Source organism: Glandiceps talaboti, chromosome 1 (genome assembly GCF_964340395.1).
Source record: "Glandiceps talaboti chromosome 1, keGlaTala1.1, whole genome shotgun sequence".
Taxonomy (NCBI): Eukaryota; Metazoa; Hemichordata; class Enteropneusta; family Spengelidae; genus Glandiceps; species Glandiceps talaboti.
In genome coordinates this window covers 32,719,832-32,862,331 of record NC_135549.1, presented here as the reverse complement: position 1 = coordinate 32,862,331, position 142,500 = coordinate 32,719,832, and the positions used below count along the sequence as shown (strand labels likewise).

At 36.7% G+C, this 142,500-nt stretch overlaps 3 protein-coding genes across 4 annotated transcripts; 2 read left to right on the top strand and 1 right to left on the bottom strand.

The window, feature by feature from the left end:
• Nucleotides 1–38,975: 38,975 nt before the first annotated feature.
• On the bottom strand, nucleotides 38,976–61,086 carry LOC144437623 (dynein regulatory complex protein 11-like). The gene is made up of 15 exons (XM_078126607.1): nucleotides 60,952–61,086; nucleotides 59,838–60,165; nucleotides 58,774–59,079; nucleotides 57,314–57,385; nucleotides 56,605–56,813; nucleotides 55,622–55,706; nucleotides 55,217–55,363; nucleotides 54,929–55,004; nucleotides 50,437–50,585; nucleotides 49,810–49,961; nucleotides 47,669–47,859; nucleotides 45,184–45,467; nucleotides 41,108–41,285; nucleotides 40,503–40,741; nucleotides 38,976–39,764 (listed from the first exon to the last, which is right to left on the bottom strand). The coding sequence occupies exons 1-15, from the start codon at nucleotides 60,960–60,962 to the stop codon at nucleotides 39,630–39,632; spliced, it is 2,562 nt and encodes an 853-aa protein (XP_077982733.1). The 5' UTR covers nucleotides 60,963–61,086; the 3' UTR covers nucleotides 38,976–39,629.
• Nucleotides 61,087–61,362: 276 nt separating this feature from the next.
• On the top strand, nucleotides 61,363–78,798 carry LOC144434662 (kelch-like protein 24). 2 transcript variants are annotated; one of them, XM_078123175.1, is made up of 2 exons: nucleotides 61,363–61,463; nucleotides 75,479–78,798. In XM_078123175.1, exon 2 carries the CDS (start codon nucleotides 75,537–75,539, stop codon nucleotides 77,664–77,666), a length of 2,130 nt encoding a protein of 709 aa, XP_077979301.1. In that variant the 5' UTR covers nucleotides 61,363–61,463; nucleotides 75,479–75,536; the 3' UTR covers nucleotides 77,667–78,798. The 2 variants fall into 2 exon arrangements, with proteins under 2 accessions (XP_077979301.1, XP_077979297.1); XM_078123171.1 differs by having other exon boundaries at nucleotides 61,369–61,610.
• A 13,636-nt stretch (nucleotides 78,799–92,434) lies between these two features.
• LOC144437492 (nischarin-like) lies at nucleotides 92,435–121,978 on the top strand. Its single transcript, XM_078126438.1, has 13 exons — nucleotides 92,435–92,548; nucleotides 98,052–98,315; nucleotides 100,201–100,345; nucleotides 103,464–103,564; nucleotides 104,168–104,263; nucleotides 109,873–109,968; nucleotides 111,201–111,332; nucleotides 112,280–112,534; nucleotides 113,042–113,209; nucleotides 113,451–113,531; nucleotides 116,416–116,536; nucleotides 118,977–119,226; nucleotides 119,920–121,978. The coding sequence occupies exons 1-13, from the start codon at nucleotides 92,462–92,464 to the stop codon at nucleotides 121,964–121,966; spliced, it is 3,843 nt and encodes a 1,280-aa protein (XP_077982564.1). The 5' UTR covers nucleotides 92,435–92,461; the 3' UTR covers nucleotides 121,967–121,978.
• Nucleotides 121,979–142,500: the final 20,522 nt, after the last annotated feature.

Sequence of the window (142,500 nt, the reverse complement as noted above, 5' to 3'; positions counted from 1 at the left end):
TCAAGGCATACAGTATATCAAGGCATACAGTATATCAAGACATACAGTATATCAAGGCATACAGTATATCAAGGCATACAGTACATCAAGGCATACAGTACATCAAGGCATACAGTACATCAAGGCATACAGTATATCAAGGCATACAGTATATCAAGGCATACAGTACATCAAGGCATACAGTACATCAAGGCATACAGTACATCAAGGCATACAGTATATCAAGGCATACAGTATATCAAGGCATACAGTATATCAAGGCATACATTATATCAAGGCATACAGTATATCAAGGCATACAGTATATCAAGGCATACAGTATATCAAGGCATACAGTATTAAATGTTATACGACCAATTTCAACTTCTGGATTTAACCACATTTACACTTTATCTTGGCGAGTATATGCTGTCGAAATACAACACAAGGTCCAGACATAAGATTAGCGTCCAGAGTGAAGCACGGCTAAAATAATACAAATTGATGTCATATGTTGCCAGGACCACAATAACTTGTGTTCGTAAAAAAAAAAAAGAGAACCAAAAGAAAAGGAGAAGTATTAATTAAAATACTACTACTCAGTTCTGTGAACTATAAGCTTACTTTGTACACATCCGTCTTTCACCACATGTAGGAGAAAAAGGAAGTTATAGTCACTTTACATTAGTCGAAAACATTAAAGGGGAACAACGGCGTGACTGATTTTAGCTTTTGGCTGCATTTCTTTATGCTTTAGGACCCAGGAAGGTCATTTTAACCAACCCTGTATCGTACAGCCTCTCTGAAACAGTGTTCTGACAAATGACAAATCTGCCTTTAGAAGAGGCCTACTGTACACTGCACTGGGGCGAGGCATTCTTCTAGGAAACAAACAACGCTGGGAGCTCAATGCTGGTAAAGATAGCTTTGTTTCCCAGAATGCTTCGCCCCAGTGCACAGAAGGATTTTTTTTGCTTCTTCTATTGCCAGATTTACCAATATTGTCATTAATATAGTTTTTAAGGGTCCCATGACGTAATGCATAATTGATGCCAACTATTTATCTGGGTCGCTAAGAATAAAGAAATATAGAAAGATAATACCAGTCCTGCCCTTTCCCCTTTAAAAAGTAAAACAAAGTATATAGGTCGTAACAAGGGAAATATTGAATGGTCGACTGGTACTTGATTTGAGCTATGTGAGCCCTATCATTTCTACAACCTGTAGTGCTAACAATCGACTACAAAACATACGAGACCCCTAATATAAATACTAAATGCATTAATTTTTCCCCATCACATGTACTTGTGTTTTATACAATTGTCGTACATTGACGTGTACCGTTATGACGTCACTGTATCGTTGGAATTGAAAGTTAGTCACAGAATGAAAGCAATCAACCATGTACCTATGCGCACAAGGCATATACATAAAATACAACTCACAAATCGAAAAGTTGAAATTTCATGATCTTATACAATCCAGTTACTCTGCTCAGATAATACTTTCCGTGTGATCCCACACATGCTCAAAGTCACAAAATTAAACATTAACCAATTATTTCAAGTGACACTGAGAAAAGGAAATATTTTGCTATCAGGTTGAGTGACACTGTAGTGTTATTCCATACATACCTATCACAGCCTTCGTACATTTAACACTGACCCAAAGTTGACGCAATATTTCCCCCACAAACACAAAATTGATACGAGAAATCTAAAGATATTAACATCGTACGGGCTATCTGAATTCCAGTTACCCACCGCTAGCACTTTGTTTAAGTGGCGGCGCGGTCGTTAACGGGCAACCTTCTTTCGTCAAGCCAAGTACAACGTAAAGTTGTGGTTATATAGGACGGTCCAAAGGACGGCCCCGTTAAGTTGACGATGAGTGAGCGATTGGGACGATATGAGCCACTTTTCAAATGCAGCTGCTTTATACTGTGTTAGCGTGATGTGGAACATTCCGTCATTCGACACGACTTTAGTAAACAAAGGGATATCGTCATGATAGCAACGTCATGGAGTTCGATGAGTCAGCAACATATTGACACCAATAAATATACGCATGCGTATTGATAATCTAGAACTTTCTTAATAATAATAGCCTATGTGTGTAAAACGAAGGAAAATCAAGTAATGATGAAATAGTTTAGGATTATATATATATATATATATATATATATATATATATATATATATATATATAATATATATATATATATATATATATATATATATATATATATATATATATATATATATATATATATATATATATATATATATATATATATATATATATATATATATATATATATATATATATATATATATATATATATATATATATATATATAATATATATATATATTATATATATATATATATATATATATATATATATATATATATATATATATATATTATATATATATATATATATATATATATATATATATATAATATATATATATATATATATATAATATATATATATATATATATATATATATATATATATATATATATATATATATATATAATATATATATATATTATATATATATATATATATATATATATATATATATATATAAGATCCCTACATTCCTTTAAAGTCCAAATAAAAGCAAACAGTATGTTTCCAATAACTCAGCCGACCCTAGTTTAAGCCGCCGACCCTAAACTTACACTTTTTTTACATGCAAAAGGTAAATTTACGACAATTTACTTCTATTTCCCTGTAGATTTTCTTGCCAAATTTGGTCTGAAACGACATTATATAATTAATGTAAATATCAAATCTACCAATTGGTTGCACCTGGTTAAATTTGATTAGCTCGGATCAACTGGGTAGAAGACGTACACGTGTCTGGAGAGAGTACATCGTATCGTTGGATTTCTCTCGGAGTGACTCGGAGGGGACAAGTTATATTTGCATGAACGACTACAAGTATATGAATACTATCACAACATTCAAATTGACCGGCGGTTTTCGGTCTGAGACGACACATAGATTTTGGAAATCCGACAAGTTTAGATTGGTCATAAAACAGCGCAAACCGATACTTTATAAGAAAAACTCGGACTATCATGGGGAAATAGTACGACATTTCAACACAAGGCAAGATCATGTGTATGAGCATGTAATTACATCGAGACCATCAAGGTCTAGCTTGGATATGCAACAGCGCCATATCTGGCAAGAATAAGAAAGTGTTACAGAAGCCAAATAGCAACAAACACGTCTTGAAGAACGAAAACTTAAAACTGATTGCAGCATTTGTGACATGACAAGGAAAAGTAGTGAGGGCATTTGACGTAGTTATACAATAGCCTACTAGTAACATGTCGCCGTCTCGCAATTCTATAACAACGTATACCTCCGTTCTAAACTGGGTAACGCTGACGGTTGCTATTATTTCTTCCGTTGCCTCTTTGTTATCAAAACACAGCTCAGACGACAGTACCACCACCCCAACCATCATCACCATTTGCAACTTACGTATACGCCTTGGTCTATTAACTGTCCGCAGATTTCAGCACGATGCTACAACAGTCCCCCGCAAACACAAAATAGGTGCGACAATCGTGATAGTACACATCGCATCATATTTTGTCCAAGTGGGGGCTATCAGAAGTCCAGTTACCCACCACTAGCACTTTGTAGAAGTGACAGCGTGGTCGTTAATGGGTAACCTTCTTTCGTCAAGCCAATGGGTTGTGTGTATTGGAAGGGTCGCCCGAAAGAGGCAACCCCCAACCAACGAAGATATCGACGAGGAGCGAATTGTACACCGAACTTACGATCGCAGTTACCTTAAATACAGCACGTTAACTCGTATCGAATGTTCTAGAAAACCAACCGACCAATCAAGTACAGCGTTTCTTTCAATATTTTGCAAGCGCAGCACATTATAGTATATTCTGTTGCAACGATAGTCACAGTTGTACTGAATGATAAAGCACCGGTTTTGCGCATGTGCAGTTCCATAATGTCCGTTGTGATAGTGAGTCATTACACTATGCCTAGACCTGCTTGTAGACGGTGCACACGTTTCGCTGAGAAGGAAGGAAAGACTTACCCCGTATGCAAGCAGGACTAGCTTTGACCTAAGACTACTAAAGTGGTCTGAGCACAGGGAGCTCAGGCTCAGTTAGTTTTGTTTACAAATACAAACAAACAAGTAAGTAAGTAAGGAAACAAACAAACAAACAAACAAACAAAACAAAACAAAACAAAACAAAACAAAACACAAACACAAACACAAACAAACAAATAAACCGATAAATGAGTAGTTAAATACATGGATAAACAACAACAACAACAAACAAACACTACCCCCAATAGTTACCAATGGAGCGACCCCTATTGGTAACTATTTGGGGTAGTGTTTGTTTGTTTGTTTGTTTATTTGTTTACTTGGTTATTTGTTTGTTTTGTTGGTTTACTTGTTTGTTTGTATTTGTAATTTGTAAACATAACTAACGTAGTCTGAGCTCCCTGTGGTCTGAGCCTAGACACAACGCTTTCCTAAAGTCACTTTAGAGTTTGTATTAAGTCAACAGAAAGGTTTGAATTTCACTTGCTTATTTTCTGACCAGCTTTGCCCATCGTGTAGGGTCTATGATCAAATTCGATATAAAGAAGTCGTTAACGCCGGAGAGAGTGTCTGTGATCATTCATTTCTTTCATCAAGTGAAATATTTCTGTCTACACGTATTTTCAATATTAATACGAGTATTATGTTATTATTTCCAAATTATTGCTCACTGTCCAAATATTACATTATACATAGACTTGTCAGTTCACTGTCCGATGAAAAGAACCTCCCCAATACACCTAAATCAGAATTAATCTCATTACTGGTTAAATCAATCAATCCATGTTATATGATTAGCTACCCCATTGGGTGTTCAACAGTATCAGTTACTCGTGGTGTTAACATCTGAATGATATCTTAATTGCACTTGTAGACATACATGCACACACACACACATATATATATATATATATATATATATATATATATATATATATATATATATATATATATATATATATGTATATGTATATATATATATATATATATATATATATATATATATATGTATATGTATATATATATATGTATATATATATATATATATACATACCCTGTGTTGCGATAATATATGGTAGCATTGGTTGTCAACGCCGGTTAGACAAAGTTGATGTACCGTTCTTTTTAAATTCACTTTGGACAATTTGATTGAAATTGTGATTATTGCACAATTGAACGTTTGGGTAATTTACAGCAATTCTGCTTACACACATATGTAAGATACAGGTACTTTATGGACCGTACCGAAAGTTCCATTCAACTCATACATTTATATAATTGTTTTGTATTGTACATTTACAGGATTTTAAAATCAGTCAAGTTTTAGTTACATGTATTTACCTTTTGAACAAATGTTGTGGTTGTTTTGTTGCAATTTTAAGATTGTTATTCTTTTCCATTTATGAGTCACTGAGTCAGCCCCCCCCCCACTATGAATCACAATATTTTTCAGAGACAACCCTCAATCCAATTGAATTTTTTCAAATACCAATCTCCCCCCCTCCAAGTTTTTGTTAAAGCAGCCTAAGTAGTTTATTTCTACTGTACTACACACTAATTTAAGAACAACACATTTAAAACGGTTGACCCAGTTCAGCCGCAACTGTTCCTCCTAATGTAATGAATCGAGTGCTATAATCAAATTTAAGGTACCCCTTCCCCTCCCCTCTCCTCAGCAGATGATCTAAGGTGTACAAGCTGGTTGTTACACTAGACTATTGACAACAGTTACTTAACAGTCATGTTCCTTCTTGTTGTTGTAAAAACTCAGTAACTGCTGATACACACATCCATGCTGGATGTCTAATAAACCTGAAATGTCAAATGATCAGAAATATGTAAAAGAACTTCTTGTTACAGACAAGACTTTGGGGGCGCTATACACAAAAACTAGTGAATTATCTGTTAATGAAAAAATACAGTATTTCCGAAATAAATCATTTGACCTAAAGTTTTGCACTTATTCGATACGCCAGTGTCGCCAATTCTGTACTACAGTGCTGAAGTTTGGGGGTTTGCACAAGCCGATGCTATTGAGCGGGTTCATCTTTCATTTTCTAAGAAAGTTGTGGGCGTAAAACAATGTACTCACCAGATTTAACTGAATGCCTTCCGTAAGGGCAACGTTTTGAGATTGTCGTTCCGACAGACAATTGTTGGAATACAACAGAATATATGCAATAAGTTATTTTTTTCTCATTGATTGCTATTTGCTCATTGCTGTTAGTGATCTCCTGGCCAACCACAACATGTAATGTGAAGCTTTATAGAATGTTGTAGCATAGCACTCAATGTAGAAAGAGTTTTAAAGGCAAAAAAATTGTTTCTGGTCAGCGCCCAAAACTTAAGTACCCCTTCCCGCGTTAATTTTTTGTTCATGTTTGCCCAGCCAATTCAGTCTGCAGATGAAAGAGAAAACACAAAAGTAACTCTCCCTACATTAATTGCCACCAGTGAAGACAACTGCAAAACTAATTATGAACTAGCCTATGACATCTGCCCCACATACACACTTGCTGTAGAGTACTAAGTAAAAAGAACAGTAACTGCAATGATAAGTAGATTGATTAACATTTGTTGAGAATGTAAAAAACAAAGCGCATCGTCGCACCACTTTAGACATCATTTCCTGACGAGAAACTATGTTTTCCTTTTTAGTGGCCTACCAAAATATGCCAATAAGTTATTAAAACTAAATGCTACATCAATAATATTTTCAGGACAAGTGCGCTTTGGTATCGCAAATGTATGTTTCAAATTACTTTGAATTTGAAGCATGCCTTCTTGAGATATAGCCTAATTACCGAAAACCATTAATTATGTAAATTGCTCGTTAATATTCACGGGATGTTTACCGAAACCTAACAGTTCTTGTCACTGCCCTATGGAACACATGCAATAAATTTCGTTTTTTAGAAAACGGTGATAAAGTTGCACCACTTTAGACAACATTTCCTGACCAGAAACTATTTTTGTCTTTTTTGTGGCCTACCGAAAATGTGCCAATAACTTATTAAAACTAAAAGCTGCATTAGTAATATTTTCGGGACAGGTGTGCTTTGGTATCGCAAATGTATGTACCAAGTATTAGTTATAATGAATTTGAAGCGTGCATTCTTGAGATGTAGCCTAATTACCAAAACCATTAATTACGTAAATTGCTCATTAATTCTTCATGGGATGTTTACCAAAACCAAATCAGTTCTTGCCATTACCCTACAGAACATGTGTACAAAATTTCGCTTGAATTGAGCCAGCCGTTTTGGAGAAAACGATGATACACACAGACAGACAGACACACACACACACACACACACACACACACACACACACACACAGAGAGACTTCCACCCACTAATACATCCCTTCCTTACGGAAAGAAAAATGATTTCATTTATGGAGAACTGGGAAGAGTTCCTTTTCGTATTTTACGTTTAAACAAGATTCTAATGTTTTGGCTAAAGATTTTACATAGTGACCCAAGTAAGTACATTAAAAGAGTTATCTGATATGCTTCTCCACCCTCATCGATCCTGTTGGGCCACTCTTGTTAGAAATCTTTTATCAGAGTTAGGTGTTATGTATGCATGGTTACACCAAGGAGCTGGTAACACAGATGTATCTATTTCTTTAGTCGAGCAGAGGCTTTCAGATAACTTTTTGCAAAACTGGGCTACCAGAATTAATGATTCAACAAGAGCAAGGCTCTATCGACATTTCAACAGATTTGATTTCAAGCCATATCTAGACATTGTTACTATTCCTTGTTTTCGACAGGCATTACCAAGGTTAAGAGTTTCGTCGCAAAGACTTGAAATTGAATCAGGCAGATGGTATAGACCTGTTAGAAAACCATTAGATGATAGAGTTGGTAGATATTGTGAACTTTTGGAAGATGAATATCATTTTATTTTAGTTTGTTCGAGATATACTAATTTAAGAAAAGAAGTGAGACAAACAAGAAATCTTGCTATGTTTATTTACAAATCAGGGGGGGGGGACTTGAAAAAATACTGTGATAAATAGAGGGTACTTGAAAATATACTGTGATAAATAGAGGGTACTTGAAAATATACTGTGATAAATAGAGGGTACTTGAAAATATACTGAATTTGCAGCTGACAATATAGTAGGATTGATTTTAATCCACGTCAAATCCAGCAATGAATGGACAACCCTCAAAATGCCAATACATATACTATTTTCTAGCGTCTCGCAGAATATTGTTTTGTCGGCATGGTTAATGTAGCTATGTTGAGCCTTGGAGAGGTTTTTATTATTTTGGATACAAACAGAGTAAAGTAAGTGGCAAGGTGACGCCACAGTGACGTTGATGTGATCTCGTGTGGCGGGGTTTTCATGACCATTGGTTGGTTGTAAGTTTGAGAGTAGTCATTTGATTGGCCACTGCATGAGACGGTTAGTGTGACATTGAGAAGTTGTGCCATTCCAGGCTCACGCACGTAGTAGGTAGGAAACGCAGCCACGGCAAGGGGCCAACCATGCCCCACCCCCACCCCCTCCCACACACACCTCTTTCGTAATGTTCCGGTTCTTTTTTGAAAAACAAATGCAATATTAATAACATTCAATATCTTCAGACTAATACACACGCTTTTCCAGAGATCTTTGCCAATGCAATGTTAGGTTTTTCTCTGGTTTTTAGCGCCGAGTGATAAACCATGTGAGGTTATCGACAAATAAAATGTAGAAGCATCTACATACTGTAACATACATATCTTGTAGTGGTTTGTTATTGAGCTTCCTAACCCAGAATAAAACATGTGAGCTTCCTCCTATATGTATTGTATTATGAATAGTGTGCACTTTAGTGTGGCGGAATGTTAGTGTACACAAAACTATACGCATGCGTTAAAATGCTTTTTATAATGCGTATAAAATTGGTCTCAAAATCAGAATCAGATTCAGTCCAATCTGAGGCTCGTCTTGACTAGGCTCGCTCCCATTGAGCCTCAGATTCAGCCTCAGATACGGAAAGCCAGTCACAATGACAGCCAAATGATATAGTCCAACAAGTTATAGTACCATTGAGACTGTGGGTAATCGTCTCATGTCACAACCATGCATAAACTTTTACGGACTGTTAAAAAGGCTTCTACAAGCCTGTGTCACATAATTATCATTGGGCCTATCCTGACCTCATACAAACATATGGGCGACAAGTTTTTAAATCCGGTCTGGTTATTTTCCCCCAAATAAAAGTTATGAAATGTGAGAAATTCTTCTTATATCAAGAAGTTGTGAAATAGAACCATTTCCCGTAGTCTGATATAGGCATTATTTCTTATTTGACTACTTTTTTGCCAAATTATGAGAAACATTATTTGCCAGTAGTTGCCAATTGTTACATAAAACCGACAAATACTAAGCATTTATGACCAGAAATGAGGTGTTCGAGACACATTGAATTCTTATCATACGCACTTAGCAATTGGATGTTGAATCATGCTACATTTTAAACACAACACATCAAATGATCAGGTCTTTGTAAGGTTTGTAACAATGAATTTAAAATGTTCACATTCAATATTTGCTGAATGTTGTTGAAGATTAATACATTGCGAATTAAAACACCTCCAGTGTGAGATTATGGTAGGGTTATAGCTCTCAATGTAAATGGATTGCAAAATTTGATGTAGATTGGTTACACAATTTATTTATAAATATTGGCACATGGAAAGTTCAAAGGACAAATACTGACATAGTGGTAAGGCATAACAAATTGTGTGGTTCCAATTACATTCAATTTAAAATATATGGGGTAGGTAGATTTATTTTATTTTATTTTATACATTTTGTTCATGTGTGAGTGTCTAGTTCAGGTTTTTCATTGTTTTCCAAATGGTCTCTGTGTTGTTCATTTCTTCCTATCAGATGTACAGCCATTACAGATTGGAAGAATAGTTTTATGTTGTCTTTTTAAAGTTGATGTCAGTTTCCCCACCGACTATTTCTTGCGAGTCTTCGCGCGATTTTCGCGATTTTATTATTATTTTTCTCGAATACGTAAAAAAAAGTCTAGGGTCGGCGTGAAAATCTAGGTGGGGTCAGATAACCGGAACCAAACAACTTTTATTATTTGGCCTAATTAATATGTGCCAATTTGAAATGACCATGTTTATGCCAGTGTCTACATGCTATATTCCATTGGAGACAAAGCTGTCAAGAGCTGAGCCATAAATTGTTTAATTGTAAATAATCATTTACCCCATGGATGCTATTTATAATATACTAAATACATGTAATATAAGATGTTAGAAGTGTTTCAGTGAACTTCGTATAAATTAAGTTGCAAATTTACCATGTAACATTAGGTGTTAGAAATAATGAAGTTAATATCTTTGTGCAGTGTTTTGTGTTTGCAATATGTTGTCATCAAATGTAATGTATTATTTAGCAAGGTTATATTTGTACGAATTTAGGAAAAATTACTTTTTTAGGAATGAAAATTATCAAAATCTTCTAGAGTATGGTAGCTTTAGAATAAATAGGTTGGTTGGTTTGAAAACAATTCTGAAAGGTAAACCTTTTTATTTGCGTTGCATGTGGGTATAGATAAAGGGGGTGGGGGAGGTGGGGGGTGGCGGGGTGGGGGGTGGGGGAGGGTACTTTGAAAAATTCTTACAATCCAATCCAGGAGAGGGATACTTGGAAAAGCTTTGAGTGTGCGGAGGGGGGTATTTGAAAAAAATACGGCGTCAAAACTTAAAATCTTTCCTTCCCCCCCCCCCGACCAGTTTATGTGAAAGCAGCCTTATCTTCTGCGAATACTGGCAGTTTACAATACTGGTAGATATCAGTCTTACAAGTGAAAATAAAAACTTGAAAATTTGATCTTTCCGAAGTACTTAACTTTTGACGCTGGCGCCTTTTTAAAACAAAAAACACGCCAGAGGCCGACATATCATCTGCTTGTTCATTAATATCACAGCGCCCTCTATCCCATCAAGTACACACCGACACTGAAACTGTGAATAGTTGCTTGTCTTTGTTTTGATATGTCATGTATGATTATAAATATTGATATTATGTACAGAAAATATAGCGTCGAGGACGTCAATTTATGGGCGATCGCACTATAAGTGTAAACGTTTAGAGACGCCATCACAGCCGAACCTTTGGTAGTGGTCAATGATTTAACTTTTTTGTATCAGTCTAAGCAAAGCCATCATTTGAGAAGAACTACTTGCAATAAGCGTAAGTCTGTCAATAGGATAAGATGAAATACGATAGAATTGTGATGTTACATCAAGATGTTGAAAGTTAAATACACAAAGAGTTTACATTTTGGACTATCATAACATATTGCCAAACGTAAAGCTTTAATACGAACATTTCGACGTCTACCCAGACAGTCAAGTAGCGTTTAGAAGGAAACCATATCATGTTGACAATTTGATACTTTAGAAACTACAAAAACATAATTTATGCAGGACACTTTATCATTAAAAACGTTAACATGTTGGACTTTCCTGTCGTGTTGTTCTATAGCCTACTGGTAACATATGCATGCGTTATGGACACAACACAACACAACACGACACGACACGACACGACACGACACAGCACAACACAACACAACACAGCACAACACAACACAACACAACACAACTCATCATAACACAACACATCCTTAGTGAAAATATACTGAAGGTGTATGAGGTTCATTGGTAATGACGATTGAGTTTGTTGTGATGCAACCTGCCAAGACGGAATGATTGAAAATGTCGAAAATAAACATGACCTTGTGCGTTTGGATACTCGTACCAAAATAGCTATAGTGACAGTATCGTTGACCTTCACTTTGATCCATTTTGTCCAACAGACCCAGAGGATAAAACACACAGATATAGACCCAGAGGATAAAACACACAGATATAGACCCAGAGGATAAAACACACAGATATAGACCCAGAGGATTAAACACACAGATATAGACCCAGAGGATAAAACACACAGATATAGACCCAGAGGATAAAACACACAAGTACAGACCCAGAGGATAAAACACACAGGTACGGACCTGAGGATAAAACACACAGATATAGACCCAGAGGATAAAACACACAGGTACGGACCCAGATGATAACACACACAGGTACAGACCCATTGGATAAAGCACATAGGTACAGACCCAGAGGATAAAACACACAGATACAGTCCCAGAGGATAAAACATTTGTAATTGTACACAGCAAAGACATGTTTTGTATAAGTAACACTAGTATCAATAAAGTTAATTGTTATATTTGTTTTTCGCCCCCCGCTTACACTTTCACTGTATCTTGTTCGGGGTGGGGGTGGGGGTGGGGTGGGATGGGAATGTTCAGTTGATTATAATGGTTGCTACTAGTGACTTGAAATAATGGGCCACTATTGGTAAAGTTCACAGGTTATGTATGCAGTAAATACCAAGATAACTTGTTTGAATTGCCTAATTGTGTGTTAAAGATTACAGTGTTCCAAAGGATTTATGGTGATTAATTTTCACGTATTTATTTTTACGATTAAACCATGAGAAACTTTTGATTTATTTTTAGTAGTAGTAGTAGTAGTAGTAGTAGTAGTAGTAGTAGTAGTAGTAGTAGTAATAGTAGTAGTAGTAGTAGTAGTAGTAGTAGTTGTTGTAGTAGTAGTAGTAGTAGTAGTAGTAGTAGTAGTAGTAGTAGTAGTAGTAGTAGTAATTTACTAGGTATGTAGAAATTCGTACATCATCGTATTAAATGCGTCAACCTCTCAATCAAACATATATATATACATATATACACTTGGTTTAAGATTACTGTAAATCTAACATATAAACACACTATACAGTTGGTTAAGATGACTGTCATCAAAATTCAAAAACGTTAAACCAGGCAATATTTTCAACCCACATTCTCAGTTTCTTTATGTCTATTATATATAATTTCAACACTACAACGCCAGCCGTGTGTGGTAGTAGTCAGGTTTTTCCCATACTAAATAGATACATGCAAATGTCCCTATAAAACCACTACAGTACGTTATTGATGTCATGTTTAAGTTCACCCTGAATTGAAGTAAGACATATTCCACTGGAAAACAGAGTGAGTGGAGTCATCTGCGTATAATTGAATATGCATTCCCCAAACAATAATATTACACCCTTTATTTGTACATGGTGTCATTCGTAAAGTGCCCATTGTGTGGGCGGGATTCAAAATGGCCAATGGTTAACTTACTTTGAGATATCGCCATTGAATATCTGAGTTGGGGGCGAGTTGGTGTTGCTGTATTTAAATAATGCGCGGTCCGGGGGCACGAATTGTCGACCTGGATCACCTATATTACCACACCATCTCATCCATCAACTTTTATCTAATACCCTAACGGTTTGGGTCATTCGACTCGTTACATTTGTAGACTTTCATGGTGATTAGTTCAAATCTCAACTGATTCGATTGTAATTAAAACAATATAAGATAGCATCGTGACTTCAATTCCTGTATGTAATAAAACGTGCATTGAGCACAACTCTCCTTTTAAACTGTCAATGTTTGGAAGCTATATACGTAAAGAAAGTACTATGTTCCTACTTTAAAATATAACTTTACAAGCGTACGATACTTTGACAACATCAGATGTAGGAAAGTCTGTTGTATCGCATGCCTGCATACCTAGTCCATGCTGAAAATGACTATGTTATTGTAGCATGAAGAACGGTTGACTGCGTCATCTCTTGAGAGAGTCTGGAATTATCTCATAAAAACGAGATTTATAACATAAACCGAATGCAACACAGTATGTGAAAGGATACCATTGGACTGATCACCTCATAACTAATGTTTTGGATATATAAACCAGATATAAACTTAATGCCTTCAGTAAGCAAGCCATTGTCTAAATACTCATTTTGAGCTACCATGAATGCCATATCTTTTAATTGGAAACTTTCATTAATCAGCCCATTTAACTCGCATTCTTAGATATTCCCTAATTACAAAAGTAATTAATTATGCAAATAAGTGATAGACGGGTAAACATAACAGACCAAAGTGGTGGACAAACAGACAGATAGTTAGTGAGACAGACAGACAGACAGACAGACAGACAGACAGACAGACAGACAGACAGACAGACAGACCTAAAACATTTAATCTCTTCTTACAAGATTTACCAGATGTAAACTGAATACCTATAGATCGTTGTTCCTATATCCTTTGTCACTATCAATGTCTATGCAAGGTCATATAAAATGTGAAGCATGCATTAAGTCTAATTACTAATTGTAGTGACATTACCAAGCTAAATCAGACATGTGTACCTTTTAAATGTCGATGTATGTATAAGAAATTACCTAATTATAAAAGAAAATTAATTATACAAGCTTTATAAAGGCATCTCTCCTGTCGTAAGAGTAAGTACGTAAATGATATGAAATTAAGAGAAGATCAATATCTTGTCTAAATCATAAATGCTAAAAGATAGATAAACAGATAGACAGACAGACAGCGATATACAGATAGAGATAGACAGACAGACACAGACAGACACAGACAGACAGACAGACAGACAGACAAACAAACACACATACACAAACAAACAAACAGACAGACAGACAGACAGACAGACAGACAGAGACTGACTGACTGACTGACTGACAGATAAACATACATACAGACAGACAGACTGACTGACAGACGGACATACAGACACACACACACATACATACATACATACATACATACATACATACATACATACATACATACACACACACACACACACACATATATACATGTATATATATATATATATATATATATATATATATATATATATATATATATATATATATACATATATACATGTATATATATATATATACTAATTCAGTGTAAGAGGTAAGTCATAAACTGAAGGAAAAGCGCTCAATACTGAGAAGTAGAGCTGTATTACACAAAATACACAAGTTATGGTACGGAGCCGTTACTCAGAGTTTCACGCTTGAATGCGATCTTCGGACGACTCATATATATATATATATATATATATATATATATATATATATATATATATATATATATATATATATATATATATATATATATATATATATATATATATATATATATATATATATATATTAAGGTCAGTTTTACTTTATTCTATAATAGTAACTAAAACTACTTCTCTTCCCATCACTTACAAAGACAAATATACATGATTGTCTACTTCAAAGAGAATAATATACAAGTCTTGTAATACAATTGTTTTAATAACGCTTTATTTCTACACATCGATTTCACATATTAAGTTTTAATGTATTATCCTTGATGTGCTCAGTATACCAATTATTGTCAATCATTGAACAAACCAAGCAAGACACATACACATACTAGTTTACAAATAATGTATCACCAACGTCACTAATGAACGGAATAGATCATTTGTAGGAACGGGTAATTGCAGATTAATCAATTCTACATGTGTTTAACCTCCTAGTGAGAGTACAGTTCCTATCACAACAAATTGGATAGTTTATCTATGCTTTGGTCTCGTCTTGTTGATGTTGTATTGTGATACCTATGTCGTCATTCCATAGTGCGATGAATCACAGTAAAGACCAAGTCGTGACGTCATTCCATAGTGTGGTAAATCACCGTAAAGACCAAGTCGTGACGTCATTCCATAGTGTGGTAAATCACCGTAAAAACCAAGGCGTGTTGTCATTCCATAGTGTGGTAAATCACCGTAAAAACCAAGGCGTGTTGTCATTCCATAGTGTGGTAAATCACCGTAAAAACCAAGGCGTGTTGTCATTCCATAGTGTGGTAAATCACATTAAAGACCAAGTCGTGACGTCATTCCATAGTGTGGTAAATCACATTAAAGACCAAGTCGTGACGTCATTCCATAGTGTGGTAAATCACAGTAAAGACCAAGTCGTGACGTCATTCCATAGTGTGGTAAATCACAGTAAAGACCAAGTCGTGACGTCATTCCATAGTGTTTTAAATCACAAGACAGCAACATTTCATTCTAGGTCCATAAGTGTACGTGTACGTCACATCAATAATTCCTGAAATGTTGAGTAATAACATAATGACCTCTCCTTAATTCAAAGGGACACTGTAAAGTTTGTAGTACGACTATACTATGTCAAGATGTCACTGAAATAACCACTATAACACGTGACTAATATTACTCAAATATCAACATACAAGGGTTATATTATGTTGTTGCTCTCAGTGTAACGATACAACTGTAATAGCGTTTATATCAAGAAAATACAAAACAGTGAATGGCTAAGTGTATAGACGTACAAACAGTCGACTGACGTGATTGTCAAAAGACCTAGTTATAAATGATTCATTATCTAATAGTTCATACAGCTGTTGCAAAAGTATTCTGAATCTATCGGATTTATCAGGTAACAATTCACTGGGGAATGAAGTATTGTCAATAGTTTGATTACATCGTCCATGGTTTCATACAATTGTGATTATAATCATTACATATCGCATATCAATCTTTCCCTTGATAATAAAAATCATTAAGGATGAAAATACTGTATCACCATTATTTTCAACTTGGGTCATGACGTCATTAAATGTAAAGAATGTTGGGATATGTCATGTCTCTAGTACTCGACTCATTATGTCTCTGACTTTGGAAGAAAACAAACAAAAGTCATACATAATACAGATTACATTTTCTTATTTCATTTGTAGAAATGTTTTAGCCTTGAAATGGGTCTGGAGATGGACTTAAAGTATGGCGCTCTTCGTAAGTAATTTTTCTATATTGTGGACATCGATATGTCACGTGACTTCATCACCGTTCGTATGATGTCACACTAGATAAAATGCCAATTGTTGATGTACAAACATGGTATAACTCAATTTGAGCATCTATCTAACGTTTGTACATCAGTTAAATTGTATCGATTGATTTCAACCTACCTAGTCTAGTTACATGTAATACAGTTATACCGCCTCTTTGAGCCATTCGCAATGCTTTATGTGAGGAGTTAATAGCATGGTAAATTTGTATAGAAATCAAGGTGTTATTAACACATTACATTTTGTGACATGTAAAAGAATTCAAACCTTTTGTGATATTTGCAGTAAAGATGACGTAGTCCAAAGGCCATATAATTGATCGTTTTCCCATTCAGTGACAATCTCCATACAGTCATACTTCATGGCATAATGAAGTCTTTGAAGTAAGACTCGTATTGAATGTATCAGATTAAATTAATAAATCAAACATAGTATCGAATTGCGATTAATGTGTACGTATCAATGTCTGTGCATTTACTGGCTCCACAAGTCAAAGAAACGCTAACTGTATGCTCATTCACCAGTGTCACTTGGAAAACACTAATTGACATTCGCATGATATCGGTTGTCATAGAAATACCACGTTCAACAGTGTGCTAGGTGCTGTCACCTTGCAATATAGGATAGGTTCAAGATGAAAGGTCACAATGAAAGGCGAAATAATAACACTACCACACATAAAGCAAATTTGCGTTACATGTGCTCTAATTAGTTGGTATTTACAAATACTCAAATCTTAAGCAGTTCTGTCAATCGGATTATTGAGCAATCATAATTTATATCCATACAATATCAAGCTGTCAAACTACAGTATTATTAACTATGAAACAGACAGGAAAACCGTCTAATTAAAGTAAAGGGGATAGCTTGATAGTATACAACGGTGAAAAACTACTAGTTAGATACAATTTCAAATTTCAGCGCTGATATCTTTATTGCAATATAATGTACCCCATAAACCCACAATTCCTATTTTAATTTTGTTATCATCAACGTATATAATACATTATTATCAAAAAACATTAATTGTCAAAACTCATTAATTATGAATGAAATTAAAAAGTAAAAGTACGTCATCAAGCGATATTGGACTTGTGCGCTTTGTTATCATTGATGCATGTACCAAATTACATGGACTTTGAATCTAGCTATAGATTGCTTAATTACCAAAACTCATTAATTATGCAAAGAACAAATTAATATTTTATATCAGAGAGACACCCTTTGTTATCTCTGATGAATATACCAACTTATGTGGAATTTGAACCATAAGAAGCTGCCTAATAAGGAATAGAAACAAATGTTTGGTACCGGTTACCCGACCCCACCTAGTTTGTTCATGTATTTGAGAAAAAAATAATAAAATCGCGAAAATTGTGAAGTCTGACAAGAAATAGTGGATGTGGCAACTGGCATCAACTTAAAAAGACAGTATAAACCTGTTCTTCCAATCTGTAATGGTAGTGCATCTGATGGGAAGAAACCAACAACACAGAGACCATATGGAAAACAACGGAACACATAACTACCTGAACTAGACACTCGCATTTTGGAGGAAAGAAATATAGAAAAAAAACGAAATAAAAAATCTACCTACCCTACCTATTCTAAATTTATACGAATGGCATATTAGAATCACAAGGTACACATAACGAACGTGTGCTTTGTTATTGTCAATGTATATACCAAATTACATGACATGTAAAGATTGCATTCTTAAGATATTGCCTAGTTGCCAAAAATAATTACTTATGCAAATGACTCATTAAAATTTTGTAAGGTATGTGCACTTTGTCATTATCAATGTATGTACAAAATTATATGAAATTTGAAGACTGAATTCTTACGATGTCTATACAATTACAAAAAATCATTAATTATGTAAATTAGTCATTAAAATAGCTTTACAAACAAGACTTATAGAACAAGGGCGATTTGTTAACGTCGACGTGTGTACCATATTGTATAAATTGGAAGATATTGCCTAATTGCTGAAGATCATTAATTATGCAAATAAGTCATTAAACTAGAAGCTACAATGTCTACTTTGTTATTGTCAATGTACATACTAAATTAAACGGAATGTAATGCTAGCATTCTTAAGATATTGAATAATTGAAAATCATTAATATTGCAAATGACGCATCAATATTCATATGATGTTTACCAAAACCTAATCAGTTCCTGTTATTACCATTAAAAAGAAGTAAAGCTAGTGTCATTGCTATTAATGAACCTTTTTTTAGATATAATGTCCAAAGGCAGACACATACACATACACACACACACATACACACACTATTTCATTACCTTTCCTTAAGGTATGTAAAATGACATTGGGTTGGAAGCAGATAATCAAATACATACAGGGTAAGTACTATACGTCAAGGGCCATTGAATTAAAAGTATGGAAATGAAAGAAAACCAGCTGAATATGTCAAAGGTCAAGGTTAACATGATTGACAACAGAATTAAACTATGGCTAGTACAATATGTCAAAAGTCAAAGTTACCATAGTTGAAGAGTGAACTGAACCATGGCTAGTTCAATGTGTCAAAGGTCAAAGTTACCATAGTTGAAGAGTGAACTGAACCATGGCTAGTTCAATATGTTAAAGGTCAAGGTTAACATGGCTGACAAGTGAATTAAACCGTGGCTTGTACAATATGTCAAAGGTCAAAGTTACCATAGTTGAAGAGTGAACTAAACCATGGCTAGTTCAATATGTCAAAAGTCAAAGTTACCATAGTTGAAGAGTGAACTGAACCATGGCTAGTACAATATGTCAAAGGTCAAGGTTACCATAGTTGAAGAGTGAACTGAACCATGGCTAGTACAATATGTCAAAGGTCAAGGTTAACATGGCTGACAAGTGAATTCAACTATGTCTATGTCAAATGTCAAATGTCGAAAACCAAAGTGAATCAAGAGACATACATCTCTGACAGTACTGAAATTGTGTTGATAATAATGAGTTGAGGTTGTGCCCCACTATCCTCCAATGAAATACTTTAGATTTCTCAATACAGTAGAAATCCCATGGATAGGATTACGATTGTCTATACTGTTGCAATTCATTGTGACAGTGCTGACATCAATTGAAAGCGTTGTCATGCCGATAGAGTCCTCTTGGCTACGGTCTTGTGATAATCCAAACAAACGATTCCATGCCAATCCAAACATTCCATCTGGCAAGTACCAAAGTACGTTAACTTATATGTCTTCATTCTTGAATGTGATATTTATGGCGATACATTTTCGATTCTTCACAACCCATTTCTTACAAACTGTTTTGAAGTAATGCCATGAACCCAACTTGTTCTGTTAACAACTTCCACAGTTAGATATTCATTTACTTGAGCAGCAACAGAGACACCTTCGGAGAATTTTTGTCACAGCGACTTGAAAGCTGCGATCGCGTAGAATATATAGGAATGGGTTGACCATTGAGTTGGAATACTGTAACCAGAGTGCGATATCATATATAATGACAGGTGTACAGTAATCACCACACGATGCATTCACAATACTAATGATTTGCCAAGGGATCCAAGACAGGAAAAAGAACCCTAACAAAATTCCCAAAGTAGTCGCCGCTTTCTTGTCCCTGGCAACTCTATTATAGCATGTAACTTTTGTTGACGTCCGTCCCGAACTGTATTTTTTCGTTCTGGCCAGAGGCTTCGTCGACCCGTCGGTTGATTCAGTTTGTAAGTCGGCGAACTCGCTGTTTGAGTGCTTTACTCGTGGTCTAAAATCACCCAGTAGTTTGGCACGACTGCGGATTATCAAGTAGATCCTAGCATAAAGAACCATCATAACGATGAACGGGATGACAATAGTAATGCAGGTACTAAGAACATTATACGTAACGTTGTCTACCCATTCAACGTCACACGTGTCGTTATAATCAATGACGCTATAGCCTGATATTGGTTCCCATAGCAAAGTAGCAGGAACTTCTGCCAAAAAACCACAAATCCATGCTGCTACTATCATACCGACGATACGTTTATGGGTACGAAGTGGTCGGTAGCGCATTGGATGCGCGATTGCCAAATAGCGATCTATACAGATAACAGTCATATTGAAAACTGAGGTGGATGAGGTGAAATAGTCAGTAGCGAGCCAAAATAGACACACCCCTTTGCCAAATTTCCAATAACCAAACAAAGTCTCACTCGCCATGAATGGCATAACAATGAGTCCGACAGTCACGTCAGTGCCAGCTAAACTGACATAGAAATAATTCGTATGTTTTCGGACAATTCTAGTGGTAAAAAAAGCCACGACAATTAAAACATTCATAACCACTGTAATAACCATTATCACAGTAAGAACTGTCGCTACGGCAATCGTTTCAGCAAGATTGTAATTTCTTTCGGGGGTCTCTAGTTCAAACTGCTCGCTGGAATGGTTTGCCGCCATGTTCGGTCCAGAGTACATGTAAAGTACGGTACAGAGTATTCCTACCTTGGTATTAGAGTCACTTAAGTTGGTCAAGGTGATGTAGTAGCTACCCGATTAGTAGGTAAAGCAAACAATTTTCTCAGACACAGACAGACGTCGACAGTACTTCAGTCATAACTGATCGAAGCAGCGAATTTGAATTGGCGAAATCATAAACATGGCTCGGTGTTTTACTCTTCGGTCAAGTACGGAAACATTTGATTATAGTAAAGTGTTCCACTATTGGATATTGGTAGTTGGTGTACTAAATCAGTAACACATGTACACAAACTGATATGAAATCCTAAACAGACTGCTACGTTTCAGGACGCCAGCCAGACTCCTCCTTAAATCTTTCACTCCAACCTATTACATATATGGTTTTGTCTGTTGATTTGTGTAGGAGTACATACTGGGGTCATATAGGCGCTATTTATCCCCAATCCTCAGGTCAGCCGAAGATCGCTCCAAACCTTAATAGGTAGCTAGACAATGGTACCGAATATGACAATGTCACAAATATGTTGTGTGGGAGTATACAATCCGTAAACAGTATGTAGGAAGCCGAGTCTATTATCATCCACCGACCGTGTACAGCCACGGTGTTATAGTCCGTGTTACTCTGTGATTTACAGTAGCACTATGTACGTAGTACGTGACTGATACCTCCATCGGCAATGTGAAACTTTCCAAGTACAGAAGCTAACGGCTAAATTACCCACAATCCTGCTTGAGGTCTGTGTTTATTCTTAGTGTCGTCATTAATACACTGACACACGTCTTGAAATCCATAAATATAATTTAACGTTATGAAAGAGCTTTAATGGCGTTATTCTATACAGCAAGTAACATCTGATCATCTCCGTGCATATATGGTCATCTCTGTAGCCCTATCCATCATGTCATAATATGAGTAGAGCAACATACAAAGAAACTAATGTTGTTAAAATGAACTCAGCTGACTACTTGAACGCAATACGAAAACAGACTCGGGTTGTTCGGATGTCAGATATATTGATCGTGGCAAAGCTGCAAGTTATAATACTTTGCTTGTCATACATGGATATATCACGCTGACCTCGTTATCATAACGTGTTGTGACAGTGGTAAATTGTATGAATGAAAACACGTCTCCTCTTTTATGGATAACCTTTGTTTGATGTCAAGCAAATCGGCCAGTATATTGAGTATTAGGAGTGATTAGTCCTGGTCATCAGTACACCTCATAGTGACATTCTTTGAATTCACTACAAGTATACAATTAATGTATATGCTAGATCGTAAAAACACTATAATTTTGTCAACACAGATCTTGCATATTGTGACATCTCAACTGTTAAAGTATCTGTTCATGGTCTGAATTGTGTAAATCTCGGATGAAAATATTTATATAAAACCCCTGCCATTCTGGTATAATGTTAATGCCCAAACATGCATTGAAATCGTCTCCTGTCATGTTTACAACAGTTGATGATAACGGATTTCTAGTATACGACCGCATTCTAAATTAGGCTAGGTCACAATTTACGGCAGGGGGCCTGGGGAGAAGTTAATTTGGTCAAAATATTTTTCGCAGCCCCTTTCGCGCTCTCAAAACATTTCACTCCTCCCCCCGAAATAAACCAAAGAATATTCGTAGCCACCCCTCCTTCCTGGCTAAACATATTTTAATGTCATGTAATTATAGAGAACCCCACCCCCCACTTCAGAGGTGTACAGTATGGTACACTACATTAAACTAACAGTGGAAACCAACTTCACCGTCCGTCCATACATAACATGCAGAGAGATTTCTTTACAATAGGTGTGGGCTTTGTGAAAAAGGTCTCACATTGGACTGTAACCTTTACTTATAAATACTAATTAACCAGCAGCTAGGGTTTTCTCTTTCAATCTTGACTTCTGTTTCAATCTTGAAACAGCATCCCCATGGTAGCTACTGCCCCCCCCTCCCACGGTAAGCACTTTTTTGGGGGAAATAAGGACATGTAGGAGGCCTTTTATTGGCATAAAACTTCAAACCATATAAATTACCGAAAGCCATAGAATACCTGAAAATGGTCTTCAATGCCCAAATTTTATTCATAATACATTATTATACAACTGTACTGTATGGCTTTATTATTATACAACTGTACTGTATGGCTATATTATTATACAACTGTACTGTATGGCTATATTACCCACACTTTAACTTATACATAGTATAGACAAACACATTCGCTTTGCTTTTGACTGTGTCAATACATTCCAACCGTAGAAATGAACTTGAGATATTTTGTACCTAGAAAAGCACCAATTGCAGATAGAAAACCAATATGGTATCGATTTAATGGATTCTATTGTCTTAAACTAAGCACTTTAACAAAACCAATATACAAGTTTGAACACAAAGCAAGATATTCCAATTAGATACAATGAAACATGAGTAACAAAAGAAAGCAACTGGATGAAACAATGGAGAAAAGTATTTTTAGCAATAACAATGAGTGTGAAATTTATCTCTGGTTGTATTTGTATAGCCTTTGTTAGCAGTAAATCAAGTTCAAACTAACAATGCGGAACTTAAGACAAAAGAAACTATTATATGCTATATCAAAATTGCAGACAAATAGACTGCTGACATCAATGTCGGGTTGACATCATACAAACTTATTACAATTTCAAAGGAATAGAATTTGTATACATTGCTAGTCGGCAACACCTGTCTTAAGAATATTTTAATAGTAAATACGCTTGGGTACGTAAGATAATAATCTGAATATCACGTCACGATATGCAGATATCAAGAACTTCAGTCCAATCAACTGTCTGGAATGACTAGTGACGTGAAACTTGACATTTAAATAAGAATTGTAGTATGATTTTAATATGCTTTGCATATCGACAAACGCCTCTCTTCTGGGCTATATCTGTGGTAACTTTGAGTGTTTTTAAAAAAGAAAGAAAAGAGAGAAGGAGGGAGGAGAGAACGATCTTCTGGGACGATCTCTGTGAAGAATGATCTAGGACTGGATTGTCTCGACTGGACGATCTATCTGATCGATCCAGTTGGACGGTCCACGTTTCTGGTCATACACTGACGTACACCTCGCTCTCCCCTGTTGATTGGTAGGCCAGACGTTATACTGCGAAATAAACCGTCTTCAAGTAATTTTCTGTTGTGTCCCTGTACAGTGATTCCGTGTGTACCTCTTGCTGAGTATAATTCCATACTGTATGTTGATCGGTAATTCTTATTGACATATCGAAAAGAGATTCATAGATTGTCAATAGAGTGAATATATCGATTTCAACAACTGTCTCATAATTACATTTATTTTAGGTAAATGAAGTGAACAATTTTGCAAAGTGCAAGGTGAACGACTGCTCCTGGGGTTTGGATGTTTAAAAAAAGGAGAGAGAGAGAGAGAGAGAGAGAGAGAGAGAGAGAGAGAGAGAGAGAGAGAGAGAGAGAGAGAGAGAGAGAGAGAGAGAGAGAGAGAGAGAGAGAGAGAGAGAGAGAGAGAGAGAGAGAGAGAGAGAGAGAGGAGAGAGAGAGAGAGAGAGGGAGGGAGAGGGAGGGAGGGAGGGAGGGAGGGACACACACACACACACACACACACACACACACACAAATACATTCGCATGGCTGTCACCCAACTAATTATTGAATACAATAATTGCGACGAAGCCGCGAGAATTTTTGTTAATTTACCGATAAACAACTGTTCCTGAGGTTAATATTGGTTCAAATCATGAGCAAAATAGTTGCCCCCCCATTTCAGACCATCACAATTTTCATGCAACCCCCCCCCCCTTTGAACCCTCAATTCTTTTCATGCCCCCTCCCAATTTCTCCCTTGGCCCCCTGCCGTAAATTCTGACCGCATCGAATAGTTTATCTATGAAATACTCGAAAAAAGCTGTTGTATATATGATTAGACCAAGTGCTAATGATTTGGAGTTAAGATGAATTGACGTATGGCTTCGTCATCAATGTTTGCTAGTATCGTAGTGCAGATGCACTTTTACAATGTATTTTCAAATAACTTTCTGTCATAAGAAACCCCTCCCATGCAGTTTCTGGACATTTTCTAAAAAACGGTTGCCTCAATTCAAATGAAATTCGGTATACGTGTTCCGTAGGGTAATGACAAGAACTAATTAGGTTTTGGTAAACATTCCATGAATATTAATGAGCAATTATAATTTGGTACATACATTTGCCACACCAAAGCGCATCTGTCCAAATGTGGTGGCTTCACAGTCTAGAAAATCTAAAGATGTAAAATTGGCACGATGGCTTGAACAATTTGAGTTGATGAACATCCATACCAGCAAGTACCTAATAGATGGCAGTATTGACAGAGTATGGTGTCGATATTGCAAATTCTCGAAAGAGAAGTCTGATTTCGCTTTGGAACGGGTAAAATTGGTTGAAAAAGAAAATAACTTTAATGGAACACATTTCGATGACACATGTTCGAGCGAATTCCAAGATATATATTTAGCGAAACCTGCACTGGCCAGTCGCTTGGTGAAACCCCTTGGTATAACTAGTACTTAAAGGGTGATAACAAAATAGCAGAAATGAAAATAAAAATAAATATTGTCAATCTGATAGCCAAACAAGAACTGCCATTTTCACTTCCGAGTTATTGTTACAGCTAAGAAAAAATGGCGTCGGTATTAAATCCAACCTATGATAACATTCACAAATGTCCAGAGATGATTGGAACAATTGCTGGACGAATCGGGAATGACTTAGCTAACGATATCAGAAACTAAGCTCAAATAAACCCATTTCTATTTTGATAGACGGCGACACTGATAGAGCTATGCAGGGGTGTGAAATAGTCTACATGCGACGAGTAGACAAACCGACTTATACACTTGTGAATTTAGTGGGACGGAAGGAAGTTCAACACGTACATGCCGATGGTGGTGTTAGTGCGACAAAAACTATATGTGATAAAGTTGATGCAAGTTGGAAGCAGAAACTTATAAGATTTGGAGCAGATGGTGCGTCTGTCAATATCGGGACGAAGTAGGGCAATAATACTGTATCACTTCACTATATTAAAATTGTTAAACTGTTACGGTGCATACCATAAAGTATGCAAACTTTCTGATGCGTAATAGCAATGTTATGAGGGTTTGAATTCGTTTATTATTTGCCGTGGAAACGGTTGTACTTATCCCGTGTATGTAGGGGATCACGAAAGTCAAGTGAAGTCGAGGATGGCAAGCTTTCCTGTGTTGAGAATAGAAAGCGGGCATTTGAACAACATTTTTGACGACTAACTGTCACTGGGACTTGAAAAAAATCACAGATATATCATATAGAGCTAAATTTCTTGCTTAAATCATGAAATTGCAAGGCTACCCTTACGGAAGGCATTCAGTTTAAATCTGGTTCTTTCTGTTCAGAGAAACCTTGCAGCAACCAAACAACAAATCGATCGATCGATCAATCCATCGATCGATCGATCGATCGATCGATCGATCGATCGATCAATCAATCAATCAATCAATCAATCAATCAATCAATCAATCAATCAATCAATCAATCAATCAATCAATCAATCAATCAATCAATCAATCAATCAATCAATCAATCAATCAATCAATCAATCAATCAATCAATCAATCAATCAAGCAAGCGAGCAAGCAAGCAATAAATTAAATAAAGTCAAACAATCAAGCAAGCATGGGTGATATGGTAGTACAGAAGAAATACAAAAAAATGTAAATAGCACAAAGCAAAAAATACTGATAACTGTGACCCCTCACTTTATTGGTAACTGTGACCCCTCACTTTATTGGTAACTGTGACCCCTCACTTTATTGATAACTGTGACCCCTCACTTTATTGGTAACTGTGACCCCTCACTTTATTGGTAACTGTGACCCCTCACTTTATTGGTAACTGTGACCCCTCACTTTATTGATAACTGTGACCCCTCACTTTATTGGTAACTGTGACCCCTCACTTTATTGGTAACTGTGACCCCTCACTTTATTGATAACTGTGACCCCTCACTTTATTGATAACTGTGACCCCTCACTTTATTGGTAACTGTGACCCCTCACTTTATTGGTAACTGTGACCCCTCACTTTATTGATAACTGTGACCCCTCACTTTATTGGTAACTGTGACCCCTCACTTTATTGATAACTGTGACCCCTCACTTTATTGGTAACTGTTACCCCTCACTTTATTGATAACTGTGACCCCTCACTTTATTGATAACTGTGACCCCTCACTTTATTGGTAACTGTGACCCCTCACTTTATTGATAACTGTGACCCCTCACTTTATTGGTAACTGTGACCCCTCACTTTATTGATAACTGTGACCCCTCACTTTATTGATAACTGTGACCCCTCACTTTATTGATAACTGTGACCCCTCACTTTATTGATAACTGTGACCCCTCACTTTATTGGTAACTGTGACCCCTCACTTTATTGATAACTGTGACCCCTCACTTTATTGGTAACTGTGACCCCTCACTTTATTGATAACTGTGACCCCTCACTTTATTGATAACTGTGACCCCTCACTTTATTGATAACTGTGATCCCCTCACTTTATTGATAACTGTGACCCCTCACTTTATTGATAACTGTGACCCCTCACTTTATTGATAACTGTGATCCCCTCACTTTATTGGTAACTGTGACCCCTCACTTTATTGATAACTGTGACCCCTCACTTTATTGGTAACTGTGATCCCCTCACTTTATTGGTAACTGTGACCCCTCACTTTATTGATAACTGTGACCCCTCACTTTATTGGTAACTGTGACCCCTCACTTTATTGATAACTGTGACCCCTCACTTTATTGGTAACTGTGACCCCTCACTTTATTGATAACTGTGACCCCTCACTTTATTGGTAACTGTGACCCCTCACTTTATTGATAACTGTGACCCCTCACTTTATTGGTAACTGTGATCCCCTCACTTTATTGGTAACTGTGACCCCTCACTTTATTGATAACTGTGACCCCTCACTTTATTGGTAACTTTGCATGCGACCCTCACTTTTTACCTCGATCTTAACTGCGAATAGGTTGGAGGAAAAGTTGAAAACTTTTATTCTTAGGAGCAAACCACATAATGGGGAACACCGCTCCCGGGGGATACAGGAGCAAACCACATAATGGGGAACACCGCTCCCGAGGGATACAGAAGCAAACCACATAATGGGGAACACCGCTCCCGGGGGATACAGATATTTTCATACACTTTGGGTTCTGGAATCATGAATATTCAGTGTGCAGGGCCGTAGCCTGACCAACTTGCCAAGGAAGGGGGGGGGGGGCAGTACTCTGTCTTGGCGCAATCGTGTATTTAAAATTTTGAAAGGTGGCTAATTTACATAAATTTGCATGCAAATTACATTATATCCATTTTAGCGTACACAATTACTTATCATATGCATTGTCGTATCTTTTGAAAATAGCTGCAGAAAAGATGTCGCATTCAAAGTCTACAAAAATGATGATGCTGCTGACGATTCAGAATGATATTGTGATCACTCACAAACGGCCCTTTTGAGGGCCACCAAATATTCCAAAAAGAGATGTCGTTTTATCAATGATTGTTTTAGTATGAGGCCAGAAAAAAACTTTTAAAAGGCTGCTCAACGGGCAACCTGTATACAAACCCATCACATTGGGTATTTGATGTGAAGACATGAAATTACTCTCCAGAACCTAAAGTTTATGAAAATACCTTTATTTCCTGGAGTGACGTCCTCCCTTAAACAAATTATTTAATTTCATACGGCCACTGATAGAGGTGCCCGTATGTCACAAAGTGAGAAATACTTGTTGTCATGGATACTAGTAGGAATTGTGTACATATCATAATGAGTTTTCCTTTACATACAATTTGCTGCACAGGTTTGTATTATGAAAACCAGCGATGCTCTACTAATAACGTTAAGCATTTAATTGACTGCCAAATAAGCTTTGTTACATGCACAAATATATATAGATATGAATATATTACAGTAACGATCAACTCAATGTGTACATTGTATAGATTAATCACAATCCAATTAAAACACTTCCATCGGGCAAAGTCGATGACATCAATGATATGAGTTCAATTCATGACGGATATACACAACTGTAATAAGATGTTTCTATGGCAACTCAAACTGATCTACTGAGAGTGTACTGTTTGAACTGTATTATGAAAACACAAGACAGATACTCGATTAACGAAAAACTCATTACATGAACATTAGAGCTTACAGTAGTTATAGGCAAACAGGATATATTTTTTGTCGACATATGAATATGGTGTATGTTCGTAGACTGACAGACAGACAGACAGACAGACAGACAGACAGACAGACAGACAGATATATAGATAGATAGATAGATAGATAGATAGATAGATAGATAGATAGATAGATAGATAGATAGATAGATAGATAGATAGATAGATAAATAGATAGATAGATAGATAGATAGATAGATAGGATATACAGATAGATAGATAGATAGATAGATAGATGTCCGTCTGTCCGTCGTCTGTCTGTCTGTCTGTCTGTCTGTCTGTCTGTCTGTCTGTCTGTCTGTCTGTCTGTCTGTCTGTCTGTTGTGATGGAGACCTTATCTAAAAACTACTTCATCAATTCTAATGAAACTTACATAATTATGATATGGCAAGAACTGATAATGTTTTGGTAAACTGTGTATATATTAATATGTCATTTGCATAATTACTGATCTAAGTTCATACAGCTTTGATTTCTAATGACACATTTAATTAATGATTTTCGGTAATTAAGCCACATCTTACGGATTCAAGCTTCAGATTTCATGTAATTGACACATACATTGATGGTAATAAAGCGTACTTGTCGTATAAACATTGATGATATAACTTTTTGTATAAATGAGTAATTTAAATATTAATTAATGATTTTCGGCAATATCGTAAGAATACAAGCTCCGGATTTCATATAATTTAGTACATAACGTATATTCGTTTGATATAACATGTTGATGTAGTGTTTAGTTTTAGTGAGTAATTTGCAAAATTAATGTGTGGTATTTAGGCAATATCTTGTTAATTCAAGCTTCTATTTTCATATAATTTGGTACACACATACTGAAGACATCTATAATACAAAGCGTGTAGCACATTAAGTGATATATCATATCATATCATGAATGGTAATTTTGCATTCCGACAATGCAGGTAGGAACAACAATCTAATGACTTTGTGGAAAGTATAAAGTCTGGTATACGTATAGAAATGCTTGTCTTGGAGTTTTATACGTATTAGTCCTGAGAAATCTCTATTGACACGGATAATTAATTGACTTTGTATCTCTATATCGCTATTCGCATAGTACTCGGTATAGTGCCATTTTAATATCAATATCGTTTCCTCCAACTCCCAGTGGTTTGTTTTCATTTCAAGATCAGCTGGTCATTCCTGGGGTTTTCATTCATAGAAATTGGATTAAAATTCTCACAATTTTATCAAAAACGTGAAGATCGTGACTTGTATACCTGACTTCGACTTAGTGCGTGATTATGATTAAATAAAAATGCCACATATTAAACGTTCATTCTACGTCTAAATGTTTGTACAATTGAGATACAGGTACAATTTACAACAAATTCCAATTCTGCAGCGTTAATAAAAATTAGGAAATTAAGAAGAAAAAAACACGACAAACTTGTGAATGATGCCATGAGTTGTTTTTCACTTGACTATCTGTATTCCAGGATTCCACAGTAGCTTTGGAACATCCAGAATGAGGTCGATCAAGACTGTTGTAATTTATAGCCTCGTTCAAGTCCCAAAGAATTGCGATATTGCGATTTATTTAAAGTTAAGCTAATAAACATATACCAAATAGCGGCTTGGTTATCTAAGTGGTTTTTGTCAAAGTAAAGATTAGACACTGTTGCTATGGTAACCTAGACTCCGTGAGTATCAACTAGATGGGCAATGAAGCTAATTCGAAGTGACCTTACCATCTACAATTGGTGATTTCACCAAAGCACAAAATACACCAGGCGTGTTGTACAATATAATTATATCTTTGTTTATAAGATAAACAGAGATGTTTTGCACGGTTCACTCAACTCAGTAACGTGTGAAAGCTAGTGTAACACATACACATAGTACAGACCAAGACATGTTCTGTACATTCCAAACATTCCAATGATTATTAATTACACCCAGATTCTTGTCGTAAATTTTATTTCCATACGAACACTAACTGTGTTGTAGTCTGCAAGTAAGGGACCGGTCAGTTTCCCGGGGGGGGGGGGTATCGGGCCGATGAAAAGTCAGTCACCCCCGCTCTGTAAAACCGAAAGCAGGCTGAACCCCCCTATCACTTAATCTAACATATCATGACCCCCCCCACCCCCCGTATATTCAGAGGACAAATATTTCAAAATGGACTGCTTGACAATGTCTCGCAAATACTTTATAAGATAGCATCATCATGTAATTAGTGACTACACAGGGTAAATATATTCAAAAAGGGGTTTAATAGCATCTTGACAGTGAAAGATAGGGGGGGGGGGAAGCTGGAAATAGGAATATATACACCTCATGGGAGTCCTAGGAGGTCTCCCCCTAGAAGCTCTGGAGGATTTTTGGGCTATTCAGACACTTTCAGGCAATAACTTCCAAGCTTTATAAGACAGCACCAACATGTAAAAAGCATGTTTTCCCCGGGTACTCTGGTTTCCTCCTGCATAAACACTGAACCCATATGAGGGATGGCCCTCACTGGACTTCTTGGGAGATAAGTGTTTATATGCTTAAAGAACTATCCAGTATATAAATAGATTATTATTGCACACCCATCCAACATTTTAAAAACAGGATGACCCCCTCCAACAAATTTAAAAAACAGGGTGACCCCCGACCAAAGAAACTGACCTGTCCCTAAATCATACTTGTAACCTAAACTCACTAGACTTTGTGAATGATTGTGACAACACTAGTACTATAGGATTAAACCCATACAAATGTATAGCAAAAGCATAAGTGTCTCAATGGAGAGAACAGTGCTCGATGCAAATATTAGTAGCAGAGCATTATAGACTTAATTCAAATGAATAAGTATGTAATAAGTCGTTACTCAGAGTTTCACGTTTTCTTCGATATGTATATGTACCATTGCTCAATAAGAGGAGGAGGGTTAACATTATAGTTCTGTACTGGGTTGTTACGGTTCAATATCTGTCACTGTGTGAATAGATTATATATATATATATATATATATATATATATATATATATATATATATATATATATATATATATATATATATATATATATATATATATATATATATATATAACTCGGTGAGTATCAATCTGCTAAGACAGTGCTCTATACCGCAGTGGCAGAGCGTAATAGTTAGAGTGTCTGATGATCACAATATGCGTGAAACTCCGAGTTACACCCAAGAAAGAGTTCCAGTACTACCAAAACTATATATATATATATATATATATATATATATATATATATATATATATATATATATATATATATATATATATATATATATATATATATATATATATATATATATATATCAATACTGTACCATACACCTCATTAGCCTTTTTTCAGTTCCACAGCTATGCCCCAGGTAACGAGCAGATTGCCTATTTTACGGGGGGGGGGGGGCTAAGGAAACAATACTTCGGTGAGTTGTTTTTGACACTCCCTCTCCTCTAAGTCCTCTAAAACGTTCCAGGGTACTCAGGGATCCCCCGAAATGAACTCTACAATTTTTGTATAATAGAAATGTAGAGAATGTCATCTTCTCCAGACTTTCCTAGTAGGCTCCCTCCCCACAGACCTTCGAACTGATTTGGTTTGTTACAAGCAATGTGCGTAAGGGCGTAGGTCTTATAAAAATCTCAACCTACTTTACCATGGCCCAAGGCAGGGAATAAAGTCGGCATTTGATGGCCACAAACGTGTGTATCACAAAATGTTTTATCGATGAAGGTAATTACGTACAGCCTATGAATCAACATCAATTTCCTGTCGTCACTGTTGTAGACCTTGGGTAATTGTATGAAAAGTATTAATTCTTAAATAGGTGTACACATTAGTAATTACATATTTATCATCAATTTACACGTTAATTGCCGTTAATCTATCTAATGTGAACACTGGCTTATTTTAATTACAATGAAACAAGTTGTTCTTTGTTGACTGAAATGATAAGTTTGGCAGCAGTTTTTGAGTAATTCTGTACTGACACGTCTTGAAGACGAACAGTTCATTTTGTAAGAATGTAATCATTAAACAATTTGACATTGATGGTTGTCTCACGGTGCGCAATGCAATATGTGTAGAGCTGCATGGATTAAAAACCCTAGTAATTAAAGAGTTGCGCGGTACTCTTAAGTTAATACATGCTATCCTGCTATCATAACTTTGTTTTCAGAAGGAAAAGTAGAAATGGTGTTTTGCTATATATGTGGAAAATTAATGTTATAGCTAGTTGTATAGTTTCCATAGAGATTACTATGGTCATCATCATCGTTTCCATAGCAACCGCTCCAGTTCACAGATCAGGTTCACTGGTTTTGCAGTAGCCAGAATCAAATTTTAACAACAGTAGCTAAAATATGTACATGCTTTCGGGTACCCAATTTTTTATTTCAAATTAAATTTCAAGTAACATCAGGTGGGGAAAATTTTCACAAAACATGTGCAACTGCTTGAATTGAGTTGAACATTTCATAGATCTACTGCTTCTCATCAATTGTTGACAAAATATCTTACTTTCTTTTGTTTCCAAACAAACATTTTCACAGCTTAATGTAATAATATATTTCTGTATATCAGGCGCTGAAATACTATATTTCTTTGATTATTTAGTCCATTTAAAATATTCCAAAAACACATTTAAAAAGGCATGCAAATCCGAAAATACACAAAATACTGTCACTAGAGGGCGCTCTTATTTCAAAATTAGTGTGGGAACCCTATTTTCTTTATTTTCATATTTGGATTATCTCTGTGCAAATTTTGAAGAACCTGTTGAGTCGGTAGTTTGTTGCCTAAGTGGTAGCTAGCCTAGGACAGGTAGTTTTGGTCATTAGTTTAAGACAGGTAGTTTGGGTAGGTGGTCACTAGTTTAAGACAGGTACTTTGGGTAGGTGGTCACAAGAGTTTGGCCAAGTGGTCACTAGTTTACGACAGGTAGTTTGGCCAAGTGGTCACTAGTTTAAGACAGGTAGTTTGGCCTAGTGGTCACTAGTTTACGACAGGTAGTTTGGCCTAGTGGTCACTAGTTTACGACAGGTAGTTTAATTGGCCTAGTGGTCACTAGTTTATGACAGGTAGTTTGGCCTAGTGGTCACTAGTTTATGACAGGTAGTTTGGCCTAGTGGTCACTAGTTTACGACAGGTTGTTTGGCCAAGTGGTCACTAGTTTACGACAGGTAGTTTGGCCTAGTGGTCACTAGTTTAAGACAAGTAGTTTGGCCTAGTGGTCACTAGTTTACGACAGGTAGTTTGGCCTAGTGGTCACTAGTTTATGACAGGTAGTTTGGGTAGGTGGTCACTAGTTTAAGTTATATAGTTTGGGTAGGTAGTCACTAGTTTAAGACAGGTACTTTGGGTAGGTGGTCACAAGAGTTTGGCCAAGTGGTCACTAGTTTAAGACAAGTAGTTTGGCCTAGTGGTCACTAGTTTATGACAGGTAGTTTGGCCTAGTGGTCACTAGTTTAAGACAGGTAGTTTGGGTAGGTGGTCACTAGTTTATGACAGGTTGTTTGGCCAAATGGTCACTAGTTTACGACAGGTAGTTTGGCCTAGTGGTCACTAGTTTAAGACAGGTAGTTTGGGTAGGTGGTCACTAGTTTATGACAGGTTGTTTGGCCAAATGGTCACTAGTTTACGACAGGTAGTTTGGCCTAGTGGTCACTAGTTTAAGACAGGTAGTTTGGCCAAGTGGTCACTAGTTTACGACAGGTTGTTTGGCCAAGTGGTAACTAGTTTACGACAGATAGTTTGGGTAGGTGGTCAATAGTTTAAGACAGGTAGTTTGGCCATGTGGTCACTAGTTTACGACAGGTTGTTTGGCCAAGTGGTAACTAGTTTACGACAGGTAGTTTGGGTAGGTGGTCACTAGTTTAAGACAGGTAGTTTGGGTAGGTAGTCACTAGTTTAAGACAGGTAGTTTGGGTAAGTGGTCACTAGTTTAAGACAGGTAGTTTGGCCAAGTGGTCACTAGTTTACGACAGGTAGTTTGGCCAAGTGGTCACTAGTTTACGACAGATAGTTTGGGTAGGTGGTCAATAGTTTAAGACAAGTAGTTTGGGTAGGTGGTCACTAGTTTACGACAGGTAGTTTGGGTAGGTGGTCACTAGTTTACGACAGGTAGTTTGGCCATGTGGTCACTAGTTTACGACAGGTAGTTTGGCCATGTGGTCACTAGTTTAAGACAAGTAGTTTGGGTAGGTGGTCACTAGTTTACGACAGGTAGTTTGGGTAAGTGGTCACTAGTTTATGACAGGTAGTTTGGGTAAGTGGTCACTAGTTTAAGACAAGTAGTTTGGGTAGGTGGTCACTAGTTTACGACAGGTAGTTTGGCCAAGTGGTCACTAGTTTATGACAGGTAGTTTGGGTAAGTGGTCACTAGTTTACGACAGGTAGTTTGGGTAGGTGGTCACTAGTTTACGACAGGTAGTTTGGCCATGTAGTCACTAGTTTATGACAGGTAGTTTGGGTAAGTGGTCACTAGTTTATGACAGGTAGTTTGGCCATGTGGTCACTAGTTTACGACAGGTAGTTTGGGTAGGTGGTCACTAGTTTATGACAGGTAGTTTGGGTAGGTGGTCACTAGTTTATGACAGGTAGTTTGGGTAGGTGGTCACTAGTTTATGACAGGTAGTTTGGGTAAGTGGTCACTAGCTTATGACAGGTAGTTTGGGTAGGTGGTCACTAGTTTAAGACAGGTTGTTTGGGTAGGTGGTTATTAGTTTAAGACAGGTAGTTTGGGTAGGTGGTCACTAGTTTAAGACAGGTTGTTTGGGTAGGTGGTCATTAGTTTAAGACAGGTAGTTTGGGTAGGTGGTCACTAGTTTACGACAGGTAGTTTGGCCATGTGGTCACTAGTTTATGACAGGTAGTTTGGGTAAGTGGTCACTAGTTTATGACAGGTAGTTTGGCCATGTGGTCACTAGTTTACGACAGGTAGTTTGGGTAAGTGGTCACTAGTTTACGACAGGTAGTTTGGGTAAGTGGTCACTAGTTTACGACAGGTAGTTTGGGTAAGTGGTCACTAGTTTACGACAGGTAGTTTGGGTAAGTGGTCACTAGTTTACAACAGGTAGTTTGGGTAGGTGGTCACTAGTTTACGACAGGTAGTTTGGCCATGTGGTCACTAGTTTATGACAGGTAGTTTGGCCAAGTGGTCACTAGTTTACGACAGGTAGTTTGGGTAAGTGGTCACTAGTTTACGACAGGTAGTTTGGGTAAGTGGTCACTAGTTTACGACAGGTAGTTTGGGTAAGTGGTCACTAGTTTACAACAGGTAGTTTGGGTAGGTGGTCACTAGTTTATGACAGGTAGTTTGGCCAAGTGGTCACTAGTTTACGACAGGTAGTTTGGGTAAGTGGTCACTAGTTTATGACAGGTAGTTTGGGTAAGTGGTCACTAGTTTATGACAGGTAGTTTGGGTAAGTGGTCACTAGTTTATGACAGGTAGTTTGGGTAAGTGGTCACTAGTTTACGACAGGTAGTTTGGGTAGGTGGTCACTAGTTTATGACAGGTAGTTTGGGTAGGTGGTCACTAGTTTATGACAGGTAGTTTGGGTAGGTGGTCACTAGTTTACGACAGGTAGTTTGGGTAGGTGGTCACTAGTTTATGACAGGTAGTTTGGGTAGGTGGTCACTAGTTTATGACAGGTAGTTTGGGTAGGTGGTCACTAGTTTAAGACAGGTAGTTTGGGTAGGTAGTCACTAGTTTAAGACAGGTAGTTTGGGTAAGTGGTCACTAGTTTAAGACAGGTAGTTTGGGTAGGTGGTCACTAGTTTATGACAGGTAGTTTGGGTAAGTGGTCAATAGTTTATGACAGGTAGTTTGGGTAGGTGGTCACTAGTTTAAGACAGGTAGTTTGGGTAGGTGGTCACTAGTTTAAGACAGGTAGTTTGGGTAAGTGGTCACTAGTTTATGACAGGTAGTTTGGGTAGGTGGTCACTAGTTTAAGACAGGTAGTTTGGGTAGGTGGTCACTAGTTTATGACAGGTAGTTTGGGTAGGTGGTCACTAGTTTAAGACAGGTAGTTTGGGTAAGTGGTCACTAGTTTATGACAGGTAGTTTGGGTAGGTGGTCACTAGTTTAAGACAGGTAGTTTGGGTAGGTAGTCACTAGTTTATGACAGGTAGTTTGGGTAGGTGGTCACTAGTTTAAGACAGGTAGTTTGGGTAGGTAGTCACTAGTTTATGACAGGTAGTTTGGGTAAGTGGTCACTAGTTTAAGACAGGTAGTTTGGGTAGGTAGTCACTAGTTTATGACAGGTAGTTTGGGTAGGTGGTCACTACACAAAGTAACATCTATGCATTACCAAATGTAGTGTAATGAGAACACCACACTTACACTCAGACATCATGGCTTTGTATTGTAGTATTATGCATCAGTAATAACAAAGTGTTACCATATGTACAATTCAAGTTTATGAAAATTAGTCTTAGAGTACTAGCAGCTTGTATGCATCTGAACATTGGCGATATGAATATACAAATGAATACTAGCAACTTGTATGCATCTGAACATTGGCGATGTGAATATACAAATGAATACTAGCAGCTTGTATGCATCTGAACATTGGTGGTGTGAATATACAAATGAATACTAGCAGCTTGTATGCATCTGAACATTGGCGATGTGAATATACAAATGAATATTAGCAGCTTGTATGCATCTGAACATTGGAGGTGTGAATATACAAATGAATACTAGCAGCTTGTATGCATCTGAACATTGGCAGTGTGAATATACAAATGAATACTAGCAGCTTGTATGCATCTGAACATTGGCAGTGTGAATATACAAATGAATACTAGCAGCTTGTATGCATCTGAACATTGACTGTGTGTATATACAAATGTATACTAGCAGCTTGTATGCATCTGAACATTGGAGGTGTGAATATACAAATGAATACTAGCAGCTTGTATGCATCTGAACATTGGAGGTGTGAATATACAAATGAATACTAGCAGCTTGTATGCATCTGAACATTGGTGGTGTGAATATACAAATGAATCCTAGCAGCTTGTATGCATCTGAACATTGGTGGTGTGAATATACAAATGAATCCTAGCAGCTTGTATGCATCTGAACATTGGTGGTGTGAATATACAAATGAATACTAGCAGCTTGTATGCATCTGAACATTGGTGGTGTGAATATACAAATGAATCCTAGCAGCTTGTATGCATCTGAACATTGGTGGTGTGAATATACAAATGAATACTAGCAGCTTGTATGCATCTGAACATTGGAGGTGTGAATATACAAATGCAAATTATTGGGGAATTAGTTGAATAATGATGTGAGAAATATTTTAATAAAGTTTTAATACACTTTTATTTCACATTTGATAACAGAGATTAATAGAGATTAACACTGCAATATGTATATTTACAATGACATGTATATACACTACACTGCACACTAAGGGTCTAGTAACATGTATTGTCACTGCATGCATTGCATACTAAGGGTCAACAAACTCTAGTATTTAGCTTTCACTTGAATGTTACTCTTTACTACAATTGTGAATTAGAGGTCTAAATTCCAATTGTGAATTAGAGGTCTAAATTTCAATTTTTACTTTCATTTGATTGAAATACATACAAATTCCACATCAAATTTCAAAGTTGCCTACACTGAATTTGAAATATTGTATATTTTTGTAATGAACACTTTATTCAAGCACTACAAGATTAGTTGTTCTGATATCATTTGTCAATATATATCTTTACACACAGTGTACACTCTACACATGTCAATTTTGAAGTCTGCAATGCAAGAGTTGTCTTGTTTTGTAACATATTGTGTTTAACATGAAATGATTCATATTCTTATCCAAACTGCCTATAGGTTAAAATAACATGTAATCATATTCAAGAGACAAAAAACATTCATGATTTTCAAAGTTTGTTTTTAAGTTCATCAATTATTATGTTACTGTAGTTTAGACACTATCAATATTTTACAAAAGTTCACGTAAATCACTGCCCCATCATTTACTTCTTCTTTTTCTTCTTGCCACCTTTCTTTCCTCCCTTTTTGCCTTTCTTTCCTTTACCGCCATCTTCTTCATCATCTCCTTGTGCCATCTTGGCACGTTTCTTGCCAAGTGGAGTCTTTGCATACCAACTCTAAAATTTTCAAATGTTAAAAGAAATACAAATTGATGTATAAAATTGACATATTGAAGCTCATGAAATCAATGGGTTTATACATGTAATGCATGAAATAAGCAAAGAACAAAACTACACCACAATGTAGTGACAAGCTGTTCAAATCTTTACAGTACACATCAAGGCAGATTTCTTTTCTGAATAATAAACCATGATGGAGTGGAGTTACCATTGAATAGTTAGAATGGCTGGCATTTACAATGGTAGGTTACAGGTTTGAGTCTTATCGACACTGTATGTCTCTAAATGGCTAAAGTCTTTGGGCAAGATTTTAACCTAGCTTTTGCCTCAGCTAACCAAGCTGTATAATTGGGGATCTGGTAGGACAGAGGTTGCAATGTGAATACTTTAATCCTGTGTGCCTACAGAGGCTGAAATGGATTATATGCTTCCCAAGGAGTTGAAGTATATGTATGTGCTGCTTCAGATGCATGCCAGATGTAATAATTCAAATTATTAAGTTAAGTTTGGGTCATCATGCTTGAATTTTAACTGTTACTCACATTTAGATAGCAACTTACTGCCCTAGTCAGTTACATGCAAACATTATTGTTCAAATCAGTACATGTGGCCATCAGCAAATGAAACATTGTAGTGTGGAGTCACTTATGCACAGTACAAAGTGACCATCAAACTTAAACATTTATCTGAATCTTTATATCCATACAAGTTTGTATTTGATGTATATAATATTACCTTGAATGCTTCTTCTTCTTCCTTGTAAATAGGATCAATTCTTGCCAATGGGGCAACAAACTCTGTGGCTTGCAGTGAACGTTTGGATAACTGTGTAATTCGTCTCTCTGATAACACTTGTTGACTAGCTGTAACCATGTGACCTGGAGTGTAGCCATCAGTTATTTTAGACAGAGAGCTCACATCTAAAGTTGGTGTTAGGAATCCACCATATTTTGTAATTGTTGTACGCCACAACACTGCCAGAAAAATAAATACACATAGATTGGTAAGTTAATAAAGGATCCCAAAACTGGTGTAACGTCCAATAATGTTGTATTCAGTTTACTTCAATGACTCTATATATGTAACAATTTGTTAGCACAATAGCTCAGTCATTAACATATTACAGTAAGTGTATCTTTGTCTTTGAAATATGTATGTACTAGAATATTGCAAAATACAAGTAAATGTACTAAACAACTACTGCAAGATATATATCCGTACTATACAAAGATTGCCAGATATATGTACCGTACAAATATTACCAGATATGTGTACAAAACATAGATTGCCAGATATATGTACATGTACTACACAAATATCACCAGAACTGAGATACTTACAATTTCTTGATGCATAATCAGGTCTTGGAATCAAAATGATTTTCTGAAAACTGCCAGTGATTCCTTTCAATTCACATTCAAATGGACTCCGTGAAGTTCCTACAATTAACACTCTGTCTTCTGGTTTGATGGTTTTTAGCACTTTGGGCAAGTCTTTCTTTAACCTCTTTGGATCAGTCTGAAATAGAATTAATAAGCAAGTCGAATTAAGACTGAGTAAATAGTTTGTACAGATATTCTAATTAGTCAAATCCTATTATACAATCAATAACTATATTGATATTGATATATTTTCAAATTTGTGAGATTGTCAGCTTTTACTGCAGGTAGTAGTAGTGAATAGATTGTATATGTAATGGTCTATCTGTCTATAAGTAGTGAATAGATTGTATATGTAATGGTCTATCTGTCTATAAGCAGTGAAGAGATCTTAATGGTCTATCTGTCTATAAGTAGTGAATAGATTGTATATGTAATGGTCTATCTGTCTATAAGCAGTGAAGAGATCTTAATGGTCTATCTGTCTATAAGCAGTGAATAGATTGTATATGTAATGGTCTATCTGTCTATAAGTAGTGAACAGATTGTATATGTAATGGTCTATCTGTCTATAAATAGTGAATAGATTGTATATGTAATGGTGTATCTGTCTATAAGCAGTGAAGAGATTGTAATGGTCTATCTGTCTATAAGCAGTGAATAGATTGTATATGTAATGGTCTATCTGTCTATAAGTAGTGAACAGATTGTATATGTAATGGTCTATCTGTCTATAAGTAGTGAACAGATTGTATATATAATGGTCTATCTGTCTATAAGAAGTGAACAGATTGTATATGTAATGGTCTATCTGTCTATAAGTAGTGAAGAGATTGTAATGGTCTATCTGTCTATAAGTAGTGAACAGATTGTATATGTAATGGTCTATCTGTCTATAAGCAGTGAAGAGATTGTAATGGTCTATCTGTCTATAAGTAGTGAACAGATTGTATATGTAATGGTCTATCTGTCTATAAGTAGTGAACAGATTGTATATGTAATGGTCTATCTGTCTATAAGTAGTGAACAGATTGTATATATAATGGTCTATCTGTCTATAAGTAGTGAACAGATTGTATATGTAATGGTCTATCTGTCTATAAGTAGTGAACAGATTGTATATGTAATGGTCTATCTGTCTATAAGTAGTGAACAGATTGTATATGTAATGGTCTATCTGTCTATAAGAAGTGAACAGATTGTATATGTAATGGTCTATCTGTCTATAAGTAGTGAACAGATTGTATATGTAATGGTCTATCTGTCTATAAGTAGTGAACAGATTGTATATGTAATGGTCTATCTGTCTATAAGTAGTGAACAGATTGTATATGTAATGGTCTATCTGTCTATAAGTAGTGAACAGATTGTATATGTAATGGTCTATCTGTCTATAAGTAGTGAACAGATTGTATATGTAATGGTCTATCTGTCTATAAGAAGTGAACAGATTGTATATGTAATGGTCTATCTGTCTATAAGTAGTGAACAGATTGTATATGTAATGGTCTATCTGTCTATAAGTAGTGAACAGATTGTATATGTAATGGTCTATCTGTCTATAAGTAGTGAACAGATTGTATATGTAATGGTCTATCTGTCTATAAGTAGTGAACAGATTGTATATGTAATGGTCTATCTGTCTATAAGCAGTGAACAGATTGTATATGTAATGGTCTATCTGTCTATAAGCAGTGAACAGATTGTATATGTAATGGTCTATCTGTCTATAAGCAGTGAACAGATTGTAATGGTCTATCTGTCTATAAGCAGTGAACAGATTGTAATGGTCTATCTGTCTATAAGAAGTGAACAGGTGGTAATGGTCTATCTGTCTATAAGCAGTGAACAGATTGTAATGGTCTATCTGTCTATAATCAGTGAACAGATCGTAATGGTCTATCTGTCTATAAGAAGTGAACAGGTTGTAATGGTCTGTCTGTCTGTCTATAAGCAGTGAAGAGATTCTAATGGTCTATCTGTCTATAAGCAGTGAACAGATTGTAATGGTCTATCTGTCTATAAGCAGTGAACAGATCGTAATGGTCTATTTGTCTATAAGCAGTGAACAGATTGTAATGGTTTATCTGTCTATAAGCAGTGAACAGATTGTAATGGTCTATCTGTCTATAATCAGTGAACAGATCGTAATGGTCTATCTGTCTATAAGAAGTGAACAGGTTGTAATGGTCTGTCTGTCTGTCTATAAGCAGTGAAGAGATTCTAATGGTCTATCTGTCTATAAGCAGTGAACAGATTGTAATGGTCTATCTGTCTATAAGCAGTGAACAGATCGTAATGGTCTATCTGTCTATAAGCAGTGAACAGATTGTAATGGTTTATCTGTCTATAAGCAGTGAACAGATTGTAATGGTCTGTCTGTCTATAAGCATTGAACAGATCGTAATGGTCTATCTGTCTATAAGCAGTGAACAAAGATTGTAATGGTCTATCTATACGCAGTGAACAGATTGTAAAGCAGTGAACAGATTGTAATGGTCTGTCTGTCTATAAGCAGTGAACAGATCGTAATGGTCTATCTGTCTATAAGCAGTGAACAAAGATTGTAATGGTCTATCTATACGCAGTGAACAGATTGTAATGGTCTGTCTGTCTATAAGCAGTGAACAGATCATAATGGTCTATCTGTGACTGTTAAGCAATGAACAGATTGTAATGGTCTATCTATACGCAGTGAACAGATTGTAATGGTCTATCTGTCTATAAGCAGTGAACAAAGATTGTAATGGTCTATCTGTATGCAGTGAACAGATTGTAATGGTCTATCTATCTATAAGCAGTGAACAAAGATTGTAGTGGTTTATCTGTCTATAAGCAGAGAACAGATTGTAATGGTCTGTCTGTCTATAAGCATTGAACAGATCGTAATGGTCTATCTATATGCAGTGAACAGATTGTAATGGTCTATCTATATGCAGTGAACAGATTGTAATGGTCTGTCTGTCTATAAGCATTGAACAGATCGTAATGGTCTATCTATATGCAGTGAACAGATTGTAATGGTCTATCTATATGCAGTGAACAGATTGTAATGGTCTATCTATATGCAGTGAACAGATTGTAATGGTCTATCTATCTATATGCAGTGAACAAAGATTGTAATGGTGTATCTGTCTATAAGCAGTGAACAAAGATTGTAATGGTCTATCTGTCTATAAGCAGTGAACAAAGATTGTAATGGTCTATCTATATGCAGTGAACAGATTGTAATGGTCTATCTATCTATAAGCAGTGAACAAAGATTGTAATGGTCTATCTGTATGCAGTGAACAGATCGTAATGGTCTATCTGTCTATAAGCAGTGAACAAAGATTGTAATGGTCTATCTATATGCAGTGAACATAGACATTTTACCTTGTCTGTCTATATGCAGTGAACAGATTGTAATGGTCTATCTATATGCAGTGAACAGATTGTAATGGTCTATCTGTCTATAAGCAGTGAACAGATTGTAATGGTCTATCTATATGCAGTGAACAGATCGTAATGGTCTATCTGTCTATATGCAGTGAACAAAGATTGTAATGGTCTATCTATATGCAGTGAACAGATTGTAATGGTCTATCTATCTATATGCAGTGAACAGATTGTAATGGTCTATCTATATGCAGTGAACAGATCGTAATGGTCTATCTGTCTATATGCAGTGAACAAAGATTGTAATGGTCTATCTATATGCAGTGAACATAGACATTTTACCTTGTCTGTCTATATGCAGTGAACAAAGATTGTAATGGTCTATCTATATGAAGTGAACAGATTGTAATGGTCTATCTGTCTATAAGCAGTGAACAAAGATTGTAGTGGTCTATCTATATGCAGTGAACAGATTGTAATGGTCTATCTGTCTATAAGCAGTGAACAAAGATTGTAATGGTCTATCTATATGCAGTGAACATAGACATTTTACCTTGTCTGTCTATATGCAGTGAACAGATTGTAATGGTCTATCTATATGCAGTGAACATAGACATTTTACCTTGTCTATCTATATGCAGTGAACATAGACATTTTACCTTGTCTGTCTTTGGTACTTTCTTCAAGAATGTTCTTTCTGCATCACCTATGAATACAACAGATGGCTGGAGTTGCCTAGCAACCTTGAATACCATATGTATCAACATCTGGAGTCCACTTTTGCCAGGAAATTTGCCAGCAATGTTTGTGGCTGTCAGATCAAACAAATTTGCACCAGTCTCTGTACAGATAGCATGGACTAAAGTCCTCTTACCCGTTCCTCTGGGACCAGCCAGTAACATGGATTTGACCATAGGGGCCTTTTCATGAACAGCCTGGGAACCTGTATGAATTGAAACACAAATCGTTTATCAACAACCTTCCCTACCAACAATTCCACACCACTCCAAATTTGGAGGAAACAATCTCTCCAAAGTTGGAGTTTTCTGAACTTATGAATATTAATGACATAATATGAAAGTCACAAACTTGGCTTTAAGGAACGTTCTACTATCAGTACACTTCTGCCTAAGTTCGTAGCTCTAGAGACATATCTTGGACTTTGTTGTAACGTAAACATCTCAATGATGGACAGCGCTATTGATTTTCAGCTTGTTAGATTCAAGAGTTCATCAGATATGAGCAATCAAAATATACTTGTCGTGTGCAGAAAATTCCTTTTTTGTCGCTTGATCATCAAGTAATCACTTTTTTTGTCTCATTTGACAATGCTTTTCTTGACATATTTTTGTTTTTGATATATATATTTTTTGTAAGGTTGCAGTACGTAAAGTAAGTTTTCCATTGATGTATAATACATGAAGATTGGACAATGGGGTAAAATGGGGAATATTTTTTAGTGTCACCATGTGTATACATGGATGACTGCGCACCAAGCATGCGGTTTGATACCTAGATTTCTATGCAGTGTGCCCTTTATGCCAATTTGATGCGCCACTGATGCACACAATTTGCTAGTGATGTACCAAAATTTAATGTTCTCCTACCGCTTACAATGTGGTAAATCATAAGAAACGCCAGTTTTTATCATTTTGACCCCGAACAACAAATTTTCGTTATCATTAGAGGGCACACTGCTTGACTGAATGGAGACATAGTTTATAAGAAATTGGTGACAACAAATAAATAATGATAACTGAACCTGAAGATCAAAGTCAAGGCCAAAGTTCAATGTCTCATGAGATTTAAAAGAAATTGGCAATATGTAAATACTGCAATGTGTCTGTGATAGGCAGGAATTGGCTTGATTTCTATAACTGACCCTGAAGATCAAGGTCAATGGCTAAGGTCTCCACAGATAGCTTGCATCTGATAATATGGGGTAGACACTCGAATGGAGTGACTGTATACTACAGGTTTTGAGCTATGCAGTAAATATTGTTTTTTAGCTACAAATATGGCCACCATGCGGTCAAATTTGTATATATCTAAAATAGCGAAAATGGCGTTTTGGCACAACTGTATTTAGCTGTTGCTATTTGCATGGTCTTGTTGTTAGGCATATTTGCATACATTTTTGGAATCTTTATTTGTCTGCCCTCCCCACTTTTCCTCTTTGCAATATAAACCATTATTTAGCTGTTGCTATGGGAGTGGTTCTGTTGGTAGGCATATTTGCATACTTGTTTTGAATATGTATTCACTTACCTACCCATCTATGTTATCTGTATAATAAATTATGCAACTTTAGAATAACACTGCCAGAAACATCCCCACCACTTTTCAACCCCATTCACCATGGAGTTTCAAGATATGTTTTTGACCAAAAATGACATTTTAGACCTAATTTGCATATCGCTGATGGTATCATCACGTTGTGAATACAGCTTCATCTACACATGCCCAGATGAATGCCATTAAATTCAACCCAATCTACTTGGTAGTTTTGGAATTATTCACTTTTGACCAAAATGACACATTTTTAGACCTAATTTGCATATCACTGATGGGATCATCATGTTGTGAACAATTCTTAATCTAAACACCACTGAGAACGTTCAAATTTCAGATCGACCTGCCAAGTAGTTTTTGAGTTAAGTTTTTTGTCAGACTTACAACCAGACAGATGGACAGACGGACGGACAGCGCCCATTGTAGTAGCCTCCCCCTTTGGGAGGAGGTCAGCGCTAAATATTGATGTCAGAACACTCAATATTGCCACAAACAAACTTTTACTATTGATGCATCTACAAGTTTTCAGTCATTTATTGGCAGAGCAATTTTATAACTTGTCTTGTATGTTCTACTGCAAGATGACCTTTATAACTGACTCTGTAACCTTTACATGTCAACAGGACTTGCCAATCGACTATAAGGATTACTTATTCACTCTTTTCATGTTTTGGTTTCATCAGGGGATAACCACAGCTATGATGTGGAGTGTAGAGATACATTATTTATGATGTGGAGTGTAGAGATACATTACTTATGATGTGGAGTGCAGAGATACATTACTTATGATGTGGAGTGCAGAGATACATTACTTATGATGAGAAGTAAGATACTGAGTGGAGGACTACTTACCTAGCGGAAGGATACCATAGAGGGCGACTAACTGTCTCACATCAGACAAAGAGGGCATAGGCTCAATATTGGCTTGTCTTAGAGTGGTACCTAAATAACTATATTCTCCTCTAAACTCTGCCAGTGGTACTTTAGGGCTTCGAATTAGAATTCCTTCCATCACAAGCTCCTCATACAGTGACTCAATTGTCCTATACAATGAAAAAGTCAATATTAGGCTAGCTTGAATGGTGCATTGTGGGAAATGTAGTATGATTCAATTGGTAAACAAGAATTAATCAGTGTTGTAAACAACTTGTCACATTGCTTAAAACCATAAATAATATAATATTTGTTACCACGACTCCTGCTATAGGGCTCAATGTCTTTCTATTGCAATAGAGTTAGGTATACTTGCAACTACAAATAGTCCCAGAGTCCTTTGCATCTGAGCTTTGTTCAGTTTGTATTACTTGTTGGCTATTGTTTAGATTTGTATAGTATTCCAAGTAAAAATGGTGACAATATTTTAATACCTGTCAGCTGTTAAAAAGTGGTGACTGTGTTTATTCTCCAAGGGGCACAAGCTGAGTTTACATGTACTCAGAATGTAATTTGTTTCTACATATTGAAAGGTACTCATACTATTCTAATTACTGGTGTATATTTAACCACCACTTGCAATTAACTAAACTCAAACCTGGTATTAAGATATAACTTATAAAAGATAATGTAATAATAATAATTAAACAATAATGTAATCTATTATATGTACCAAAAACTGTACAGTGACACTCTACTATGCAACCAACAATTGGAGCAATGCCAGAACACAAAATGTAATGTCATAGAAGGCATGCATTGACACAATCTGATTAAGATCCGATGAAGTGAACTTATTGCGATTTCTCCATTTATCTCTTAAATGTTTGTTCTTTTTTTTTGTTCTGTGAGCGACTGATACCTACATCTGACACAATACCACAGGTGTTCTCAGACCCAATCTCATACTTAGGAGTAGCCAATCAGAATCAATCTTATAATAAACACTCAATATTCCAAATTCAAAGAAAGAGAACCACCAAACAATAATGATAACATTGTTCTCTGTGCTCTGTGCTCTTTTCGAACAGTGTTCTTAAGTATTGTACCCATATGTTACAGCACACTAAGCAGTCTCATTTCTTGAGTAAATTCACTCAGTGCTCTTATTTGGCTCAAGAACACCTATGGTATAGTGTCAGATGTAGGGATCAGGTGCTCCCAGATAAAAAAGAACACATGACAATACACAAAAGAGCTAAATAAAGAAATCATGCCGAGTTCACTATATCGGATTTTTGGCATCAACATGAACATTATACAAGAACGTTTTTTATGGAAGTATTTTTTTCACATAAAATTGACTTGTGCCACTTTACTTTAACTGATAGACTGACACTTTAACTGATAGATTGACACTTTAACTGATAGACTGACACTTTAACTGATAGATTGACACTTTAACTGATAGATTGACACTTTAACTGATAGACTGACACTTTAACTGATAGAATGACACTTTAACTGATAGATTGACACTTTAACTGATAGATTGACACTTTAACTGATAGATTGACACTTTAACTGATAGATTGACACTTAAACTGATAGACTGACACTTTAACTGATAGACTGACACTTTAACTGATAGATTGACACTTTAACTGATAGACTGACACTTTAACTGATAGAATGACACTTTAACTGATAGATTGACACTTTAACTGATAGATTGACACTTTAACTGATAGATTGACACTTTAACTGATAGATTGACACTTTAACTGATAGATTGACACTTTAACTGATAGATTGACACTTTAACTGATAGATTGACACTTTAACTGATAGACTGACACTTTAACTGATAGATTGACACTTTAACTGATAGACTGACACTTTAACTGATAGATTGACACTTTAACTGATAGACTGACACTTTAACTGATAGATTGACACTTTAACTGATAGATTGACACTTTAACTGATAGACTGACACTTTAACTGATAGATTGACACTTTACCTGATAGACTGACACTTTAACTGATAGATTGACACTTTAACTGATAGACTGACACTTTAACTGATAGATTGACACTTTAATTGATAGATTGAATACCTGTCAGCTGTCAAATCTTTCTCCTTCTTTTTCTTCTTGCCCTTGCCACTTTTCTTTCCACTCTTCTTTTTCTTCTTCTTACCACTCTTCTTGCCACTTTTCTTGCCTTTCTTGCCTTTTTTGCCCTTTTTGCCCTTATCACGGTCTACAGCCTAGAAAAGAATACACATCGTTTGATCAGTTTATGGTCTACAGCCTAGAAAAGAATACACATCGTTTGATCAGTTCATGGTCTACAGCCTAGAAAAGAATTCACATCTTTTGATCAGTTCATGGTCTACAGCCTAGAAAAGAATACACAATCTTTTGATCAGTTCAGCAAACAATTGAGCAAAATTTTGGAAAACATGTAAAAATAAATCAAGGGAAACATTTCAATGGATTCAGTGCCATCCTAAAGGACGACTGGCCAACTAATACAATGTAGGCGGGAGTTAATCAATTAAATTATCAATTTTTATGGAAGTCTTCATGTGATTTTTACAAGTGTGAATAGCGGGCTCCACTACATTGTTTATATTTCAATTGATGTTTATTATATATCTAGTCTTTACTCAGCAAAAACCAACTAAGAAAGCAACCCTGACTACAATACATGTACTAACGGTGATACACTTCAATACTTACTAGTTTTAGATTTTTCAATTCTTGTCGCATCAGTTCATCTACCTGTAGTCTGACTTCTGTTTCTACCTCAATACGTTTCTCTTCCTTGATCAGCTCAGAGTCATGTTTCTGACTAAAGTTGTTAGACTCATCACGTTCCTTCCATACAGCTGACAGAAGAAATGAAAAAAATTTGTAAATGTCTCACCAAGTACAACCGGCATGTGAAATTAAGTGAAATGAATTTGAACTTCAACATATGCAAGAGTTAACATTTTATGTCAAAACCTGCTACTAGACCAGGACTAGTTAGAAATGAAATCACCTAGTCCTGACACACTGTCCATACACCCTGAGTGCAATGAAATCACCTAGTCCTGACACACTGTCCATACACCCTGAGTGCAATGAAATCACCTAGTCCTGACACACTGTCCATACATCCTGAGTGCAATGAAATCACCTAGTCCTGACACACTGTCCATACACCCTGAGTGCAATGAAATCACCTAGTCCTGACACACTGTCCATACACCCTGAGTGCAATGAAATCACCTAGTCCTGACACACTGTCCATACACCCTGAGTGCAATGAAATCACCTAGTCCTGACACACTGTCCATACATCCTGAGTGCAATGAAATCACCTAGTCCTGACACACTATCCATACATCCTGAGTGCAATGAAATCACCTAGTCCTGACACACTGTCCATACACCCTGAGTGCAATGAAATCACCTAGTCCTGACTCACTATCCATACACCCTGAGTGCAATGAAATCACCTAGTCCTGACACACTATCCATACACCCTGAGTGCAATGAAATCACCTAGTCCTGACACACTGTCCATACATCCTGAGTGCAATGAAATCACCTAGTCCTGACACACTGTCCATACACCCTGAGTGCAATGAAATCACCTAGTCCTGACACACTATCCATACATCCTGAGTGCAATGAAATCACCTAGTCCTGACACACTATCCATACATCCTGAGTGCAATGAAATCACCTAGTCCTGACACACTGTCCATACACCCTGAGTGCAATGAAATCACCTAGTCCTGACACACTGTCCATACACCCTGAGTGCAATGAAATCACCTAGTCCTGACACACTGTCCATACATCCTGAGTGCAATGAAATCACCTAGTCCTGACACACTGTCCATACACCCTGAGTGCAATGAAATCACCTAGTCCTGACACACTGTCCATACACCCTGAGTGCAATGAAATCACCTAGTCCTGACACACTGTCCATTCATCCTGAGTGCAATGAAATCACCTAGTCCTGACACACTGTCCATACATCCTGAGTGCAATGAAATCACCTAGTCCTGACACACTGTCCATACATCCTGAGTGCAATGAAATCACCTAGTCCTGACACACTGTCCATACACCCTGAGTGCAATGAAATCACCTAGTCCTGACTCACTATCCATACACCCTGAGTGCAATGAAATCACCTAGTCCTGACACACTATCCATACATCCTGAGTGCAATGAAATCACCTAGTCCTGACACACTGTCAATACACCCTGAGTGCAATGAAATCACCTAGTCCTGACACACTGTCAATACACCCTGAGTGCAATGAAATCACCTAGTCCTGACACACTATCCATACATCCTGAGTGCAATGAAATCACCTAGTCCTGACACACTGTCAATACACCCTGAGTGCAATGAAATCACCTAGTCCTGACACACTGTCAATACACCCTGAGTGCAATGAAATCACCTAGTCCTGACACACTATCCATACATCCTGAGTGCAATGAAATCACCTAGTCCTGACACACTGTCCATACACCCTGAGTGCAATGAAATCACCTAGTCCTGACACACTGTCGATACACCCTGAGTGCAATGAAATCACCTAGTCCTGACACACTGTCCATACACCCTGAGTGCAATGAAATCACCTAGTCCTGACACACTGTCCATACACCCTGAGTGCAATGAAATCACCTAGTCCTGACACACTGTCCATACACCCTGAGTGCAATGAAATCACCTAGTCCTGACACACTGTCCATACATCCTGAGTGCAATGAAATCACCTAGTCCTGACTCACTATCCATTCATCCTGAGTGCAATGAAATCACCTAGTCCTGACACACTGTCCATACACCCTGAGTGCAATGAAATCACCTAGTCCTGACACACTGTCCATTCACCCTGAGTGCAATGAAATCACCTAGTCCTGACACACTATCCATACATCCTGAGTGCAATGAAATCACCTAGTCCTGACACACTGTCCATACACCCTGAGTGCAATGAAATCACCTAGTCCTGACTCACTATCCATTCATCCTGAGTGCAATGAAATCACCTAGTCCTGACACACTGTCCATACACCCTGAGTGCAATGAAATCACCTAGTCCTGACACACTGTCCATACATCCTGAGTGCAATGAAATCACCTAGTCCTGACACACTGTCCATACATCCTGAGTGCAATGAAATCACCTAGTCCTGACACACTGTCCATACACCCTGAGTGCAATGAAATCACCTAGTCCTGACACACTGTCCATACACCCTGAGTGCAATGAAATCACCTAGTCCTGACACACTGTCCATACACCCTGAGTGCAATGAAATCACCTAGTCCTGACACACTGTCCATACACCCTGAGTGCAATGAAATCACCTAGTCCTGACTCACTATCCATTCATCCTGAGTGCAATGAAATCACCTAGTCCTGACACACTATCCATACACCCTGAGTGCAATGAAATCACCTAGTCCTGACACACTGTCCATACACCCTGAGTGCAATGAAATCACCTAGTCCTGACACACTATCCATACATCCTGAGTGCAATGAAATCACCTAGTCCTGACACACTGTCCATACATCCTGAGTGCAATGAAATCACCTAGTCCTGACACACTGTCCATACATCCTGAGTGCAATGAAATCACCTAGTCCTGACACACTGTCCATACATCCTGAGTGCAATGAAATCACCTAGTCCTGACACACTGTCCATTCACCCTGAGTGCAATGAAATCACCTAGTCCTGACACACTGTCCATACACCCTGAGTGCAATGAAATCACCTAGTCCTGACACACTGTCCATACACCCTGAGTGCAATGAAATCACCTAGTCCTGACACACTGTCCATACACCCTGAGTGCAATGAAATCACCTAGTCCTGACACACTGTCCATACACCCTGAGTGCAATGAAATCACCTAGTCCTGACACACTGTCCATACACCCTGAGTGCAATGAAATCACCTAGTCCTGACACACTATCCATACACCCTGAGTGCAATGAAATCACCTAGTCCTGACACACTATCCATACATCCTGAGTGCAATGAAATCACCTAGTCCTGACTCACTATCCATACATCCTGAGTGCAATGAAATCACCTAGTCCTGACACACTGTCCATACACCCTGAGTGCAATGAAATCACCTAGTCCTGACACACTTTCCATACACCCTGAGTGCAATGAAATCACCTAGTCCTGACACACTATCCATACATCCTGAGTGCAATGAAATCACCTAGTCCTGACACACTGTCCATTCATCCTGAGTGCAATGAAATCACCTAGTCCTGACACACTGTCCATACACCCTGAGTGCAATGAAATCACCTAGTCCTGACACACTGTCCATACACCCTGAGTGCAATGAAATCACCTAGTCCTGACACACTATCCATACATCCTGAGTGCAATGAAATCACCTAGTCCTGACACACTATCCATACATCCTGAGTGCAATGAAATCACCTAGTCCTGACACACTATCCATACATCCTGAGTGCAATGAAATCACCTAGTCCTGACACACTGTCCATACACCCTGAGTGCAATGAAATCACCTAGTCCTGACACACTGTCAATACATCCTGAGTGCAATGAAATCACCTAGTCCTGACACACTGTCAATACATCCTGAGTGCAATGAAATCACCTAGTCCTGACACACTGTCAATACATCCTGAGTGCAATGAAATCACCTAGTCCTGACACACTGTCAATACACCCTGAGTGCAATGAAATCACCTAGTCCTGACACACTGTCAATACATCCTGAGTGCAATGAAATCACCTAGTCCTGACACACTGTCCATTCATCCTGAGTGCTGGCAATAATACTGGTTATGTATTATCTTGTATTGAAATGTATCATTACATTTATATGTGTACATTCAAAATTTCATTCAATTTCAAAACATTATTGATTGTTATAAGAAAATGTTAATTTCTGCTTAATAGTAATAGAAACAATTACATGTAAGTACAAAGGCACATAAAATGAAGACTTTTACAGACATCTACGGACATCTACAGACATATACATGTATAACAAAAGAAAAAGTATATGTATTAAAAAGAGTAAACACAGTTTTAAAGGAGTATGTAAGGCTATCATGATGATGATAATATACACCAACAATACTTACTTTCAATACACCAGTGTGCAACATAACATAGGGTAGTTGGTCTGACACCAATAATACTTACTTTCATATCCATCTGATGATTCTTTCACCGTTGATAAAAAGTTGGATGGTTGCATTTTGAAACCTTCTTCTTCTTCCTGCAATCAGTAAGATTGATTGTTTGAATTAACATGTACATTTATACTGTCTCAACTGATTTGCTCACTCTAACAAATGTACACAAGCATACTTATAGTCAAACTTTAAAACATTGCATGCCTCCAACCACCTTGATGGACACACAGTGACACACACAGTGACACACACACACACATCACCAAACCGAATACAATTCATTACAAATACATACCTCATCATCTCCTTTGCCTTTGCCTTTTTTCCCCTTCTTGCCCTTTTTGTCCTTTTTATCTTTTTTCTTCTTGTCTTTTTTATCCTTGCCTTTCTTCCCCTTCTTCTTACCCTTTTCATCTTCCTTGCCAGCAAGTTCAGCTTCTACCTGCAACCACAAAATTGATTGTATTTGTATTGAATTACTCTGTACAAATATAATACATATACAATGTATTGCTATTCAATCTATTCCGGTGAAATGTCGACTAAAACTTCACAACAATGAATTCACAATTTAAGATCCTGTGCAAAAGACGATACATCACTAGAAAGCTAGAAACTAAAATCTAAACTCCAGTGTTAAAGAATCCCAGACAGTAATGGATTGAGCAATGTAACCAAGTGGTGAACTATGACCTCTCACCTCTGCTGGGTCTTTCTCCTTAAAAATGGCTGCTGAGCCTCCCTCATCTTCTTTTGGGAACTCAGGAAATTTACCAGTTGCATCACTGTAGAATGTAACAAAATAAAATACATAGCAATTTAAGTTGTATCACTGTAGAATGCAACAACATGAGAACAAGTCAGCAAGGTCAAATTTTTGACCACAAATATGGCCGCCATTCAGTCAAGTTCAGTTGCATTTGTCCCAAAACAAAGTGACATGCAATATGTCCCATATGATATGTCACCTGTATGCCAGATTTGATTGCAATTGGATTTTACATGTCTGACAAATATCATCTTACACATTTTACATGTCTGAGAAATATCATCTTACACATTTTACATGTCTGACAAATAACATCTTACAGATTTTACATGTCTGACAAATATCATCTTACAGATTTTACATGTCTGACAAATAACATCTTACACATTTTACATGTCTGACAAATATCATCTTACACATTTTACATGTCTGACAAATAACATCTTACAGATTTTACATGTCTGACAAATAACATCTTACACATTTTACATGTCTGACAAATAACATCTTACACATTTTACATGTCTGACAAATATCATCTTACAGATTTTACATGTCTGACAAATAACATCTTACACATTTTACATGTCTGACAAATAACATCTTACACATTTTACATGTCTGACAAATAACATCTTACAGATTTTACATGTCTGACAAATAACATCTTACACATTTTACATGTCTGACAAATATCATCTTACAGATTTTACATGTCTGACAAATATCATCTTACAGATTTTACATGTCTGACAAATAACATCTTACAGATTTTACATGTCTGACAAATATCATCTTACAGATTTTACATGTCTGACAAATATCATCTTACAGATAAACACAAAGACAGGTAGACGCATGGACAGACAGAGCACAATTGTAATACCCCTTTAAAGGACTATTTAAGAACTTACCGACATTCAATAAACCACTGTCTGATTTGGTCTTGCATAGTTTCTTTCATATCAGGACCTTCCACTTCACGGATTTTGTTTTTGATGGTGTCTAGTGCCTGCTGATATTCTCTCTCATGCTCCTCTTGTGTAACTCTTCTAAATTCTTCTACTTTCTCAGCTTGGTATTGAGGGGTATTCTTTACACTAGTAGGTAGTGGTGGTGGTATCTACTCATCCATCAAATCAAATGTAGGCAATCATCAATATTTTAGGTTGTTATAATAACCTGGCTTGCTTGATATTTGTTATTGTCAAACCTACGATTTGCAATGTCTTTATTTTGTGTGTTTAAGAGATTTTTTATTGCAGTCAAAAACAAACAAACCCAAATGACATCACTGAATACATCTGGCTGGAAAATGTTAGATTTGTGTCTCTATTTTACTAAATGAATATCTACTATGTAGTATGTAGTATAGTATTTAGCTCTGTTTTTCTTATTCACATTTTGAGTTACATGTATTAAACTTAATATTTTCACCTATTTTCCACCAATTCTTGCAAAGAATTTTCACATATTCCAATTCTTGCAAAGCTGGGTAGTCAACATTTTCAAAAAATGAATGACAATCACTTAGTGTTATTCTAAATAGTTTTATATGCTAATTTCAGTTGATTCAGCAGAAATATACAGGTATTAAATGAAATAAGAAACACTAACACTCACCATTCCAATAAACATCATTTCTTCCTCTCTTTCTCTTCTTGTCCTTTTACGAATAGCATAGCCTTTCCAGATCTGAATCATCAAAATATAAATTCACATTATGCATATTTTAAAAAATACACTTAACAATTTCGGATTGCATTGACAATAGCCCCATCTACATGTAGGTCGTGCTACCTGAGACAGTCCCAAGTCCTACCTGAGGTAGGATATATTTGTGTCTACACGTAGGAAGGTTAAAAAACTTATGGCATAGATGTCACGCATTCCCTCCTGACTCTACATAGGACGAAGTCAGGAGGGTTTCAGGAAACTTCTCAAAGGTATCCTAAGTCAGAACAGTTTCAGGACAGGTTCAGGACACGTTTGTGTCTACACACGGGCTTCAAACTATCCTGATTCCTACCTCAGGTAGGACTTTTAGTGCAGTGTAGATGGGGCTAATGTATGTCTCATCAAGTTTAAAGTGGATTCCATTATCATTGGGTCAGTGCAGTAAGGTCATATCTGCCTATACAATTACATAGCAGATACAATACTGATTAAATGATACTGATGCGATGTTATCCTTTTCTCTCTCTCTTTCTTTTTAAGTATACCTGTAGAACCTTATTTTTTTGTTCTAATACCCAACAAGACAGTAGTATTATGCAGGTCAATTTGCTGGTGACTTAAAAAATGAATTTTTATGTTTATACTAGTATTACACTGTCTCAAATTGTTAAACACAGAGCTTGTAGAACAAAGCAAGCACATGGATATTTGGGGTTTTTGTTACTTACTTGGGACTAGCAGACACAAAATACACAAAATATGGGTTATCGGTAAAAGGTATGCCCTGATCAAGGATTTGGGCCACAACTGGTAACTAGACTTTGAATCAACAATAATGTTTACCAAGTCAGTGAATAAATCATGTATCCACTTTATTATTGTAGACCATTATTTTGTTAAGTGTTGGCATAATAAAGATGTTGTTATTTTGGACTCAGTATGTTATATACCACCTATGAAGAGGAGATTGTATTTCATTTTATTTAGTAAGTGACCTACAGTATTGAACCAGCAATGGCCCAGAAATGAGATTAAATAATTATGCTACCCAAAGATTGTATCAGAAAAATTCTGTACGGTGTTGGCCTGCAAAGTCACAGTAGCCTGCAACTTGGCCCACAACATGCAAATTGATCTGCATATCAACAACAATCGCAAATTGACCTGCAAATTAGCCAGCAACTCATAAAATAGTTACACTCACTTTTTGCTGCACTGTTATGCTAATACAAATGTATATGAAAACATAGTTATAATGTGCAAGTATAGATGATCTGGTTTCATTACCAGTGTATTACATTTGTTTGATTATAACAGTTACATATAGAAATGCCAAAGTTATTGACATGATGTTGATGAAAAGATCTAACAAGTTGAATATTTGAATATATATTTTATATACACACTTTCTGTATTCTAACAGCAGCTACATCAGGATCTAGAGTTGGGGCTCCTCTATTGGCCGCCAATCTTTCCCGTTCCTCTTGGATTCGAATTTCTCTCATGAATTTTGCTCTTAGTCTACCCTGTCTTGCTCTTTCATGGACTTGGATCAGTCTGATGGCATCTTCTATAGACATGGTCACTTCTTCCTTCTTTTCTTCCTGTGGACCCATCTTGGCCAAGATCTGACCAAGAAGTTTTTCACGGTCTTGCAAGACTTTATACTTTTCATGAATGAAGTATTTGGGGATGGGAATTTCAATGTCATTCTGTAAAGGAGGAATAAACACAGGCAAATCAGAAGGTGAGTTCAATGCACATAGCTGCTTGCCTAGTACCAGTTCAAATGGTAAGACAATGTTTTGTGTACAGGTATTGAGATTGTCATTGGAAGTGTATCATACAATGTTGAAATCATCATCATTATCATCATCTGTGACCATCACCTCACCATCATCAAATCACCTTTGTTGTCATCGCCACTGTCATCATCACTTTTCTCCTCCCCCTCCCCCTCCTCCTCCTCCTCATCATCATTATCATCATCATCATCATTATCATCATCATCATCATCATTATCATCATCATCATCATCATCATCATCATCATCATCATCATCATCATCATCATCTGATTCATTATAATTGTTGCTGTTGCCATCTCATCATCATCATGAATGGGGCCATTGTAATTATCATCATTATCAATTTATCATCAGAAGAATTAACAACAATCACAGATATTAAACAGATGGCACAATAATCCAAACTGTTAACAACTGATGGACTAATTATAAAACATATTACCTGGCAATGAGGGCGCTAGTAGATATATATTACCCCAAGGGATGTTCATATATAGCAACTATTACCCTAAGACTGAAAGCTGAGGAAAATAATTGCTACATAACTGTGTGAGGGAAATATAATGTCTACAAGAAGTGCCCAAACATGGCAAGACAGTAAGTGCTTTATAGAAATCAAGGGTACTGATACTCAACAGGTCAAAGATCATTACACAGACTTACTGGAGTCAATTTTAAATCGGACAAAATATCATCAAAATAATGAAACTCTGAAAACTCCAACAGAACCATTTCATTCTTCAATTCCAAAACCCTTCCCATCACCCCATCCAAAACATGCCGAAGAATTCGCCTCTTCTGTGGATGTACAATTTGATCATAACACTGTTCAAGCTTGTGGAATATTTGGAGGTATTTGATGTAGACGGTGGCATAGTTTTGGAATGCGGTTAAACGGTCTTTTTCAGGTTTGGTTGGTTCAGCGGGGAGCTCCTGTACTAGCAGATCATGTAACCCAGTCTGAGCTTCTCCCCACTGGAAATTGTAAGTACTGAAAAAGATAGAAAATAGAAGCTTTAAGTTTATTGTTGTGTAATAATGATACATTTGTATATATATGACTTTTTTGTATATTTTAATTTTTTTTTTAAATTACGATGTGCAGAATCAAAGCAATGTACATGTATTTTCACATTTTTTGCTGGTGTCTCTGTATGGATTGGAGGTATCATCGATAGTGACACTTTCAGCCTCTGTACAGACATAAAGTTGTTGTGGGTATGATAATGATATCTCATTTCGGGTTCAAATCATTGATAAGATTAAGAATGAATGTACTACAGTGATACTAGTTAGTATTAAATTTTGTTATTCATTTTAGAAGGTTGACGTGATATGGTTGAACAACATGATGTATCTTACAAGTTACAGTCTGGATCTATTATAATAGATCAATGACTAGACGAAATGTGTCTGAGCATAGACACATGGGCCTGAGCCCGCGGCGCCGTAAGCCCGGGTACGTTTATACAATACAATCACATTCCGATTTATGACAGTTTGCAGAGTTTTAGCTCTAGAACTAGAGATCCAATTTGTATCACAATCAGAACATTACACAAGTTCACTTGGACATAGAAAGGTAACTGATAGTGTGTATGTGAAATGAAAGACCATTATATTTGTTATTAAAAAAAAAAGAGATGGAAGTTGGAACGTTCGAACTTTGACGTTGTTTTGTTCACTGATTAATAGCTACTACTTACTAGTACTACATAAACAAAACGATTTTCAGTACTTTCTTCCTGAAAACACACGTAAAATATACAACACTTACCCGTGGGACATGGTGAAACGTATAAATGATAAAGAATCAACTAAAGAAAGGTGAGCACAAAACTAGGACAAATATCAGGAACACATGATAAACATCATCTGTACGCGATCATATCCAAACATCCAACATGGCGGCTGTATGTAAGGCCGTTGCCATGGCACTGATTGTTTACATCGTATCCGCGAAGTAAGGTCAAAGGTAATGGGTTTTTCAATATTTTATGATATTCAGCGATATGCTTGGTGTAAAATCAATCAAACGTATTATTAAAAAATTACTGAAATCATTTAGAGAGACCATCATCTATGTAACCAAAATATGGGTTTGAAATACCAACGACGAACCCTGTCGTTGATGGCGCAGCTACAGAATGTTCGGTCACGAACCAGACTGGTCACGAACTCACGAACGTCAGTACAGTACGCGTACGCACTGTGTGTCTGGGTCGAAAGAAGTTCGACTTCAGGGGCTATCTGATCTATCGCAGTCCATATCTAAAATGGCCCAACGCGGTACGTACGTATATTGATCCAGCATATTCGAACTGCTTTAGCTTTCCGCACCATGTTCTGATTGAAAAGTCCACAGGCTCACAGTTGATATGGCAAACAAAAATGCTCTGCCTGCTGGTAGAGAAATTACTTTAAAACCACTAAGAGGTAAGACATGTCTGGTAGACGTTATCAATTTGATATCATGTGACGTATATTGGAAGGTAACATCCACCACTGTTGCATGTGTTTACATTAAAACTATTTCAAATTTACGTGTATACATACAAGATCAAGGCACCATGCACATGCTTTAAATTATTGTAGTGAGATGAACACGAGAGAGGGAGAGAGAGGGATATTATTGTTGATGATAGCTAGCATTCTTTTAAAGATCGACATCGTTTTAACTATTAAACAATGTACATGTATATCAATAATGATACTTGACATTATGTATACGTGGAAGTGTGATATACAGATTGCGTACAGTATTGATATTCGTCAAGTCTGGATGCCAAGTGGAGGTATAAATCGTAATGGTACTGTATAGGAACTAGACTATATTGATATTCTAGGCTGGATGCCAAGTGAAGGTATAAATTGTAATGGTACTGTATAGGAACTAGACTATTGATATTCTAGTCTGGATGCCAAGTGAAGGTATAAATCGTAATAGTACTGTATAGGAACTAGACTATTGATATTCTAGTCTGGATGCCAAGTGAAGGTATAAATCGTAATGGTACTGTATAGGAACTAGACTATTGATATTCTAGGCTGGATGCCAAGTGAAGGTATAAATCGTAATAGTACTGTATAGGAACTAGACTATTGATATTCTAGTCTGGATGCCAAGTGAAGGTATAAATCGTAATGGTACTGTATAGGAACTAGACTATTGATATTCTAGTCTGGATGCCAAGTGGAGGTATAAATCGTAATGGTACTGTATAGGAACTAGACTATATTGATATTCTAGGCTGGATGCCAAGTGAAGGTATAAATTGTAATGGTACTGTATAGGAACTAGACTATTGATATTCTAGTCTGGATGCCAAGTGAAGGTATAAATCGTAATGGTACTGTATAGGAACTAGACTATTGATATTCTAGTCTGGATGCCAAGTGAAGGTATAAATTGTAATGGTACTGTATAGGAACTAGACTATTGATATTCTAGTCTGGATGCCAAGTGAAGGTATAAATGATTTATACCTTCACTTGGCATCCAGACTAGAATATCAATAGTCTAGTTCCTATACAGTACCATTACGATTTAATCGTAATAGTACTGTATAGGAACTAGACTATTGATATTCTAGTCTGGATGCCAAGTGAAGGTATAAATCGTAATAGTACTGTATAGGAACTAGACTATTGATATTCTAGTCTGGATGCCAAGTGAAGGTATAAATCGTAATAGTACTGTATAGGAACTAGACTATTGATATTCTAGTCTGGATGCCAAGTGAAGGTATAAATCGTAATGGTACTGTATAGGAACTAGACTATTGATATTCTAGTCTGGATGCCAAGTGAAGGTATAAATCGTAATAGTACTGTATAGGAACTAGACTATTGATATTCTAGTCTGGATGCCAAGTGAAGGTATAAATCGTAATGGTACTGTATAGGAACTAGACTATTGATATTCTAGTCTGGATGCCAAGTGGAGGTATAAATCGTAATGGTACTGTATAGGAACTAGACTATATTGATATTCTAGGCTGGATGCCAAGTGAAGGTATAAATTGTAATGGTACTGTATAGGAACTAGACTATTGATATTCTAGTCTGGATGCCAAGTGAAGGTATAAATCGTAATGGTACTGTATAGGAACTAGACTATTGATATTCTAGTCTGGATGCCAAGTGAAGGTATAAATTGTAATGGTACTGTATAGGAACTAGACTATTGATATTCTAGTCTGGATGCCAAGTGAAGGTATAAATGATTTATACCTTCACTTGGCATCCAGACTAGAATATCAATAGTCTAGTTCCTATACAGTACCATTACGATTTAATCGTAATAGTACTGTATAGGAACTAGACTATTGATATTCTAGTCTGGATGCCAAGTGAAGGTATAAATCGTAATAGTACTGTATAGGAACTAGACTATTGATATTCTAGTCTGGATGCCAAGTGAAGGTATAAATCGTAATAGTACTGTATAGGAACTAGACTATTGATATTCTAGTCTGGATGCCAAGTGAAGGTATAAATCGTAATGGTACTGTATAGGAACTAGACTATTGATATTCTAGTCTGGATGCCAAGTGAAGGTATAAATTGTAATGGTACTGTATAGGAACTAGACTATTGATATTCTAGTCTGGATGCCAAGTGAAGGTATAAATCGTAATGGTACTGTATAGGAACTAGACTATTGATATTCTAGTCTGGATGTCAAGTGAAGGTATAAATCGTAATGGTACTGTATAGGAACTAGACTATTGATATTCTAGTCTGGATGTCAAGTGAAGGTATAAATTGTAATGGTACTGTATAGGAACTAGACTATTGATATTCTAGTCTGGATGCCAAGTGAAGGTATAAATCGTAATGGTACTGTATAGGAACTAGACTATTGATATTCTAGTCTGGATGCCAAGTGAAGGTATAAATCGTAATAGTACTGTATAGGAACTAGACTATTGATATTCTAGTCTGGATGCCAAGTGAAGGTATAAATCGTAATGGTACTGTATAGGAACTAGACTATTGATATTCTAGTCTGGATGCCAAGTGAAGGTATAAATCGTAATGGTACTGTATAGGAACTAGACTATTGATATTCTAGTCTGGATGCCAAGTGAAGGTATAAATCGTAATAGTACTGTATAGGAACTAGCTAGACTATTGATATTCTAGTCTGGATGCCAAGTGAAGGTATAAATCGTAATAGTACTGTATAGGAACTAGACTATTTTAATAATAATAATCTTTATTTGTCCAAATAAATTCGGAAATTTGTTGAATGGTCGCCGCAGAGCAGCGCCCTAGTGCCCTAGTGATATTCTAGTCTGGATGCCAAGTGAAGGTATAAATCGTAATAGTACTGTATAGGAACTAGACTATTGATATTCTAGTCTGGATGCCAAGTGAAGGTATAAATCGTAATGGTACTGTATAGGAACTAGACTATTGATATTCTAGTCTGGATGCCAAGTGAAGGTATAAATTGTAATGGTACTGTATAGGAACTAGACTATTGATATTCTAGTCTGGATGCCAAGTGAAGGTATAAATTGTAATGGTACTGTATAGGAACTAGACTATTGATATTCTAGTCTGGATGCCAAGTGAAGGTATAAATCGTAATAGTACTGTATAGGAACTAGACTATTGATATTCTAGTCTGGATGCCAAGTGAAGGTATAAATCGTAATAGTACTGTATAGGAACTAGACTATTGATATTCTAGTCTGGATGCCAAGTGAAGGTATAAATCGTAATGGTACTGTATAGGAACTAGACTATATTGATATTCTAGTCTGGATGCCAAGTGAAGGTATAAATCGTAATAGTACTGTATAGGAACTAGACTATTGATATTCTAGTCTGGATGCCAAGTGAAGGTATAAATCGTAATAGTACTGTATAGGAACTAGACTATTGATATTCTAGTCTGGATGCCAAGTGAAGGTATAAATTGTAATAGTACTGTATAGGAACTAGACTATTGATATTCTAGTCTGGATGCCAAGTGAAGGTATAAATCGTAATGGTACTGTATAGGAACTAGACTATATTGATATTCTAGGCTGGATGCCAAGTGAAGGTATAAATTGTAATGGTACTGTATAGGAACTAGACTATTGATATTCTAGTCTGGATGCCAAGTGAAGGTATAAATCGTAATGGTACTGTATAGGAACTAGACTATTGATATTCTAGTCTGGATGTCAAGTGAAGGTATAAATCGTAATAGTACTGTATAGGAACTAGACTATTGATATTCTAGTCTGGATGCCAAGTGAAGGTATAAATCGTAATAGTACTGTATAGGAACTAGACTATTGATATTCTAGTCTGGATGCCAAGTGAAGGTATAAATCGTAATAGTACTGTATAGGAACTAGACTATTGATATTCTAGTCTGGATGCCAAGTGAAGGTATAAATCGTAATAGTACTGTATAGGAACTAGACTATTTTAATAATAATAATCTTTATTTGTCCAAATAAATTTGGAAATTTGTTGAATGGTCGCCGCAGAGCAGCGCCCTAGTGTCCTAGTGATATTCTAGTCTGAATGCCAAGTGAAGGTATAAATCGTAATAGTACTGTATAGGAACTAGACTATTGATATTCTAGTCTGGATGCCAAGTGAAGGTATAAATCGTAATAGTACTGTATAGGAACTAGACTATTGATATTCTAGTCTGGATGCCAAGTGAAGGTATAAATTGTAATGGTACTGTATAGGAACTAGACTATTGATATTCTAGTCTGGATGCCAAGTGAAGGTATAAATCGTAATAGTACTGTATAGGAACTAGACTATTGATATTCTAGTCTGGATGCCAAGTGAAGGTATAAATCGTAATAGTACTGTATAGGAACTAGACTATTGATATTCTAGTCTGGATGCCAAGTGAAGGTATAAATCGTAATAGTACTGTATAGGAACTAGACTATTGATATTCTAGGCTGGATGCCAAGTGAAGGTATAAATCGTAATAGTACTGTATAGGAACTAGACTATTGATATTCTAGTCTGGATGCCAAGTGAAGGTATAAATCGTAATAGTACTGTATAGGAACTAGACTATTGATATTCTAGTCTGGATGCCAAGTGAAGGTATAAATCGTAATAGTACTGTATAGGAACTAGACTATTGATATTCTAGTCTGGATGCCAAGTGAAGGTATAAATCGTAATAGTACTGTATAGGAACTAGACTATTGATATTCTAGTCTGGATGCCAAGTGAAGGTATAAATCGTAATGGTACTGTATAGGAACTAGACTATTCTAGGCTGGATGCCAAGTGAAGGTATAAATCGTAATAGTACTGTATAGGAACTAGACTATTGATATTCTAGTCTGGATGTCAAGTGAAGGTATAAATCGTAATGGTACTGTATAGGAACTAGACTATTGATATTCTAGTCTGGATGCCAAGTGAAGGTATAAATTGTAATGGTACTGTATAGGAACTAGACTATTGATATTTTAGTCTGGATGCCAAGTGAAGGTATAAATCGTAATAGTACTGTATAGGAACTAGACTATTGATATTCTAGGCTGGATGCCAAGTGAAGGTATAAATCGTAATGGTACTGTATAGGAACTAGACTATTGATATTCTAGGCTGGATGCCAAGTGAAGGTATAAATTGTAATGGTACTGTATAGGAACTAGACTATTGATATTTTAGTCTGGATGCCAAGTGGAGGTATAAATCGTAATAGTGAACACATATTGCCTGGCCATGAGGGCTATAGCACCCGTTTATTACACCCGAGGGACTGTGAGTTACCAGAATCACATGTTATTTCCTCGAGGCCAAAGGCCGAGGGAAATAGCATGTGATTCTGGTAACTCACAGTCACGAGGGGGTAATGAACGGGTGCTATAGCCCGAATATAGGCCAGGCAATATGTGTTTTATAATATACCTCATGCTGTGAACTCGCGGTGGCAGACGACATCGTCAGAAGCTGCCATTTTGACCTGCTGTGAACGCGCGGTGGTCACGTGACCATGTAAAAGTTGATGGAACTATTTCCCTAGGGTAGTCATTCTATTTTCCTATCACGTGACTGATTTTAGCGAATCATGGCACAGCATTATCACTAGGTATATTATAATACTGTATAGGAACTAGACTATTGATATTCTAGTTCATATTCTGCCATCGATCTCTCGGGCCTTCGGCCCTCGATATCAGTATGTGATTATACTAGTGTTGTGCCGGATCGGAGCGCGGTGACGACAAGTTTAGATAAAACGTAGGAAAAAAAAGACACGAGCAACCGTCGACAGTCAAATGTATGTAGAAGTGTGATATACTTCTTGCTTTATTTTAATACATCAACATAGTTATTTCAAATATGTACATGTACATGACTTGTGAATATCATATCCTAGGTCGGTGACAGATCAACTCGTCCCAATTTCAACTCGTCCCAATTCAACTCGTCCCACTCAACTCGTCCAATTTTCAACTTGCCCCAATTTCAACTTGCCCCATTTTCAACTCGCCCCAACTCTTTACAATATAATTTACCTGTGCATATATGAAATCGAAGCGAGTAGTACTCAGTTTGAAGGGTCTGTGGTCTCCAAACCCTGTACGCATGGAAGTCGTAAGTGTGTCAGTCACTAATATTCTCCCTGGTTATTATCATTATTTCTTATTTGAGTTGTAAACATTAAGTCCTAATGTGAAAAGTGATATTCCAGTTGTTGTGCTAGTATAAGTTCTAGATCTAGAAAACACTTTAGCCAAAATTCACACCACTGTCTGCTACGAAATGCTACGCTTCAACTGGCCACGTAGGTAAAATCATGTAAATTTTTCTGTCCCCATACTTTGAGTCCATGTATTATTTAGATTTATAAACGTGTACTAGTGTTGTTGGGGCGAGTTGAAAATGGGACGAGTTGAAATTGGGGCGAGTTGAAATGGGACAAGTTGAAATTGGGACAATGTGAATCGCAATCCTCAATTCCTAGGTCCCCCCAATGATTACAGGGTATGTTACGATATCCCAGGTCCACCCAATGATTACAGGGTATGTTATGATATCCCAGGTCCACTCAATGATTGCAGGGTATGTTATGATATCCCAGGTCCACCCAATGACTGCAGGGTATGTTATGATATCCAAGGCCCACTCAATGATTGCAGGGTATGTTACGATATCCAAGGTCCCCCCAATGATTACAGGGTATGTTATGATATCCAAGGCCCACCCAATGAATGATTGCAGGGTATGTTACGATATCCTAGGTCCACCCAATGATTGCAGGGTATGTTATGATATCCAAGGTCCAACCAATGATTGCAGGTTATGTTACGATATCCTAGGTCCACCCAGTGATTGCAGGGTATGTTACGATATCCTAGGTCCACCCAATGATTGCAGGGTATGTTACGATATCCTAGGTCCACCCAATGATTGCAGGGTATGTTATGATATCCTAGGTCCACCCAATGATTACAGGGTATGTTACGATATCCTAGGTCCACTCAATGATTACAGGGTATGTTATGATATCCTAGGTCCACCCAATGATTGCAAGGTATGTTACGATATCCTATGTCCACTCAATGATTACAGGGTATGTTATGATATCCAAGGTCCACTCAATGATTGCAGGGTATGTTACGATATCCCAGGTCCACCCAATGATTACAGGGTATGTTATGATATCCTAGGTCCACCCAATGATTGCAGGGTATGTTATGATATCCTAGGTCCACCCAATGATTACAGGGTATGTTATGATATCCTAGGTCCACTCAATGATTGCAGGGTAGGTTACGATATCCAAGGCCCACCCAATGAATGATTGCAGGGTATGTTACGATATCCTAGGTCCACCCAATGATTGCAGGGTAGGTTACGATATCCAAGGCCCACCCAATGAATGATTGCAGGGTATGTTACGATATCCTAGGTCCACCCAATGATTGCAGGGTATGTTACGATATCCTAGGTTCCCCCAATGATTGCAGGGTATGTTACGATATCCTAGGTCCACCCAATGATTGCAGGGTATGTTACGATATCCTAGGTCCACCCAGTGATTGCAGGGTATGTTACGATATCCTAGGTCCCCCCAATGATTGCAGGGTAGGTTATGATATCCAAGGTCCACTCAATGATTGCAGGGTATGTTACGATATCCTAGGTCCACCCAGTGATTGCAGGGTATGTTACGATATCCTAGGTCCACTCAATGATTGCAGGGTTTGTTACGATATCCAAGGTCCACTCAATGATTGCAGGGTATGTTACGATATCCTAGGTCCACCCAATGATTGCAGGGTATGTTACGATATCCTAGGTCCACCCAATGATTACAGGGTATGTTATGATATCGAAGGTCCACTCAATGATTGCAGGGTAAGTTACGATATCCTAGGTCCACCCAATGATTACAGGGTATGTTATGATATCCAAGGCCCACTCACTGATTGCAGTGTACATGTATGTTATGATATCCTAGGTCCACCCAATGATTGCAGGGTATGTTACGATATCCAAGGCCCACTCAATGATTGCAGGGTATGTTATGATATCCAAGGTCCAACCAATGATTGCAGGGTATGTTATCATATCCAAGGCCCACCCAACGAATGATTGCAGGGTATGTTACGATATCCAAGGCCCACCCAACGAATGATTGCAGGGTATGTTATGATATCCTAGGTCCACCCAATGATTGCAGGGTATGTTACGATATCCTAGGTCCACCCAATGATATGATATCCAAGGCCCACCCAATGATTGCAGGGTATGTGATGATATCCTAGGTCCACCCAATGATTGCAGGGTATGTTACGATATCCTAGGTCTGCTCAATGATTACAGGGTTGGTATGATATCCAAGGCCCACTCACTGATTGCAGTGTACATGTATGTTATGATATCCAAGGCCCACCCAATGATTGCAGGGTATGTTATGATATCCAAGGCCCACCCAATGATTGCAGGGTATGTTATGATATCCAAGGTCCACCCAGTGATTGCAGGGTATGTTATGATATCCAAGGTCCACCCAGTGATTGCAGGGTATGTTATGATATCCTAGGTCCACCCAATGATTGCAGGGTATGTTATGATATCCTAGGTCCCCCCAATGATTGCAGGGTATGTTATGATATCCAAGGTCCACCCAATGATTGCAGGGTATGTTATGATATCCTAGGTCCACCCAATGATTGCAGGGTATGTTATGATATCCTAGGTCCACCCAATGATTGCAGGGTATGTATGATATCCTAGGTCCACCCAATGATTGCAGGGTATGTTATGATATCCTAGGTCCACCCAATGATTACAGGGTTGGTACGATATCCAAGGCCCACTCACTGATTGCAGTGTACATGTATGTTATGATATCCTAGGTCCACTCAATGATTGCAGGGTATGTTACGATATCCTAGGTCCACCCAATGATTACAGGGTTGGTACGATATCCAAGGCCCACTCACTGATTGCAGTGTACATGTGTGTTATGATATCCTAGGTCCACCCAATGAATGGTTGTAGGGTATGTTATGATATCCAAGGTCCACTCAATGATTGCAGGGTATGTTACGATATCCTAGGTCCACCCAATGATTGCAGGGTTATGTTACGATATCCTAGGTCCACCCAATGATTGCAGGGTATGTTACGATATCCTAGGTCCACCCAGTGATTGCAGGATATGTTACGATATCCTAGGTCCACCCAATGATTGCAGGGTATGTTATGATATCCTAGGTCCACCCAATGATTGCAGGGTATGTTATGATTTCCTAGGTCCACCCAATGATTGCAGGGTATGTTATGATATCCAAGGTCCAACCAATGATTGCAGGTTATGTTACGATATCCTAGGTTCACCCAGTGATTGCAGGGTATGTTACGATATCCTAGGTCCACCCAATGATTGCAGGGTATGTTACGATATCCTAGGTCCACCCAATGATTGCAGGGTATGTTATGATATCCTAGGTCCACCCAATGATTACAGGGTATGTTACGATATCCTAGGTCCACTCAATGATTACAGGGTATGTTATGATATCCTAGGTCCACCCAATGATTGCAGGGTATGTTACGATATCCTAGGTCCACTCAATGATTACAGGGTATGTTATGATATCCAAGGTCCACTCAATGATTGCAGGGTATATTACGATATCCCAGGTCCACCCAATGATTACAGGGTATGTTATGATATCCTAGGTCCACCCAATGATTGCAGGGTATGTTATGATATCCTAGGTCCACCCAATGATTACAGGGTAGGTTACGATATCCAAGGCCCACCCAATGAATGATTGCAGGGTATGTTACGATATCCTAGGTCCACCCAATGATTGCAGGGTAGGTTACGATATCCAAGGCCCAGCCAATGAATGATTGCAGGGTATGTTACGATATCCTAGGTCCACCCAATGATTGCAGGGTATGTTACGATATCCTAGGTCCCCCCAATGATTGCAGGGTATGTTACGATATCCTAGGTCCACCCAATGATTGCAGGGTATGTTACGATATCCTAGGTCCCCCCAATGATTGCAGGGTAGGTTATGATATCCAAGGTCCACTCAATGATTGCAGGGTATGTTACGATATCCTAGGTCCACCCAGTGATTGCAGGGTATGTTACGATATCCTAGGTCCACTCAATGATTGCAGGGTTTGTTACGATATCCAAGGTCCACTCAATGATTGCAGGGTATGTTACGATATCCTAGGTCCACCCAATGATTGCAGGGTATGTTACGATATCCTAGGTCCACCCAATGATTACAGGGTATGTTATGATATCCAAGGTCCACTCAATGATTGCAGGGTATGTTACGATATCCTAGGTCCACCCAATGATTACAGGGTATGTTATGATATCCAAGGCCCACTCACTGATTGCAGTGTACATGTATGTTATGATATCCTAGGTCCACCCAATGATTGCAGGGTATGTTACGATATCCAAGGCCCACTCAATGATTGCAGGGTATGTTATGATATCCAAGGTCCAACCAATGATTGCAGGGTATGTTATCATATCCAAGGCCCACCCAACGAATGATTGCAGGGTATGTTACGATATCCAAGGCCCACCCAACGAATGATTGCAGGGTATGTTATGATATCCTAGGTCCACCCAATGATTGCAGGGTATGTTATGATATCCAAGGCCCACTCAATGATTGCAGGGTATGTTACGATATCCAAGGCCCACCCAACGAATGATTGCAGGGTATGTTATGATATCCTAGGTCCACCCAATGATTGCAGGGTATGTTACGATATCCAAGGCCCACCCAACGAATGATTGCAGGGTATGTTATGATATCCTAGGTCCACCCAATGATTGCAGGGTATGTCATGATATCCAAGGTCCACCCAATGAATGATTACAGGGTATGTTATGATATCCAAGGTCCACCCAATGATTGCAGGGTATGTTACGATATCCTAGGTCCACTCAATGATTACAGGGTATGTTACGATATCCTAGGTCCACCCAATGATTACAGGGTATGTTACGATATCCTAGGTCCACTCAATAATTACAGGGTATGTTACGATATCCTAGGTCCACCCAATGATTGCAGGGTATGTTACGATATCCTAGGGCCACCCAATGATTGCAGGGTATGTTACGATATCCTAGGTCCACCCAATGATTGCAGGGTATGTTATGATATCCTAGTCCACCCAATGATTGCAGGGTATGTTACGATATCCTAGGTCCACCCAATGATTGCAGGGTATGTTACGATATCCTAGGTCCACTCAATGATTGCAGGGTATGTTACGATATCCTAGGTCCACCCAATGATTACAGGGTATGTTATGATATCCAAAATCAAAGATGTACACCTACATTATTCATCTACATTTACATTTGATTTGAAGAAATTCTTTCTTTTTTTTAAAAAAAGAAGAAGAGAGAAATCAGCAAAGGACATACAGTACCTTTTCAATATTTATTTTGTGCATGTTCATCTTCCATAAGGAACTTGTACATACATGTACATGTATATGGAATCTGATGTTACTGACTGTCACTGTGTCAGGGAGATGTGGACAAAAACAATGGGACACAGCCATACATTCCCACTGCTATGTTGTGTATGTGCTTACAGAGGCTGCAAGAAATGCTCCTTGTTGAGGAAGTATACCAGGTCCTTGTGTGTCATAATTGATCAATACCAGGAGTAATAATTGTTGACTGTTGTAGTACAATATGGGAAAGTACTATAAAAGTATGTGTATTACTATAAATTATGTATTTAATATTCTACGTCACTTTACCAAGTTTGCTATGTTAGGTCATGTCAGGTCAATCTCCAAGTTTGCTATGTTAGGACATGTCAGGCCAATCTCCAAGTTTGCTATGTTAGGTCATGTCAGGTCAATCTCCAAGTTTGCTATGTTAGGTCATGTCAGGTCAATCTCCAAGTTTGCTATGTTAGGTCATGTCAGGTCAATCTCCAAGTTTGCTATGTTAGGTCATGTCAGGTCAATCTCCAAGTTTGCTATGTTAGGTCATGTCAGGTCAATCTCCTAGTTTGCTATGTTAGGTCATGTCAGGTCAATCTCCAAGTTTGCTATGTTAGGTTATGTCAGGTCAATCTCCAAGTTTGCTATGTTAGGTCAGGTCAGGTCAGTCTGCAAGTTTGCTATGTTAGGTTATGTCAGGTCAGTCTGCAAGTTTGCTATGTTAGGTCAGGTCATGTCATGTTAATTTGTTGACGTTTACTATTTGTGTAATTTAAAGATTTGTGGATTCGTTGTTTGCATGCTAAAGTTTGATGTTACAATGATTCTGACATGACTAATGTGACTTACAGTCTTTGAATTACGTCATGATTGACCTTTGTTTCAGCACGTGACATAGATAATCTTTGAACCAATCATAGTTCTTCTCAACCTTATCGTGAAAGCGAGGCTATTAACGACTTTGGCTCTCGTGCTAAAAATTCTGAATCTTTTTAAAGAAGGTTCTCCTGTCAGGTTGTTGAGTTGTATTTGACGGTGATTACAAGTTTATAATCATCACCTAACGAGTTATCAATAAATATTTGTGTTTGTTGTTAACTACTACAAGTCCGGAGTTATTCTGACGTCCAATTACAAAGAATCAGTTCTAAAATTCAATTCTTCCCCACAAGGTCAATCTCCAAGTTTGCTATCTTAGTCATGTCAAGCCAATCTCCAAGTTTGGTGGAGTCATGATAGTTGAATGGCTAGATTGGCCATCTTGAAGAAGTCTTAATTGTTGAATGGCTAGATTGTCCATCTTGGAATCGTGGGTTTACATTATCCCAAGGGTTTATGCATTGACCTGACTTTTACAATCATTCACTCAGGTTATTATTTCACACAAAATAACACGATTGTGTTTTCCGAAGAAAACAAATATTTCATTGAAATAAAGAATGAAAAAAGCCTGGAGATTTCAGCAAGTCTAACTTTTGAATGGAAAGTTCACAGACTTACAATGACAAAAGCAAAGACAATGGCAACATAAAACAGAACAATGTATGGGTTGCTGGTTGGTGGTGTAAACCTTATTCATTGTTGAGAAATAATCATTTGGGCATATCTTGAATTTGACAAGAACTTGACCTTGATCACATTAATGCAGCTCGCCTTAAAAAGTGATGGTATTTAAATAGGATCAAAGTGTCACAGTTCCATTATTGTATGATAGACCCTACTACGTGTAGGGTCTATGATTGTACCACCAAATTTCACTGTGTTGATGTTCAGACTTATTACTTTGCTTGCTGATTGGTCAGTTGCAGTGTCAATCAAATTGGGTGGATCGTAATAATAGAACAAATCAGTCAATCACGTAACAACAAGAATATTTTGCCATGGAAACAGTATTTAAATTAGTGATTGTATTGTCATGAGTGTGTTGTGATATATTGCACAAGATGTTACCCTCAGTTGTTAATCCGTTAGAACTGTGTCAGCTGTGATATGCAATACAGATTGCAGCCATAGTGTACATAATACATTATACATGTACGTGTATGTTGTTGTATAAATAGAATGCCTCCACCTCCTGTAGTACATGTATGCTGGTAGATAGTACTGCCTTGTCATCTCTACTCTACTGTGTTTGTCATTTCTTTATTCCAATGTTTCATGCATTATAATTATGTATGTATAATTACTACCTACATCATTTAGTGTCCATGTTGAGAATGGTAAGTCTAGATACATTAATTATTGGAATACTACTAATCCCATCTCAGCAGTAAAGTGTGTCGTTTGTAACATCATTCACTTATAAAAAAAACCTCTTATTAATTGTCTTTTTGTTCTGTTTACAGGTGATGATGTAGTTTATTTGTTAGTGACAGAAGCCATTTACAAGAACATGAACTCAGTATGTTGTCTCACAGTGAATGTGACATGTTGAGTTGTACAGATATGGTTACAAGAGTCATAACAGAACAGTATATAGGTAGTCTACAGGTCACCCTGGACATCATCAACCAACTGAGGCTGGACAATGTACTAACTGATGTCTGCTTAGTAAGTGGTAATCATCACTTTCCATGTCATCAGGCAGTCTTGGCGGCTGCTAGTCCATATCTCAGAGATGTACTAAAGAGACAACAGAGTCAACCACAATCACTTATTACCAGAATGTCATTTGATAACATACCAGCAACTACACTTGGTCAGCTGATTGAGTTCATGTATTGTGGGAAAACTGATACCAGCGACATACATATCAACAATTTGTTACAAGTTGCAAAAGCTTTTGAACTTTCAGACTTGACATCAGCATGGCTATCTAGTTCCAAATTCCAGGGAAGCCAGGAGCAGCCAGTAGAAAATGAAGATGAAAATGGATCAAAGGAAAATAGAGATGTAACCATTTCAAGTGCCTTTACTATATCCCACTTAAGCCATCCACATACCATGATGAAAGCTTTAAACAAGTTGAGAAAAAAACAGGAATTTACTGATGTTGTTTTCCTAGTTGAAAACCAGAAACTTGCTTGTCACCGAATAGTTGTCATTCCACTTAGCAGCTATTTTCAAGCAATGTTCACCAACAACATGAAGGAAAGTCAACTTCATCAGATTGAAATCAACACTATAGCTGCTGAAACAATGAAAACAGTCATCAAATATGCATACTCAGGAAAGATTTCAATCACAAATGAGAATGCTGATATGCTTTTAGAAGCATCAAGTTTGTTCCAGATCTTACCAATTCAAAATGCGTGCATCACTTACATGCAGAGACAAATGGATGCATCCAACTGCTTGGGAATACAAGCTATAACTGATGTGTTTTCATGCAAATCTCTGTGCCATACTGCCTTTGTTTATGCTATAGAAAATTTTGATGATGTGTGTCTCAGTGAGGAATTTCTGACACTTTCAGAAAAGAGATTAAAAGATCTGATCAAAGAGGATCTTTGTGTGAATTCTGAAGAGGTTGTCTATCAATCTCTACTTAGATGGATTGGTTATGATACACACAATAGGAAACTCTGTTTTCCACAACTCTTCAAATGCATCAGATTGCAGTACATATCTTCTACGTACCTCAAAAGAGACATTATGACAGCATCTCTAGTGACAGAATCCAAGGAATGTATGGAAATGATTGATTGTTTCCTACAAGGAAAACTATCATCAGTACCAGAGAGAATGTACAATGAAATCATTGTCAACATACATGGCTACAACTACAATAGCAACCATGGTGTATCAACCCTTGACAAAATCCACTGCTATGATCCTAGAACTGATAAATGGTTTGAGTTACCAAACTTCAGCCTTGACAAAGGAGATAAAATCGCATCTGCCTGTAATGTCACAAATAATATATTTGTTCTCACAAAGCAAGGCAAAACCTGGCTGTTCCAATCCCAAACTAAAGAATGGATTGGCTGCACAGGGTTATTTCGCACCAGACATAACCATCAAATGGTAGCAGTAGATGAATATGTGTACAAGCTGGGTGGTCAGGACAGTCATACATGGTCAACCACAGTCAATCGGTATTGTACTCTGACTGATAGCTGGGATACTGTTACTCCAATGCTTGGAACTCGATGTATAGCTGCAACAGTCTGCAATGGTCTTATTTATGCAGTCACAGGAAGTCACAATGGTCTGGAATGCTATGACCCAAAGACCAACACTTGGACCCAAGTTGCTACGTTACCAGAACCTGAAAGTGCACAAGCTGTTTCATTCAACAGTCAACTGTATATCCTCATGCATGGATGTAACTTTCTGTGTTACAACCTTGAAGAACGACAGTGGAAATACATTGGTAGACTTGCTTCCCACAAGTCAAGAAGATTTGCATGTCGACTGGCAGTATGTAATGGTAAGATCTTTGCATCAGGAGGATGTGATAAGAAATATCAAAACATAAATACAGTGGACTGCTACAATGTCAACACTGGCAAATGGAAGACTGTTACTACCATGCAACATGCTGCTTGGGGACATTGCTGTGTCACACTTCCAAAATATGTTTTGATGTAAGAAATAACAAACATCAACACCATGGCAACACCATAGCAACATCGTTGCAACACTTTAGAGTGTGTCAAAGTTGACACAAACAAATTAAACCAGTTACATTGTACTTTTGACTTTCTTGAACATTTTGGTAGTACTTTGCTGAATATCCTTGTCATCTATTCATATACTAGTAGTCAAATATGGTCATACCAAATATGGTTATACCAAATACTCTACATGTGCCTATATTATCTCACCATTTCAACTCAATAAAGACAAGAAATGCATTTGATCAGATAAGTATACTATAGGCCTAATTTATACACAAAATAATCTGTGTCAAACAGATATGATAGAACATGTGTGAAAATGATCAATGTCTGACAGATATTGTCTGTTAGGGGTAACACTATGGTGATGATAGTCTGTTAGGGCTAACACCATGGTAACAATAGTCTGTTAGAGATAATACTGTGGTGACAATAGTCTGTTAGGGCTAATACTATGGTGATAATAGTCTGTTAGGGCTAACACCATGGTAACAATAGTCTGTTAGGGCTAATACTGTGGTGACAATAGTCTGTTAGGGCTAATACTATGGTAACAATAGTCTGTTAGGGCTAATACCATGGTAACAATAGTCTGTTAGGGCTAATACCATGGTAACAATAGTCTGTTAGGGCTAATACTATGGTAACAATAGTCTGTTAGGGCTAATACCATGGTAACAATAGTCTGTTAGGGCTAATACTATGGTAACAATAGTCTGTTAGGGCTAATACCATGGTAACAATAGTCTGTTAGGGCAAATACCATGGTAACAATAGTCTGTTAGGGCTAATACTATGGTAACAATAGTCTGTTAGGGCTAATACTATGGTAACAATAGTCTGTTAGGGCTAATACTATGGTAACAATAGTCTGTTAGGGCTAATACCATGGTGACAATAGTCTGTTAGGGCTAATACCATGGTAACAATAGTCTGTTAGAGCTAATACCATGGTAACAATAGTCTGTTAGGGCTAATACCATGGTAACAGTAGTCTCTTAGGGCATAACACCATGGTAACAATAGTCTGTTAGGGCTAATACCATGGTGACAATAGTCTGTTAGGACTAATACCATGGTAACAATAGTCTCTTAGGGCATAACACCATGGTAACAATAGTCTGTTAGGGCTAATACCATGGTGACAATAGTCTGTTAGGACTAATACCATGGTAACAATAGTCTCTTAGGGCATTACACCATGGTAACAATAGTCTCTTAGGGCATAACACCATGGTAACAATGGTCTGTTAGGGCTAATACCATGGTAACAATAGTCTCTTAGGGCATAACACCATGGTAACAATAGTCTCTTAGGGCATAATACCATGGTAACAATAGTCGTCTGTTAGGGCTAATACCATGGTAACAATAGTCTGTTAGGGCTAATACTATGGTAACAATAGTCTGTTAGGGCTAATACCATGGTAACAATAGTCTGTTAGGGCTAATACCATGGTAACAATAGTCTCTTAGGGCTAATACCATGGTAACAATAGTCTGTTAGGGCTAATACTATGGTAACAATGGTCTGTTAGGGCTAATACCATGGTAACAATAGTCTGTTAGGGCTAATACCATGGTAACAGTAGTCTCTTAGGGCATAACACCATGGTAACAGTAGTCTCTTAGGGCATAACACCATGGTAACAGTAGTCTCTTAGGGCTAATACCATGGTAACAATAGTCTGTTAGGGCTAATACCATGGTAACAATAGTCTGTTAGGGCTAATACCATGGTAACAATAGTCTGTTAGGGCTAATACTATGGTAACAATGGTCTGTTAGGGCTAATACCATGGTAACAATAGTCTGTTAGGGCTAATACCATGGTAACAATAGTCTCTTAGGGCATAACACCATGGTAACAATAGTCTGTTAGGGCTAATACCATGGTAACAATAGTCTGTTAGGGCTAATACTATGGTGACAATAGTCTATTAATACCATGGTAACAATAGTCGTCTGTTAGGGCTAATACCATGGTAACAATAGTCTGTTAGGGCTAATACCATGGTAACAATAGTCTGTTAGGGCTAATACCATGGTAACAATAGTCTGTTAGGGCTAATACTATGGTAACAATGGTCTGTTAGGGCTAATACCATGGTAACAATAGTCTGTTAGGGCTAATACCATGGTAACAATAGTCTGTTAGGGCTAATACCATGGTAACAATAGTCTGTTAGGGCTAATACCATGGTAACAATAGTCTCTTAGGGCATAACACCATGGTAACAATAGTCTGTTAGGGCTAATACCATGGTAACAATAGTCTGTTAGGGCTAATACCATGGTAACAATAGTCTGTTAGGGCTAATACCATGGTAACAATAGTCTGTTAGGGCTAATACCATGGTAACAATAGTCTGTTAGGGCTAATACCATGGTAACAATAGTCTCTTAGGGCATAACACCATGGTAACAATAGTCTCTTAGGGCATAACACCATGGTAACAATGGTCTGTTAGGGATAATACCATGGTAACAATAGTCTGTTAGGGCTAATACCATGGTAACAATAGTCTCTTAGCGCATAACACCATGGTAACAATAGTCTCTTAGGGCATAACACCATGGTAACAATAGTCTCTTAGGGCATAACACCATGGTAACAATGGTCTGTTAGGGCTAATACCATGGTAACAATAGTCTGTTAGGGCTAATACCATGGTAACAATAGTCTGTCAGGGCTAATACCATGGTAACAATAGTCTCTTAGGGCTAATACCATGGTAACAATAGTCTGTTAGGGCTAATACCATGGTAACAATAGTCTGTTAGGGCTAATACCTTGGTAACAATAGTCTCTTAGGGCATAACACCATGGTAACAATAGTCTGTTAGGGCTAATACCATGGTAACAATAGTCTCTTAGGGCATAACACCATGGTAACAATAGTCTCTTAGGGCATAACACCATGGTAACAATGGTCTGTTAGGGATAATACCATGGTAACAATAGTCTGTTAGGGCATAACACCATGGTAACAATAGTCTGTTAGGGCTAATACCATGGTAACAATAGTCTCTTAGGGCATAACACCATGGTAACAATAGTCTCTTAGGGCATAACACCATGGTAACAATGGTCTGTTAGGGATAATACCATGGTAACAATAGTCTGTTAGGGCTAATACCATGGTAACAATAGTCTCTTAGCGCATAACACCATGGTAACAATAGTCTCTTAGGGCATAACACCATGGTAACAATAGTCTCTTAGGGCATAACACCATGGTAACAATGGTCTGTTAGGGCTAATACCATGGTAACAATAGTCTGTTAGGGCTAATACCATGGTAACAATAGTCTGTCAGGGCTAATACCATGGTAACAATAGTCTCTTAGGGCTAATACCATGGTAACAATAGTCTGTTAGGGCTAATACCATGGTAACAATAGTCTGTTAGGGCTAATACCTTGGTAACAATAGTCTCTTAGGGCATAACACCATGGTAACAATAGTCTGTTAGGGCTAATACCATGGTAACAATAGTCTCTTAGGGCATAACACCATGGTAACAATAGTCTCTTAGGGCATAACACCATGGTAACAATGGTCTGTTAGGGATAATACCATGGTAACAATAGTCTGTTAGGGCATAACACCATGGTAACAATAGTCTGTTAGGGCTAATACCATGGTAACAATAGTCTCTTAGGGCATAACACCATGGTAACAATAGTCTCTTAGGGCATAACACCATGGTAACAATAGTCTCTTAGGGCTAATACTATGGTAACAATGGTCTGTTAGGGCTAATACTATGGTAACAATGGTCTGTTAGGGCTAATACCATGGTAACAATAGTCTGTTAGGGCTAATACCTTGGTAACAATAGTCTGTTAGGGCTAATACCATGGTAACAATAGTCTGTTAGGGCTAATACCTTGGTAACAATAGTCTCTTAGGGCATAACACTATGGTAACAATAGTCTGTTAGGGCAAATACCATGGTAACAATAGTCTGTTAGGGCTAATACCATGGTAACAATAGTCTGTTAGGGCTAATACCATGGTAACAATAGTCTCTTAGGGCTAATACCATGGTAACAATAGTCTCTTAGGGCATAACACCATGGTAACAGTAGTCTCTTAGGGCATAACACCATGGTAACAATAGTCTGTTAGAGTTAATACTATGGTTACAATAGTCTGTTAGGGCTAATACCATGGTAACAATAGTCTGTTAGGGCTAATACCATGGTAACAGTAGTCTCTTAGGGCATAACACCATGGTAACAGTAGTCTCTTAGGGCTAATACCATGGTGACAATAGTCTGTTAGGGCTAATACCTTGGTAACAATAGTCTCTTAGGGCATAACACCATGGTTACAATAGTCTGTTAGGGCTAATACCATGGTAACAATAGTCTGTTAGGGCTAATACCATGGTAACAGTAGTCTCTTAGGGCATAACACCATGGTAACAATAGTCTCTTAGGGCTAATACCATGGTGACAATGGTCTGTTAGGGATAATACCTTGGTAACAATAGTCTCTTAGGGCATAACACCATGGTTACAATAGTCTGTTAGGGCTAATACTATGGTAACAATAGTCTGTTAGGGCTAATACTATGGTAACAATAGTCTGTTAGGGCTAATACCATGGTAACAATAGTCTCTTAGGGCTAATACTATGGTTACAATAGTCTGTTAGGGCTAATACCATGGTAACAATAGTCTGTTAGGGCTAATACCATGGTAACAATAGTCTGTTAGGGCTAATACCATGGTAACAATAGTCTGTTAGGGCTAATACCATGGTAACAATAGTCTGTTAGGGCTAATACCATGGTAACAATAGTCTGTTAGGGCTAATACTATGGTAACAATAGTCTGTTAGGGCTAATACCATGGTAACAATAGTCTGTTAGGGCTAATACCATGGTAACAATAGTCTGTTAGGGATAATACTATGGTAACAATAGTCTGTTAGGGCTAATACCATGGTAACAATAGTCTGTTAGGGCTAATACTATGGTAACAATAGTCGTCTGTTAGGGCTAATACTATGGTAACAATAGTCTGTTAGGGCTAATACTATGGTAACAATAGTCTGTTAGGGCTAATACCATGGTAACAATAGTCTGTCAGGGCTAATACCATGGTAACAATAGTCTCTTAGGGCTAATACTATGGTAACAATGGTCTGTTAGGGCTAATACCATGGTAACAATAGTCTGTTAGGGCTAATACCTTGGTAACAATAGTCTGTTAGGGCTAATACCATGGTAACAATAGTCTGTTAGGGCTAATACCTTGGTAACAATAGTCTCTTAGGGCATAACACTATGGTAACAATAGTCTGTTAGGGCAAATACCATGGTAACAATAGTCTGTTAGGGCTAATACCATGGTAACAATAGTCTGTTAGGGCTAATACCATGGTAACAATAGTCTCTTAGGGCTAATACCATGGTAACAATAGTCTCTTAGGGCATAACACCATGGTAACAGTAGTCTCTTAGGGCATAACACCATGGTAACAATAGTCTGTTAGAGTTAATACTATGGTTACAATAGTCTGTTAGGGCTAATACCATGGTAACAATAGTCTGTTAGGGCTAATACCATGGTAACAGTAGTCTCTTAGGGCATAACACCATGGTAACAGTAGTCTCTTAGGGCTAATACCATGGTGACAATAGTCTGTTAGGGCTAATACCTTGGTAACAATAGTCTCTTAGGGCATAACACCATGGTTACAATAGTCTGTTAGGGCTAATACCATGGTAACAATAGTCTGTTAGGGCTAATACCATGGTAACAGTAGTCTCTTAGGGCATAACACCATGGTAACAATAGTCTCTTAGGGCTAATACCATGGTGACAATGGTCTGTTAGGGATAATACCTTGGTAACAATAGTCTCTTAGGGCATAACACCATGGTTACAATAGTCTGTTAGGGCTAATACTATGGTAACAATAGTCTGTTAGGGCTAATACTATGGTAACAATAGTCTGTTAGGGCTAATACCATGGTAACAATAGTCTCTTAGGGCTAATACTATGGTTACAATAGTCTGTTAGGGCTAATACCATGGTAACAATAGTCTGTTAGGGCTAATACCATGGTAACAATAGTCTGTTAGGGCTAATACCATGGTAACAATAGTCTGTTAGGGCTAATACCATGGTAACAATAGTCTGTTAGGGCTAATACCATGGTAACAATAGTCTGTTAGGGCTAATACTATGGTAACAATAGTCTGTTAGGGCTAATACCATGGTAACAATAGTCTGTTAGGGCTAATACCATGGTAACAATAGTCTGTTAGGGATAATACTATGGTAACAATAGTCTGTTAGGGCTAATACCATGGTAACAATAGTCTGTTAGGGCTAATACTATGGTAACAATAGTCGTCTGTTAGGGCTAATACTATGGTAACAATAGTCTGTTAGGGCTAATACTATGGTAACAATAGTCTGTTAGGGCTAATACCATGGTAACAATAGTCTGTCAGGGCTAATACCATGGTAACAATAGTCTGTTAGGGCTAATACCATGGTAACAATAGTCTGTTAGGGCTAATACCATGGTAACAATAGTCTGTTAGGGCTAATACTATGGTAACAATAGTCTGTTAGGGCTAATACCATGGTAACAATAGTCTGTTAGGGCTAATACTATGGTAACAATAGTCGTCTGTTAGGGCTAATACTATGGTAACAATAGTCTGTTAGGGCTAATACTATGGTAACAATAGTCTGTTAGGGCTAATACCATGGTAACAATAGTCTGTTAGGGCTAATACCATGGTAACAATAGTCTGTTAGGGCTATTAAATACTACTACTAATATTAACTTTATTGTAACCTTATCTATGTTACAAGATATCAGTACAATACAATACAATACAACAAAGTATAAAGAAGAATACTTGTATTGACCAAAAAAAAATAGTTTCACGATGTGAAAATCAACACAGCATATTGGTTATGTTATGGCTAATAGTATGGTGATAATAGTCTGTTAGAGTTAATACCATGGTAACAATAGTCTGTTAGAGTTAATACCATGGTAACAATAGTCTGTTAGAGTTAATACCATGGTAACAATAGTCTGTTAGAGTTAATACCATGGTAACATTAGTTAGGGATAATACCATGGTAACAATAATCTTTAAAAAACATGATAACTTTTGTGTTGTACATATTTAAAAGTAAGCAATTGATTTTGGTAGTTGCTGAACAAAACTATGTATCAATAAAATAAGTTCAAATGTCAAGTTTGCGTTTTTTGCGGTTTCTAGCAGTGTGTGTGTGTGTGTGTGTGTGTGTGTGTATGTGTGTGTGTGTGTATGTGTGTATGTGTGTGTGTGTGTGTGTGTGTGTGTGTGTGTGTGTGTGTGTGTGTGTGTGTGTGTGTGTGTGTGGCCGACTTGAAGTAAAAACCAATGGGCTAATTTATTTGACATTTTAGTGAGATAGCACTTTGGATGTCTACATGTAGTTGGCAAATTGTTTAGATCAAAGTAATTGTACCACAGGTTTGTGACTTTGGTCAAGAACACTTTTAAAACTAAAAAACTACTTGTCAGATTAGTTTGTGATATTGTATGGATGTTCTTAAGGATGTGTAGATGAAGAACTGTTTCTGAAATAATGAACCCGTGTGCAAATCATGGTCTAAAAATGTGACAGGTCAAAAAATATTTAATTCCAAAACTATGTGGCAGTTTGGGCTGAACTTTGGGTTGGATGTTTCTAGGGGTATGGAGATGAAATATTCTGCCTATAATTTTTGTATTACAAAGTGCACAAAATGCAGCAGCAAGGATCATCTCTTGTACCAAGAAATTGGAACTCATTTCTCCAGTTCTGATCAGAACATATAAAGCTCTTCATGGCTTAACTCCAGAGTACATTTGTGATCTTCTCCAGCCATACACACCGAGTCACACTCTACGTTCTACAAACAAGAATCTGTTTACAACAACAAATTACAGACAAGTCACCTATGGAGGTCGTTCATTCTCATATGTCGCCCCCAAACTATGGAACTCTTTGCCACTTGACATTCACCAAGCCTCCAGCCTGGATTGTTTCAAAACAAAACTGAAGACTTATTTGTTCACCAAAGCATAAGGTGTGATTTAGCCATTCAGCACCACTGAACTGAACATTGCTCTGGAAATCGGCGCTATAGAAATTTGATTGCTTGATTGATTGATTGATTGATTGATTGATTGATTGATTGATTGATTGATTGATTGATAATGATCTTATCTGAAATATCTAAAACTATCTAAAATGTGAATTTTGGTCAAAAATTAAAATCAATCAAAATCTTTTTGGTAGATTGGGCTGAAATTTGATGATGATTTTCTACAAGTGTTATTCTGCAGATGCTGTTCAAGACATTTTGACACATCTGGCCCTAGCAACCATGACTACACCCTTATCAATGGCCAAATGCCAGTATGTTTAATGGAGGTAGCAACATTATAGGATAGGTGTGTTAATAAACATTCTAAAATTTAAATGTATGCAAATAAACCTAACAATAAGACCACACCCATAGCAACAGTGGAGTAATGGTGTACAGTAAAGGTAACAGAGATTGGTAAGTATGTCGATAAATATTTAAAGATGATCACATGTATCCATAACAACCATGGCCATGCCCATAGAAACAGCCAAATGATGGGGGATAATGCAAAGATAATAACGGATGTTTAGCAGAGTGGATAAACATCCATGTATATACTAGTATCCCTAGCATCAAGACCACGCCCATAGCAACAGCTAGATTGTAGCATTATATCATGATGCATATATAACGAAATAGATAGACAAGTGGATATGATAAACATAAAAAAAATAAAACATTCCAACTAAGATAATTAACGTAACAGTGAACTGATGGTGTATATTGCAACTAAGATAATTAACGTAACAGTGAACTGATGGTGTATATTGCAACTAAGATAATTAACGTAACAGTGAACTGATGGTGTATATTGCAACTAAGATAATTAACGTAACAGTGAACTGATGATGTATATTGCAACTAAGATAATTAACGTAACAGTGAACTGATGGTGTATATTGCAATTAAGATAATTAACGTAGCAGTGAACTGATGGTGTATATTGCAATTAAGATAATTAACATAACAGTGAACTGATGGTGTATATTGCAACTAAGATAATTAACGTAACAGTGAACTGATGGTGTATATTGCAACTAAGATAATTAACGTAACAGTGAACTGATGGTGTATATTGCAACTAAGATAATTAACGTAACAGTGAACTGATGGTGTATATTGCAACTAAGATAATTAACGTAACAGTGAACTGATGGTGTGTATTGCAACTAAGATAATTAACGTAACAGTGAACTGATGGTGTATATTGCAACTAAGATAATTAACGTAACAGTGAACTGATGGTGTATATTGCAACTAAGATAATTAACGTAACAGTGAACTGATGGTGTGTATTGCAACTAAGATAATTAACGTAACAGTGAACTGATGGTGTGTATTGCAACTAAGATAATTAACGTAACAGTGAACTGATGGTGTATATTGCAATTAAGATAATTAACATAACAGTGAACTGATGGTGTATATTGGAACTAAGATAATTAACGTAACAGTGAACTGATGGTGTATATTGCAACTAAGATAATTAATGTAACAGTGAACTGATGGTGTATATTGCAATTAAGATAATTAACGTAACAGTGAACTGATGGTGTATATTGGAACTAAGATAATTAACGTAACAGTGAACTGATGGTGTATATTGCAACTAAGATAATTAACGTGACAGTGAACTGATGGTGTGTATTGCAACTAAGATAATTAACGTAACAGTGAAGTGATGGTGTATATTGCAAATAAGATAATTAATGTAACAGTGAACTGATGGTGTATATTGCAACTAAGATAATTAATGTAACCTTGAACTGATGGTGTATATTGCAACTAAGATAATTAATGTAACAGTGAACTGATGGTGTATATTGCAACTAAGATAATTAACGTAACAGTGAACTGATGGTGTATATTGCAACTAAGATAATTAACGTAACAGTGAACTGATGGTGTATATTGCAACTAAGATAATTAACGTAACAGTGAACTGATGGTGTATATTGCAACTAAGATAATTAATGTAACAGTGAACTGATGGTGTATATTGCAACTAAGATAATTAACGTAGCAGTGAACTGATGGTGTATATTGCAACTAAGATAATTAATGTAACAGTGAACTGATGGTGTATATTGCAACTAAGATAATTAATGTAACAGTGAAGTGATGGTGTATATTGCAACTAAAATAATTAACGTAACAGTGAACTGATGGTGTATATTGCAACTAAGATAATTAACATAACAGTGAACTGATGGTGTATATTGCAATTAAGATAATTAACGTAGCAGTGAACTGATGGTGTATATTGCAATTAAGATAATTAATGTAACAGTGAACTGATGGTGTATATTGCAACTAAGATAATTAACGTAACAGTGAACTGATGGTGTATATTGCAACTAAGATAATTAACGTAACAGTGAACTGATGGTGTATATTGCAACTAAGATAATTAATGTAACAGTGAACTGATGGTGTATATTGGAACTAAGATAATTAACGTAACAGTGAACTGATGGTGTATATTGCAATTAAGATAATTAACGTAACAGTGAACTGATGGTGTGTATTGCAACTAAGATAATTAACGTAACAGTGAACTGATGGTGTATATTGCAACTAAGATAATTATCGTAACAGTGAACTGATGGTGTATATTGCAACTAAGATAATTAACGTAACAGTGAACTGATGGTGTATATTGCAACTAAGATAATTAACGTAACAGTGAACTGATGATGTGTATTGCAACTAAGATAATTAACGTAACAGTGAACTGATGGTGTATATTGCAACTAAGATAATTAACGTAACAGTGAACTGATGGTGTATATTGCAACTAAGATAATTAACGTAACAGTGAACTGATGGTGTATATTGCAACTAAGATAATTAACGTAACAGTGAACTGATGGTGTATATTGCAACTAAGATAATTAACGTAGCAGTGAACTGATGGTGTATATTGCAACTAAGATAATTAACGTAACAGTGAACTGATGGTGTATATTGCAACTAAGATAATTAACGTAGCAGTGAACTGATGGTGTATATTGCAATTAAGATAATTAACGTAACAGTGAACTGATGGTGTGTATTGCAACTAAGATAATTAATGTAACAGTGAACTGATGGTGTGTATTGCAACTAAGATAATTAACGTAACAGTGAACTGATGGTGTGTATTGCAACTAAGATAATTAATGTAACAGTGAACTGATGGTGTGTATTGCAACTAAGGGACCGGACAGAATTTACGGCAGGGGGTGGGCCTGGGGAGAAATTATCTCTGACTTGGTTTTTTTCCTGGCCCCCCATTCACTGTGACCAAAATTTCACAGCCCCCCCTTAGTTGTAGAGGTAGTTTTTTAGAAAACAAAACAAAATAAAACATTTTGACTATACATGTAATCATACATGTACACATGTGGTATAATCTTGTTTATTTCCCAACTAGACACCATAAGTAGTCATCACTTAATACCAAGGCATTTGATGTGGTGGTTTTAACTGTCATTCACTGATACATACACAGAAACACAGACACAGAGTAAACACACATTCACATGCGTGATTTGTGAAAAACTGTAGTGGGGACCTTTTTTGGGAGTATCTAAGGACATCACATCACCTACATAGTGTATTCAAATATCTATTTATACTCATAACACAATAACTATCTAATGTCAGACATTTGTGATGTCATGAAGTGCTAGCAAACTAAGGATTTTATGCACACTGAGGTCTGACAAATATAGCTTTCACTTTCCTACACCAAATGCATTACCAATACACATGTAAATGTAAGACATTTGTTCATGAAAGTGCAAAGAAATTCAGAATATTGTGGAATACTTAGATGTAATCAATATGCTTTCAGTTCCAAAACCATACATATTTGAATCTATAGTGTCAGGCATTTGTGACTTCATGATGGGGACAGCAAATTCAGAATTGTATTCAATACACTGTACAGTGATCAGATGAGTATTACTCACAGTTTTCTAAACCATTCACATTAAGCTTGAAGTGCAGTGTCAATGATGAATAGCCTTTGCAATACAATCCCTTTATTCATAATCTTGAATTTATATAAAGGCAAGTTTCCATGATCCAGCCAGTCTACCTGATCTAGTATGAACAATAAGGGAACCATCCTGGTCTTTTTGATGGCTAGACTGATTTTATTCGCTGTCACTGTCACTGTCACTGTCACTAGTACTTGATGTATCGGTGTCACTATCACTACGAATTTCTTCTAAAACAATATCTCCTTCTTCACTGTCACACAGTTCCTCTTCACTTTCATCACCTGTGTTCTTTTCAATCACTGACTTCTGTTGCTCTCTTGAAGTTCTTCTTAACACATCACATGTAACAGCTTTCAACTTGTCATCCTTCCTACCATGTATGTATTAGTTGCTGATATTTCAAGTACTTGTCTAATTCAGCAACCTGAAGAGAGCTTATAACTTTCCATGCACAACTAAGTCAAGCCAATTATAGTCCTGGTACAACTTGATTTTCTTCTCCTTTTTCTGACTTAACCTTGTACGCATTCTCATTTCTTGAACATTCTTTAGGTTTGCAGGTGTTGAACACATGCTTCAGTATGTTTGCAATCAACATAAAATAATTTTGAAAATTCTTCCACCTATTATTTGGTTGTCAATTCACCCTTTCTGAATTTCCTTGTGATATTTGACCTGGGTTGCCAGTCATCTGCCTCTCTCTGCTTTCCTTCACTGTCAACAGTTGGACACTTATGAACTGGAAGATAGTGCATTGGACTGTCCGGGTCTGGTACAGGTTGTGGAATTCTTACCATCTCTGGTCCCAACCATGTATATTGACTAGAGTATTCATATACCTCTCCATTGCTTTAGTGCAAATTTAAGTCACTGATGAAAAAACACTTAACACCACGCAGACATCTAAATGCTTTACAATATTTAGTACAGTTAGATGCATTTGATGATGCTGAGGAGGGAAATAGTTTAATTTCACAGGTTTTAGATAGAAAGAAAGACAAGTCTTGCCTCACATCTTCAGACTCTAGTGAGTCTGAGAGTGAAACTCAAGAATAGTGTCAAGGAAAGAAATAAAACACCTATCTAAATTAATCTGGCCAGACGTTTTTGTATTTACATACATATATACATATATATATATATATATATATATATATATATATATATATATATATATATATATATATATATATATATATATATATATATATATATATATATATATATATATATATATATATATATATGTATCCTTGATGGTAATTACACACTGAACCTGTTTCCACAGTGCTATAATGTATGTATGTATGTATGTATGTATGTATGTATGTATGTATGTATGTATGTATGTATGTATGTATGTATGTATGTATGTATGTATACATATGTGTGTTTAAGTGTGTGTGTGTGTGTGTGTGTGTGTGTGTGTGTGTGTGTGTGTGTGTGAACAACTTGGAGTATATAAGAGTAATTCAGGGTGTATCAAATTAATCTTGAGTAGTGTTTTTATGCTTCACTAAATAGGTACATACAAACGTACACACTTCCATTTTAATACATAAATGAAAGTGTAGAAATTCAATATTAAAGGCGATATCAAGTGCTATCTCATGCAATGCTAAATTTTCTAACATATTAATTTTTTTCAATGACAAAATATTTCACGGCCCCCCCTTTCAAACCATAAGAATTTTCATGGCCCCCCCTTCAAGCCTCCCATTTTTTTCATGCCCCCCCCCCAATTTCTCCCCAGCCCCCCCCCCCCCCCCCCCCTGCCGTAAATTCTGTCCGATCCCTAAATAGTGATTGGTAAGAGACAGTTTCATATTGTTGCAAGAATTTCCTTGATTTTGAGCAGTTGATTTCATCCTATTCATTGTTTATTGCTGAATCATAGTATAGTATAGTATTTAATATCTTTAATAGGCTCAAAATTATGTATGGCGAATAGATGATTCGTGGTCAAAATTTTCAAACTGCAAAATACGTCGTATCGTTCCGCCCTCACCGGCCAGTGAGTGGGGTTGACCGATGTGTGAGGGCGCCCCGTTACGGCGGGTGGCGTACCTTAGCTTATAGTAAGTTATACAGACTAGCAGCCAAAAAAAGAAATGCAACAAAACACCGAGTATAATAATAATAAATACATGCATGTTAATATATAAAGTAATACGATTTGTTATAATTAACTCATATAAATCTCTGTAGTATTCGACCCCGGGGTATTAGAGATTGTGGGAACCAAAATATTTTTTTTTCCGCCGCCCCGGAGAAAGCGGCCTTTTCTCAGAACTTAGAAGCTTGAAAAAGTACATTTTAATGAAAAGTAACCAGACGCCAGGTGTCAACTGCCACCCTCCACCCCACCACCACCACCACCACCACCACCACCACCACCACTACTACTACTACTACTACTACTACTACTACTACTACTACTACTACACACCCTTCGTTTCATCTGACGCGAAGGTCATTTAATGTCAAATTTGAGTGACAATTTCCCATTGGTTCAACGTTATGTTAATTAGAAAACAAAATGGCAGACATTCAGGGTAGCTCGATACTGTGCGTGGAAGATTGTTGGACGTTTGAGTGAAATACATGTAAATATGGCTTCCTATAGTGACGATCTTGATGATATTAGGCGGACCAGGAAAGTGATGATCACTGCAGCCGAACAAATCGAAAATTTTACGGTACGTACGCGTAGCATCGAAATTTATGTATACGGAGACGGGAGAGGTATTTGTTTGATATTTGGCTATCACATCTGGGCATTTGCTAAAGTTCCTTCCACAAACACTTGTAAAATATTGATAAATGAACGTGCATTTGGTTGTGTTCAGCGTCAAAACTTAATAGAAGTAATGGTACAGTGAGTTTTCCTAGTGGTGCCGCTTTCTCCATTGTTTTGAGGGGCATTTGAAGTGATACCCACCAGAATAATACGAATACCCGATTGTGTCGTATATAACTGGCATCACAGGCACTAAACATCTCTCTATCACAATGTTTGGATTCAAATTCACGTCCAATGTTTGGATTCTACGTGTGTATTTGTCAAGGTGTACAAAAGAAGAAAGTTGAATAGATTTATGTTCCACGAACTATATACAACATTGGTAATAGCGAGATTACAACCTTTTGCCAGGAAATCAATGTGTACGTTACACCCATTTCCGTTTTGATACACGTACTTCGTAGCGTAGTGGACTATTGCCTATTGGTTTAACAGTCTAGTGTAGTGATAATTTGGGGTTTTCCATAAATTCAGAAGTAGAAGGCGAAAATAAGAAAGTAGGGGACCAACCAGCTGCATTCGATAAAGAGGATAATCTAATGTGCACACACATACTGCAGTGATACCGTCCTTTGTTGTTGTTTTCAGTTACATATTAAAACAAAAACATTGAGGGGGGGGGGGGGTGTAAAAATAATAATATCATCTCGGTGGGTAAACAGGCATGTTTGTAGACATTTGTACCAAAGTGTACAGCATTACATTTACATTTGTATATTGACACGGTTTTCTGTTTTGTTGCCATATTTTTGCTGTTTTTGACAGAATTAGGGTACATGTACTTTGGAACATTTCTTAGGTCCTGAGGATTCCATAATTAATGTTGAATTTAGGAAATGTCCAATTGTTTGGGAGGAAAGGCAACTCATTATTGCACCATTTATTTGATGTTGTAGAGTGGAATTGTAGCATTAGTTTATAGAGTGGAATTGTAGCATTAGTTTATAGAGTGGAATTGTATCATTAGTTTATAGAGTGGAATTGTATCATTAGTTTATAGAGTGGAATTGTAGCATTAGTTTATAGAGTGGAATTGTAGCATTAGTTTATACAATGGAATTGTAGTGTTAGTTTATAGAGTGGAATTGTACCATTAGTTTATACAATGGAATTGTAGCATTAGTTTATAGAGTGGAATTGTAGCATTAGTTTATAGAGTGGAATTGTAGCATTAGTTTATAGAGTGGAATTGTAGCATTAGTTTATAGAGTGGAATTGTATCATTAGTTTATACAGTTGAATTGTATCATTAGTTTATACAATGGAATTGTATCATTAGTTTATAGAGTGGAATTGTAGCATTAGTTTATAGAGTGGAATTGTATCATTAGTTTATACAGTGGAATTGTATCATTAGTTTATACAATGGAATTGTATCATTAGTTTATAGAGTGGAATTGTAGCATTAGTTTATAGAGTGGAATTGTAGCATTAGTTTATAGAGTGGAATTGTAGCATTAGTTTATAGAGTGGAATTGTATCATTAGTTTATAGAGTGGAATTGTAGCATTAGTTTATAGAGTGGAATTGTACCATTAGTTTATAGAGTGGAATTGTAGCATTAGTTTATAGAGTGGAATTGTAGCATTAGTTTATAGAGTGGAATTGTAGCATTAGTTTATAGAGTGGAATTGTAGCATTAGTTTATAGAGTGGAATTGTAGCGGTAGTATGTAGAATGGAATTGTAGCATTAGTTTATAGAGTGGAATTGTACCATTAGTTTATAGAGTGGAATTGTAGCATTAGTTTATACAATGGAATTGTAGTGTTAGTTTATAGAGTGGAATTGTACCATTAGTTTATAGAGTGGAATTGTACCATTAGTTTATAGAGTGGAATTGTACCATTAGTTTATAGAGTGGAATTGTAGCATTAGTTTATAGAGTGGAATTGTAGCGGTAGTATGTAGAATGGAATTGTAGCATTAGTTTATAGAGTGGAATTGTACCATTAGTTTATAGAGTGGAATTGTAGCATTAGTTTATACAATGGAATTGTAGTGTTAGTTTATAGAGTGGAATTGTACCATTAGTTTATAGAGTGGAATTGTACCATTAGTTTATAGAGTGGAATTGTACCATTAGTTTATAGAGTGGAATTGTACCATTAGTTTATAGAGTGGAATTGTACCATTAGTTTATAGAGTGGAATTGTACCATTAGTTTATAGAGTGGAATTGTAGCATTAGTTTATAGAGTGGAATTGTAGCATTAGTTTATAGAGTGGAATTGTACCATTAGTTTATAGAGTGGAATTGTAGCGGTAGTATGTAGAATGGAATTGTAGCATTAGTTTATAGAGTGGAATTGTAGCATTAGTTTATAGAGTGGAATTGTAGCATTAGTTTATAGAGTGGAATTGTAGCATTAGTTTATAGAGTGGAATTGTACCATTAGTTTATAGAGTGGAATTGTAGCATTAGTTTATAGAGTGGAATTGTAGCATTAGTTTATAGAGTGGAATTGTACCATTAGTTTATAGAGTGGAATTGTACCATTAGTTTATAGAGTGGAATTGTAGCATTAGTTTATACAATGGAATTGTAGTGTTAGTTTATAGAGTGGAATTGTACCATTAGTTTATAGAGTGGAATTGTACCATTAGTTTATAGAGTGGAATTGTACCATTAGTTTATAGAGTGGAATTGTACCATTAGTTTATAGAGTGGAATTGTAGCATTAGTTTATAGAGTGGAATTGTACCATTAGTTTATAGAGTGGAATTGTAGCGGTAGTATGTAGAGTGGAATTGTAGCATTAGTTTATAGAGTGGAATTGTAGCATTAGTTTATAGAGTGGAATTGTACCATTAGTTTATAGAGTGGAATTGTAGCATTAGTTTATAGAGTGGATTGTAGCATTAGTTTATAGAGTGGAATTGTAGCATTAGTTTATAGAGTGGAATTGTAGCATTAGTTTATAGAGTGGAATTATAGCATTAGTTTATAGAGTGGAATTGTAGCATTAGTTTATAGAGTGGAATTGTAGCGTTTGTTTGAGTGCAATCTCCAGAACGATAAAAAGGTAAAAACACAAAAACCTCCAAATCAAAAAACTAAATGCTACAATTATTAGTCCCCGCCGGACGATTGGGTTCCATCCGTCCGTCCATCCATCCATCCGTCCATCCATCCGTCCAAAGTTGTTTCTTGGAGATGCCTGGACCGATTTTTTTTCAAACTTTTTCAGGGGCAACATACAATGGCATACATATGCACGTCAATTTGTTTCATGATACAATCCAATATGGCCACCTAGCAGCCATTTTGTTTGCAGATTTTCCCTGTCTAAAGCCATAACTCTGACATGCTTGAACAGATCTCATTCAAATTTTCTATTAGGACAGTGTTCTATGACATACATATGCATATCCATTTTCATCGTGATACGATCCAATATGGCTGCCTGGCAGCCATTTTGTTTGCGAATTTTCCATGTCCAAAGCCACAACTCAGACATGCTTGAACAGCCCCCCCCCCCCCCTACCCAACCCATCCTTTATTGTTGAATGGTTTATTCCATCACGTCATCTTGAAGAGTAGGCATGTCCCATGTCCAACGAGGAGACACAACATGAGTAGGCATGTTCCATGTCCAACAAGCAAGACACAACATATCTAAGTCTGTTTGATTTAGGTTCACAAGTGTTGTTGCGTGATCAGAGTAGTGATATCAAGAAAATGACAACATAAACTGCCAGTTCCTTAAAATCCAATCAGAGTGGAGACTATGTCATTCTCAATGACTTGTTGTAATTAGTTACTTGATTAAAGTAGAATACCAACTTCACTGAGTCTATACTCCATTTCAAGACATAATAGTCTTTTACATGGCTGGCCACAAAACTAACTTTGTAATTAATTAATTAATTAATTAATTAATTAATTAATTAACAGAGTGATTAAAATCATTTTCATAACATTGGTGTAGATGTGGTATTGATTTTAATATGAACAGTTTACCTTTGACATTTGTTGGTTGACCCCAGATCAAATAAATTGTGACATGGTTGATATAGCAGTATAGTCTTGGTTACCAAGCCCCTCATAGCTAGGGACCAGCAGTATAGTCTTGGTTACCAAGCCCCTCATAGCTAGGGACCAGCAGTATAGTCTTGGTTACCAAGCCCCTCATAGCTAGGGACCAGCAGTATAGTCTTGGTTACCAAGCCCCTCGTAGCTAGGGACCGGCAGTATAGTCTCGGTTACCAAGCCTCTCGTAGCTAGGGACCAGCAGTATAGTCTTGGTTACCAAGCCCCTCATAGCTAGGGACCAGCAGTATAGTCTTGGTTACCAAGCCCCTCGTAGCTGGGGACCACTCCAAATTAGAGTGTGGGAAAACGTCATTTCAACTGCATGTACCCCACCTGGGACTCACACAGTACAAAATGTACATTTCAACTGCATGTACCCCACCTGGGACTCACACAGTACAAAATGTGCATTTCTTCAAAGTCATTAAAAATGTGCTGACGAGGCCTGTTTGTTGTTATGTGGAGTTAAAGTCATGTACATGTATCAATCGCTTGAAAAGTTATAACTTGTCGCGAAAGTACCTAAATTGTTTAGCATACAATATTGGAAGTGATGTTTTCCCCAGCATGCACTGCTCTAAACATTATATCCTGCGTGGGTAAGTTGGAATCTCGTTTCCCGAGACTCTTGTTTTTGGTGGTCTCATAGGCAGAGCCCCCTAGTGGTGAGAGTCTAGGTAACTGAGGCTAACACAGCAGTGGTTATTTGACCTTTGACCAGTCACCTACTTGCCTACCTTAACAAAAACACTGCTTGATCAACAAATTGATCATGAAAAGTTTGAAGACGACATAGATTCCTACAATTAAGTAGATGTATGTTTTACTTCACAGATATGCAATATAAACATAGTTGTCAGTGACTGGATGTACATGTATGTTTTACTTCACAGATATGCAATATAAACATAGTTGTCAGTGACTGGATGTACATGTATGTTTTACTTCACAGATATGCAATATAAACATAGTTGTCAGTGACTGGATGTACATGTATGTTTTACTTCACAGATATACAATATAAACATAGTTGTCAGTGACTGGATGTACATGTATGTTTTACTTCACAGATATACAATATAAACATAGTTGTCAGTGACTGGATGTACATGTATGTTTTACTTCACAGATATGCAATATAAACATAGTTGTCAGTGACTGGATGTACATGTATGTTTTACTTCACAGATATGCAATATAAACATAGTTGTCAGTGACTGGATGTACATACATGTTTTACTTCACAGATATGCAATATAAACATAGTTGTCAGTGACTGGATGTACATGTATGTTTTACTTCACAGATATGCAATATAAACATAGTTGTCAGTGACTGGATGTACATGTATGTTTTATTTCACAGATATACAATATAAGCATAACTGTCAATGACTGTGGATGGCAGGTCCGTCACCGTTACAGTGAATTCAGTGAACTTCATGAACGGCTTGTAACTGAATACAAATTAGAGAAGGGATTGCTTCCGCCTAAAAAACTCCTCGGAAATCTTTCAAAATCATTCATCGAGAAGAGACAAAAAGATTTAGAACACTATTTGCAAACATTACTGCAAAAATACACTTATTTACCAAAACCATTGTCTGTTTTCCTGGGCTTTAATAAATATGTAAGTATATCTTCTTAAATATTATAACTTAAGTATGTTAATGTAAATATTGTAACTTAATTATGTCAATGTAAATATTGTAACTTAAGTATGTCAATGTAAATATTGTAACTTAAGTATTTTAATGTAAATATTGTAACTTAAGTATGTTAATGTAAATATTGTAACTTAATTATGTCAATGTAAATATTGTAAATTTCCCTTACTTGACATTGTGTTAGAAGAGTCATTGGTTCAACAATTTATCGAGTTTAAATAAAGTCAAACAAACAAACAAGTATAACTTATTAATAATTTGTTAGTATTTCTGATTGAATAATTATATAAGTATATCTTATTAAATATGTAAATATATTGATATAGTTTTTAGCCAGGACAGTCGGTGTAGTTAGCTCAGAGACAGTCAGTGTAGTTAGCTCAGAAAGTGTAGTTAGCTCAGAGACAGTCACAAAGTGTAGTTAGCTCAGAGACAGTCACTGAGTGTAGTTAGCTCAGAGACAGTCACTGAGTGTAGTTAGCTCAGAGACAGTCACTGAGTGTAGTTAGCTCAGAGACAGTCACAAAGTGTAGTTAGCTCAGAGACAGTCACTGAGTGTAGTTAGCTCAGAGACAGTCAGTGTAGTTAGCTCAGAGACAGTCACTGAGTGTAGTTAGCTCAGAGACAGTCACTGAGTGTAGTTAGCTCAGAGACAGTCACTGAGTGTAGTTAGCTCAGAGACAGTCACTGAGTGTAGTTAGCTCAGAGACAGTCACTGAGTGTAGTTAGCTCAGAGACAGTCACTGAGTGTAGTTAGCTCAGAGACAGTCACTGAGTGTAGTTAGCTCAGAGACAGTCACTGAGTGTAGTTAGCTCAGAGACAGTCACTGAGTGTAGTTAGCTCAGAGACAGTCACAAAGTGTAGTTAGCTCAGAGACAGTCACTGAGTGTAGTTAGCTCAGAGACAGTCACAAAGTGTAGTTAGCTCAGAGACCGTCACAAAGTGTAGTTAGCTCAGAGACAGTCAGTGTAGTTAGCTCAGAGACAGTCACAAAGTGTAGTTAGCTCAGAGACAGTCAGTGTAGTTAGCTCAGAGACAGTCACAAAGTGTAGTTAGCTCAGAGACAGTCAGTGTAGTTAGCTCAGAGACAGTCACAAAGTGTAGTTAGCTCAGAGACAGTCACAAAGTGTAGATAGCTCAGAGACAGTCACAAAGTGTAGTTAGCTCAGAGACAGTCACAAAGTGTAGTTAGCTCAGAGACAGTCACTGAGTGTAGTTAGCTCAGAGACAGTCACAAAGTGTAGTTAGCTCAGAGACAGTCACTGAGTGTAGTTAGCTCAGAGACAGTCACAAAGTGTAGTTAGCTCAGAGACAGTCACAAAGTGTAGTTAGCTCAGAGACAGTCACTGAGTGTAGTTAGCTCAGAGACAGTCACAAAGTGTAGTTAGCTCAGAGACAGTCACTGAGTGTAGTTAGCTCAGAGACAGTCACTGAGTGTAGTTAGCTCAGAGACAGTCACAAAGTGTAGTTAGCTCAGAGACAGTCACAAAGTGTAGTTAGCTCAGAGACCGTCACAAAGTGTAGTTAGCTCAGAGACCGTCACAAAGTGTAGTTAGCTCAGAGACAGTCACAAAGTGTAGTTAGCTCAGAGACAGTCACTGAGTGTAGTTAGCTCAGAGACAGTCACTGAGTGTAGTTAGCTTGGAGACTTACTTACCTAACTCCACATACTAACTTGACAGTATATTTGTTCAGGTGAATGACCTTTTCAAGTGAGATAGCAAAGTCTCTGGACTAGAGTAGTGCGCAATTGATTTGTGTCAGGAATGTTATTCCCCTGATATGTTGTCAACACACCTTAGTATTTATTCTACTAAATATTTAGACTTGGTGTATGTATCTGACAGGATATTCACGGAGTGACTGAGACTTTGGCAGAAGAGTTGTATGAGAAAGGAGAAATGATATTGGCAGCTAGAGAAGTCTATCACATGACACCTATGCAGCTATATGCCATCACAGAAAGACTGAAATTAGCCATACCTACATGTGGTAAGTTTGAATTTAGCCATACCTATATACATGTGGTAAGATTGAAATTAGCCATACCTACATGTGGTAAGATTGAATTTAGCCATACCTACATGTGGTAAGATTGAAATTAGCCATACCTACATGTGGTAAGATTGAATTTAGCCATACCTACATGTGGTACGTGAGATTGAAATTAGCCATACTTACATGTGGTAAGATTGAAATTAGCCACACCTACATGTGGTACGTGAGATTGAATTTAGCCATACCTACATGTGGTAAGATTGAAATTAGCCATACTTACATGTGGTAAGATTGAAATTAGCCACACCTACATGTGGTAAGTTTGAAATTAGCCATACCTACATGTGGTACGTGAGATTGAATTTAGCCATACCTACATGTGGTAAGATTGAATTTAGCCATACCTACATGTGGTACGTGAGATTGAAATTAGCCATACTTACATGTGGTAAGATTGAAATTAGCCACACCTACATGTGGTAAGATTGAAATTAGCAATACCTACATGTGAAGAGTTATAGACCAGTGTCAAATCTTCCATTTCTTTCAAAAGTTCTTGAAAGAATTGTTGCACAACAACTACATAGCCATCTTACCAGGTTTAATCTATTCGCAAAGCGCCAAAGTGCATATCGTCCTAATCGCAGCACCGAAACAGCCCTATTGCGGGTGCATAATGACATCATGCGTTCCCTAAACGATAAAATGGACGTCGTTCTCATCATGTTGGATTTGTCGGCTGCGTTCGATACGATCGATCATGACATTCTATTATTAAAACAGACTGCAATCAAGATTCGGCATAACTGGCACCGTTCTGTCCTGGTTCCGATCATATCTGTCAGATCGCAATCAGTGTGTCAAAGTCGGCAATGTAACATCGGCCAGTTCGACAATGAAGTACGGTGTTCCACAGGGATCGGTACTTGGGCCAATCCTTTTCACACTTTATACATCACCTTTGGAGGATATCATCGAAGGTCATGGTCTGGATTGTATGATGTATGCCGACGACTCCGAAGTCTATGTTGTTTGTAGGCAACCAGATGATGTACGTACCTCTCTCGAGGAATGTATCGACGATGTACGTGGCTGGATGAAGTCAAATCTACTCATTCTGAACGATGACAAAACGGAAGTTGTCCATTTCTCGTCAAGCTTGAAACCTGATGCAAAGGAACTGTCTAGCCTAAGGATCGGTGACACTGATATTATCCCTTCGAACTCGGTCCGTAATCTTGGCATGATTTTAAACAGGAATGGTGCTATGTCCGATCACATAAACCAAGTTTGTAGAAAAGCCCACTACTCATTATACAGAATTGGCAAGATCTGTAAACTTCTCGATCAGGACACTACCGAGACATTGATCCACGCATTTGTAACAACTCAGTTAGATTATTGTAATAGTCTCTTGTATGGAATTAACAAAGATCAGCTTCACCGTTTGCAATCTCTTCAAAACGCTGCAGCACGTTTAGTTAGTAGGTCCCGTAAATTTGACCATATTACACCTGTATTAGTTGATTTACATTGGCTGCCAGTAGAAGCACGTATTAAGTTCAAGGTTATGTTAATTACTTTTAAAGTAATTAGAGGCTTTGCACCAGTGTATTTGACAGAGCTGATAGAGCAGTATGTTCCTTCTAGAGATCTCCGCTCTGCAGACAAGTTACGTCTGATTCCACCCCGCAGTACATTCAGTAAGACATACGGCCAGAGAGCCTTTTCAGTTTGCGCGCCATCACTGTGGAATATGTTACCTGTAGAGATTCGTACTGCAAGGAATGTTGAGTCTTTTAAACGCGGTTTGAAAACCTATCTTTTTAATATGTACTATCATTGATTCGTTTTTGCTTTGCTGTTCATTTATTTCACCGCAGGACTGTGTGTTCTTTACCCTACCACTTGCACTGTGTATTTTTAAATTTTGCATATTCTTTTTAGAGCTTCTGTACATCGCACTGTGACGTATGTGTAGTGCGTTTTCTAAGAAATTAAAATAATAAAAATAATAATAATAATGTGGTACGTGAGATTGAAATTAGCTATGCTTACATGTGGTAAGATTGAAATTAGCCACACCTACATGTGGTAAGATTGAATTTAGCCATACCTACATGTGGTACGTGAGATTGAAATTAGCCATACTTACATGTGGTAAGATTGAAATTAGCCACACCTACATGTGGTAAGATTGAAATTAGCAATACCTACATGTGGTAAGATTGAAATTAGCCATACTTACATGTGGTAAGATTGAAATTAGCAATACCTACATGTGGTAACTTTGAAATTAGCCATACTTACATGTGGTAAGTTTGAAATTAGCAATACCTACATGTGGTAAGATTGAAATTAGCCATACCTACATGTGGTAAGATTGAAATTAGCAATACCTACATGTGGTAAGATTGAAATTAGCCATACTTACATGTGGTAAGATTGAAATTCGCCATACCTACATGTGGTAAGTTTGAAATTAGCCATACCTACATGTGGTAAGTTTGAAATTCGCCATACCTACATGTGGTAAGTTTGAAATTAGCCACACTTACATGTGGTAATATTGAAATTAGCCATACCTACATGTGGTAAGTTTGAAATTAGCCATACCTACATGTGGTAAGTTTGAAATTCGCCATACCTACATGTGGTAAGTTTGAAATTAGCCACACTTACATGTGGTAATATTGAAATTAGCCATGTATACATGTGGTACGTGAGATTGAAATTAGCCATACCTATGCGTGGTAATATTGAAATTAGCCATATCTACATGTGTGGTGAGATTGAAATTAGCCATACCTATGTGTGGTAATATTGAAATTAGCCATATCTACATGTGGTACGTGAGATTGAAATTAGCCATACCTATGTGTGATGAGATTGAAATTAGCCATACCTGCTACATGGACATTTTGCCTTGACAACCAACTGTGTAGTCTTGACTAATAGTAACAAAGTATCAATTCTGCCTTTGCAATGCATGTGAAATCATTTTTGTCAACTTTATGAAATGTGGATTCCTGTTCTCTCCCTTCCCTGTTTAATTTTGGTGCATTTTCTTTGCTTCCATTACTGTATGTTTGTTCGTTGGTTTGCTTCACAGTGTGCACAATATTCTGCTTTTCTCCATTTTCAGAATCAGGTGACAGACGACAAGACTTGGGTCATGTGATGGATTTCATTGCCCGGTTGAAATACCTTAAGGTAACCATAATAACAATATCATTGTTGATCATTGTAAACAGGCCATACTAGATAGGTAGGGGAATATACCATACTATATGGGTGTATGTTATGCTAGATAGGTAGGGGAGAATACCATACTATGTAGGTGTATGTTATTAGTCCCCACTGGATGAAGTCTGGGACGGGGACTTATGGATTGGGTTCCATCCGTCCATCCGTCCGTCCATCTACAGCCATTTCTTGGAGATGCCTGGACTGATTTTTTTCAAACTTTGTACAGGGGCAACATGCTGTGACATACATATGCACATCAATTTGTTTCATGATACGATCCAATATGGCCACCTGGCAGCCATTTCGTTTGCGAATTTTCCCTGTCCAAAGCCATAACTCAGACATGCTTGAACAGATCTCATTCAAAGTTGGTATTAGCACAGTGTTCTGTGACATACATGTGCATATCCATTTTCGTCGTGATACAATCTGATATGGCTGCCTGGCAGCCATTTTGTTGACGCAGTTTTCATGTCCAAAGCCATAACTCAGACATGCTTGAACAGCTTGAATTGTGTGTATTTGTTGTTTGACTTCACTTCTGAAGTATTGGTGTAATATTTGTAGGTAACTGGGTTTGAGAAGACCTTGGGTACCAGTAACAGAACCGTCAATCAACTGCCTTTTGACATGTCTATATTTAAGGCGTTAGTGCAAGTACAGGTAAGGTATTCTAAATACACATATAGTGAGATCTGTCTTACAGAGAAAATGACAAATTTGTTTGGCACAGTGCATTTACACAGTGTAGTAACTGTCAATGTTTACAGAATACATTGACTGTCTAGTAACACAATGTAGTAACTGTCAATGTTTACAGAATAAATTGACTGTCTAGTAACACAATGTAGTAACTGTCAATGTTTACAGAATAAATTGACTGTCTAGTAACACAATGTAGTAACTGTCAATGTTTACAGAATAAATTGACTGTCTAGTAACACAATGTAGTAACTGTCAATGTTTATAGAATAAATTGACTGTCTAGTAACACAATGTAGTAACTGTCAATGTTTATAGAATAAATTGACTGTCTAGTAACACGATGTAGTAACTGTCAATGTTTTACAGAATAAATTGACTGTCTAGTAACACAATGTAGTAACTCAATGTTTATAGAATAAATTGACTGTCTAGTAACACAGTGTAGTAACTGTCAATGTTTACAGAATAAATTGACTGTCTAGTAACACAGTGTAGTAACTGTCAATGTTTATAGAATAAATTGACTGTCTAGTAACACAATGTAGTAACTGTCAATGTTTACAGAATAAATTGACTGTCAAGTAACACAATGTAGTAACTGTCAATGTTTACAGAATACATTGACTGTCTAGTAACACAGTGTAGTAACTGTCAATGTTACGTTTATAGAATAAATTGACTGTCTAGTAACACAATGTAGTAACTGTCAATGTTTACAGAATAAATTGACTGTCTAGTAACACAATGTAGTAACTGTCAATGTTTATAGAATAAATTGACTGTCTAGTAACACAATGTAGTAACTCAATGTTTATAGAATAAATTGACTGTCTAGTAACACAATGTAGTAACTGTAAATGTTTATAGAATAAATTGACTGTCTAGTAACACAATGTAGTAACTGTCAATGTTTATAGAATAAATTGACTGTCTAGTAACACAATGTAGTAACTGTCAATGTTTATAGAATAAATTGACTGTCTAGTAACACAATGTAGTAACTGTCAATGTTTACAGAATAAATTGACTGTCTAGTAACACAATGTAGTAACTCAATGTTTATAGAATAAATTGACTGTCTAGTAACACAATGTAGTAACTGTCAATGTTTACAGAATAAATTGACTGTCTAATAACAGTGTAGTAACTGTCAATGTTTATAGAATAAATTGACTGTCTAGTTATACAATGTAGTAACTGTCAATGTTTACAGAATAAATTGACTGTCTAGTAACACAATGTAGTAACTGTCAATGTTTACAGAATACATTGACTGTCTAGTAACACAGTGTAGTAACTGTCAATGTTTATAGAATAAATTGACTGTCTAGTAACACAATGTAGTAACTGTCAATGTTTATAGAATAAATTGACTGTCTAGTAACACAATGTAGTAACTGTCAATGTTTACAGAATAAATTGACTGTCTAGTAACACAGTGTAGTAACTGTCAATGTTTATAGAATAAATTGACTGTCTAGTAACACAATGTAGTAACTGTCAATGTTTACAGAATAAATTGACTGTCTAGTAACACAATGTAGTAACTGTCAATGTTTACAGAATAAATTGACTGTCTAGTAACACAGTGTAGTACTAGTAACTCAATGTTTACAGAATAAATTGACTGTCTAGTAACACAATGTAGTAACTGTCAATGTTTACAGAATAAATTGACTGTCTAGTAACACAATGTAGTAACTGTCAATGTTTACAGAATAAATTGACTGTCTAGTAACACAGTGTAGTAACTGTCAATGTTTACAGAATAAATTGACTGTCTAGTAACACAATGTAGTAACTGTCAATGTTTACAGAATAAATTGACTGTCTAGTAACACAATGTAGTAACTGTCAATGTTTACAGAATAAATTGACTGTCTAGTAACACAATGTAGTAACTGTCAATGTTTATAGAATAAATTGACTGTCTAGTAACACAATGTAGTAACTGTCAATGTTTATAGAATAAATTGACTGTCTAGTAACACGATGTAGTAACTGTCAATGTTTTACACAATAAATTGACTGTCTAGTAACACAATGTAGTAACTCAATGTTTATAGAATAAATTGACTGTCTAGTAACACAGTGTAGTAACTGTCAATGTTTACAGAATAAATTGACTGTCTAGTAACACAGTGTAGTAACTGTCAATGTTTATAGAATAAATTGACTGTCTAGTAACACAGTGTAGTAACTGTCAATGTTTACAGAATAAATTGACTGTCTAGTAACACAATGTAGTAACTGTCAATGTTTACAGAATAAATTGACTGTCTAGTAACACAATGTAGTAACTGTCAATGTTTATAGAATAAATTGACTGTCTAGTAACACAATGTAGTAACTGTCAATGTTTACAGAATAAATTGACTGTCTAGTAACACAGTGTAGTAACTGTCAATGTTTATAGAATAAATTGACTGTCTAGTAACACAATGTAGTAACTGTCAATGTTTACAGAATAAATTGACTGTCTAGTAACACAATGTAGTAACTGTCAATGTTTACAGAATAAATTGACTGTCTAGTAACACAGTGTAGTACTAGTAACTCAATGTTTACAGAATAAATTGACTGTCTAGTAACACAATGTAGTAACTGTCAATGTTTACAGAATAAATTGACTGTCTAGTAACACAATGTAGTAACTGTCAATGTTTACAGAATAAATTGACTGTCTAGTAACACAGTGTAGTACTAGTAACTCAATGTTTACAGAATAAATTGACTGTCTAGTAACACAATGTAGTAACTGTCAATGTTTACAGAATAAATTGACTGTCTAGTAACACAATGTAGTAACTGTCAATGTTTACAGAATAAATTGACTGTCTAGTAACACAGTGTAGTAACTGTCAATGTTTACAGAATAAATTGACTGTCTAGTAACACAATGTAGTAACTGTCAATGTTTACAGAATAAATTGACTGTCTAGTAACACAATGTAGTAACTGTCAATGTTTACAGAATAAATTGACTGTCTAGTAACACAATGTAGTAACTGTCAATGTTTATAGAATAAATTGACTGTCTAGTAACACAATGTAGTAACTGTCAATGTTTATAGAATAAATTGACTGTCTAGTAACACGATGTAGTAACTGTCAATGTTTTACACAATAAATTGACTGTCTAGTAACACAATGTAGTAACTCAATGTTTATAGAATAAATTGACTGTCTAGTAACACAGTGTAGTAACTGTCAATGTTTACAGAATAAATTGACTGTCTAGTAACACAATGTAGTAACTGTCAATGTTTACAGAATAAATTGACTGTCTAGTAACACAATGTAGTAACTGTCAATGTTTATAGAATAAATTGACTGTCTAGTAACACAATGTAGTAACTGTCAATGTTTACAGAATAAATTGACTGTCTAGTAACACAGTGTAGTAACTGTCAATGTTTATAGAATAAATTGACTGTCTAGTAACACAATGTAGTAACTGTCAATGTTTACAGAATAAATTGACTGTCTAGTAACACAATGTAGTAACTGTCAATGTTTACAGAATAAATTGACTGTCTAGTAACACAGTGTAGTACTAGTAACTCAATGTTTACAGAATAAATTGACTGTCTAGTAACACAATGTAGTAACTGTCAATGTTTACAGAATAAATTGACTGTCTAGTAACACAATGTAGTAACTGTCAATGTTTACAGAATAAATTGACTGTCTAGTAACACAATGTAGTAACTCAATGTTTATAGAATAAATTGACTGTCTAGTAACACAGTGTAGTAACTGTCAATGTTTACAGAATAAATTGACTGTCTAGTAACACAGTGTAGTAACTGTCAATGTTTATAGAATAAATTGACTGTCTAGTAACACAATGTAGTAACTGTCAATGTTTACAGAATAAATTGACTGTCTAGTAACACAATGTAGTAACTGTCAATGTTTATAGAATAAATTGACTGTCTAGTAACACAGTGTAGTAACTGTCAATGTTTACAGAATAAATTGACTGTCTAGTAACACAATGTAGTAACTGTCAATGTTTACAGAATAAATTGACTGTCTAGTAACACAATGTAGTAACTGTCAATGTTTACAGAATAAATTGACTGTCTAGTAACACTATGTAGTAACTGTCAATGTTTATAGAATAAATTGACTGTCTAGTAACACAATGTAGTAACTGTCAATGTTTACAGAATAAATTGACTGTCTTGTAACACAATGTAGTAACTGTCAATGTTTACAGAATAAATTGACTGTCTAGTAACAATGTAGTAACTCAATGTTTAGATAGATTGTCAAGCAACACAATCAATATATGATTTATGGGCAACATGGAACAAGTCATTTTGTTAGTTTTGAAATTTTATTATAATAGGTCAATGGCAACTATGATTGTATTGGCAATCTCCATGGTAACTATAGTCAAGGACCAAAAGAATACTTTCTGGTGCTATTTTAACATGTCAAGGTAGTAATAATACTGAATCAACATATAAGGGAGCAGTCAGAGGGTAGGTACAGGAGGGGATTCCCCTTGAGCTCCTAGAAATTTTGAAATTCGAGGACTGAAACTAAAAGAGTGCTATCTGGTATTATTTTAACATGTCAAAGTGATAACAATACCCTCTCCTGATCACAATTGAAATTTTAATTCAGTATACTAACACTGAGAAAAATTCTCAAAGTATAGTTGCATGCCATACCATTTAAAATTATGAAAAATTACAGAATACTTATTTATTTCAGAACACCATGTACTAGTATCTGTGCAATGAAAAGTTAGCTATATATTGCCATATTCTTTGTTTTCAACATGTACTTAATATTTATAATCCGTATTTACCAGTTATAAATATGTGTGCAATGAAACCTAGCAGAGATTTTCAGGTCACCAAGTCACCATATCATCCCAGTATCTGGTACGCTTTCACTGACTGACATATAATCTACACCATGATATTCTAGATGAGTTGATCCTATTTGGTCAGACTTTGCCCTCCTGTGTGGCTTCAGCTGTTTATTTCTTTAACCAGGTTATACCTTACTACTTTATTAGTCCCCGCCCAACGAAGTCCGGGACGGGGACTTATGGATTGGGTTCCGTCCATCCGTCCATCCGTCCGTCCAGAGCCGTTTCTTGGATATGCCTGGACGTATTTTTTTTCAAACTTGGGACAAAGGCAACATACAATGGCATACATATGCACATCAATTTGTTTCATGATACGATCCAATATGGCTGCCTAGCAGCCATTTTATTTGTGAATTTTCCCTGTCCAAAGCCATAACTCAGGCATGCTTGAACAGGTCTCATTCAGAGTTGGTATTAGGACAGTGTTCTACAACATACATGTGCAAGCTTTAATTTTTATTCACATTTGGCGACTTGGCGAATGGGTAGCAGGAGCCCTGGGATATCAGAACTTGTGTTACAGATTGATAGATCTTCTAACTGATATGTTTTTGTCCTGTTACAAGTCAATATTACTAGATCAGCAATCTTTGAACAATTTCATCTTTAAAGTAAACATCAACCAGTTGTCTTTAAATATGTCATTTTATAAGTAAAGTTTTGTTTGTTTCAGATTGATAATTGTAACTGTAGACTTATATCAGGACTTGATGCATTGAAGAAAACATTGAATACATTGAATATCCACCAATCCACCACAACAATACGGGTAAGTTAATAAGTTACATTGAATATCCACCAATCCACCACAACAATACGGGTAAGTTAATAAGTTACATTGAATATCCACCAATCCACCACAACAATACAGGTAAGTTAATAAGTTACATTGAATATCCACCAATCCACCACAACAATACGGGTAAGTTAATAAGTTACATTGAATATCCACCAATCCACCACAACAATACGGGTAAGTTAATAAGTTACATTGAATATCCACCAATCCACCACAACAATACTGGTAAGTTAATAAGTTACATTGAATATCCACCAATCCACCACAACAATACTGGTAAGTTAATAAGTTACATTGAATATCCACCAATCCACCACAACAATACAGGTAAGTTAATAAGTTACATTGAATATCCACCAATCCACCACAACAATACGGGTAAGTTAATAAGTTACATTGAATATCCACCAATCCACCACAACAGTACGGGTAAGTTAATAAGTTACATTGAATATCCACCAATCCACCACAACAGTACAGGTAAGTTAATAAGTTACATTGAATATCAAACATCCATGCAATGTGTGAATGACATAGCACACATGCAGTAAACTATAGTGCTAATATTCTTCAATGTTGTTAAGAAGTGAGAAATAAGAAGTGAGAAATGTTATCGATACATATACCTTTTACAAAATTAATGACGTCAATTCTGGACCATTGATTTTTAGCACAACTGAACTGGTTCAGTAGTAGTAGTAGCCATGGAAAGTGTATGTCTGTCTGCCTGTGTGTGTGTGTGTGTGTGTGTGTGTGTGTGTGTGTGTGTGTGTGTGTGTGTGTGTGTGTGTGTGTGTGTGTGTGTGTGTGTGTGTGTGTGTGTGTGTGTGTGTGTGCGCGCGCGGTAGGTTCAGGTAGTTATGTTTTTTGTTGTTTTCCATATGGTCTCTATATTATTGAATGTTTTTTTCCCATCAGATGTACAGTCATTGCATAATGGAAGAATCGTTTTATATATTGTTTTTTTTTTAAGTTGATGTAAGTTTTCACATCCACTGTTTGTTACGAAACTTTACAATTTTGCCAATTTTATTTACTTTTTCTAAAAACATTTTATTGTTGATAGTCAAAAACTAGGTGGTGTTGATTAACCAGAACCAAGCAATTTTATTAGGCCTAAGCTTAAAAGATCATGACTGGTTATGTTCACTTTAAATATCAAAGATTATAAAATAACCCTAAATATTGATTTCTCTATGCAGGATGTATTGTTGCCAAGTGCTCACCAATGGGAAGCAGGTAGTAATGAATTTACAGCGATAGTGCCAACGTGGAGTGCTTTAACCACTGCAGACTTCAGTCACAATACTATAGATACAATTGATGAATCAGTGGTAAGTCACAATACTATAGATACAATTGATGAATCAGTGGTAAGTCACAATACTATAGATACAATTGATGAATCAGTGGTAAGTCACAATACTATAGATACAATTGATGAATCAGTGGTAAGTCACAATACTATAGATACAATTGATGAATAAGTGGTAAGTCACAATACTATAGATACAATTGATGAATCAGTGGTAAGTCACAATACTATAGATACAATTGATGAATCAGTGGTAAGTCGTTATATTCATGATAGAAAACTAAGCCATACATTTACCTACATTATGAAAGTGTGTTCCTACACTTAGAACTTGTACATGTATACCAGTTAGTGAACTTTCAGGGTGTTTGTATACTTGTGCTACAATGCCATTAGTTTTATTTGAATATATAATTTATATATATATATATATATATATATATATATATATATATATATATATATATATATGTATGTATGTATGTATGTATGTATGTATGTATGTATGTATGTATGTATGTATGTATGTATGTATGTATGTATGTATGTATGTATGTATGTATGTATGTATGTATGTATGTATGTATGTATGTATGTATGTATGTATGTATGTATGTATGTATGTATGTATGTATGTATGTATGTATGTATGTATGTATGTATGTATGTATGTATGTATGTATGTATGTATGTATGCATGCATGCATGCATGCATGCATGCATGCATACATACATACATACATACATACATACATACATACATACATATATATGTATTTATATATATATAGTTCTAACTTTAGGTATAGGGCCTTTCATCAACTTATATACTTTATGAAAGTAAACATTATCATCTAAGCATGGCAATGGATAGTACCCATAGACTGATAAATAAGTATTACAAATAACATAGCTATGTGTTCATATGCTTGACCTGTTTACTAAGTCTTATTTTCTATGTTGCAGAAACTGATGCCTAAAGTGGAGTATCTAGATTTGAGTCACAATTCAGTTGATAATTTGGAACATTTACAACATCTCTCATGTCTTAGTCATGTTGACTTATCCCATAATAGTATCCAATCTGTGGAAGCTTTAAACAGAAAACTAGGCAACATAAAGTCACTTAATCTAGCTGGCAATCAATTAGAAACTTTGTCAGCATTTGCAAAGTTGTACTCACTTGTAGAATTAAATGTCAGCCACAATCAGATATCAGAGGTAAGTTTAGTTTTTAACCCCTCAAAGGGGGTGCTTCGTTATTTCTAGTCTCGTGAATCATGCATTTCTGTGATTGCTGCAATGTGGTGATTTCATATCTTAAACGTCAATCAGAGCTCTGTAGCATTGTTTACAGTGATAGTATTAGTAGTATCATTTCAAGTCATCTTAACACATATTGACAAAAGTGTTATTGGTATTGTGTAGACTGTTTTGTCAAACATACCAGAAGTGTATAGTTTTGTCACATATACATGGACTTCCCTGGATACTCCTGTTAAACCTCAGACCACTCTAATGTTATTTTCGTCTTTTCTTGTATGTACAATTATGTTGCTTGTTGTTTTCATCCTTCCTGTTTTGTCTGTTTAATGGCTGCTGTCATATAACTGGATTTCTAGGCGTTTCTGAGGTTTGTTTACAGCATATTTGCAGGTACCTTGACCAATCAGAATGCAAGATTGGTGTTTTATTAAATTATTAAAAGAATTTCTGTTTTCTGTCTAGGTCATTGAAGTAAAGCATGTTAGCATTCTACCCTGCTTAGAAAAACTCACTTTGATTGGAAATCCAGTTACTATAGTAACAGATTATCGAACAAAAATTTTAGAAATCTTTGCAGACCGAGCCAGTGAATTACTTCTAGACAGACAGGCAGCAACTCAAAAAGAATTGGTAAGTTGGATGTAACAGTTCAGGGGGTTTGGGGAAGAAAAGAATTGGTAAGTTGGATGTAACAGTTCAGGGGGTTTGGGGAAGCAAATTCCTAATTGTAACATTTTCAGGGGTGTTCTACAATTGACTGTTATCACATGTCCTAGCCAGTAGAGAGTAGAAATATGTATATCCCATATTTTGACCAACAGGCTGAATTACCACCACCTAAATAGGTTTTGCAATTTCATTTATTGTACAGGACACTGTGGCAGTGCTCCAGGCTATTCATAAAGCTAGGGAAGTAAAGGAAAACCAAAGAAAGAAAGCATCACCTAGGAAAGTAAGTGTCACCTAGGAAAGGAAGTGTCACCTAGGAAAGTAAGTGTCACCTAGGAAAAGAAGTGTCACCTAGGAAAGTAAGTGTCACCTAGGAAAGGAAGTGTCACCTAGGAAAGTAAGTGTCACCTAGGAAAGTAAGTGTCACCAAGGAAAGTAAGTGTCACCTACGAAAGTAAGTGTCACCTAGGAAAGGAAGTGTCACCAAGGAAAGGACTTCTGTGAGGAAGGTCTTCTGTGAAAGACCGAAACGTCGGAAAAATAAAGAATTTTAACTTTGGAAACTGGTCTCTTGGTTTTATTCCTAAATCAAGGAAAGGAAGTGTCACCTATGAAAGGAAGTGTCACCTAGGAAAGGAAGTATCACCTAGGAAAGTAAGTGTCACCTAGGAAAGTAAGTGTCACCTAGGAAAGTAAGTGTCACCTAGTAAAGTAAGTGTCACCTATGAAAGGAAGTGTCACCTAGGGAAGTAAGTGTCACCTAGGAAAGTAAGTGTCACCTAGGAAAGTAAGTGTCACCTATGAAAGGAAGTGTCACCTAGGGAAGTAAGTGTCACCTAGGAAAGTAAGTGTCACCTGGGGAAGTAAGTGTCACCTAGGAAAGTAAGTGTCATCTGGGGAAGTAAGTGTCACCTAGGAAAGGAAGTGTCACCTAGGAAAGGAAGTGTCACCTGGGGAAGTAAGCGTCACCTAGGAAAGTAAGCGTCACCTGGGGAAGTAAGTGTCACCTACGAAAGTAAGTGTCACCTAGGGAAGGAAGTGTCACCTAGAAAAGTAAGTGTCACCTAGGAAAGGAAGTGTCACCTAGGGAAGTAAGTGTCACTTAGGAAAGTAAGTGTCACCTATGAAAGGAAGTGTCACCTAGGGAAGTAAGTGTCACCTAGGAAAGTAAGTGTCACCTGGGGAAGTAAGTGTCACCTAGGAAAGTAAGTGTCATCTGGGGAAGTAAGTGTCACCTGGGGAAAGGAAGTGTCACCTAGGGAAGGAAGTGTCACCTAGGGAAGTAAGCGTCACCTAGGAAAGTAAGCGTCACCTGGGGAAGTAAGTGTCACCTACGAAAGTAAGTGTCACCTACGAAAGTAAGTGTCACCTAGGAAGGTAAGTGTCACCTAGGAAAGGAAGTGTCACCTAGGGAAGTAAGTGTCACCTAGGAAAGTAAGTGTCACCTGGGGAAGTAAGTGTCACCTAGGGAAGGAAGTGTCACCTATGAAAGGAAGTGTCACCTAGGGAAGTAAGTGTCACCTAGGAAAGTAAGTGTCACCTAGGAAAGGAAGTGTCTACTGGGGAAGTAAGTGTCACCTAGGAAAGTAAGTGTCATCTGGGGAAGTAAGTGTCACCTGGGGAAAGGAAGTGTCACCTAGGAAAGGAAGTGTCACCTAGGGAAGTAAGTGTCACCTAGGAAAGTAAGCGTCACCTGGGGAAGTAAGTGTCACCTACGAAAGTAAGTGTCACCTAGGGAAGGAAGTGTCACCTAGGAAAGTAAGTGTCACCTAGGAAAGGAAGTGTCACCTAGGGAAGTAAGTGTCACCTGGGGAAGTAAGTGTCACCTGGGGAAGTAAGTGTCACCTAGGAAAGTAAGTGTCACCTAGGAAAGGAAGTGTCACCTAGGAAAGGAAGTGTCACCTAGGGAAGTAAGTGTCACCTGGGGAAGTAAGTGTCACCTAGGAAAGTAAGTGTCACCTAGGAAAGGAAGTGTCACCTAGGGAAGTAAGTGTCACCTAGGAAAGGAAGTGTCACCTAGGAAAGGAAGTGTCACCTAGGAAGGTGTCGCCTGGGAAAGTAAGTGTCACCTAGGAAAGGAAGTGTCACCTAGGGAAGTAAGTGTCACCTGGGGAAGTAAGTGTCACCTAGGGAAGTAAGTGTCACCAGGGGAAGTAAGTGTCACCTAGGAAAGTAAGTGTCACCTAGGAAAGGAAGTGTCACCAAGGAAAGGAAATGTCACCTAGGGAAGTAAGTGTCACCTGGGGAAGTAAGTGTCACCTAGGGAAGTAAGTGTCACCTGGGGAAGCAAGTGTCACCTAGGAAAGGAAGTGTCACCTAGGGAAGTAAGTGTCACCTAGGAAAGGAAGTGTCACCTAGGGAAGTAAGTGTCACCTGGGGAAGCAAGTGTCACCTAGGAAAGGAAGTGTCACCTAGGGAAGTAAGTGTCACCTGGGGAAGTAAGTGTCACCTAGGGAAGTAAGTGTCACCTGGGGAAGTAAGTGTCACCTAGGAAAGTGTCACCTAGGGAAGTAAGTGTCACTGAAAGTAAGTGTCTTGTGGGAAATTTAAGTAAATGTCACCAAGGAAAGTAATTGTTACCTGGGAAAGTAATTGTCACCTGGGAAAGTAACATCACCTAGGAAAGAAAGTGTCACCTGGGAAAGTAAGTGTCACCTGGGAAAGTAACATCACCTAGGAAAGTAAGTGTCACTTGGGAAAGTAAGTGTCAAAAAGGTTGCCTAGGTAACTGTATTCGGTATAGATAAAAAGTGGACAGATTACTATTGTCTAGGTAACTGTAAACTGAGTATAGATAAAAAATGGACAGATTACTGTTGCCTAGGTAACTGTATACTGAGTATAGATATTATCCGTAAACAGTAAGAAACATGTTGAAATCATGATCACCATTGAGGGTGCTGATTTTTGGGTAGTGGACCAAAGACCTTGACTATTGTTTATATAGGTGCATACAAATACATTTACACCTAGGTGATGCAGTACTGTTGGTGGTGTACAATATTACAAGTACGTTGTTGTACCTAACAGAACATTCCCATTGCACCTAGTGCAGCTTTAAGTAGATGCCCTTAATCAAATCTCAAATGTTTGATTGTGATTGTAAATAGTACTTCTAGAGTTACCATGTACACATATAATGTATGGCATTGTTGGTATTTCTTCAGAAGCACAGTTCCCATGTGCATGAAGCAGAGATAGCTGATGCAGCATCTGTGGAGAGTGATTCCTTACACCAATCTAGTCTACAAGGTACTCCAGGTTCTTCACCACCCTCTACTGGCCAAGGTAATCAAGTATGTATAACTATCACACATTCAATTCCATATTAGTTTAATATGGTGGGCATGCTACTAATGCCTGTAGAAAAAGTTTAAAGACCTATCCAGTACCTCCTATGTGTATAATGTCTCTGTAAATTAATTGATTGATTGATTGATTGATTGATTGATTGATCAATGTATGTTTTTCAAGTGATTATATTCATTTAGAAATCTCTCTCTAGAAATTGCACATACATGTCTTTTCATTCTTTACACATTAATTCAGTCAGTCTGAAAGGGCATAACAGTCTCTTGTAAATTAACAAAGAAAATGACCTAGGGTAATTCCAAATGTCCCATGCTACCATACCGGTATATGAAGTGACTTGGTACCCATGCTACCATACCGGTATATGAAGTGACTTGGTACTCATGCTACCATACCGGTATATGAAGTGACTTGGTACTCATGCTACCATACCGGTATATGAAGTGACTTGGTACTCATGCTACCATACCGGTATATGAAGTGACTTGGTACTCATGCTTCCATGTACAGTGACTTGGTACCTATGCTACCATATATGGGATGAGTTGGTATCCATACTAACATGTACAAGTGACTTGGTACCCATGCTACCGTGTACAGAATGACTTGGTACCCATGCTACCATGTACAGAGTGACTTGGTACCTATGCTACCATGTATGAAGTGACTTGGTATCCATGCTAACATGTATGAAGTGACTTGGTACCTATGCTACCATGTATGGGATGAGTTGGTACCTATGTTACCATGTATGAGATGAGTTGGTACCTATGTTACCATGTACAGAGTGACTTGGTACCCATGCTAACATGTATGAAGTGACTTGGTACCTATGCTACCATGTATGGGATGAGTTGGTACCTATGTTACCATGTATGGGATGAGTTGGTACCTATGTTACCATGTACAGAGTGACTTGGTACCCATGCTAACATGTATGAAGTGACTTGGTACCTATGCTACCATGTATGGGATGAGTTGGTACCTATGTTACCATGTATTGGATGAGTTGGTACCTATGTTACCATGTACAGAGTGACTTGGTACCCATGCTAACATGTATGAAGTGACTTGGTACCCATGCTAACATGTATGAAGTGACTTGGTACCTATGCTACCATGTACAGAGTGACTTGGTACCCATGCTACCATGTACAGAGTGACTTGGTACCCATGCTACCATGTACAGAGTGACTTGGTACCCATGCTACCATGTACAGAGTGACTTGGTACCCATGCTACCATGTACAGAGTGACTTGGTACCCATGCTACCATGTACAGAGTGACTTGGTACCCATGCTAACATGTGCAGAGTGATGCCGTAGTTGGTATCCATGCTGGTAAACTGAAAGATCAGCCAGTGTGGGTACTGGCAATCTTTGTAACTGTGATTTGCCATTCTGCAACAAAATGTTGCTGTGTCCAATCATAACACTCCTTTTCAGTGGACTGACAGTTACATCCCAAGGTGCATTAGATTATGCTATCCTGGGAGCCTCAAGGCATCTACAGTTACTTCAAGTTGCATGCAATTACTACATGATGTCACGCTTGGTGTGCCCCAAGTCAACTCTCCTTATGGAGCTGGGGTAGCTTTGGGATTGACCTGACCCAAGATGTCCCGACATGTGATTGGTTATTTTTATCAATTCCAAAAGAACTATACCCTATTTTGATGATCTCTTTCCACATTTAGTGAAGAAATAATTTTTGACATCTAAAATGTTTTGGAAAGACAGACCAAATTATTTATCATGAATCATGAATTTAATCATAGGTTCCCAGGGGTACCCCAAATGCACTAAAATGTGTTCAATTGTCACACTACCCAAGATGCCCAAGTGACGTCAATTACCCTAGTTTGAGGCTCCTCAAGGATGCATAATCAAACCCACCCCTGTATCAGATAAGACAGTACAGTTTCTACACATGTAGTGATATTTATATTTGGTGCCCATGAATATGAGATTATGTAACTTATATCAGATACATAGTGTGGAATGCTTTGTTGTGTACTACACTATGTGGTGACTATGTTCACTGCAAAAAGGGTCGAAAGATATGATTGCTTCAAGGCCATGGCCCTATCAACATTCATTTGTATTCATGTTAACATCTATGATAGTGATTTATTTGTGATTTGTCACTAATATGTAGTTTGGTTCTAAAGACATGCTGCTATCAATGTTTGAAATTATGTATACAATGTCTTCACGAGAAGGTCATTGATTGGTTAGATCTTCATGATGTTATTACTCATGAATATTTATAACTTATTCAGGGATAGTGGAATAGAGTGTGAATAAAGCCAGTCTGAGATTATTGTTTTGTTGTATCAGCAAACAAATAAGCTCTTGGAGAGTATGTCACCCACATGTACAAGATAGATGACATTAGTTTATATTTTGATTACAGTGACAGAGGGAAGTCCTACATCTGGGGCATTTCGTGCACAGATAGAATCTATTCGTAACTTGGGGGGAGAACAGTGGTTACGTATGCTTAATGAGATGCAGCAACCCAGTGAAGAATCATCACCATCTACTTCTATTGGTATGCCATTTCAACATGACGATCATCCCTGCAGTCTAGGTCAAAGTTCACCCACAATGGCGTCACATTTGAGTGAAGATAGGGAAGATTCAACAATTAATCCAGCTAAAAGGTAAGAAGACTATGTCTATTATCTGTAATCAGAGACAGTGTGATTGTATGGTTATCTCTGTCTGTCTGTCTCTCTTCCTCTTTCTCTGACTTACTGCCTGTCTGTCTGTCTTTCTCTCCCTAATTCTCTCTCTCTCTCTCTCTCTCTCTCTCTCTCTCTCTCTCTCTCTCTCTCTCTCTCTCTCTCTCTCTCTCTCTCTCTCTCTCTCTCTCTCTCTCTCTCTCTCTCTCTCTCTCTCTCTCTCTCTCTCTCTCTCTCTTTCTGTGTCTGTCTGTCTGTCTGTCTGTCTGCCTCTGTCTCTCTCTGTCTGTCTCTCTGTCTGTCTCTGACTGCCTGCCTGTCTGTCTGTCTATGTCTGTCTGTCTGTGTGTCTGCCTGCCTGTCTATCTCCGTCTATCTGCCTACATCTGCCTGTGCCTGTCTGTCTCTGTGAGTCTGTCTGTCTGTCTGTCTGTCTGTCTGTCTGTCTGTCAGTCTGTCTGGCTGTGTCTGTTTGTCTGTCTGTTTCTGTCTTTCTGCATGTCTGTGTGTTTCTGTCTCTGTCTCTCTGTCTCTCTGTCTGTCAGCAGTATGCTTGTCTTTTGAATGATTAGTTTGCAAGCTTTATTCGTTACACAAAAATACACATTCAACTTCTGTCCAAATATTAATGTCATCATTGTAAAACTTGCTTTGACTGTTTATTCCTCGTAGGTCATTGGACTTGTACCAAGAAACTCAACATACAGACATTGACCATGTAGCCGCACAGGCTACATTAACTTTACACCTTCCAGCACCATTACAACAACTACAGTGTGTTATTGAAGCTATCTCTAAGCACAGCAAGGCTAATGAATTCCCTATTGAAGACCTTCTTCTGACACGAATTCCCATTCCTCCCGGTGAGTATTCCAAGAGTAGCTATGGCAATCATAATGAAATACATGGTGATGATGGTAGACAGCCACCAGATGGAGAAAGTGATACGTCAGAAGCTGAAGCCAGCACTGAAGAGAGTGAACCAGAGAAGAAGGAACAAACTCAAAGTCTGCAGCACTACATTGACAATATGCCAGTCAATTTGATGAAGGAGTTTCTACAATGTCTTGTTGAATTGTCTGAAGATGACTCAGCTCTTTGTGATCTGTCATTGAAGCAAGGCGTTATTAGTAAGTTCCGCACATACCTTGAGAAAAGGTTGCAGGCGTTAATGCCAGGTGCCCTGTTTGAGGTCATGACAACAGCTAGAGAGAGAAAGTCTGCTCAGTCAACTGTCAAAGTGACATTTAAACCAGGCCAGTCAGAAAATGTGAATAACATTGCTGTTGAGCCAGATGTGTGTCTTCCACCATCACCACCACCACCACCACCCACACCTCCCAGCCAACCAGCCCTGGACCTTACTACCCTGTACACTGAAGACACCTTGAATGAGTTTTCTAATCAGAACCTGAAAGCCAATGTCAAGATAAGTGATGCCATGTCCAATTTAGCAGCCTTGAGAGGGGTCGCAATTGTGAAATACTTCCATGAAAATGTAGCTCTCATCAGTACAGAATTTGAGGAATTGAAGCTGTTAATGTGGTGTGGTGTTATTCCTCACCTAGTACCCAGTCAGGAGATAGTATCATGTGTTATGCTGACCTCTAAGGCTGTTTACTTTGTCTCAGATACTGAAGTGAACACATCAAGTCGTCATTCTAGTGGAATTCTCCAATCTTGGAAAACACACAGGAGAATGGTGAGTGATTCAGTTGTCGAAGATATGCAGAAAGCTACAAGTAAAAGATCTAAAACCGCCAAACATGAAGCCACAAGCCACAGCAGTGGAGTCATTCTGAACATAAACCCAGACAGTGGTCAGAAACAGGTCAAATGCTACCAAATCCTGCAGCTGAAAGATTTGAAAGAAGTTTTCAGTGGTTTGTTTGACCAGAGTTTTCGTCTAACTGGACTTGACTCACAGAACACCTTATCATGCATCACAAGAGATTATCGGCTGACTCATGCATTTCTTGATGTACTGATATCAGTTCTTTGCTTTATCAACGTACCAACACCTTCACCAGAAATGGAATCAAGCAGCTCAGATTATGACCTCTACAAGGCCTCCTTGAAGGCCTGGTCAAGCAGAGAGAACTTTGAGTTCATACATCCTAGCAAAGTCAAGTTTGTCTACCCAAGTGAGGAAGTTGTCAATGATTTGACCTTTGTCATAAATGACAACATCAAAGAGAATAGACCTGTACTGGAGGATGTTACAATTCTAATGTATTCACTTCTGTTTCAACTACAAGTAGACTATAAAGACTTGGCTGAGAAATGTGAAGTTAAAGATGAATCAAGACTAGAACCAAGAACATTGGTAGTTACAAACTCTCATCTTGCAGTATGTATTCAAGATCATGTCAGCTACCCACTACCCGACTACAGTAAGGTGCTGCCAGAGAGTCCACAGTATAAAATAACTGAAGTCAAAACACTGACAGATGTCAAACGACTTGTCATAACAGAACATGATGCAGCTGATATAACCTTAGTCTTTGAGAAGACAGAAGTGATTGTAGATGTTACACGTGAACATTACAGTGCTCGTGACTCACCAACAGAAGAGGACACAGATCAACCAGAAATCTTGTGGACTTTCCTCTTGCAGACAGTGGAGGAAAGAGAAAGGTTAATGAAACTGCTGTGCAAACAATGGGCAAACCTTATGAGTAGGGAATTGCCAGTGTTAGTTACTGTCAGTGACAAATAGATGACATCATGTATGAACCAGAGACTGAAGTATAAATTGGCAAATTAGATGCTTTGCTCTGTACTGTACATTATCCAATTTAAGTAATTGCTGTGGGGCACCTGACTTCCCAGTACTATTATAATAGTTTTTGACACCAAAAATAAGGTTACCCCACTTTAATCACATAGGATACATTGTGGTTCCTGTAAATGAATGATGTGTTTTGCAAATGACATGGCTGCAATGTTGACTGCAACCCATTAGAAACAAGGCTGCAATGTTGACTGCAACCCATTAGAAACAAGGCTGCAATGTTGACTGCAACCCATTAGAAACAAGGCTGGAATGATGACTGCAACCCATTAGAAACAAGGCTGGAATGATGACTGCAACCCATTAGAAACAAGGCTGGAATGATGACTGCAACCCATTAGAAACAAGGCTGGAATGTTGACTGCAACTGTTAGAAACAAGGCTGGAATGTTAACTGCAACCCATTAGAAACAAGGCTGGAATGATGACTGCAACCCATTAGAAACAAGGCTGGAATGTTGACTGCAACTGTTAGAAACAAGGCTGGAATGTTGACTGCAACTGTTAGAAACAAGGCTGGAATGATAACTGCAACTGTTAGAGACATGTCTGGAATGTTAACTGTAACTGTTAGAAACAAGGCTGGAATGATAACTGCAACTGTTAGAGACATGTCTGGAATGTTAACTGCAACTGTTAGAGACATGTCTGGAATGTTAACTGCAACTGTTAGAGACATGTCTGGAATGTTAACTGCAACTGTTAGAGACATGTCTGGAATGTTAACTGCAACTGTTACAGCTACATTTGTGTCTGCTGAATCTCATCTAATCATACAGGATTGTTTACGTGTTCAACACTTGTGAAAGTGATTTTTGTATATATGATTCATATGATATGACATTTACATTGTTCTCATGTCAGCCAAACATTTATAGATGTCAAATTATTAAATGTAGTACTAACATGTATTGTGAAAGTGAAATCTTTCAACAAATTTAAGAATTGCAAAAAATATAAACATTTAACTTTGATAGGAATGAAGTATAAAGGAGATACTAATGAATATTGAAGATGAATTGCTAAAAGAGAATATAACTAAATTTGGACTTTTAGCACATACTGTTAGTAAATTGCTCAAGTCAGACATATAGTTTCATGGTAGTTTTCTTTTTTTAGCACAACTGAACTTCTTAGGTTCAGTAATGCTATAGGCATGGCAAAGTGTCTGTCTGTGTGTCTTGTGTGTGTGTGTGTGTGTGTGTGTGTGTGTGTGTGTGTGTGTGTGTGTGTGTGTAAACAACTTTAAAAGTGATTACCACTTGACCAATTGCCATGATACTTGGTAGGTATTTTACCTTTGGTGTCTAATTGGGAAATAACAAAATGATCTTACCAACAGTGTGTGATTAATGTCAAAAAATATGGTTTCAGTCAAAAAACTAAAATGCAAAAACCAAGTGGGCAGATCGGTCTGAATTTTGGTGGAAACATACTCGGTGGTGTTTAGATTAAGAATTTTTCATGACATAATGATCCAATCAGTGCCTAACCAGATTTAAACTGAATGCCTTCCATAAGGGCAAAGTCTTTAGATTTTTGTTCCTACACAATAATTGTTGAAAACATGTGCGAATAGTTATGTTTGAATTATGTACCAAATCATATTGAATTTGAAGTATGCATTTGAAGATATAGCCCAATTACAGAAAATCATTAATTATGCAAATGAAATCAAAACTTAAAGCTATATCACAAAGCTTTTCAGAAGCTATGCACTTTGTTATGGTTGATGTACATGTATGTAGCAAATTAAATCGAATTTAAAGGGTACTTTCTTAAGATTTAGGCTTATTATTGAAAATCATTAATGTGTAAATGACTCATTAAAACTAAGTTTTATATCAGTAAGCTTTATGAGACATGTGCACCCTGGTATCATGAATGTACGTACCAAATTATACGAAACTTGGAGCTTGCCCTCTTCATGTATAGCCTAATTACTGAAAATTATTAATTATGCAATGACTCATTAAAACTAAAAGCTTTATCAACATTTTTCATGACATTTTTATTTTTGAAGTATGTTTCAAATTATATTGAATTTGAAGTGTGCATTCTTAAGTTTTAGCCTGATTATTTTAAATCATTAATTAATTAATCATTAAAACTACAAGCTATATTATCAAACCTTACACGATACATGCACTTTGTTATCATCGATATATGTACCAGATTATATTGAATTTGAAGTGTGCATTCTTAAACATATCGCCTAATTACTTAAAACATTAATTATGTAAATAACTCATTTATAGTTATGGCATGTTTACCAAAACCTATCAGTTCTATCCATAACCCTAAAGAATGTATGCACCAAATTTTGTTTGAATTGATCCAGCCGTTTTTGAGAAAACGATGACACGGACAGACAGACAGACAGACTTGTCATCCCTCATACATGTATGTAAGTTATAACCTTCCTTACGGAAGGTGAAATTGTGTCTTTTTGATCATAAATCTGTTATTCCAAAACTACTGAGCTGATTTGGCTGATATGTGGTGGGAACATTCTTATGGGTGTTTGGATTAAGAATTGTTAATGACATAATGATCCAATCAGTGATATGCAAATAAGGTATAAAATTGTCTTTTCGGTAAAAAATCTGTAATTTCAAAATTGCTGATTGAACTGAAATTTAATGGAATGAATCTGATACAACATGATAATCCCATTAGCAATATGCAAATTAGATCTAAAATTTCAATTTTTGTGAAAAACTTATGTCTCAAAAACTACCGGTAAATGGGGAATGGGTCTGAAACTGGGTGTGATGTTTTTGGAGGTGTTGTTTTGCAGTTATTGTTCAAGTCATATTTACAAAATGCCCTAGCAACCATGACCAGGCCCTCAGCAACAATGAAATAATGCACTTGCAAAGATAACAGGGATGGGTAGGTAAGTGATTATAATAGAATCAACACATGTATGTAAACACAAATGTATGCCTATCAACAAGGCCACACCCATAGCAACAGTAAAATGATGAAGTATATTATAAAGATAATAGACAATAATGGGCAAGGGAATAAAAAGTCAAAAACTGTATGTAAATATGCTTAGCAACAAGACCACAGCCATAGTAACAATCAAATGGCGCTGTCTGTTGCAAAGATAACTACAGGAATGGTTAGGCAAGTGGATAAATATTCAAAAGGTGAAGGCAACTATGGTTAGCAACAAGACTATATCATGGTAAGAGCCAAATGGTGGGATATATGGTAAAGGTAACAACAGATCTGGATAGGCAACCAGATAAACATAAACATAAAGTGTACAGTTGTGCTGCAATGCCATTGGCACTATTTTTTTTTTGAACGAAAATACTTTTAGCACAACTGAACTGAGGTTCAGCAAGCTATAGGCATCAAGTTTTGTTGTGTGTGTGTGTGTGTATGTCTGTATATCTGTACGTACGTACGTACGTACGTACGTGGCTGCATACGTACGTACGTATGCACGCACGTACGTGTGTGTGTGCATGTGTGTGTACATGTATTTGAAAAACTTAAAGAAACCACTGGATCAATTGATTTCATATTTGGCATGGACATTGCTTATGGTGTATAGATGAAAAATTGTTCAAATGAAAGTGACCCAATCAGTGGTTATCAAGAATGGTAGTCTATGAGGTATGGTTACGTAATGTTATATAATCACTTGGCTAAAGTCCATGTTTGCTTATCTTTTACAGTTTGTTTGTTTGTTTGTTTGTTTGTAACACTGCTCCTGGGCTCCTAGGCCCTGTGCAACCACTAGCAACAAGTGTAATTACTATCATTGTATTGGTAGATAAAAACACTATAAGACTTTCAAGATGAGAATGTGTTGTTGAGCCACACTATGTCATGTGATTTATTCCATTGATAAAATATGTAAGTATCAAAATAGAGGGTTCAAAAGAAATAAAGAATGACGAAGTTTCCTTTTTTTCCTCCAAGTTTCCTTCTTTCTCTGTTTCTGTTTATGAAAAAAATTTGTAGGTGTGAAGGAATGGGGGGGGGGGGGCTTGAATCTCTGATTGTCTGAAGTGAAAGGGGCCTTCAGTAATTACAAGGGGGGAGGGCCGTGTGAAATCAGGCCTGGGCTATTCCATAAAATATGACCTCAATCTGTGATCCTGTCATGCCCCCCCCCCCCCCCCTTATTTTAAATATTTCACATGTCAGACATGGGAAAGGACATTAGTCCCAGAATCATTAATCCCATTGCTGCCACCACATTGAAAGTGACAACTTTGGGCAGTCCGTTACCATGGTTACAAGGATGCTATAGTAAAACTGAAACTTGTTTTGAGCACCACAAACCCATAGCTAATAACAAATTGATGCAAAGTACAGTGTCAGTGTCAATTAAATAAACTTTATTGTCTGCATATAACCCCTCAGAAAATTGTCTCCAGACTCATCAACAAAAACAAGACAAAAACACAATCCATGTAACTGACTGACATTAAAATTAAAGACAGCATAATAGTAGGATGGTGACATGAACAAACATTATAACATTATTACGTTGCTGCATTTAGAATAGCTACTTCATGGGCAGAGTGATTTTAAACACACTCAAATGGAACCCTACAACTACATTCAAAGGGAAGATCATGGAAGCCTGAGAGTGTGTAATGGATATGTTTGGTCATTTACTACCTTTCTCTTTACTGCCAACTTAGGGAGCCTTCAGTATTTACAGGGGGGATCACACATGGTCTGTTAAGAAAAACATGACCCTCCCCCATTCTCCATTTGTAAAAAGTGACCCTCCCCTTTGTTCCATTTTGTAAAACATTACCCACCCCATGACAATTGCATATACTGAAAGTTAATCAATATTCCTAGTATATGTATACATACAAATTAAATGATTTTGACTCAAAAGCAATCACTGATTATTATTTATGACAGAATGAGATTCATATTATAGTGCAGAAATAATTGAATTTAACATTGTTTATGCAACGATTCAGAGGGAGTATGCAAATTAGAGAGAAAACAACAAGAATCTAGTAAAAATCTAATAAGAATCTAGTAAATTATCTATCAGATATTAAACAGTGAGAATCCAGTGGGAATCTAGTGAGAATCTGGTAAGAATCTAGTGGGAATCTGGTAAGAATCTAGTGAGAATAGCATTAATCTGTTAATGAAAATTAATGATAATACATTAGAGTCTGATAGATACTGATAAGAATCTATTCTATCAAAATCCTATTGGCTGTCCTCATTCCCTACAGAATGAAAATCTTCTAAATAGTGTATTATGCAATGAGAGTTACTACCAGTGTGTGTATATACATTAAATGAAAATGTGTACATGAACATACAAGATAAGTAAATTATTTGAAGCTTGCCAATACATCTGTATGTCTGTTTAGGATGTAAATTACAGAGGGAGAATGTCAATTTGCAGTACTGATTTGAAAGTCTGTACATGACTTTTTCTTCAATTAAAGAGTGGTAAACCTGGCAGTGGTTACTATAACTATTAATTATATATATGTAGACAACATTCACAGACAGTGTGAGTGATAAGGTGAGATGGTACACTCAATAATATGCACCAAACAATTTTCTTACAATATATGTATTTGTACTTTGGCATGTAAAGTACTCTTAGAAATAAATGTTGAGTGTTCATCTCACTTTTACATCTCAATCATGGAATGTTCAATTTGGTCACAAAACTACAGATTATAAATTATAAAATGTTAACCTCCCCCAAACATTATAATGCAAAATATGACCCTCCCCAAGAACAGGTTTGTAAAATGTGACCCACACCTGATTCCTCCACCCCCTGTAAATACTGAAGGTTCCCTAAGGTCCATGTGTTTGTTTTGACAGCAGGCCTTCATTGCTTCATCATTCTGAATATTAGGGAGCGATTAGTTTTTACGGCCGGGGGTGGGCCTATGACTTCTTGTTCATGTTGTACTTTAAAAAAGTGAACCCCCCCCCCCCAGGGTTCGTACAGTCCTGGAAAACCCTGGAAAACCCTGGAATTTTAAACCCTCCCTGGAAAACCCTGGAAAATGTGCCATACCCCTGGAAAACCCTGGAAAATGATCATGACCAATCGGTCGATTAATATTGAATCTCGTAAATGTGAAATGGCGAAAACCAGACCATGCCTATGCGTAGTTGAATGGGCACCGCAGTGTTTGTTTCGATCTTGCGTATATTGCTATTCCATCTGCCAGTCGTCATTTCAGGGACATGATATTGTAACAGTCCCGGCCAGGGGTAACAGTAGGTCTGTTAACAAGATTATCGTAACATTGTAGCGAGTATTAAAGCATCATCAACTACGATTAGAAATTGTTACAAGTTCAGCGCACGAGTTGACATACTACAAGCTCAGGCATGGCAATACTAGCGCTAGGGCACAGGCATTTGTTTCCCGAGTTATGGCTCAGAATATTTCTATCATAATACAATAAAATGACGATAATATCGTTAATATTGACGTATTAAACCAACACTATATGAAAGGGGTAAAATTACACTTGTTTCTGTGATCGCGCAGTTTCACTAAATGCGAAGGAAGTCTTCCTTCGCATTTAGTGAAAAATTTTATTCGTGTGGCCCAAACTTTATTTTCGAGTGACAATATTTAAGTTTCGGGATAAAATGTTTAATTGTTGGTGCAATGTTTGAAACATTAGAACCGTTTTTTTCTAACAAGCCTTAAAATACCTCATTGCAAACTATTAATCCTTAGAGCAGTACACCAAGTTTTCATGAAAAAAACTCTAAATTCAAGCCGCAATAAGAATTTAAGTCAATTACAATCTTATACTCTGACTGCAGAAACAACATTTGTCACCATACAACCTCCTTTCTTATCGCCGAGATTTACTTAACACAGGATGCAACATTAATGTTTGGGAACGAAACATTAATAGGCGAGGACAAAACTTTCTTTTTGCTTGACGGAAGTTGGACTGCATGACGGAAATTGATTATATATCCCACAATCCTCGGCACACTCTTGGTGGCTATTTCAACTTCGCGAGTATATCTGATCATGTCAAGTGGTAAACACATCAATTGTTTCCAGAGTATAAATGTTTTTTTTCTCTGTCTGTCTGTCTGTCTGTCTGTCTGTCTGTCTGTCTGTCTGTCTCTGTCTGTCTGTCTGTCTATTCAATTCAATTCAATCCAATTCAATTCAATTCAATAACTCTATTATCCGTATATGAATGCGGAAATTGTCTTTCGGCTCAAAACACAATTTACAAAAAATTTACACAAGTACAATATATACATATACATACAGTGAGTTTAAAATAGACACAGCTGTTGGAACGAACGATTTTTTAAAAAGGTTTTTCCTTGCAAGAGGCATTCTGTAACGGTGTGTACGTGTGCAACTGTAATAGTACCTTGTACAAATGATACGTAAGTAAGTTAGTTCGTACCCAAGAATATCAGTTTACAATTTCAATTATACAAATTTGGATGGTGTTGGAACAGGTCCCTCAAAATATGATTTTCTCGGGCTATAATTTATATATATATATATATATATATATATATATATATATATATATATATATATATATATATATATATATATATATATATATATATATATATATATATATATATATATATATATATATATATATATATATATATATATATCTTTATAGAAATACGTGTTTCACCAAGACAGGGTGTCTGGCCGTACTGTGAGAGCTTTGATTATATACATAAGCTTTGGTGAGTTAAATACATGTCTGTCATGGGATAATGAGTGCATGCCTCTGTGTGTGTGTGTGTGTGTGTGTGTGTGTGTGTGTGTGTGTGTGTGTGTGTGTGTGTGTGTGCACGCTCATGCATGTGTGCATGCTTGCGTGCGTGCGTGCGTGCGTGCGTGTGTGTGTGTGTGTGTGTGTGTGTGTTTGAGTGTGCATATCTGTATAGATTGATGGCTGTATGTATGGATGGATGGATGGATGGATGGACAGATGGCTGGATCTAATTATAGGGAGATAACATTAAGTTCACTACAAACTTACTTACTTTCACTGTTAAGGTGATTAGTGATGTCGTACCCAAATGATTTGTTACATTGGTGTCATTTACGCCGGGTTGGACTACTCTGGACAAAGGATGGGATATGCTAGCAATATAAAAGAAACCCAACCCAAACTAAGCTGTCACTGTGGCTGAATCTGTCATTGTGTCCAGGGTTTACCTTTATCAACCTGATAATATAGTTTGAAAACAATAATACATACTAAATCAACACAAAACCAAAATTAGAAAGACTACAACATGTATTGCAATGAATAATACCAGTGTTTCTATGGAAACAAATACTACAACAAATTTTCACAATGCGCTGTACATCTAATAGTTATCTTTATGTGTTGGTATATTTTTTCTCTATAGTTGTCCTGTGTGTGTCATTGTTTGTTTGTTTGTTTGTTTGTTTGTTTGTTTGTTTGTTTGATTTCTGTAAACAACACCTTAGTTGCCACAGTTTTGATCATTTAAAGGCCAACACCACTCCAGGAAATAAACATATTTTCATAAATTTTGGTTCTTGAGAGATTCATTTCATGATTTCACCTCACATCCCTTTTTGCTTGGTTGCCAGGAACCATCAAATTGAAATTTGTTCATCTATATTAAAGTTCTTTCAGTGCTTCACTATTGCATCATGGTTCTTGGTAGACATCAATATTTATTAGATGAAAAATATACATCCATTCCTGACTATATTATTAGATGAACAATTTCCATCAATTCATGACTATATTTATTAGATGAACAATATACATCAATTCATGACTATGTTTATTAGATGAACAATTTACATCAATTCATGACAATATTTATTAGATAAACAATTTACGTCAATTCATGACTATATTCATTAGATGAACAATATACATCAATTCATGATTATATTTATTAGATGAACAATTTACATCAATTCGTGACTATATTTATTAGATAAACAATTTACATCAATTCGTGACTATATTTATTAGATGAACAATATACATCAATTAATGACTACTAGTATATTTATAAAATGAACAATGTACATCAATTCATGACTATATTTATTAGATAAACAATTTACATCAATTCATGACTATATTTATTAGATCAACAATATACATCGATTCGTGACTATATTTATTAGATAAACAATTTACATCAATTCATGACTATATTTATTAGATGAACAATTTACATGAATTCATGACTATATTTATTAGATGAACAATTTACATCAATTCATGATTATATTTATTAGATGAACAATATACATCAATTCATGACTATTAGTGCAGGGGCATATGGGTTTTCGTGTGAAATGCATGTTAATTTTATGAAACATATATGGTTACGTTCATTATAGGACCACATATAAAAAATACATGTTGGCAATTTTTATCTTCAAAATTAGTCTTAGGGGGCTAAAATAAGATTTGGCCCCAAGACCCTATTCTTAACCATTGGTTAGGCAATGAAACCCCATGAATCCATGTGATTATAGTCAACTTCCATTGATATGGCCTTAGCAACAGCCAACAATGCCAGTATATTTTGCAAAGATAACAACATTTTTGGTTAGTCAGGCCAAAAAAATATCAAAACATGTATGAAATATGCCTATCAACAAGACCATGTCCATAGCAACAGTCAGAATATTATGTATATTGTAAAGATAACAACAGTAATTGGTAGGTATATATAAGGGCAGCCTTAATTCTGTTTCTCATGACCCAAACGACCCTAAATGTCTTCAATTAGATGAAAAAAAATTAAATCGACGCCCTATATGGCAGGGTTAGGAAAACCATGAGTGAATGAAAATTATTTTTTATCGCTGAAATTTGGGTAAATTCAATAAAACAAACAGTTCAAATGTTCCTTCTGACTTTACTTGCCATTTCTAAGTCATTCAGAATGTTAAAATATGATTATGAATCGAAGTAATTTAGTACATACATTAATGATAACAAAGTGCATGTGTCATAAAGTTTGATAATACCGTATAGCTTGTAATTTTAATGAGTTATTTGCATAATTAATGATTTTCAGTAATTACGCTAGATGATAGATCTTAAGAATGCACTCATCCTCTGGTGTTATATGGATGTGTGAGCTGATTAAAAATATGCACTGCTGATCTCAATAGATATATTACTTAATCGATAAAATAGAGAAAATATCATTGTATACTAGTACATATATTTACATGTCATACCTCTCAGTATCGAAACAATAAACGGTTCATGCATATATTCGGAACAGGTAGCCGGTGGGGGTCAGCTATGAAACGGTGATGCGAAGCCCAGGGTTAGTCGAATCTCCACTAAAACTACATCGAGCTGTAAGCCATTAGTACACGTACAATTACTGAAATTTAACTAGCAAATTACAGTCTACCATCTTTGAAACAAGTGAATATATCTATCGCCCTTTTGTAATAAAACTTGGCGAAGAGAAGAGGATATGAACAAAAAATTCCAAAGCTACGTTTTATTTACTGATGTAGTAACTAATGGATATGCAATATCATGTCTGGTAGCGCAGAATTTTTCTTTCGACAAGGCGTGAAGGAACAGCAATCTAAAGTTTTGCCTTTATTGAAGTCATTCAGTTTACATCTGATATAAACATATTTTTGATCAATAGCATAGCATCAATTGAATCGTTACTATACAAAGTTATGTATTCGAGTGAATAGACCCAATTATTTTTATTCAAAACTACTGTCTAGTCTCTCACTCACGCCATTATGTCGTATGCATTGTCTACGTTTCTACTAGTATAGCTATTTGGTTGGAGTTACATGTCAATTCAAGGGAACAACATGAATAGATGTGTTCTCCGCTGTTACATTTGATTACGTTATTTCATCGAAATTCTAAAATAAAACAGGATAAAGGACAATGTAGCATAAAATAAAGATGATAAATTCGGTATCTGAAGAATATCTTTTCTAATATTTCAAAGGAACAATATGAATATATACATATTTAGTTTAGTTATTCAGGCACTCTTACATTCGATTACGCAACGAACTTCCTCTTGGTCAGTCATGAATAAAGGTTGAAAGTAACAGCAGAGACACATTCTAATGTACCACCCAACACCAACCACCAACCCACCAGAAAATAGTATCTTAAATAAAATTTTATTGCATTGTTAGCCATCATTCCAAGTTTTTTATTACTCAAATAAAATCTGACATTCAAATCCTCAACATAAACAACATGGAATGTACCCTTCTACATCTTTTGGTAATTCTCATACACAAATAACCTTTATTGCTGGGAATAAGTAGTCACATGCCAACTTGATGACTAAGTCTATCTCATTTTGACACCATTGCAACGATTCATTTACTTTTTAACATGATATTTCTACAGAACATAGAGGGAGAACTGCATACATTACAAATAACAAAAAACGTTCTAAAGTAGCTGCCATATTGACTTTTTTCATTGCTCTAGAATGTATCTCAATTGGTCAAAAGTGGGGGTGAAACATTCTGAAGGTTTCTAAAATGTGTTTTACCGAGTGATGTTTCTTTTCTGTCTAATATTTGCAGGAGGTCCAATTTATGTAACTTGTATGCTAATATTGAGGTAAAATTTCAAATTTTGTGTAGACCTAAACTTGGACTCTATATCCTGTGTAGAATGTACCTGTCCAGCATTCAATACTACAGCTATTGAAAGCTGTTACAATATCATTATCAGATGGACGTAGTTCATGCAGTGCAGTGTAGTTCATGGACGTTTTAATGATGCAGTGATCACGGCGCCCTCTGGAGAGGCAAACCGAATACCTACGAAGGTAGGACCGCTTGTTGGCAATCCAGCGAGATAGGTCTATGGAAAGCCACAGCTGACTTAAGTGTGCAATTACTATTATTGTATGAGCAAATACTATGTTATTATGTGCATTAAATATTTTATTATGTGCAAATCTTAAGTTCTTATGTGCATACTGTATTATTCTATGTACAGTTACTATTATTATATGCACTAACACTATGTTATTATGTGCATTAAATATTTTATTATGTGCAAATATTAAGTTATTATGTGCATACTGTATTATTATATGTACAGTTACTATTATTATATGCGCTAACACTATGTTATTATGTGCATTTAATAGTTTATTATGAGCATACTGTATTATTATATGTACAGTTACTATTATTAAATGCGCTAACACTATGTTATTATGTGCATTTAATAGTTTATTATGTGCATACTGTATTATTATATGTACAGTTACTATTATTATATGCGCTAACACTATGTTATTATGTGCATTTAATAGTTTATTATGTGCATACTGTATTATTATATGTACAGTTACTATTATTATATGCGCTAACACTATGTTATTATGTGCATTAAATATTTTATTATGTACAAATATTAAGTTATTATGTGCATACTGTATTATTATATGTACAGTTACTATTATTATATGCGCTAACACTATGTTATTATGTGCATTAAATAGTTTATTATGTACAAATATTAAGTTATTATGTGCATACTGTATTATTATATGTACAGTTACTATTATTATATGCGCTAACACTATGTTATTATGTGCATTTAATAGTTTATTATGTGCATACTGTATTATTATATGTACAGTTACTATTATTATATACGGTAACACTACGTTATTATGTGCATTAAATATTTTATTATGTGCAAATCTTAAGTTATTATGTGCATACTGTATTACTATATGTACAGTTACTATTATTATATGCGCTAACACTATGTTATTATGTGCAAATCTTAAGTTATTATGTGCATACTGTATTATTATATGTACAGTTACTATTATTATATGCGGTAACACTACGTCGTTATGTGCATACAGTAGTTTATTAAGGGCTTTCGTTAAGATCCCCCGCTAGAGGGCACACTTTCTCGCCGATTCAAACACGCACGCGCAGACTCGAGTTGCTGTTGTGTTATCCTTTTGTGAGCACGTCCCGTCGTCGTCTGTCATGGAGTCCCACGTCTGTTCTGTCAGATTTAGGTCTGTCAGCTTTCACAGCACGTTTCTTGACAAAGGGAGTCACTTTCTCTCATGTGCTCGACATGACTGAGGAAAATTTAATAAGTTTTCCTTTCCTTTTCTGACCCAAGAAAACATATTTCAGGATTTTTGTTGCAATATCTCAATGACACAGTCAATATCTGAAGGGGACTATTTGGTTTCTGTAAATTAAGACAATTTAAAAAACAAGACAGGAGTCAATAGACTAGTGTTAAAATCTAGTGTTTTTCTTTCAATATAAATCTCTTATAAAGATGTACAAATAAATCTTTCTCAAGTTGAGAATGAAAATTGAGGAACAACAAATATAACGAAATACAAAAAATAATATCTTCCCTGAGAACTTACAGGAATTGACTGATTCAAAGAAAAGCAAGTTTAGTACTGATCAGAGTTGATTTTGGAACTGTTCTATAATTTAAAGTTGTAATTTAACGTAGACAGACGTCTTTCATACTAACTGCTAATTCTTCTACTTGCACAGAACAAGTTATTTAGAGGTACAGTTGTGAACCATTGTGACGTGGTATAAGTATGAACAACGCATTCAAACTTAATGATTAATTAAAAAAAAAATTGCACTGCTACTCCATTTGAAAAAAAAAATGATGCAGGACTGACAGTAGAAAAAAAAATTGCTGTCACTCTGACTGGGAAAAAAATTTGCTCCCATACCTACTTCCTCCATACCCCCCCCCCCCTCCCAGAAATCAAACGGTTCTCCCCTTAGTTACGGTAGATCTCGATCTAGACGTCACTAGGCGATCTAGTTGCCGCACGAGTTGGACCCCCTGTCAGCTCCCAGGCCCGGCCCGCCCCAAAGCTTCCCGGCACCGACTTCTTAAATCAAGTCGGTCATACCCAATCTTCTAACACCAAAACTTATTAAATTTTCCTCAGTCATGTCGAGCACATGAGAGAAAGTGATTCCCTCTGTCAAGAAACGTGCTGTGAAAGCTGACAGACCTAAATCTGACAGAACAGACGTGGGACTCCATGACAGACGACGACGGGACGTGCTCACAAAAGGATAACACAACAGCAACTCGAGTCTGCGCGTGCGTGTTTGAATCGGCGAGAAAGTGTGCCCTCTAGCGGGGGATCTTAACGAAAGCCCTTAATAAACTACTGTATGCACATAACGACGTAGTGTTACCGCATATAATAATAGTAACTGTACATATAATAATACAGTATGCACATAATAACTTAAGATTTGCACATAATAACATAGTGTTAGCGCATATAATAATAGTAACTGTACATATAGTAATACAGTATGCACATAATAACATAGTATTTGCACATACAATAATAGTAATTGCACACTTAAGTCAGTTGTGGCTTTCCATATAGGTCATTCTCGTGAACTTTGACGTCATCATAGTTACGGGGCGTGGCTACATGGTACGGCGGCCCACTACGGCGGCCCACAGGTGACAGACGAAAACTAAATTTGTGCTATAAATAATTTTGAGGGCAAAATATTTAATAAAAGGATAACACTTTTATTTCATACGACAAAACATTAATTTCTTGGGTCAATATAGAAATATCAAAGCAAAAAACTACAATTTCTGTGACAAATAAATTCTTTTTACGGAGCAGAAATTAATTTGCGAAACGAAAACTTTTATTCGTGTGGCCCAACCTTTTATTTTCGAGTGATAATATTTACGTTGCGGGATAAAATGTAAATGTCAAGCCGGAATATGAATTTAAGTCCCTTACAATCTTATACTCTGACTGCAGAAACAACATTTGTCACCATACAACCTCCTTTTCTAATCGACGAGATTTACTTAACACAGGATGCAACATTAATGTTTGGGGACGAAACATTAATAGGCGAGGACAAAACTTTCTTTTTGCTTGACGGAAGTTGGACTGCATGGCGGAAATTGATTATATATCCCACAATCCTCGGCACACTCTTGGCGGCTATTTCAACTTCGCGACCAGCACTATATCTGATCATGTCAAGTGGTAAACACATCAATTGTTTCCAGTGTATAATTTTTTCTCTGTCTGTCTGTCTGTCTGTCTGTCTGTCTGTTTGTCTGTCTGTCTGTCTGTCTGCCTGTCTCTATCTCTGTCTGTATGTCTGGCTGTATGTATGTATGTCTCCCCCTCTGTATGTCTGTATGTCTGTATGTCTGTCTGCCTGTCTCTATCTCTCTCTGTCTGTCTGTCTCTTCTGACTGGCTGTATGTGTTTATGTATGTATGTATGTATGTATGTATGTATGTATGTATGGCTGACTGGCTGGCTGTCCGTCTCTCCCCCCCCCCTCTCTCTCTCTCTCTCTCTCTCTCTCTCTCTCTCTCTCTCTCTCTCTCTCTCTCTCTCTCTCTCTCTCTCTTTCTTATCTTTATCATCCGTTATCATAAAAATTTAAAGCACACTGTGGGAGAGGAACCCCTCCGATACCCTCCCCACAAGCTATCATGGGTGATGCTGTTTCTACCCAAATCAAAATTGAAAGAAAAAACCCTGCTGGCCAAGTATTTCAAAGTGTAGGTTACAGCCCAATGTAAGACATTTTGTTGCATCTATTTGGGTAATGAAATTTTAAATCTTATATTGTAATGTAGTCGATTGTCACTTTTATCATAATGCAGTGTACCATATAGTTGTACGGAAGTGGGAGTGGGTTATAATTACACATATTAAAATGTGTCGCGGGTTACGAAAATTATGGGGGGGGGGCGCTACGAAATTCTTTTGACCAAAATATTTTCTTTCCCCCCCCCCCTCCTCCCTGCCGTACATTCTAACCGTAGCCTTATGTGATGAATACCCGTGACATTACCCAACCCAATGATTAAGAGGACGCTTTAAAGTTCCACAAAGATCTTGTAAACATTTGGCATTTGAGATGAGGGACATACATGTGGGTATAATAAATCTGATGGCACGGGTTCCTAGATCCTGCAACATGACAATCGCGCAAACATAATAATCACCCCCGTGTTTTGTTTTAGAAGTCAAAATGCCGCGTGAATCCATAGCAATTAAAAAGTGTTTTTTCAATGTCCATAAATGAAACCAGTTATCAGTACATTGTAAATGACATTTCGTCCTATAAGTACCTTTTAAAGTTTTGGTTGTGTGTTAACGTGGGCAAAGTAGTAATGATATGAATACATAAAAACAATGGGTGAATCTCAATTATAGATCTTGATGAAACTAACTTCCTTTTTTCCAAGGGATTTTGTGTACGGAATCTTTTGATTTCATTGCATGTAGGAGGCATCTCTGAAGTAATTCATGATATATTGAAGAATAAGCTTACTTGGCTAAACATCGAAAAATGTCGGTTTCAAAGTATTCATTTTAGCAAGAAAAGATGCTATAGTTTGCAGCGTGAACAGCGCCACCAGGCGACTAAACTGAGAAAATATACAATAGCGTCATTGATGTGTATTGTAACACAATTTTAACTTTTTAAGGACTGGTGCTTATATTAATTGTCTTTTCAAAAGTTGGAGTCCATTATCCCCATGGAAAGTGAAAATATCATTGTTGACATCAATTTCTTATATTGGGAGCATACATCACAATACATCATGGCCTTTTGATAGTACATGTTTTGCGTGTGATTAAAGTTGGTGATTAGATCAAATTGTACTGAATGCTGGTGCTTCCCAAGGTTGCGTGTTGTCACCAACATTATTTTCAATTTATACTGATCACATGAGATGTAATTCTGCAATAAGTTGTCTGTTTAAATTTGCCGATGACATGGCACTTGTTGGTCTGTTACTCGATGAAGCTCTTTAGCTGAATATTTTAAAGAATTGGTGTAAAGACAGCTTTTTAGAAATGAATGTTTCAAAAACAAAATAATTAGTTGTAGCACATAAAGTAACTGACCAATTTACACCTGTATCAATGAATGGAGATTCTGTTGAAGTTGTTACTAGTTTCAAATACCTTGGGTCAATTCTCGATGGCAAGCTCTCCTTTGCCGAAAACACAGACTATATTGCGAAAAAAGCTCAACAGAGACTATATCTCCTTAGGAAATTAAAGTCATTCGATGTCAGTCAGAACGTGCTGCAATTAGTGTATAGGTCTATTATTGAAAGTGTTTTGACTTTCAATATAATCTTTTGGTATGGTAATCTCACGGTTAAAAAAAAGAGTAAACTTTGTCGTATTGTAAATACAGCAGAGAAGATCATTGGCTGTCGTCAAACAACACTGGCATGTCATCATTATCATACGGCAGTTAACAGGAAAGCCCAGAAAGTAGTCAACGATTATATGCACCCCTTGCACAATTCTTTCACTATTAAAGCTCCCATCTGGTTGCCGTCACAGAATGCCTCTTGCAAGGAAAAATCTTTTTAAAAAATCGTTCGTTCCAACAGCTGTGTCTATTTTAAACTCACTGTAAAGTCATTTTAAACTCACTGTATGTATATGTATATGTATATATTGTACTTGTGTAAATTGATTGTAAATTGTGTTTTGAGCCGAAAGACAAATTTCCGGATAATAAATTTATTGAATTGAATTGAATTGAATTGAATTGAATTGGACAGACAGACAGACAGACAGACAGACAGACAGACAGACAGACAGACAGACAGACAGACAGACAGACAGACAGACAGACAGACAGACAGACAGACAGACAGACAGACAGACAGACAGACAGACAGACAGACAGGCAGGCAGGCAGGCAGACAGACAGACAGAGAAAAAAAATTATACACTGGAAACAATTGATGTGTTTACCACTTGACATGATCAGATATAGTGCTGGTCGCGAAGTTGAAATAGCCGCCAAGAGTGTGCCGAGGATTGTGGGATATATAATCAATTTCCGTCATGCAGTCCAACTTCCGTCAAGCAAAAAGAAAGTTTTGTCCTCGCCTATTAATGTTTCGTCCCCAAACATTAATGTTGCATCCTGTGTTAAGTAAATCTCGTCGATAAGAAAAGGAGGTTGTATAGTGACAAATGTTGTTTCTGCAGTCAGAGTATAAGATTGTAAGGGACTTAAATTCATATTCCGGCTTGACATTTACATTTTATCCCGCAACTTAAATGTTATCACTCGAAAATAAAGGTTGGGCCACACGAATAAAAGTTTTCGTTTCGCAAATTAATTTTCTGCTCCGTAAAAAGAATTTATTTGTCACAGAAATTGTAGTTTTTTGCTTTGATATTTCTATATTGACCCAAGAAATTAATGTTTTGTCGTATGAAATAAAAGTGTTATCCTTTTATTAAATATTTTGCCCTCAAAAATCAATTATTTATAGCACAAATTTAGTTTTCGTCTGTCACCTGTGGGCCACCGTACATAACAATATACGAAGCCAGATCTTTTAGGGGTGCACACTTTTAACTTGGGGGGGGGGTCTCCTTCCGAATGCTATATTTTTTGGTGACCCCTGCGGCAACAATGAAATAAGTAGCCCCGCCCCCAGATTCTTGGGTTTTTTTCATGATCCCCACCCCCTAAAAAGCAAAGAAACCACACACACACAAAGTGCCGTGGTAATTAACTTTTCACTCAAAACAAATTCACAATTCAACTTTGATTCATTCAATATAAAATATACATTATGAGAAAGATAGTTGTGATGTAAAGAACGATTATTTATTATATATGCAAAAGCAATCGGACAGTAAGGGGGGTATCTTTGCAGTTATTATGTGTAATTACCAACATACCAGTTCAAAAAAAATTATGTGTTTAGCAACAAAGGATCGCCCTTGTCAAATTTGAAAGACATAAAAGATCCGACTTCATATCGCCATGGCTAATTTATAAACCATCAGCCAAACAGAACAGCACACAAATAAACAAAACAAAAACAAGTTATACAACAAGAAAATAGTTTTTTAAAAGAATATTGCAACGTTTGGCTTGCCATACTCACCCATTAAAAGTTTATTATTCGTTGTGTAATTAATATGCGAGGACAAAACTTTCTTTTTGCTTGACGGAAGTTGGACTGCATGACGGAAATTGATTATATATCCCACAATCCTCGGCACACTCTTGGTGGCTATTTCAACTTCGCGACTAGCATAATATCTGATCATGTCAAGTGGTTTTCATGTCAATTGTTTCCAGTGTATTAATGTTTTTTTTAAAGTTAATAAAGGACGGAAACACCATTCCCATCAATACTGGTACTCCTGGACCCAATCTGATTAAAATCTGATGTGGTGAAAGCAGCTAAATGCTTTATTTACCTCTATTTCCATTGTTTTGTGATGTTTCCCACGCAGGCGGCGATCACTCGGAACAAAAACAAGCGACAAAAACTATGGAAATAAATAAAGCATTTTAGCTGCTTTCACCACATCAGATTTTAATCAGATTGTCCTGGACCAATAGGGAAAATGGACCGATCGCATTCTCAAGAATTAAAAGTTATATTGAAAATGACAGTGTCCTGTGGAATAGTTGTAGAATATATATCATGAGAGTTGGACCCTGAATGCACAACACCTCGAATAACAGACAGACTAAAAACGAAGAATGTACCTCTGCCCTATACATTCCGACGCTGATCTAGGTACTGAGAATGGCACTGTGACTGTAATATAGTGCTTTGGTTTGGGATGACCCAGATGCTCATAGATATGTGACTTCACGACATAATCACAGAATTGAGACCTGTTATCGAGAGATTACAAAGAGTAATTCAGTTCTGAATTTATGGCAGGGTGTCTGAGGACAAATGGGGGGGGGGGGCAACAAATTGGAGGTTTTAAGGGGAGGGACATGTCTGTCTGTCTGCGTGCGTGCGTGCGTGCGTGTCTGTCTGTCTGTCTGTCTGTCTGTCTGTCTGTCTGTCTGTCTGTATGTATGTATGTATGTGTATGCATGCATGCATGTGTGTGTTGTGTTGTGTTGTGTTTGTGTGTGTGTGTGTGTGTGTGTGTGTGTGTGTGTGTGTGTGTGTGTGTGTGTGTGAAACCATGAAATTCTTTGCTGATATTTTGTTTCAATCACATGTTGCTCTCGTTTAGTTGGAATTTGGTTTTAGTGGACATGATCTAATCACCAACTTTAATCACAAGCAAAACATGTACTATTAAAAGGCCATGATGTATTCTTTTGTATGCTCCCAATATAAGAAATCGATGTCAAAAAATTAGACTTTCACTTTCCATGAGGATAACTTTTGAAAAGACAATTAATATAAGCACCTTAAAAAGTTAAAATTGTGTTACTATACACACCAATGACGCTATTGTATATTTTCTCAGTTTAGTCGCCTGGTGGCGCTGTTCATGCTGCAAACTATAGCATCTTTTCGTGATTCTATTTATTGCTAGAATGAATACTTTGAAACCGACATTTTTTGATGTTTAGCCAAGTAAGCTTATTCTTCAATATACCATGAATTACT

Excerpts from the sequence above, each read along its gene's own strand:
- LOC144437623 (XM_078126607.1), bottom strand. Across the intron at positions 55,005-55,216 it reads AAGGCAAAGGAGATGATGAG|GAAGAAGAAGAAGGTTTCAA; the intron begins GTATGTATTTGT and ends TACTGATTGCAG. Across the intron at positions 49,962-50,436 it reads AATTGAAAAATCTAAAACTA|GCTGTAGACCGTGATAAGGG; the intron begins GTAAGTATTGAA and ends ATTCTTTTCTAG.
- LOC144437492 (XM_078126438.1), top strand. The coding sequence starts at position 92,462 with ATGGCTTCCTATAGTGACGATCTTGATGATATTAGGCGGACCAGGAAA. Across the intron at positions 103,565-104,167 it reads CCCGGTTGAAATACCTTAAG|GTAACTGGGTTTGAGAAGAC; the intron begins GTAACCATAATA and ends TAATATTTGTAG. Across the intron at positions 116,537-118,976 it reads ACCACCCTCTACTGGCCAAG|TGACAGAGGGAAGTCCTACA; the intron begins GTAATCAAGTAT and ends TTTTGATTACAG.
- LOC144434662 (XM_078123175.1), top strand. The coding sequence starts at position 75,537 with ATGTTGTCTCACAGTGAATGTGACATGTTGAGTTGTACAGATATGGTT.